This window comes from Pituophis catenifer, unplaced genomic scaffold (assembly GCF_029215685.1).
Source record: "Pituophis catenifer annectens isolate HBS135680 unplaced genomic scaffold, rPitCat1.0.hap2 SCAF_1, whole genome shotgun sequence".
Classification (NCBI taxonomy): domain Eukaryota; kingdom Metazoa; phylum Chordata; class Lepidosauria; order Squamata; family Colubridae; genus Pituophis; species Pituophis catenifer.
The window spans coordinates 285407994-285552172 of record NW_027256881.1 but is presented as its reverse complement, the minus strand read 5'-3'; the positions used below and the strand labels follow the sequence as shown (position 1 = coordinate 285552172).

The window sequence follows — 144179 nt, the reverse complement described above, 5'->3', positions numbered from 1 at the left end:
TTTACAAGGAAGGCTAGCTGTTTCCTGACTGGTGACTTGGAGCAACTCAGTCACCGCTATTTGAACATACCACCTGTTTTCATATCTGTTAAATGGGCACAGAGACAATAGAATGACACAGGGAGGAAAAGGGCTTAGTCGGCGTAAACAAGAACACCTGATGTATCACTCTGGCCCATCCTTCCCAAAGGAAACTTTTGTGTTTTGTTTCTTTTCCCCCTTCCTTTTTCCCTTTTCACCACTTGCCTGGGAGAGGGGGCGTCTGGCATTTTCATAATGCCTCCCACACAGCAGCTGGCTGGTTGGCACAAGGGAATGCTGGTAGGAAGCAGCTGCAGCGAGAAGGATGCTCAGGGATGCGTGAGCCACGGATAAAGCTGAACCAGAGTGTTTCTGAAGCTCAGGAGATGAAATCCTGGAGAATTTTTGCCTGAAGCAAAGGATGTTTCCCTCCTCCTAAAACAAGCAGCAGCCTGCAGTCCCGGGAGGAGGGACCCAGCAGATCAGCTCAGAAGCAGCTCGTCTTGTCTCTAAGGTAAGATCCTGGTTTTCTCCATGATGAACTTAACTGATTTCTGGACTTACCGGTAGACCTATCCCCTCACCTGTCTGTAGCTAGACCTGTCTATACCTTGACCTGTATGCTTCTTCGACCTGTGGTAAAGCACTTCTGTTACCTTTGGGAAGCTCTTGCTTTGGCTGCTTCGAAGGGGGACGGGCTTCTGCCCAAAATTCCTGTGTGATGGTCCTTCCTCCCCCCCCCCATGTTATACAAGCGGTGTTACTTCTGCTAATGAAGAGAGTTGCAGGAAGCAGGGCAATTTGATTGCTCCTATTGCGGTTTTGTCTCTCTCTCTCCCTCCCTCCCTCCCTCCCTCTCTCTCTCCCTCTCTCTTTCTCTGAGTAGCATTGTTATTTCGGCTTTTAATTTCATTGGGGACTGTGTGTGTGTTTGTGTGTGAGACAGAGAAAGGCAGAATCATCTAACCTGCAAGCATTCCAGAAGATGCATGAGGACGGTGCTCTCACACTTCCTCTTCAGATTAAGCATTTGAATTAGCCAATAGGAGCCGCATTCCCCCCCCCCCCAGTTTATAACTTCCAACAAGTGGAGGGAAAAGGTAAGGCTTTTAATGCCAGGAAACCTGCCGTAACTTTAATCAAGCGGGAATAGGGATAGTTTCCTGAAGAAACACCCTAACCCCAAACCGTGGATGGGAACTTTAGATAAGAATTGTGATGTACCTAGATATATAGGGAATCACAAACGAGGGTGCAAATAGAGCAGTGTTTTTCAAACTTGGCAACTTGAAGATGTGTAGGTTTCCATTAACAGAATTCCATGGCTGGGTACTGGGAATTGGAGTTGGCATCTTTAAGTAGCCAAGTTTGGAAAAAAAACACTTGGAGCTCTTGATTTGTACATCAGAGATGTACCGTAAATGGTGGGTGGTTGTGACTGCGAATTTGGCAGTTTCTGAAGCTTTACTATTATGCTTTGATTAAATATTTAAACATGTATTTCTGCATAATGATTTTATTGAAATATGGGAGGGGGGGTTACTGACATACCTTCAGCTATTAGTAAATATGCTGAAATCTCAGTATCTATTCCAAACTCTCCCTCTCTTAGTTCTTAGATTTCTTAATTAAGTTCTTGACAGAAAAAAAGTAGTATGTTTCGTGCAGGTAGGTGTGCAAAGGGAACAGATCCCAAAGAATGTATGTCCTGAATACAAGTAGCTTCATATAATTACTTAGTTCTTGTTTCCTATATAGTAGTATACATTTGACAGATATTGATCTTGGGAATTTGGGAAGGAATTTATTTAGAGCATGAACTAACACCTTTACTAATTTGTGCACTGAATTCTAAAATCTAATAGTGTTAATATTTGAAAAATGAAAAGTTCAGAGCTATATTGCCATCTTCTGTGAATATGCTGCTCAGTTTGAACTGTTCTGAAATGTATATTTAGATAAAATATCTTGCAAAATTAGACCCTTCCTCAATGAGAAAAGCCTGTGTGGTTTGCCCTATATGAATAAAACTATGATATTGTGAAAATATTGGTGGTTAATTGTGAAAACTAGCTGTCAGATTCAGATATATATATAATGGTCCTGTATGATGTTTTTATAGAGAGTATGAATAGTTTTTTTTTAATCACGTGGAAATTAAGATCTCTTATTTTAATACAATATCTCTTTACAGCCTTAGGAATAATTAGAAATAGAAATTCCCTCCAATTTTACTTGCACTGCATATCCAGTAGCACACTTTCAGATGTTAAGAGTATTTTTCAAATCATCAGGACAAAGGAAAAGGAGACAAATATCTAACTTGTGTCTTTTTGGACTATAAACATATCCATATAGCAAAACATTCCAGAATTCAGACTAACAGATTGAAAGAGACCTTGTAACTCTTTTATCTTCTAGTCCAACCCCCTACTCAAGCAGGAGACCCTATCTATACCATTTCAGACAAATGGCTCTTCAATGGTGGAGCACTCATAACCTCTGGAGGCAAGTTGTTCCACTGGTTAATTGTTCTCATTGTCAGGAAATTTCTCTTTAGTTCTAGATTGCTTCTCCCCTTAATTAGTTTCCATACATTGCTTCTTGCTTTGCCTTCTGGTGCTTTGGAAATAGGTGGCCCCTCTCTTCTTTTTGGCAGCCCCTCAAATATTGGAACACTGTTATCATGTTGCCCTTAATCATTCTTTTCCATTGGTTTTCAGTTGTGTTTTGTTTAAGGTAAATTCTAAATAAATTGCATTGGGCTACAAATATATTTGTAGTTTTGTGACATGATGAAATTTCATGGGCAGCAATTCCCAATTTGTTGGGTTACCTCATATATTGCAAGATCTGTGATCCAATGAAGCCAAGGGATCTCAAAAGCTCAAAGTACCCGAGAAGGCAAGCAGAATCGGAATGGCTAGCTAGCTCCTATATTTTTAAAAAAATAAATATACAGAATAGGAAACTTTGGTGGTACAGCTTCTTATTCAGAAAATCAAAAGATGTTCTTGAAATTCTCATGGCATAACTATTACATGTATATAAAATATCCATCCCTGGTTTTGCAGCTGGAAATCAAAAAAGTAACTCAAAATATGAAATAGCTGAACATGTCTAACATATATATTAAACAGTTTTTATAGTTCTTTTCTGTATTTCAGCATTTTCTCTGTTTATATCTCTTTCTTTAATTAAAGAGAGCTGGCCAATTAAGTGTTAATATTCTTCATGGACACAAACATTTGATAAACAAAATGCAGGTATGTTTTAATTAATATTGATATTGCCTGTCAGTTACCGGCACTATCAATATTAGGTACTGGTGAAATACAGGAAATTAGAGGTTACAGGAAGTTACCAGTACTGGTGAAATACAGGAAATTAGAGCATGGATTATTAAAAGCCCTTCATATCAAGGAATGAGTAAGAGCAACTTCTCCTGAAGGAGCCATGAATAATAACACTCAGGAGAAGGTGTGAAAAACAGGTACACACATGAATATAACAATAAGGTGAGTTTGTAACTGACAGAAACAGCAAGAAAGTTTAAAGTTTAAATGCAATTCAGGGAATAGAAATTCTTGAATTTTGTTAAAACATGTCAAATGTTCATTGGTGATTTGTTTTTCCATTGAACTATTAACTTTGTTAGAGGGCTTCCACAAAAGCTGCAAACTAGGATTGTTGTCATAAACTGTCAAACATGAGGGAACTGTTCGGATACAGGTAGTCTTTGACTTACAAACATTCATTTAATGACATTCAAAGTTACAATTGCACTGAAAAAAGTGGCATACAACTGGTCCTCACACTTACAGTCCTCATGGTCAGGTCCTCAAAATTCAGGTATTTGGCATCCGGCGTGTATTTAGGTTGGTTGCAGCATCCCAGGGCCACATGATCACCATTTGTGACCTTCCCAGCCAGCTTCTAACAAGCAAAGTCAAGGGGGAAGCCACATTGGTGTAATGACAGAATGATTCACTTAACTGCATTAAAACAACCAAGGCAAAAAAGTTGTAAAATCAGGTATGATTCACATAACAACTGCCTTGCTTAGCAACAGAATTTCTGATCTCAGTTGTGGTTGTAAATCGAGGACTATCTGCAATCTGGTTCCAGGGAGACCATAAGGCAATTCCATTGCTAGAATCAAAATCCTCCTACACTAACTTGCCCTTCCCAGTCTTCTTGTGTTTTGTGATGATGTCAAATTAAGAGCCAAGAGTTTTTCAGTGTTCAGGGCACTCTGCCCAACTTTATTATCTGCTCTGGAATGGCTCAGCCAGTGACAGACTAGCAATTTATTCCTGATCATGAAGGATGCCAGTGTAGGATATTTCATAATCTTGTTATATAATACCCATATTTTGAAAGTGCCCAAATAAAGTTGCTTGCCAGAATTTTATCCAAAAGCAATGAATATATTTACAAATTCCTTAAAACACAAAACCAACTCATGCAGCAAACAGAATTATAGTTTTTGACTGCTTAACAGATGGGCAGAGAAATTATTGTAGTGGAGGAAACTGTGGGAAAAGAATAATCAAGTCTCATGATCATAGGATGTTTAAAGCGACAGGAACAATCTGGTTGGAGAAAACCTTAGAATTGTGAGTCAAGGCACCTATATGGTTTTCAATAACAGATATTCTGAGATAAGCTCTTGCCTTGGTGATATCAAATGTACGCACCAGTCAGGATATGTATACTGAAATAAGACATGGTTGAAAATGATTTAATTTTCTACTAGTAGCTCCTAACAAGCACAATTCTTATTCTCTGTGCAGTTATCAGATTTTACCTCCTCCTACCCCCTGCTGTAAATTTCTACTCCTACAAAGTTAACAACAGGCCTCTTCTGTTACAAATGTCTTGGGAACCATTAGTTCAGAAGGTAATCCCTATTCTCCTTAATAATAATGTTTATGGTAAATCTTTGGAAGCATTAATTATATTACAGGTAACTGTAAGTAAGAAAAGCACAAAACTGGGTTTTGTTTATACTCAGAAACTATTAAATAATTTTTGTTGTTAGCAGCTTTGTGCTTAGTCATTTTTGGCATTACCCACACTAGGTTAATCATTGTTTATTTTATCACCCACACTAGATTTCTTGTTCTTTGTAAGTACTTGCCTTTAAGCAGTAAAGGACTTGGACCCTAAATAGAGGGTCTTTCTTCATATGGACCAAGGGAGTCTCTCTGCCCTTTCATATCCTGCACTTCTTGAGTTTAAAGTTTACATTAAAGTATAGCATTTAAATGGAATAACAGTTTGTGTCACTTTATTCTGAATGTGGGTTGCTCCCAGTTCTGTCTGGTTCTTTAGAACCGGTAGTAAAAGCAGCAGGAGGTTCTGCCCACCTGCCCGGATGTCATAATTGACTATCTGCGCATGTGCAGAAGCTTCCCGTTGCGAACTGGTAGTAAGGTAAGTAGAACCCACCGCTGGAGTGTACACTATAAAACGGGATATGTTGCTGACCTAACTAATGGTCCATGAATTTGTTGAATGAGTTAGAACTTCAGCCATCAGCCAGTGTGTGTCTTCAAGTCAACATTTACTCCTAGAGACAAATCCCTGCAGTTTTCTTGGCACAATTTCATAAGTGGTTTGCCACTGCTTCTTTTCTAGGCACGAGAGAAGGGTGCCTAGACCAAAGTCACCCAGCTGTTTTCATGTCGAAGGCAGGACTAGAACACAAAGTCTCCCCATTTTTAACCTGGTACTTTAACCACTACACCAAACTGTAGCCACCAGCCAAATTCATTACTTTTTTTTTTTTAGGTTAGCTTGCTGGAACCATGGCATACAAATTCACACCAGTGCAGTAGGGTTAATTAGTGTTCCCTCTTCCTAGATATGGATATAAAATCAGGCAACAGCGCATCTAATAACAGTGCACTTCGCCAATAAAAAAAATCAGATTCTCTTCTCTTCTCTTCTCTTCTCTTCTCTTCTCTTTTCTCTTCCCTTCCCTTCCCTTCCCTTCCCTTCCCTTCCCTTCCCCTCCCCTCCCCTCCCCTCCCCTCCACTCTCTACAAGTAGTCCTTGATTTACAACAGTTTATTTAGTGACCATTTGAAGTTGCATTGGAATGGCACTGAAAAATCTGACTTCTGACCATTTTTCATACTTACAGCGTTGCAGCATTCCCATGGTCACACGATCAAAATTTGGACACTTGACAACTGACTCATATTTATGATTGTTGCAGTGTCCTGGGATCATGTGATCTCTTTTTGTGAGCTTCTGACAGGCAAAGTCAATGGGGAAGCCAGATTCACTTAACAACCATGTTACTAACTTAACAACTGCAGTGATTCACTTGTGGCAAGAAAGGTCATAAAATGGGGCAAAATTCAATAAATGTCTCGCTTAGCAACAGAAATTTTGGATTCCATTATGGTTTTAAGTTGAAGACTACCTGTACACTGAGCTGAAATACCTGTTGGGGAGGAGCAGAAGTAGAAAATCACTGCAGCAGTTTTCTCGTCGTATGTAATGCAAACACACCCATAGTTAAGGTGCCAAATATTCAAGACTAAGTATGCTTTTTAAGGACCTAAGGTGCAGAATTCCACAAGCAACTCTTTCCTTCCTTCTAAGTAAAAATGTAAGTCCTTGCTTAGAGATTGTAGCAGGAATTAATGGATTTAAATTAGATGTAACTTTCAGTGCAAAGGTTACATTAAGTCTATGAATGAATCTGGATCTAATCCACAATATTGTGATGTCTTTTTATGACATACAAATCTGCTGCAGCAGGTTGTTTCTTCATTTTGCCTGTGATAAAACTGACCAGTATCTGAGGTCAACAGTACTGTATTATAATAACATTACAAGAAAAAATAGAAATCAGTTCCAGTAATTGTCAGCACATGTGCAAATATCAACTCCCTTTAAAAAATTGGAAGAGTTTGAGGAACAATTTTACTTTTACCTGCTCTCATTTCAGCATTTGTTATGTGGTTTCTCTCACATGAAGGTACAAGCTGTCACCATTTAACAATTTATTTTTGGTCTGACATTAAGTGATGAGCAAGGTTGGTAATCTGTAAATGGCTATTTTGCACATTTAAGTTAACAACTGTACATGACAACCCGTGATAAACTATGCCCCAAATCTAAGTATAATTTACAAAACTATTAGGTGAGATAAGCACATATTTTCTTAGCCTTTAAATTAGCAACTTAATTACAATTTTAATAAGGTGTTTTATATTTCTTTTTTCATCCAATTTTTAACAAGTGATTATATCATAGGCAAAATATTCAAGAATAAAATCTTAGAATTTTGCTTATGATATAATCCCTTGTTAAAAATTGGATGAAATTGTGATGCATATTTTAAGGTTAGATCAGAGGCAGTATTTAATAAGTTATGCATGGCATTTTAATTACTCTAAGATAAGTAAGTTTTCCCCTAGAGACTCTATCTTATTAAATAGGAATTAATTTCCTAGGAATGTTTTATAACAGCCATAGTCTTATTTTGATTTTTGATTTTTTAAAGGTGAGAAATAACAAAAACAGTGTAATTCATCTATACAGTAATCATCACTGGGATATAGAGTATGGAATTATGGATTAATTTAAAGATTTAGAATAATTCAAAGATGTAGTTTGAATAAATGGCTCCTTTGATAATTCTAGGATCTATACTGTATGTGTAAGAAAAAAAAACTTTTAAAGTTTGCATTCATTTAAGGTCAGTCATAACAGGCCCTTCTCTCATAATATGCAAAGCCAGTTCTGTACAGTTTCTCTAACATGGATACCAGCAAGTGATAATACTGGATTAGTGAGTTTTTTTCCAGTGTTAAGGAGGGATGTATAGGAGCTCCCAAACTCTCTTTATGACTTGAATGGCTTTTCTCAAATTAAGGCTGTACATTTGTTTGTAACTATATATTTTCATAAACAAAGCATGCAAAAAAGCACCACGTAATCTACTAAATCCAGCATTTTGTGACAGAACTTTTGCTTAGGCCTGTTCCCTTTTCTCACCTTTTAATCAGCTGGTTCCCCAGTGCACACCAGCAGTTCTCCACTGCTGAACTTACATGCTATCCACCCATCCTTCAGTCAACAAAAAACTATTACAGCAGGACATCTGCTGTCCGCATTGCCAATCCTTATCCTGGTTCTATTGTCTCAATCACAGCATTGTCAGACTTCCGTCCAAGGCAATGGGAGACAAACCATATCAGTCTTCATAGATATTGAAGCTGCCCTTGGAGACCATTGGAAAAGGGGGAAATACCACTTTAACAGTAACACAGTTATGAATCACTTAAGGCTGTTTCTCTGATCCAAAGGCTAGGGGTGAGACAAAGGCAACACAATGGGGACAGAAGATAGACAAAAAAAAAAAAAAGCATGCTTGAGCCATGATTATGTGCAAGTGATGAAGGGCCCCAAGAATGACCAGCCCCTCCTCTCTCTTAACAGATCCAACATAGAAGCGAGATACAAATGAAAGAGGGAATTTAATCTGCTGGTCACTTTAACATTCTAACACTTTATATTGTATATGTACTCAAAGGCCAAATTCCAATTTAAAATGTATTACGTTAATAATAAGCCTTGGTGACACAGTGGTTAGAATGCAGTATTGCAGACTAACTCTGCCATCTGCCAGCAGTTTGATTCTGACCGGATCAAGGTTGACTCAGCCTTTCCAAGGCTGGTAAAATGAGGACCCGGATTGTTGGGGGCAAGTTGCTGACTCTGTAAATAGAACAGTAGACACTAATGCAAACTTAAAAGAACAAAAATAAATAAATAAAATAAATAGAATATGTAGAAAAGAAAAAAGAAAAACAGAAAAGAGAGAAAAAGCAAAACTAGATTAGAGAAAAATATAAAAAGAAATAACTCCCCATTTATCACAATAAGTATAAACAATTTTAGTAACTTATCACTTTCACTTAAAATACAACAAATGTCTCTTGTTCCCATATCCCATCTCTTATCTATAAACAAATCCTTAAAATTTCAGTCCTTTTGTCAGCAGAATTCCACAAAGGGTTACCTTTGAGATAACAAAAGAATTATTTTAACCTTGATTAAATAAATAATAAATAAAATTCTTCAAAGGGTTACTAAGTCTTTTTTGTAAATCCAATTTGGAAAAATTATTCAGGTACATTTTGGTTTGCTATTTGTATCATCCTTTTAATTATTAAAATGTCAGCTGGTTTCTTTTGTATGCCTAGTGTAAAATATTTTTCAATATTTCTTGTAGCATGTACTTTTTAAATTACTTTCAAATCAGTTTCAATCTTGTCAAGTGAAATATGTTCTTTTTCCATAACATCTTTTAAACACAGTATCTATAGAGGCTTAAAATTAATTCCTGGGTCATTGTTCAAAAATATCCTTCAATGTGTCTAATGTTTAAATATTTTGCTTCATTTTATATTTGTAAGTCAAGTTTGAGCATTCTTCTCTCATTCTTCTCTTTTAGTTACCTCTATTGTCCAATTTTTAAAGTCTTATCTTAATGTTATTTTTTAAACAATTCAAAATAAGGAGCCATAGTGGTGCAGTAGTTAGAATGCAGTATTGCAGGCTTTTACTTTACTTTACTTTATTTTGGATTTATATACCGCCCTACTCCTGAAGAACTCAGGGCGGTGAATAGCCAACAGGCTGACTCTGCCCAAAGCCTGGAATTTGATCCTGACCGAAGGTTGCCTCAGCTTTTCATCCTTTCCAAGGTCGGTAAAATGAGGAGCCAGATTGTTGGAGGCAACATGCTGATACTGTAAACCATTCAGAGAGCATCTGAAGTTGCATATAAGTCTAAGTGCTATTGCCCTCTATTGGGAAAGATTTTTAAAAAATAATTCCAAAATTTATTTGGATCCTTAGTCTGTTTGTAACTTTCTAAAACCCAAGTTATAAACTTTTGCTGTTTATTAAAATGTTTTTAAGTCCTTAAACCTATATTTAAAACATCTTTCACTAAAGTTTGATGAAAACTCACTAGTGCTGTAGAATACCTTGATCCAAAAGTTCCTAATAGTGGAAAAGCAGTTAACAAGCAATTTCCAAGTGAGTGAGAAAGAAACCTAATATCCTTTCAAAGGTGCCTGAGTGCAATTTGAGCAAGGTGCTATTCCCCCATCTCTCAGAGCTCTAAACCCACTGAAAACTCCTCTTTTGCAGTCTCCTTTTAAGAAGCAACGTCTGGAGTACTTGTGGGTGATCTCAAGTTCTCTTCTTGTCTAGAGAAGAATTATCAAAGAGCTGGACTATTCATCTCACTTTTCACAGCTGATTTCCTTTTCAATCCAACATTTCTTTCCCAAGTCCACATATTTTTAACTTTTGATGGAATACACAACATTTTATTTCGGACTTCACACCAAGACAGTGCACAATGTTTGTGGTCTCCAAAGCAATCCAGACAGTTGATGGAATTTACATGATTTGCATCAGTTATATAGACTGAAATTTTGATCCACATTCACACCTATATATATATGATGTAGACACATAATTAACATAAGTATGTAATAAATAAAATTATATAACTGACATAAATACTTCATAACATAAATCCAGATTTAGTAGACAATTGGATTTAGGGGATAACCTTTCCCTCCACAATTAAACTGAGGTTTTTCTGCATCTAAAAATTGGTGCTATAAGAGCATGGAACTATGAAAAAAGGCTAGTCATATTTTGGAATATTCCTTGCAGTCTCCATTTGTGAAGAAAGTCTGAGGAAAGTAATAAGAAGAAATTGTTGACACCAGTATTCTAAGAGATGGATTATACAAGTTGGAACAATTCAGTGAATGACTTGTTTTTGTGCTAATTCAACACCCAATTGCCTATTTATTTTAGCAACACATTGAAAGATGACATAGAGCTGGCTTTTGACCAAGATGGGACAATATTAGTAACAGAAAACATTGCCAAATATTTGGATAACTTTGCAAGTCTTGGAATTGTTTTCTGCCCCTCCTCTGCTTCACTTAAATTAGAACACAGAAAAAAAGTATATGACATTCTTTGGTTTTTTTGCAAACTTTTCTAATAGAAACTTTTTCAACATTTTTTTCTGAAGGGGTGTTCTGTTCTTACACCTCACTTATAAGTTTTGACATTTTTCTCCAGAGCCCATTTCTGTAGAAGGAAGTCGCTGAAGATTTACACTGTAATGTTTCTATGAAAAAAAACCCAAGAAAACTCTACCACAAGGAGGGAGAATAGCAAATGCTCTGAATGGTCAATCAGCATAGCTTTGCTTAGGAGTTAACACCCAACCTATGGCCCGCTCATCATTCAGAATAATCATTTAATTGTTCCTAAGGTATGTCCGCTGTGTAACACATTTTGAGAATCTGTGGTTTCTATCTGCACTAGAAATCACTGCTCCCACCTTACCATACCATGTGTTGCTGTGAGGATCAGTGCAATGTTTGTACAGTAGCTATTTGACTGGTAAGGCAGAAGGTGAATAGAGTCCAAAAACATTGGAGCAGGGAACACAAGAAGCATGAAACAAGGAAAAGTTGAAATGTTGAAGAGGAAATAGAAGATACTATATTGAATGTTTTAGGAATAAGCAAATGTGAGTGGATGAAAGAGCCATCCACTGATTTGAGAATCAGTTTGATCTAGTGGTTATGGCACCATAGAAGCCAGAAGACTCTGAATTTTAGTCCTGCCTTGAGAGCCTGACCACTTACTCTCAGCCCATAACATCAGGCTTGAGTAATAAGCTATTTGGGTAACAAGCTGTCACAACCAATGGATCAACACTTAGTTGATAAAAAAGCAGAACTTGCTCTTGCAAAAAGAAACATTAGGAAGAAAAAAAGTGGATGAAATGGTCAGTTTAAATCAGATAAGTGTGATATAGTAGTTAATAAACAAATAGGGCTAGGAAAACTTACTGATTAACTTTTGGTCAGTCATTCACTCACTCTCAGTCCAACCTACCGTATCAGGTTATTATTGTGAGATAAAATAAAAAGACGTCCCCATCAAGCTGCCTTGACATGATGTATATTCAGAATGAATGAGATAAATGGATGGATTTCTGTCTATCTCAGACCATGGTTCCATACAAGGGAATGAAGTAGCAAGGATTATCAAGAAGGACATTTTGTCTATAGCCAGGTTTTCCATTGACTATAGCCAACAAGCCTATATGAACATATTCTTAGAATGGATATCTACCGAACATCAGAGTCCTACAAGGATAGCTACCTACTTCAGAGCTGTCAAGGAAGGATGCAATGCTACTAATGGGCAATTGGAATACAGACACCAGTAAAATGAGGGAATTTAGAATTACAAGAAGGCTTGGGAAATGAAATAATGCAAGATGCATTAATAGTTGACATACTCAGTATTTGAATTGGAAGGAGGCAACAGTGCATCATATGACATTTATGTATCTATACCTATCAGCTGATCTGAAAAGAATTACACTTTTCCCCCTAAATATCAGTATTGGGTCCTGGAAAATACAAATTTAAGGAGGCATTAAGGAGACAGTGACAAGGATTGCAACACATTAAATTCAGCAGGATATAACCAAGAAGACATGCAATAAGGAACAGATTCCATTTATCCTGAGGTGCTATAGGAAGAGAAAGTAGACATTGTAAAAATTGCAGTAGAAAATAATACAGTGTACTTCCAAAATTTCAAAGAGGAAGAAATCCAAGCAGCTTTCAGAAGAAGCTATCATGGTAGACATAGAAAATGAAGGAAAGCCTTGGAATTGACTTATCAGCAATTTCAATGCCAAGCAAAACAAACAAAAAAACAAAAACAAGGGATCTCAATCAAGGAAGCCAGCAAAATAAAAGGGAAAGGACAAGAAAAAAATAATAAATGGTTTTAGGAAGAACAGAGAAATCAACAGGAGGACATTAGAATATTCAAACGTAGTATACAACAGAACAGAGGAAAATATGGTTAAGGAAGTTAGAAAGTTTATAGTGAAAACCCTTTGTAAACAGAATTATAGAATTCTTTTTAGAAAAAGACATCAAATATATTCAGGAATGACTAGCTGGCAATTAGGAAAGCACAAATGACCTATTGAACTGTTTCAAGATGAAGGAGAAACAGCAGTTAAAGTATAATAGCTCTGTGTTAACAAATGAGGAACAAGACTATGCCTTGGAGACTGGAAAATATTGAACAATATACCTATACTGAGAAGAGAATGTGCCTATTTCTGAAACTTTCTGCAAGTTGCCTCTGTATTTATTTGACTGATATAACAAATAAACTATAACAATAGCAGAATTGGAAGAGATGAATTCCAGAATGAAAATTCCAGAATGAAAATTAGAAATGAATCCTAAGGAAGAAAGCAATGACAACTTAAAAAAAAATTGTGGGACATATGGATATTTTCAAGATATATACAGCCAGTGAAGTTGGATCCTGAGAACAAGACAATAGACACTTTTAAATAATGGATCTGGAGATGATTCCTAAAAATATCATGGACTGCAAGAACCATTCAATCCAGGCCCAAAAAAAGATTAAGGGCTCAAGGAAATACTCAGTAAGCAATAACTGACTTTCATTGGTCATGTGATACAAACATCTGAGGGATTAGAAAAAAAATCTGTGCTTGGCAAGGTTAAGGGAAATTGAAGGGAATGGTAATGAATAAAGTGCCTAGACAGGATCAAGGAGATTACTGGAAACCAGTTAGATTGTTAAGCATCAATCCATTCATCATCTGAAATCATATGTGAGTTGTTGACATTTAATAATTAGCAATATTTAAATGTGCATCTCTACTTATAAATTAACATATAGTTCTTTAACGTAAATAGCTTCCCTCTTTTGTACTTCTTGGAAGGAACAGATTTCAACTTTGGTGGTGGTGGGGGAGCAAGGTGTTCCCATGATACACTTTCCAACCTTATGGATTAAAAGGATTTCTCCACCAACAAGAGCCTTGATAGTACAAGGGTTTAGTGCACCCTGTTATTAACACAGCTGCCTGCAATTTCTGCTGGTTCGAATCTCTCCAAGGCTCAAGGTTGACTCAGCCTTCCATCCTTTCTAAGGTAGGTGAAATGAGGACCCAGTTTGTGGGGGCAATAAGCTGACTTTGTATAAAATATACAAAAGAATGAAGGCTATTGCTTAAAGCATTGTAAGCCGCCCTGAGTCTCCGGAGAAGGGCGGCATATAAATCAAATTAAAAAAAAAAAAAATACTAGAACGAATAATCTAGCCCCGTGATGGCGAACCTATGGAACCTGAAGTGGCACGCAGAACCATGTCATCTGGCACGCCAGCCGTCGCCCTAGCCCAGGTCCACTGCGCATGCGTGTGCGCCTCCTGCCAGCCAGCTGCTCTTCGGGTCTCTGTTGCGCATGCATGGGGAGCAGGGCACATGTGGGGGGCATACGCACATGCGCAGGGCACTGGGTGCATGCACAGGGCGCTCGTATTGCATTTTGGGGGTTCACACACTCGCACCCCCGCACACCCCATTTTGGGCCTGGAAGGCCTCCTGCACCAACCTGGAAGACAAAACGGCGTGGGGGCAGGGCGTGCGTGCGGAGCACTCACATTGCATTTTGGGGGTCTGGGCACATGCCCGCGATTTGGGCACTCGGCACCAAAAAGGTTAACCATCACTGATCTAGCCTCTACCACACCACAATATGAATCTATATTCATATTCCAGTAACTATTGAAGATAAATACCTAGAGCTATTAGTAAGTACCTTGTTTGACCAAACACACTTGAGCAAATCATACTGTAACAACATGAGTTTTCCTAGTAACCCTGTACAGGTGGTGGGAAATACTTACAATACAAAGCCTCTTTAAATTTTTTTGATCTTTGGAATTTTCCATTTTTTAAATTCTTCATAAACTCTTGGTCGTTCTATCCTGGATGACTTGTACATAGTGGTGGACTTCAGGGGAATTCACAAGATCATTTAATAAAGAACAATACTTGTGGAGAAATAAAAAGGATAAAAATTGAGATTTTGCTTTTTGTGGTTGTTTTTAAATGGAGGACTTAATTTAGCTTTCCGTATGTGGTGCTCCTCAGGTGCATTAGAGTTACAATGCTCAAATATGTTCTGGCTGAGAATTGTAATTTTCATACATCTGAAGAACGCCAAGCTAGGGAAAGACTGATTTAAATAAAATGTAATGTTTTGCTTCTCACAACTCAGGAAAAAAGACACGATGACACTTTTATCTTAGCTGTTTGGATATAGAATCTTGATGTTTAACATTCATTGTTTGCTTCTGATCTTTCTAAATAAACCCAGCCTATTTTTATTTATGAACAGCTTAGCAAGCCATTAAACTGTGACCTTATTTTTTACTTTATAAATGTCCTCATGTCCTCAGTAGCAGAATCTTCTAGATATGTCCAGCTCCCTCCAGTTGGCCGGCATACAAAAAAAGATGCATTTTTAGTAGTCAGTATGTTGTGAGCCTTAGCATACTTGTAGCTACGGGACAATGTAGGAATACAGTACTATTAATTTGATTGGCTCATGTAGATTTTATCTGCATAGTTGTAACAACTCACACTTATTAATGAGAAGACTCTCTTCCTGCAGTCCCAATAGTGCTTTTTCCAAAAGGCAACTGGGCTTTTTTTTCCTTTTCTTTGAAAACGTTTTCGCTTCTCTCATCCAAGAAAGCTTCTTTAGTTGACGTTAAACTAAAGAAGCTTCTTGGATGAGAAGTGAAACGTTTTCAAAGGAAAATAAGCCAAGAAAGTTCAGTTGCCTTTCGGGTGGTGGTGGTTAAAAAAGCACCTTTGGGACAACCATGAGCCTCTCCACAGACATTCTTCTTTGGTATGTCTGTGCCTGTCTAGACAAAGTGAACAAACTGCTTCTGCCAGACATAACTAGGAAGTCAGCGTTGCTTCTCAATTAGGTGAAGGGTTATCAAGAGCTTTCGGCCTTGAGATCAGCTTTGCTCTGCCTCGCCTAAACTTCGTCTCCTCCAGCCACATGGGTTGGCTGTTTCGGCCAGGAGTGACGAGCCTTGTGTGTGTCCAACGCTTTCTGGAAGGCGCCAGGTCTGAAAGGAGGCGGTTCTTTCCGTAGGTTAGTTCGTGAACAGGGCTGGAGGTGGGGGGGGGGGGGACGGGACGGGGACGGGTTTACCGCTGCACCGCAAGTTTGAGATTCCCACCCCACCGCACCCCAGAAGGCCGCCTTGTGCCTCAGGGCGGAGGGGGGGCGACCCCAGGCTGCTTGAAGCCCCAACGCCAGCTTTCTGCTGCGGTCTGTCGCAATCCCGGGCGGGTGTTGCTGTAAGGTCTGCCGCGGCACCACGCCCTGAAGTCAAAACTCCCAGGGTCAGGTGAACGTAGCTCCTTGCACGAACATGTCAGGCCGGCCACCGCCCCCTTTCCCGCGCTCCCCTGAGCTCTCGTGCTGGCGGAGGGCCGGCGGCTCGGCACGCGCCTAACTCCCGCTTCCTTCCAAAAAGGAAAAAAAGAAAAAAAAAGGGGGGGGGGTGCCGCTGCTTGATAAAGGACCGCCGGTAAGCTGGAGCCTGAGCCCCAGCGGGCTCGTCGGTTTTATTTATGAGGGAGGCCGTCTTCTTCGCCCTTCTCCGAGCGCTGGATTTGTCCGCTTCCAACTAACGTCTCCGCTCCCGAGGATTTAACTCTTTTTCTGCGGAGCTGCACTTTAAAAGCGCACACGCCCAGACAATAAACCAACCTTTCTGCCACTGTGGATGGCTAAAGCCGGGCATTGAATGGGCTCGCAGGGAGAAAGGGAGCCATTTGCCAGGGTACCTCGCTTTTGTTTCCCCCCTTAAGGGCTTATTTGGGGGGTGGGGGGGGAAGGGGAAGAGAAAGCTTGTCTTTCCTTGGGGGAGGCCTTCATTCCATCTTCATTCTTGTAACCCAGCAACAACCCGTCCTCCAATCAGCTTTGCTCAATGCAATTTGTTCGCAATCCTTTCTTCCTTCTCCCCTGGAACTGCCTTCCCTAGCATCTTTTTTGGGGGTGGGGTGAGGGGGGTGCCGGGATCTCCTCTCTCAGCCTGCCAGCTTCAACTCTTGTAGGAGGCAGAGGATCTGGAAAAAAACAAACAAACCCAGACCTGGGAGGAGGCAATGTGGCATCTCTTTGAGGGAGTGGCTCTTTCTGAATACTGTCAAATTGTGCAGTGTGTGGAATGAAAAAAAAAAAAGGGGGGGGACAGCTGGAACTGTCACTGCAGACTGGAAGGAGTTAAAAGATGGCCCAACTGATGCTTCAGAAAGCAGGCTGCATGTAGGCAACATGTCTGCTGGATATGTGCAAGGTATTATTACCATTTGCCTAGCAAGGACCTTTGAATCTTTGGAGAAATCCGTGACCACACCTATTTCATATTTACAGTATTAATAAAGCATTGTCGAGATGATTAGATTGGTGGGGCTTGGGGGAGGGGGGAACCCAGTTTTATACCAAGCAATTGCAAATGTTTTTCTAGTGATATAATGGAAAGATAAACTCTTATTTCCTCTACTCGGAAAGGTAATTGTGGGTATGGGTGTGTTTAGTTCCTTGTCCTCTGTGGGAATTCTTAACTAATGTTTGTTGACTGCTGTGTATTCTTGTTTGCCAGGCTATTAAGGACCTACAGTAGTGTGCTGTGAGACTGAACACTGAAGAGACTGCAGCAGACTGTAAACTGGTGAGAACTTCAAAATGTACTGTGAGCATTGAAGAGAATCAAGAAAGACTGGCAACCTGCAGATCCACAGGTGGTCCTACTGTCCCTCTATGCCCTGAGGCTGGAGCTTTGGGAAGTTCTGCCTGTTTTCCTTTGACATCTAACTGACCAACCATTGATTAGGTGTTAAGGAACAGATTACTGCTAATGATATTTGAGAATCAGCTGTTCTCAGGTGGACCTCACCAAAATGGAAAGGGGGTGAGGCTGCCCACCTCTCCTAGTGGTCCAATAGCAGTAAGCAACTGCATTCTTAAGCAGGTTCATTGGTTAGAGGGAAGGAAAACTAAATGTGGTTGCTTCTCTCCAGGTGGCCTTCTTGTTTTCCTTGTTCTCCACTGGTTGGCTGCTGTTTGCAACAGCAGGGGAGCAGTGCTCCTGAGAAGGTCTTTAGGTGGACCTGGAAATTGGGAAGATGAGAGTGACTATGACCATGTGTATGGCCCTTAACCTATAATCAAATTCCCAGCCATGTAATAAGTGTAATGGAAAGCTATTTGAGTAACTACTTGATTTACAGATACTATTTGTGTGTTGGAAAATGTTATATTAAATACATATAATGTTGGATGCAAAATGGTAGGTCAGTCTAATGAGAAAAAGGGGGAAATGTTATAAATGATGGTGTACATTTCTCTGTCCCTGCAGATTTGTTGTTTATTGCTTAGAAGGACATGGCTAGATCTTATCAGGTACAAATGGCCAGGAGAAGATTTGGGGTGGACTTTAGCATAGATTTTAAAGGTTTATAGCTACTTTACAACAGAACAGATTGCTGCATGAAGTCTTTGGAGTTGTTTTGTTCTATGTATGTTGCTGAGGCTGGATGGCCATCTGTGAGCTAGATTCTTAAGTTAGTAGAGAATTGGCGTAAATCACACAAGCCTTTTCCCAACTCTTTTAGATGGATTATGAATGTGGTGTAACAGGTATTGCTTATTAGGTATGATAGAAAGGGCAGCAGATAAACAGTGCAGAGATGATCTATAGTCCACTTTAGAGTAGAAATCTTACCATAAATATACTATAACTCCAACCATCTCCCATTTGTTATTCCTGAATGCTTCAAAATTTGGGAATGAGTTCAAAGCATGTGTGTGTGATTGCAATTATCAGTCTATTGTTTGGTTCAATTTCTATGATTTACAAGTAGAAAGTGTGCCTTAAAATCCCGCTTGATTTTGCTAAAGAAGGTGTTTAGTTGTACTAATCTGTCTTGGTAAGGATTGTCTTCTCTTTCCTATCTAAACATTCTACAAGTTTTTGTGAGTCTTAGTATTCATAGGAATACCTTTTGGAAAGTTGTGCTAAATTGAAGATGTTTCCACTTAAAATATTTAATCTATGAATATTTCTGCAAGGTTGCTAGTGTAATTGTAGCCCCATTTTACTTTGTCATAGGCCATTGAAATGTAAACCTGCTTTCTGGAATAATGTCCCTCAGCCCCCATGAGATTCATATGCCTTCCCTTATTTAAGTGAGCCTTTAAAACCTGGCTGTTCCTCCAGGCCTTGAGCTAGAGTGGGAGATGGACCTTTTGTGATAATTCATCTGGTAGAATTTGTGTTATTTTTCCAGGTGTTGGTTTTTCTATCATTTTCTATTAGTTTATTTTAAGCTGTTTCATGTTGTTTCCAGAGCTATTATCCTTAGACTTAATCACATTTTAAACATACCTCATATTCGTTAAGGTTCATTAAGACTCGAATGTTATTTCCTTTAACAATATAATGAATCAGTGTTTGTGGAACTGCCCAAAATGGGAGTTAATACTCTAAGCACTAATCCATAAAAATATAACACTCCCTATGTTAACACAAATTATTAATAATATATCTAATGAAATTTGTAATGAACTAACACTTGTGACAAAACCTGAGTATAAAATTACTGATGAATCCCCATTGCATTTAAAATAATTGTTAAGCATCTGTTCATCTATTGAACCTTTTAGACTTTTCAGATTTTATGGGGGGAAAACATGGTCTGTAACCATGTGCAAGGATTAAGTGGCTGTTCTGCAGTGTACTCATTGCTCATCACATTTCATTTGAAGGGCTGCTTCAATTATGCTTATAGCATTGGTAACATACTATTTTGTCTATTCTGAAACAAGTTCCATTGTATCTAATGGCACCAATTTCCAGATACTGCTAATGTGTATAGGTAAAGATAAAGCTTTCCCTTGTCCAGTAGTGTCCGACTTTAGGCAGGATGTTCATCTCCATTTCTTAGTCAAGGGAACCAGCATTGTCCAAAGACACTTCCATAGTCATATGACTAGCATGCCTATATGCCGAGGTGCACAGAACACTATTATGATCGTGAATTATCACTTGTTGCTTGTATATACAGAGAGCTTATGCACCAGAGACAAAGTCCTTGTGTGTCCAATCACACTTGACCAATAAAGAATTCTGTTCTGTTCTGTATTCTATTCTATTCCATTCCATTCCATTCTTATCTTTCCACTGAAATTGTACCTATTTATCTACTCTCATTTGCATGTTTTCAAACTGCTAGGTGGGTAGGCTGGGGTAAATAATCATGCTGCATTCGGGTCTCAAAGCCTTTTGTGTCTAGTACAGATAAGACTATTTAACAGTAAATAAGACTGGATATTTTGTGGTATGCCAAAGAGATCCTGTAGTGGCTCAATCACAATGCGTTTCTCCCATCAACAAGTTATATTTAAAAGCACTTTGGTATATTTTTGTTAAGATGAACCATCAGTTTAGTTTATACACTAATACAGACAGTTCCTCTGCTTGGAGCAATCTGAAGGAACCACCATATGAGTTGGCTTTCATGTACAGTTTCATAGAAGCTACAAGTCAGAATCAATGCAATATTTAAGCATAAGATAAACTACAGCTTAGGGTCCCAATTTGCAGGGCCTAACAGACATTCTGATTGTTTTGGTTTTAGAATTTTGCAGTTTTAATGTGTATTGTAGTTTTTTAAACTCTTGTGTAGCAAACTTTTAGGCATGATTTTAAAATGGTTTTATATGTAAATTACAAGGCATTTATATGTTTTCATTTTTTTTCTGTGGTGACCCAAAGTCCTGTTTTGGTACATACCTTTCTGAAACTTTCTGGTGTAACTTTTAACAGGAGGCCCCAAAACTTTATATAGCTTAGGGACTCACCAAATCTAATTCCATCACTATTCAGAATGGTAAAATATGTTGCTACCTTGATGTGAATATATATTGGGAAGCTGTGTGTGGTCCTACCTTGTGTGTGGTAATCATATGACCTCTTTCCCATGATTTTATTCAGTGTTACGTTTCTAAAACTCACATTTCGCCAAGAATAAATGTAGTTGGAATGGTTGGCTTTACAAGATATATTAAGCAAAACAGAGTGTATTTTATCAGATTGGAAGTGACATGCATACTTTGTGCTATAGTGCAACTTTCCCCAGCCTTGTGCTCTTGCAGGTAGATTAGGGTTCCATTCCTAGAAATTCAACCAACCTCCCATGATGCCTGAGAACAGTTTCCATATATCATAGAGAAGGTTGGTTTACTGTTTCATCATTGAGAACTGTTTAATAGACGGAAGTTATCACTTGCTGTTACAGTAACTGAATTGTGAATATTCATGGGAAAATGCTATATACCTCATTACTTAATTCAGATCCTCTATAAGTGTTGGATTATAACTTCCATCATTTTCTAGCAGCATGGCCATTAATTCTACATGGAAATGAAAGGAATTGTAGCCCAATAGATCTGGAGGTTATAAGATTGGGAGGATTTACTCATCGTAATACAGTATGCTGATTCATATGTTGCCTGAAGCTTTGATTTACATAATCATTGGAAAGACACAATTGCAATAGATAAACCTTTGTTTGCAAACAATGTAGCAACACATTCAATAGCCAAAATTAAAGAAACCACAATATCGCATGGGGCATTACATGGACCATGTCAGTATGCTAGGAGGGAACCAATCTTATAACCATGTTTACTTCCTGATGGCATCTATAATTCATGTTCTCAGAGATGTAAAGGCCAGTGTGTTTGTTATGGATTAGATATTTTTAAATGAAAAAAACAAAAAGCAAATAAAAATTGAGGGCTTCATTTTATGTTTCTTTTTCCATTCCTTGAAATAACTTTAGATAAAATAATTGGGTTCTTGTAGTTTATTTCAGGTCTTTTCTGATTTGGAAATTTGTACCTAGATATACCTAGTAGTATAATATTTAGCTCTCTGACACTTGTTTCTAATAGAATAAAACAGGTATTCACAAAAGGATTTAGAGTATCACTTCATTCAGGCATGCTAGTCCTAGGAAAGTAGCAGGGCTTTGTTTCTAAGAAAATCAAGAAGAATCTGACATATAAAAATGTCTGCAGAAAAGAATTGGGAAAAGGAAGCAGAACAAAAGTCATAATGCCATAGTTCCATAATGGTATAAGATACCTACCAGGTCTTTTCTGATTCGGAAATGCAAGAACCATTTGGGGTGAGGAAATTTGCACTTCTTATATTCAAGCCATTGTGAACATAGGTAGTCCTCAAATTACAGCCATAACTGAGCTTGCCCATCACAGTCATAACTTGTATGACTGATTCAGGTTTCTGATCTTTTTTGTGGCAGTCGTTAAGCTAATGCCATTGTCATTAAGTTAACCAATGGTCTGCTATGGGCCAAAAACAGTTATAAAACATGGTTATATAACCACAAGACACTGCAAACAGTCATAAATGCAACCAGGTTGCCAAGTGCCTGAATTGTGGTAATATAACTTCGGGGAGAGGAATCATCAGAACTTCGAATCTGGGTCATACCCCCAGGAAGATCCATCGTAACTTCAAATGGCCACTAAGCAACCAGTCATTGGACAAGAACTACTGTCTTTTTAGTGACCATGAAACCTGAAAAAGAACAATTCCAGATCAGGCAGAAGCTTTTATTTGACTTTCATTGGAAGCAAATCGGATTCTTCCTGTTCAGACCAGAGTCATTGGGTATTGGGTGACTTACACATTTAATAAACAAATGAAAAAAAACAACATAAATACAGTATTGGGGAAGGGAAAGCTGCCTTATTTGGACTTCTTTTCATTTATGTCAGATTACCTTGTAGAAATTATTAGAGTATCAAAAATATTCTATATGCATTTGGTGAATATAGCAGCAGTTGAACATTCTTCTTGTGTATATATTCAGTAGTATCCCTTGGGAGCTGATACAAGTGGTCTCAGACTCCACTTTGTTTCCCCAGTGATCATTATGGACATGAATATTGAGGCCTCTAGCTCCGGTACAGCAGAATTTCATTCTGCCATGAGTTTTTCCAATGCCTCTCTGACTCAACACTTATGGTAAGATGTATGGTAGTTTGGTTTTCTTTACAGTACTGACTGGAGGCAGAAAACTTTTAGCAGCAACTTTTTAGTTATCCCTTGCTAGGATCAGGTTTTCCTGTTTAGTTTTAACCACAACTCTTACTTTGCAAGGGTAACGGGGGCTGCTTGTAGGATATGCTGACTATAGCTGATGGATTCTGAAGATTTTTTTCTCTGCTGGTATTACTTGTGCTTTTGTTAAATCCCTGATCCATTTTCCACATTAGACGTGGTTCAAGTACTTGGCATAATCAGTTTGTTTGCTCCTGAGCGAAAGGCAATGAAGTGCATGGAGCCATTCAGAACACCATTGGAAAAAATTCAAAGTAAATAACACCCTAATTTTTCACATCATCTGTTTGTTTTTTCTGTTGTTTTTTTTTAAAAGCCACACACAAAAATGAAACTACACATTTCAAGTATGGTCAAAAAGTGAATAGTAGTAGCACTAGCATAGAACCACACAGTTCAAATAAGATTCTAGGATAAAATAAGAGGGGAAAAATCATTCTTCTGTTCTGTGGAACTCTTGATTAAAATCTCAATATCAAAAATAGCAATAGAAGGTAAGGAAGAAGAAAAAGGGAAAAGTAGTAGGAGTATGAGCAGTTGCAACTTTTTAGGGCTTACTATATTCCAAGTGGAGATGAGGACCTGGGATCAAACAAAGGACCAGTGAAATGAATCACATGGACTAACTAGATCAAACCTGCAGTCAAGTATTTGTGGAATTGCATTTAATTTGGATGGTTTTTCACCCATGCCTCCTTAATCTAGTTGAAAAATATGTGTTTTAAAAATGAATGATGCATGTCAGATGAATTGCTGCTTATATGATTGTCAAGACATCATGGATGCTGAGTCCCCTATGCAGTTTCTGCCTATTTTGGCTGACAAAGACCATTCTTGAATAGGATTGCTTTACATTTCTAAATCTCTCCGTTCCGAAGCAGAGACATTTTTTTTTCCCTTGAAAGGAAGTACAAAAATAAACAATAGTTCTTTGTTGCCGTCTCCATACTACCCCTTTCTGCCACATTTGCCATTTTGGAAATTTCCTACCTGGCAGCTCCTCTTCCTTATGAGAAAAAAAATCAGTCTCTTTTCCCCTTGTCTTTGCCTGACCCTTTTTCTTGTCTCGCTCCTCCTATTGGCTAATCCCTCCCTCTGCTCTGAATCTGCCAATTTGGTTGGGGGGGGGAAGACCCTCATACTTATTGGGAGATGTGACAGCCTTTGGAATTACATTATCTATGAAAAGGCTAGATCTGGAGTTGAAAAATAGGATGTGGCTCCCTGGCAGCAGGGATTGATCATGGAGAGAATTTCAGTCTCCAGCGGCTTTTACTTCATGGCAGTGACTGATTATTTATGCTTGTGGCATTTCAGTGCAAATGTAAATGCAGAACTGGAAAGACTACAGGCTAGTAAGATTCTTCAAGCATCAGCATCTTGGGATGCAAGCCATTTGACAAAATAGGATCTTATCTGATTGCTTAAGCTTCAGGTATGCATTTTTCCATTTACTTAGTAGGTCCATATACATATAATTCCATATTCTAGGAATTAAAATCATATCATGTATTAACTCATTGCTTAAAAGTGTTTGTTTATGTTTTTTCTAAGAAAGGGAGAGATGCAAATATATTCTACCAATATTGAAACCTAGCACTTAATGTATGAGAAACAAAAGCTGTAAGTGTCTGGTTCGATGCAATTGCTCAGGGATCTTCAAATGCAACCTGTCTGCTTATTAAATTGGAAAGGTTTTAAAATTTATATTTTCTGCATTTTTATGAAACCTTATATTTTATTATTTAAAATTATGCTCAATTATCTGGCATAACCTAGTTTTGGGAGGTGCAAAGCAACTGTCATTGATCATATTTTGTCAAAAGCATGGCTCTTGAAGATGGTACTGATAAATCTATGAACACATTTGAAGTGTGTGTATCTTTTCAAATCAAGTAGGTGCTGTATCTACAGGTGCAGTTGTCTTATTTGAGAATTCACTGAATGTGTTATTTGTTTCTGGTAAGCTTTTTTGGATGCATACTTGAAAGTTGGCTAATATTAACCCACAAATGAAATCCTAATCCTTAGTCCATAAATCAGTTAGATTTGAGTCAGAGGGAAACACCACTGTTAATTACAACTACTAAATTCTTCATTAATTCATCTTCAAAGAATCCAAAATTAAGAAATGCTCTTGCTGGTGGAAGGGAAAGCAAGATAAAACAAATGGGCCAAGATCCAAAAATAAACTATTTGAATCCAATGAAATTGTAAATTTTAAAAAAGTATGCATACCACCATGCCTAAATTCTTCCACATACTACAGGTAGTCCTCGACTTACAACAGTTTGTTTAATGACCTTTCAAAGTTACAATGGCACTGAAAAAAGTGACTTGTGACCATTTTTCATACGTACAACTGTTGCAACATCCCCATGGTCACATGATCAAAATTCAGCTGCTTGGCAACTGAGTCATTTATGACACGGTTACATGACTCTCCCAAGGTCATGTAACCGTGCTACCTTCTGACAAGCAAAGTCAATGGAGAAGCCAAATTCACTTAACAACTGTGTTACTAACAACTGCAGTGATTCACTTAACAACTGTGGGAAGAAAGGTGGTAAAATGGTTCAAAACTCACTTAACATATGTCTCACTTAACAATAGAAATTTTGGGCTCAGTTGTGGTCTTAAGTTGAGGACTATGTGTAAAAGATTTTTTTTTTAGATTCTCAAAACCATAATAGTGAGCTGTTAAAAACCAAAAGTTTTTTTTAACAGTAGTACAAATTACTCAATTAGTCTTATTCCAAAGTCAGTGGGTCTGATAATTCTTCTATATAGACAAAGGCTATATAGACTTAAGATTCAATCACAGAAAACACAGTGGAAACAGATTTGCTGTCTGGTGGGTAGCTTCCCACTGGTAGGAATTGTCTTCTCCTTTCTGTCTCCAAATGTGTGGGAGTTCCCTTTCTCTCCTGAAATGAAAGGCCTCTTACTGCTATTCTTCTCTTGCTTTCTGACTGTTCTCATGGTCAGTGCTGTTGCTGTGCCATGGCTATTTTTTGGTTGGGAAAGCTGGTTTCCTCCCCCCCCCCATCTCAGCAAAAATCTCTCCCTTTATTAATCAATTAAATTCAATTTATCATGAAAGCTTGCATATTGTTTTGTAAATTAGCCTGCTTCTTCCAGATGCTCTGAAATATGTTAAATTGGACCAGAAATTATGGGAATAATTGGAACTTCAACACATCTGGAAGTTAGTAGATTTGGAAAAAAATGTTGCAGTGCAGTTAGAGAAAACTATTTTAATCTGGGCTTTGTTATTCACACTGGCTTCAGGGAGGCCTGCTAGGCCCAAAACGGGCCGTGGGGGTTGCATGCACATGCGTGGGCAGTGTGGGGAGCGGGGGGGGTCACATGCACAGCGGCGGGGGGGTTGTGGGCGAATGTGCGGGGGCAGGGGGAGTGCGGGGGAGCTGGTCTCAGAAGGCTTAGGGAGGCCTGGCAGGCCCAAAACGGACTGCAGGGGGTTCCGTGCGCATGGGCGGGGGTGGGGGGGAGCGTGGGGGCATTGTATTATGGTTGTGGGCATGTGCGCAACCAACCCCTCCCCACGCTCTCTCCGCTTTGGGCGCACAACAGCAAAAAGGTTAGCCATCACTGGCATAACCCATTCTCACATACCGTGTTTCCCTGAAAATAAACCCTGCCCCGAAAATAAGCCCTCCCCATAAATATTTAAATGCATATGCAGCCGGTCCCCGTCATTTCCTCTGGTTAGGGTTAGGGAGACAGAACTGGAAATCAGATAAGACGGCAAGAGGATCCCCATCTTGCTCCACCTGCCTCAAAATAATAAGACCTCCCCGAAAATAAGGCCAAGCACTTATTTCGGGGTTCAAAAAATATAAGACAGGGTCTTATTTTCGGGGAAACATGGTAGTCTCCAAAAATCATGCTAGAATAGGATATGCTTTCAAGAATAGTTGTTTTGAGATGTTGGCGAATGTTAGCCTGTCTCCTAAAACTTGTGGCATGTCACGTTTGACATGCGTACCATAGGTTCGCCATCACTGCTCTAGACAAAGTAGTTCTCTACATCATGGTACTGTAGTGTGAACTCATTTTTTATTTATGAACACTAATAAAAAGGTATAACCTTTAGCCTTTTCCATTTGAACAAATCACTTGCCAGAATTTCTTCTACTAAGCTTCTGTAGGCAGGATCTGGATGGTCTCACTACTTCATACATGTTAGAATGCCTTCATATCGTTGACGTTTCATTAACAAGGTGATATGTCACATAGATAATACGATGAGACAGGGAAGATTTAACATATTGATAATTATTTACTAAATTTATATCCTGCCTTTCCTCCAGAAGCCAATATTTACTTAGCTCACACTCTAAAACTAAGTCAGCTGGTAAGAGTTATATAGTACTGGCTGTTTTATTATTAGGAATTCAGGATTGTCTTAGTACAACCCTTGGTTGTAACTCTAGGATATTGGATAGAGTTATATGATAACAAGATATGCTATTTGAAGAGGAGCATAACAATTAATGTGCCTTGGATTCACTAAAGTAATTTTAATATGCTATATAGCTCAGCCTTCTCCAACCTAACACCTTCCAGATATTTTGGATTACGATTCTTATAAATCTTAGCTGGCTGAGAATTTTAGCAGCTGTAATCCTGTGCATCTGGCAGATGTTGGATCATGTAAAACAACTACCAAATGAGGTAGTATTATCCAAATGAGCTTGTAGTTTTGCCAGTCAAATAAGAGCTCACTACTCACAACTGCTTTGTTACTTCAGCAGTTTCCTTTTAAGAATATTGGACAGGATTTGATGGTTCTTTCTGTCAGGGTTTGCCTTCAATAAACTCTACCATTCGGATATTTCTTCGTCAGATTTCCTCAGATGTGGGATTTATTTTTAAAAAGGATAATTCTACTTTACCCTAAAAAATTAAATTGTGTGTGTCTCTTTAATAGCCTAGTTATTACATTTGAGATCTTTTGTGAACAGGTAATTTACTCAGTTATTTTAGATGTTTCTGGCCTCAGAAAATAGGGCACTGTAGAATATTTTACTTGAATGCACTCCTTTTGATTACAATACAGAATGTAGTTCTGTTAGTAAGTATGACACTGAAGTGTGAGAGGAGATATTGTTAATATTGCTAAAACAAGCCTGTAACTGCTGCAGTACAAATTATTCCTACTAAATTCAGCTATACCTCTGACCCAAATTTAGAGCAAGAATATCTATACTCTAGTAGTGCGCAGGCTCAAGAGAGCTTCTTGTGAAGTTGAAAAGCTGGGCAGGCAGCTAAAATCTGCTAAATGGGGAAAAGCTCTGCAAGAAGCTGCTGGTTGTTTGGTTAGAGGATAAATCATCAAACGTTTTTATAGCGTAATGTTAACTTAAGGCTTTGTTGTATGTAAACATCTATATTGAAGCCCAAATTTAGGCAGCCTTCAAAATTCAGCTCATCTAAATTTTGAAAAGATGTTCTGTGATTAAAAGATGGCTGCCACAGTGAGGTTTATCCAGTTACAAAATGGCTGCTGTGGTCAAACTTTATCTCCCCAATTTCTCTTTTTCCCAGTACAAGTGAAAAAAAGTCCTTTCAAAGATCAGTGCTGTAACCTCTCTTCTTCCTCCTTCTCTTTCTTAATATTATCTTACCATACTTGTAGACTGCCAGAATTGTGAGATACTGGGCAGTGTAGAACAAAGCAGGCATAACACAAACGCATTAGAACAACATAAGACATGCATACGAAGGAGTGGGATGTCCACAGCCAGTCAATTACAGTGAAAGTGCAATGAAATTAAAATGTTATAGCTGTTTTGTGAAAAGCATTTTCATTTTGTAAGAATCCTGTATGGAGCCCTAGGCAAAACAAAGGCCTACTTTTATATACTATTGTTAGAATGTGGCATGTTGCTTTTCTACAATCAGCATCACATTTATTAAGTTTATAATTACATTTCAAGTAGGGATGAGACCTATAGGCACCAAGCACCTGTTGGCATACTAGTACCATTGGCACTGTGTCTCTTACTCATATTCCAACCCAAGTATTATTAACAGAAAATTAGATTTGGGGCCTTTTCAAATAATATACTGGGCAACAAAAAATGGAATTATTCATCTTGCAATATATCCAAATGTAGTACGTTTCTACCAGGGAAATCACATTCTTTGCTAGACGAGGCAAAGCTCTTAGCATTGTGGTGTAGGGAAAGATACAAGAATATCAGAAAATGCTTCTGGATTATTGCAGTTCTGCAATTTACAGCTGTCTTTGAGTAAAAACAAATGGATTGGCTTATTAACCTGAGAGAGTGGTAGAAGAGGAATTAATATTATAACATGCATAAATAATCATAATGATAATAATAGCAACAATGTAATAATTATTAACAAGTGAATTTATTCCTCTCCAGGCCTTTGTTCATTCGCACTTACAAAACAAAGGATTTTTTCCCCTAAAGGATGGATGGGGGAAGTTATTTCTTTGATTGGTTATAGAAATAATCAAAATCATAGCAAGATAAATCCTTTCTCATTCACATAAACATAGCATTGAATACTTGAAGATAGTGTGGTTCAAGGAAAACACCATGCATTTCTAGATACGCAATAAACAGTGAGTGACTCATTTAATACTATATAACATATTCAGACAGTCACTTTATTTGCACCCTAATAGCAAAAGACAGCATTTACTAATCCATAAGACTGATGTTAAATTCTAATCTGCAGAAGAACGCAACCAGAAGACTGTGCTGGATGCTCTGTTTTACAAGATTCATAATCCTGAATGTGAAAACATAAATTTCAATAACATAATTGCTTAGAGTACCTTACTCTTTTGTTTTTCTACAATGGCAGCCATAGTGAGATTATTATTGTGATTCATTATCTGCAAGGTCAGAAATTTAAGGGATTGAAATCTAATAATAAGCATCAGTAGTCCAAATAAGAAAGTATTTTATTACACGGACATTTTCTTGAATCATCTTCATTCTCTGATTCTAGGCCCAAATAAGCTTAATAATTATTATGGCTGATGCAGACTTCTTAAACATTGCTTTTTTCTTGGTTTTTTTTCAGAAAAAAATTAAGGCTTTTTTTGAGACGTTTTTATATTTATTCCTCCTAATCTTCAGTTCTTTAAAAGTCCTTCACGGGGCTGGGTTTTCTTGCTTGGGTTTCCAATAGCTCACTGTTCCAAGAAAGACTGTGGAATGAGGAACAGAGTTCTTTATGCCTGTTATTTTAATTAGAATAAACTTTGCTTAGAAAAAAATTGGTAAAAGGAATTCAAATTACCATATGTAGAAAGAGAAAGTCATCTGGAAAGCAATTGTATTAGTCTCAGTTAAATCTTGTCATATTCACAGCCATTAAAACCACTAAATTAAAAGCTTTCAGTCTCTTTTGGGAAGGAGGAACCATGGATGCAGGGTGGCATCTGTGATGCTCTTCTGCTTTCTGCTGAACTAGACGAACAACTTTTAATGGATGTGGTTCTCAGATGGGGTTAGTAAATGCCACATGGTGTAAATTGCTTGCAACTGATGCTGGGTAAAGTCCGATAAACACTCCAGTGCATTTGTTCTTTCTCATTCAGGCACAATGTTTCGCAAGAAGAAAAAGAAGCGACCTGAAATTTCTGCTCCTCAGAATTTTGAGCATCGTGTACACACATCATTTGATCCAAAGGAAGGGAAGTTTATTGGCTTGCCACCTCAATGGCAAAATATCTTGGACACTCTGAAACGTCCCAAACCTGTTGTAGACCCTTCAAGGATTACACGGGTGCAGCTTCAGCCTATGAAGGTAAGAAGAAAATATTAGCACTCCCCAGAACACTTTCTAATCATCTAGTTCACATATGTATCTTTCTTTGCCTCCAATCGAGGTATTCCATGGAGCTTAATATGTTAGTATTCATGATAAAAAAGTGCAGACATGAAGAAGAGTTGAAGATTTGGAAAAAAATTGCTGGAGAGGCAAATCAGAATTTCATCAATCTTCAATATGATTTATTAAGTATTGTTTGGGGAGGTTTCTGGCAAATATTTTCCAGTGGTAGATCTCTGCCTTAGTCTGTTACAGCAAACCTGGAAAGAGCTGTGTATTGCCTGCAAGCTAACGTTGATTATATTTGTTTTTCCCATGTGGCATCTTTCGGGTATGTTGGGGCTGCAACTCCCCAGAATTGGTACTCGTGGCTAAATAGTGGGAATCTTGAGAGCTGTAGTTTCAGTACATCAGCAGGTTGAATTATGGCATTGACTAGAATTCACTTCATCTCATGTCAAAGGAGCAGTCTAGTTTTAGTGTGGATTTATTCACATAGTATATTATGCTTTTACTGGACATATTTAAAAAGGCTCAACTCATTTTCTTTTCCTGTGTAGAAAGAACAGTAGAATCTACACATTCTGTGCATTCAGTATGGGTGGATATGCTTCTTCTAATTTCCTCTTCTCGAGATATCGGGAAAGGGGTGTATTCCACAGGTCACTCAACCAGGCAGAGAAAAAAGATAAACATTTTGCTATTCAATAGAATAAGATGTGCAGGAAGCACACCACTGTAATAATGGGGTACCTTAACTACCCTGACATAAACTGGGAGACAAACTCTGAAGCAATTGGGAGATCAAACAGGTTCCAGGGTCAATTACACTAGACTTAATCCTTACTAATAGGGATGAAATGATAGAAGGGGTGGAAGTCGTAGGAACTTTCAGGGAGAGTGACCAAATCATACTAGAATTCATCATAATGCAGGCACAGATAATTAAACAAAGTGAGACTAGTGTTTCAGATTTTAAGACAGCTGATTTCAACAAAGTAAGAAGCAGTTAGGAAGTTTTCCATGCACAGAAAACTTAAAGGGAAAAACAACCCAAGATACTTGGGAAACTGAAAAATCAGATTTTAAAGCCTAATCAAACACAATACCACAGAAAAAGGGAAAAAGGAATCCAAGATGAAACCAGCATGATTGAATAAAAAAGTCTCTGACAAACTGAGGGACAAAAGTGATAAATGTAAAAAAATGGAAAGAGGGGTTCAGAACTAGAGCACAATATCAAAAAATAGCCCAAATCTGCAAAGATTTAAGGAAAGCTAAGGCTCAGAATGAGGTAAGACTTGCAGCAAATGCAAAAATAACAAAAAAAGTTTCTTTTGATATGTAAGGAATAAGAAGAAAGTCAAGGAAATGATAGGCCCACTGGTAGGAGAAGATGGCAAAACTGTGACAGGCAGCAGGGAAAAAGGAGAACTGCTTAATTTCTTCTTTACATCTGTCTTCATATAAAAGGAAAAAAATGTCCAACCTATCAAAAGTACCACCGTGGGAGTCAGATCAGGAAAACAGGTCAAAAAAGCAAAAAATTAGTAAGAAAACACCAGAAGCACCAAAATTGCCAGGACCAGATGGTTTATATCCCAGGAATCTGAAGGAGCTGGTAGATGTGATTTTGGAACCATTGAACAAAATCTTTCAGAACACCTGGAGGGTGGGGGAAGTGCCAGAGAACTGGAAAAGAGCTGATGTGATTCCAAATTTTCCAAAAAAAAAAAAAAAAAAAGGAATAAAATGGAACCAGGAAACTGCAGAACAATGTGTGCCATCAATACCTGGGAAAATCCTAGAAAAGATAAACAAGCAACAGATTTGTAAGCACCTAAAAACAAACAAGGCAATTAATAGAAGCCAGTATGGGTTTGTTAAAAACAAATTGTGCTAAATAAACCTTATTGCTTTCTTTGATAAAGTGATTAACTTAGTGGATCAAAAATATGTTAGTGGATGGTAGATCAAGCATCCAATATTGTGGATATAGTATAGTGTATGTGGACTTCAATAATGCATTTGACACAGTAGACCACAGCCTACTTCTTGGTAGAATAGAACAATGTGGTATAAATAGTACAACCACCAGATGGATTCACAATTGGCTGACCAGTCGAACTTAGCATGTAGTCCTCAGCAAAGTTACATCTACATTGAGAGAAACATGCAGTGTGGTTCCTCAAGATTCTGTTTCAGTATTCTTCAACATTTTCATATATGATCTAGATGAGGAGATAGAAGGAGAGCTCATCAAATTTGCAGACGACATTAGTTGCTAATATTTTGGAAGGCAGACTCAAGATTCAGAAGAATCTTGAGAGATTAGAGAAATGGCCCTATCCTATAAAATGCAGTTCAGTGCTGCAAAATGTAAGGTCCTTATTTTACAGGAAAAACCAAATGCACAGGTATAGAATAGGCAGTACCTGGCTCAACAATAGTAAGTGTGAGAGGGATCTAGATATCCGAGTCCACTATTACTTAAGTATGAAACAGCAATGTACTGCAGCTGCGAAAAAAAAGTCAGCACAGTCCTAAACTGCATCAATAGAGGGGTAGCATTAAGATCAAGAAAAGTGCAGTTCTGGTCTCCACTAAAAAGGATGCCGAGATCCTGCCTAGAAAGAGTACAGTGAAGAACAAAAATGATGATAAGAAGTCTGGAGACTAAACCATACAATGAATGATTAAGGGAACTAGGTACATCTAGCCTAATGAAGAGAAGGATTAGGAGTGACATGATACTATTTTCCAGTATTGAGGGCAATCACAGAGATGAGGGAGTTGACTTATTCTCCAAAGCAACTGAGTGCAGAACAAGAAACAATGGGTGGAAGCTCATTAAAGAGCAATCCTACTTGGAACTAAAGAGAAATTTCATGACAGTGAGAATGATTAATCAATGAAGCAGCCTGCCTTTGTTGCTGGAGGTTTTCAAGAAAAGATTGGATATACATTTGTCCGGGAAGTTATAAGGATTCCTGTCTTGGGCAGGAGATTGGACTAGAAGACCTCCAAGGTCCCTTCCAGCACTATGATTCTATGTGTATGGGGGATAAATATTGATGGCTGTCCTGGCCTTCACTCTATTTTTTTGCTGAAATACTTGAGATTACTCTTTCCATTGTACAGGTAGTCCTCAATTTACAACCATAACTGAGACCAAAATTTATGTTGCTAAGTAAGAAATTTGTTAACTGAATTTTGTCCCATTTTATGACTTTTCTTGTCTTATTTGTTACGCGAATCATTGCAGTTGTTAAATTAGTAACATGGTTGTTATGTGAATCTGGTTTCATCATTTGCTTGTCAGAAGGTGATCACATGACCCTGGGACACTACAACCATCATAAATGTGAGTCAATTGTCAAGCATCCAAATGTAAATCACATGACCATAAGTATGAAAAATAGTCATGTCACTTTTTTCAGTGCCATTGTAACTTCGAAAGGCCACTAAATGAACTGTTGTAAGTCGAGGACTGCCTGTATCTTGCCTGGTTGCTATATTTTATCCAGCATATATAATTTTGTATTATATTGTACTTTTAGACTGATTTTATATGTTTCTATGATTTTATGGGTTTTTTTCCATGATTGCAAACCATTTAGAGTCTATGATTAGGGCAGCAACATATATTTGAGAAGAAAAGTAAACGTGCAGGCAGGCTATATACAATGATTGTATTCATTGAATATGTAATAACCATCAGGAATAGGGCTACTCTTCCCTTCTTTTGAAGGGGATTTCATGACTCAGATGTTGACATTGGAAAGTCCCTGCCATCTTAAGCTTAAGCCATCTAAAAATGCCCTTTAGTTGCATTCCCAAAACTTTTGGAGAAGTTTATTTTCTAAATTCGTAAGATTTTTTCAGAATGATTTCCATTCTAATGCAGTCTGTTACATCTTGACTATTTAAATGTTGATCTGGTTTATACATTGCTTTTAATCATACTTCATTGACTTAAGCCACAGTTAATCAGATTCAAGCCATAAACCATGAGTTTACAAATCAGTACAGTGAGTTTTACACAAATCCTAAGTTATTATGCATTTTGCTTGGTCATAGCTTACTTCAGGATATGGATAGTAAACCTATCCATTTTCTCAGTCCATGGAGGAAAAAAATGTATAAAGCAATCTAAGATGTACCATATTTTTTAAAGTATAATACACACTTTTTTACCCCCAAAAAGGGGGTGAAAATCTGGGTGTGTTTTATAGTCCGAATGTAGCACTGCCCACCCTCCGGCCCCCACCCTTCAGACATTTTTCGGCAGTTCCAGGGGGTGGAAATCTGGATCGGGGCACAGCCTTTCCTTTCCGATTCCAAAGGAAAGCGTTTTCAGGTGGCAGACCCGCGATCCGCTTCACGATTCCAAAAATGGGGCATGTGGAGGCATGTGGAGCCTGAGCGTTCCTTAGGCTGCATGCAAGGGGTCTCTTCGGAGAAAGGGAATAGTCCCTGCGGATCTTAGGAGCACCCCAATAAGTTTTCTGGAAAAGAACTTCTCAATATCGGTAATCGACGCCCTCTTTCCCAGCCGAGTCTTTGAGGCACCTCTCGCTTGCAGGAAGGTGGCGTAAAGCCACACTTCCTACAAAATAGAAAGATACCACAATCCAGGCCAAAGAAGGAAGAAAGCCAGGCTTTCAATGCCTATGGCTATAGGTAGGAAGACAAGGGCGTCTCAGGAGCAGAGCTTTCAGTGCCAAGTCCCTCTTCTGCCCCCATGAAAATCATCCCCCACCCCACTCACTCCAGTTAAATGCACGTAGAGTGATAGGGTTTGTTTCAAACGGATAAAAAGATCTGTGCTGCTCATTATCAAAATCAAGTGGAAGTGAGAACATTGCAGGGGAACTGGCCGCTGCTTGAAACGCAGCTCTGCGAATTGCGGCTGATCCTGATGCTGGTAGGCAGAGGCAGAATTCTTTTTTTCTTGTTTTCCTCCCCAAAAATTAAGATGCGTCTTATATTCCGAAAAATATGGTATATTCAGATTTGTTCTTCTTTGTTAATGTAAACATTGTTACTAGGAAAGATTATGGCTTTGAATGAAGGAAGTGATAATCCCTGAAAAAGGGACTCTTGTGTCTTCCATTCTTCTTTTCACAGTGAGAAGCCTAATCCTTTTGCTTGTATCAGTTTTGTAAACCATAAAATGGTTGACAGACCAAATCAAACTGTTGCCAATAAAAAAAATAGCCAAACATAAATGCATGTTTACACACAGACTGTGATGATGCCATTACCATCAGACTGAAGAGAGAAGACATAATATTTTGTTACTAAGACCTGCTTGTAGTTATTTGCTGCCTGTTTTCCAGTTGTCCAGAAGATGTGCAACATTTACCGTATTTTTCAGAGTATAAGATGCACCTACCTTTTTTGGTGAGGAAAAGAAGAAAAAGAAATCTCCCTTTGCCTCTGAGCAATTTTGCCTTGTTGCCACAAACAGGAGCCTGCTTTACTTTCAGTTTCATTTTTAGCATAGCTTGATTAGCACAAGGGAAAAAAAATCTATTCCAGCAATTTACCTCTTTGCAGCAAACTGCAGAGCCCTGTGCAAAACAGCTGAGAGCAAATCAGCTGAGAGTTGGGAGGCCGATCCAATCAACTTGTGCTAATTAGGCTGTACTGAAGCTGAAAGCTGTTTTTTCTTGCTGTTTCCTTGCAAGGAGGTAACTGCTGTGAGGCAGAGGCCAAAGGGTGGGGCCAGTGGGTGGGCGGGGCTACATTCAGTGTATAAGACACATCTAAATTTTCACCCCCTTTTAGGGGGGGAAAAGATGCGTCTTATACTCCGAAAAATACGGTAAATATTATATATAGAGAAAGAAAGAAAGGTTTGACTTGTTTCAGAAATGTCATATATACCGTTTTCCCGAAAATAAGACATCCCCTGATAATAAGCCCAATCGGGGTTTTGATGCGCTAAAATAAGCCTCCCCCGAAAATAAGCCCTCCCCGAAAATATTTAAATGCAGAAATGGAAATCAGGTAAGACGGCAAGAGGACCCCCATCTTGCTCCATGCGCCCCAAAATAATAAGACCTCCCTGAAAATAAGGCCAAGCACTTATTTTCGGGTTCAAAAAATATAAAACAGGGTCTTATTTTCGGGGAAACATGGGTAACAGAATAGGACATCTTTCAAGCAGCAGTATCTCCAAATTATTTCAAAACAGAGTAAGCTAGATGCTGGTATTTAGAAGATTGTTTAATGACTGACAGTTCCTTCTCTCTGGCATTTCGGAAAAGACTGTAATAAGTTAATTCTGTGGGAGGAAATGTCGTCCATTAATAATCACAATTGCCAGAGATCCCTCTCTATGGAGAATGCATGAATCACTTTTTATATATACAAAATGAATTTGACAATAGTTAGATTTCTATTTTCTAATATTTACGTAAATTGAACATGGAGAGCTGGTAATTTTCCATGATAACGCCTAGTTGAAAGATTTCTTAAGTTGATTTAGACCACCATTTCTACCATTCTTGAAAATTGGGTGGTGGTGTTTTTGTTTGTTTTTAACCCAGGGTAGCAATATAGATCAGGGTATTTGGTTTTTTTTGCCAGGATGCCATAATTTACTGGTGGATTGTGAAAATATAGATGAGTTCTACATGACACAGTTCTGATATTGGATTAGTTAACTGTAGCATTAAGAGAATGTGTGAATGTGCTATCAAATATCCGACATTGTGTTAAGAAGTTTCCAATCAGCAGGCCATCTTTCTATGCTTCCTAATCAAGGTATTTCATATGCTTAAATGAGCATTATTAAGTAATAGCACTAGCACTTAGGCTTATATACCGCTTCACAGCCCTCTCTATGTGGTTTACAGAGTCAGCATATTGCCCCCAACAATCTGGGTCCTCATTTTACCCACTTCAGAAGAAAGGAAGGCTGAGTCAACCTTGAGCCTGGTGAAATTTGAACTGCCAAATTGCAGTCAGTCGGCAGTCAGCAGAAGTATCCTGCACTACTGCATTCTAACCACTGCGCCACCAAGGCTCTTAAGAAACTGGTTGGATTCAAATACTGTGTTAAGTCATAATGTGGTATGTTTTGTTTGTGTTAGTGTAATATGTGACCTCAGCTATTTTGATTAATTTTATGCTGAACAAAGTTACTATTGTGTGTTCAAATTAGCATGATATGTAAATCCAGGCATTGAGAGCTTTGTTGAAAGACCTTATTTAGTTATTAATTTGATTTATATCCCATTTTTACATATGATTATAAATAATAATATAAATATTTTTGTATAACTCCAGGTGGTATACAAAATGCTCACATTTCCTGTTTTTCCCACAATTACGGTGAGGTCAGTAGGACTGAGAAAGAATGATTTTCATCCAGTCATTCATTCCACAGAAAGACTAGAGCCCATGTCTCTATATTTCTTGTGAGAGAATAAACTGGAAGACATTATTCTTAAGTAACTAATGAAGTCTAGTGCATACAGAAAAAATACAGAACTATATAATTAAGCATTAGCAAGCAACACATAGCTGAGACAGATTTGAGTAAGCAAAAGTCTATACAGTCACGTTCAAAGTTCTAATTCAAAGTTACTTTGATTTTTGGGAAATAAATTAGCAAAACCATTTTAAAAATTAAATGAAAATTATCCCTTACAGGTAGTCCTCATTTAGCAACCTTTTATCATTATGACCGTGATGAAAAGTAACTACATCAATCCTCACATTTTCAACTTTCACAGTTCTGTAAAGCAAAGGAAAGCTGAAGTAAGATTATAAGCACAGTCACAGTTTTACTTAGTGACTGCTTTGCTTAATGACTGAATTGCTGGTTCCAATTGTTGCTAAATGATTATTTGCATTTCAAATTATCCGTATATGGATACAGTGAATCCATCACCTAAAATGCAACATATTCATACATTCAATAATGCATGGTAAATGTTCTGGAGATGAAAATAAGAACAGAACACTTTTTAGAAGATGAAAGTATTTGCTCTATTTAAGTCATGATAGATACTATCTTCTAAGATGGACTGTGATTTACAGCAGCTTTTCAGACTCTTTGCAAAGGTTGGTATACCACCCTGTCACAAGATTCTAGTATATATGGCTAGCAGTGTACAATAAAAGCATACAGATAGTCCTCGCTTAACAAGCATTCAAAGTTACAACAGCCTTAGAGAAGTTATTTTATGGCCTGTAAAGCACTTCCAGCTGTTGTAAAATGATGTGTTGTACCACTCCCCAACCCCAAAGACCAGGGGTGAAATGCTCCCGGTTCGGACTGGTTCAACTGAACCGGTAGTGATGGTGGCTGGTGGTTTGGAGAACCGGTAGCGATGGCGGCTCAAGGCTCTGCCCGGTTGTCATTACTTCCTAGGAAGTAACCTGTTTTTTACCCTCTGCACATGCACAGAAGGGTTTGCACATGCGCAAATGTTCCAAGCGCGCATGTGATGCACACACACTTCTGAACCGGTTGGGAAGGTAAGTAGATTTCACCCCTGCCAAAGACATATGACTGCATTTCAGGCACTTGGCAACTAGCTTGCATTTACAACTGTTGCAGTGTCTCACAATCATTTGACTGCCGTTTGCCACATTTTTTTGCTGTTTTGAAGTGATGGAGCGGACGCCATTGCTATACTGAGCCTCCCTTTGGAAAAATAATATTAATAGATTCTTAAGCTTCTGATTTCCTATGTAAATGAGTTAGCTGAGTTGTAAGACAGGTAGAGGTAGGTGTCTGGGCAGGAAAGTGCAGCTATTGTGTTCCAAGTCAATATCTTTGCATAGTTAAAATAATTTTATAAGCTTATAACTAGTTTCCTGTGAAAATTAATTCCTTTTTATTTATTACTGAATGTGTATATCTTTGTGTTTATTCACACCAATACGTCTGATGGATTGTGACTTTAGAATTTGAGTTATCATTATATTAGATATAAAAAAAGAACATTTATTTGCCTTTACCTTTCAACATATTATTCAGTAAAACAGTAGTAGGCAGTTAAAAAGAGATTGTGTATCAGATCATATAATTGGTGCATAGTGTACATGTTTGCTATTGACTAAACCGATATTTTTCTTTTCTTGCATGTGGTTGTGTGAACTGGATCTTAGTAATTGCTTCAAACTAGAAATTAAAAACAATGGCAGGCAACACAAATGTATTGTAGATCTGCTGTATTTGGAGGTTTAGCCTCACTTTTGGATAGACTCTGTAACACTTGATTTGTTAGTAGCACCAAACCATTTTTAAGTTGTTGAGCACTGTGCGGTAAATACAAGTGTGATTCTCTCCTTGGATCTGCATTTTCAGAGTGAACTAGGGATAGTTCACTAATTATGTACAGTATGTAGAAATATATGTAAATTTGTCCCAGATTTAGATATTCCCTTTCTTAATGAATGAGCAGATGACATTAACTTTCCTCAATTAATCAATTAATTAATTGTTTTGTGGTAGACGGTTGTGCGAGCCAGCACATTTGAAGTGGAAGGATATATCTCTGGAATACTCAATGACATCCAGAAGCTCTCCCTCATCAGTTCTAACACCCTGAGGGGTAAGAGCCCTACTAGCAGGAGAAGAGCCCAGTCGCTAGGACTTCTAGGAGAAGATGAACCAACTGACATATATCTACACTGCGCTGAACCAGACTGGGCAGACAAATATGGAAACTACCTCAACTGTAATGGTGGAAATAAATCGTCTAGAAGGCAGACCTTATGGCCTGATTACAAGCCCATGTTGGACGGGCAGGCTCATTCCAATAGCCTAGTCATGAAAGCTCAATCTCTTGACCCTTCAGAGTTCCAAGGGGCAAATAGCCACTTTGCCCCACTCTCATCAGGTTTTCAGCACCAGCAATACATACCTGTTCCTGAAGTAAACAGAGAAAATGCTGTAGCAAGAAGAAACTCCGAAGAGAACTATGGTCAGCCCTGCCATGGGAGCCAAGCTAATTTGAGGCCACCTGGAGAAGGTAGTCCTGGCTCTAAATCAAGGGAAAACAGTTTGAAGCGGAGGCTGTTGCGAACTGTGTTCCCGTCATCCAACCCTTCAAATAAGATTGGAAACAACCCACAGATAAAGGTATGTGTGCTTAGTTCCCTAGAAGGTATTACATTAGTACCTTTCTAGCCTGAGAGCTTCCAAGTTCCAATTCTCAAAGCAAATATTGCTTTGAGAATCTTCTTACAACTCATCTTCTTACAACTTGCAAATCATTTCAGGAGGTTATACTTATATGATGAAGATAGCCTTAAATATATGCTAATGTTAAAGTTTCAACACATATTACCACATGCACACTGTATGTATATGTATTTCTTTCAATTGCAAGATGTCTTAGAAACCCATTTCTGCTCTCACAAAAACTTTGCCTGTCAGTGTTATTGTTTATTTGAACATACATTTCTTTCTTTTATATAAGAATTAAATGAAACACAATCTAAAACATTACTCTAGTCAGTTGGGGAGAGGCATTAGCAGGGACAGAGAAATGGCCAGAAAGGAAGAAAAAATAATGTAATTTCCACATCAGCCATTTTATTCCTTCATGCACACTCATAACCTTCTGAAGACGATGCTGGCTGGAAAAATACAAATTTCTATGTATATTGTTTCTTGGACTTTCTTGTGTCTCACATTACTTCCATCTTCTTTGCTAAGTGTTTTTATTTTTGCCAAACTGCCTTCCAAAAAATTAAATCCTCTAGTAATAATTTCGTTTCTTCTTTTGATTAAATCAACCTGAGTCCAGCTTAAACCCATTTGTTTTACAAAATATTTCAATAGCTATTTTTATTGACATCATTGATACCAGATTAATTTTGTTCATTTTTAAGGTGGCAATTTAGTAACTATTGATCGCATAATTATAGTGTCCAGGGCCAAACTATCCAATCTGTTGAGTTGTGCATTTAGTGTGTTTGAAGCAGAAATAACGAGCACTGGAAGCGTGTTGAGACTAGTACTACAGAGCAAAAGGGGAAAGATTAAGTCTTTTCACCAGTGCTAAGTTCCAAATGAAAATGTGGTCTGGCATTGCTATTTGCATCATGAGGGAACTCCCTTTGGTGCTCGTCAGACTTGAATTATTTCTTTTGCCTTGAAAGTGGCACCTTTTCAGAAAATAGCTCTGAACCTGGCAGGACCAGATCTACTGTTTGGCAGAAAGAAAATTTTGGATGTCATTCAAGGTTAGCAATTGTTAAGTGTTTAACTTCTAGCTACATTCCCCCACCCACCCCCCGCCAGACATGGAAAGAGAGAAATGCTTGCAGAATTTTTTTCTCCAATATACCAAAATAAATAGGTAGCAAATAACATACTGTACCCAAAATGAGAAAATGGAATAATAAATGGTCTATATAGCTAGATTTAATAATATGTTAAAGGATTGAGTTAGTTTTATATTAACATTATTTTCTGATTTTATTAGCACTGTTATATTTTTGGTGGTATCTTCTCATATCTCCGGTTTTAATATTTACCAATCATACATATACGTACATATGCATATATATACATATACATATACATATACATATACATATACATATACATATACATATACTCGAGTGCACACACACAAACATACTTGGCCTTGGACATACCTTATCCATCTGTGAGAAAGAAACTGAAGAGAATATGTACAGATCCCTGTTGACTCAGAACATAGTCATAAATAAAAGAAAGATGTGGTGGGAGAGCCCAGTAACAGCAACATTATGAACTGTGAGCAAGAGAGGCCACAGATCATCTGCTGAACCTAGAATGCCTACCAGTGTGGTTTTTTTAATCTGGTCTTTGCTGACAATTCATTTTGCATCTGTCATTTTGATATGAGTCAGCTTTCATTTGTGATCTAGACCTATTTTCCCATGATTTCATATCATTGCAATTTCATGTTGTGCTATAAACATATTTAAAATGAAAAGATAGCATAGCTAGTTTAGGTTAAATGATGTAGAAATAAATGAAAATATAGGTATGTTTATGTTGCTTTTTTTTTAAATGGCGCATAAAATGTGCTGAATTTAGAGTGTACAAGTTACAAAGGTGGACTCTGAGCCTTTTCAGGTGCCCTAACAAAGCTGATGATTTGAACACTTCTTGTTATCGGGAACATGTCTCAGCTGGACTGAAAAGGTATTGTAGACAGAAATGAGGAAAGTACATTTCATCAAGTAGTACTAGTAATTTTGCATGCTGACAGTTCTCTCTTTCTGCATTCACTCATAATGTACAATGACTGCAATATATACTTTCATATATGTATACCCACAGGTGTCAAAATAAAAAAAATGCATATAAGGGATGCTATGCAAGATAATTAACTATATTTGCTTGCAGTATAAATATTATTAGGCCCAAATAAGGAGAATCTCCTATATACTTAAATACACATCATTGTTTTTCATCTAATTAATACAGAATTGTAGAAAACATGACCTGGCCTCCTTAAACCAGCATCTATTGGTTCCATAACTGGTCACTTAAGATCTGCTTTCTGACATAGATATGTAAGAATTATTGCCAATATTGCATGGCTGTGCCATAAGTAAGGCTAAATATTACAGGAACATTAACATTTTATTGTGATAAGAACTTTTAACCTAGCTCAGAGCACGGGTGAAATGCTCCCGGTTTGGACCGGCTCGGGTGAGTAGGTAGCGATGGCAGCGGGCAGTTCGGAGAACCGGTAGCAAAAATCCCTGCCCCCGCCCCCCATGCCCAGCTGAGCCGCGCGATGATCAGAGCCTTTTTTTTCTTTAAAATGGCTCTGACCAGCCAAGCTCTGACGATCCCAGCTGAGTTGCCTGCTAATCAGGCAACAAGGCTTGGATCGCCAGAGCCATGTAAAAGAAAAAAACTTTTTTCCTTTTAAATGGCTCTGTCTGCTAATCGGTAGCAAAAATCGCTCCCCCTTCCCCCCTCAGCTTGCTTACTTTAGCTCCTGGTCGCAATGCCTTGCTGTAATCCCTGCAATCGATTGCATCAGCAAGCAACTGAAACTCCCTGCCTGCAATCAAGCAGGCAGGGAGTTGTGGACTTCAACTCCCAGGATTCCTCAGCCAGCAAAGCAAAGCTGGCTGAGGAATTCTGGGAGTTGAAGTCTACAAGTCTTAAAGATGCCAAGGTTGGAGACCCCTGTTCAATTGGGTAAGTTTTTTTCCCCTTTGGGAGCTTTAAAAAAATAGTTAATTGGGGTTTTTTTTAGTTGTTCTTTTTTTAGACCTAGCCATTTAAAGTTTAGGAAGTTTTAAATTTAGCTGCTTTTATATAAAAATAAAAATAAATTAAAATAAAATAATATTTGTGCAGCTTTCTGAGATTTAGTGTGTTTCTGTAGTGTTTCACTCTAACTATACAATCACACAAAATCTCTCAAAGCTGTATGTGGAATTTTGTGTGTGTAAAGTGTGAAAGTTGGTTTTTTGGGCTTTTTGTGGCTGTGTGAGGTTCCTGCTTGTTGCAGGGGCCATTTTGGGTCTAGCACAGCTGCTTTTCTATTGTGGGTGAGCTAGTTGTGTTGTGTTGTGTTTTGTAGGTTAAAAAAGGGCAAAGAAGTGACATTGACTTGGCTACGCCCACATGACCAACAAGCCATGCCCTCCCGGTCACCTTACCACCAAGCCCCGCCCACTAAGCCACGCCCACAGAACCGGTAGCAAAAAAATTTAGATTTCACCCCTGGCTCAGAGATATACCATAAAATATTAAGACTGATATCAATCTCATTAGACAAAATCAGGAAATCAAGTCAACAGGAAAGCTAAAACTACTTTTACTGATAACGGCTATAATAACAGAATCTTGCAAGTCTCATTATGCTGTACCTCCTTCTCCTTATAGTTCAGTGAATTAGGGAGGCATCTATCTGAACTGTTTCCAAATGTCATTTTCTTCTGGATTTAAAAAATGTGTCAGCTCTTTTGCCTAGGTAACAGTCCTTACATATTTTCTTCAAGGTTGTCTTTTGTACTCTGTACAGGTGGAAAGGTTCTTAAACATAATTTAGTCCACATCTCTGACATTATAAGAATCCACTACTATAGCAGGCCTTGTTGAATCCTTTTTCCACTCACCATAGTCATTAAATTAATTGGGTGATCCTCAAATAGATCATCAAATACCTGGTTTATTAAACTTGACTTACTGTGATGATGAAAATAAGTAATTCCCACTCATTGCATTCTTTGAGGAGAAAAATCTGATAGGGATTTGCATACTATAAGGTAGCAATGATTACCAGTGGCTAATGATAAATCTCAATAGTAATTCCATGGCGATATGATAATCTTTTAGATACCATAAATTCATTTAAAAGAATAAAACTGTTTCTTAAAACTTTTCTACAATTCTGTCAGTTTTTATATTGGCCATGCATTTATATTCCAACGTGCATAACTAGATATTTTCTAAATCAGGCATGTCCAAATGTTTGGTTTCCCTAAGCTGCATTGAGTGAAGAAGAATTGTCTTGGGCTGCATATAAAATATATAATAAAATATATAAATAACAAACTTCCTTTATTTTTCAATATTTTTATTTTGGTCTTCTGGGGCCACATTACTAGCTGTCCAGTGCTGCATGGGTTGGGCATAATCTGTTCTAAATTCTTCAAAAAAGAAATCCTTTTGAATTAACCCTGTACCAACATAATGCCAACACCGATTCTATAACATGACTTGCACTGAGTATTTTCTCAGAATAGCACTGCTATAATGACAAATGAACATATCCAGGTAGTTATATTTTCTCTCACATCAATCTTTTATTAGTTAGATTTCTAACAAAGCATTTTCAATTCATCTTGCTTAATTCTGTGTATGAGTGGCACCTTTAATATATTAATATATATGTAATGAATATTTTCACTTTGTGATATCACAATATCCTTCTGGACTGTCTCGGAAGATTCAGAGTGGGAGACAACAACTTCCAGGGCTGGATCCAGTTGATGTTGGGAGAAGTTCAGCTCTGGATCCCTGTAATGTAAAGGGCCCCACAGCTCTTCCCATTCTTATTTAACATTTACATGAAATTGTTAGGTGAGGTCATTCAACGACACAAGGCTATGTACCATCAGTTGTACATTTCCACCAGGGATGGTATTCACTTACCTTTGCTACTGATTCGTAAATGTGAGCATGCTTGCTACGCTTGCACGCACCTCTTCCTCCACACATGCACAGAGGGTCAAAAATGGGACGTGATGATGTCGAGGCAGGTGGGTGGAGCCTCCTACCACCAGCGCTACTAGATCACGCGATCCAGATAAAGCCGGCTGAATTTCACCACTGATTTGCATCCTAGACCACCCAAGTATTAGTTCCCAGCTTCTTTCCTGGGTTTTGGAAGCTGTGGAAATCTGGATAGGAAGGAACTGGCTTTTACTCAACCATAAAAAGACTTAATGGATTTGGGCTTTAGGGCCATTCAGTTCAGGAGATTTCCCTCTTTTATTCTGGATAGAGTAGCACTCCCACGCCCAGAGTTGGCATTCAAGTCCCTCTAGATTCTGGCTCCCAGTCGATGAGCAGGGAGCAGTTGTGGTCAGGTGCACCTGTGCAAAACTCCATCTTTTGCAGTAATTATGCCTCTTCCTGGAACAGGAGGATTATTTTTCAGTCATTCATACCTAAATTACTTCAAAGTGCTTTACATCTGGCTGTCCTTGAAGAGTATTTGGAAGCAGCAGTTAATCCAAAATCCAGTGGTATGCTCCTATAAGACATGGGCATTGAAAGCCCCACTGGCTTCCAACAGGTTTTTGAGTGCAATTTAAGGTGGTAGTGGTCAGCTATAAAGCTCTATAAAGGATGGGGCCAAGTTCTTTTCAGGACCACTAATTCCCAATTATGTATTTGCTCATTCCACAATATTTTTCAAAGTAGGCATGGTCCGAGTCCTCCTTTGAAACAGCGCCATCGAGCGGGACCTAGGAAATATGTCTTCTATGTCATGGCACCTGCCCTATGGAACAGAATCTTCCTTGAGATTGGGTGACCCCAACTCTTCTAGCCTTCCAGAAAGTCCTGAACACCTGTCTTTATCCTCAGGTTGTTAGCAGAGTCTGATATGTATATGCCTGCTTTCCTATGATACTATTTTATTACTTTTTGATTGAGAGAGGTAGTTATACAGGTAATCCTTGACTTACAACCTTTCGTTTAGTGACTGTTCGAAGTTACAACAGCCCTGAAAAAAAGTGACTTATAACCATTTTTTACACTTACAACTGTTGCAGCATCCCCATGGTCACCTGTTCAAAATTTGGGAGATTGGCATCATGTGATCACCATTTGTTACCATCCCAGCAAAGTCAATAGGGAAAGCCAGATTCACTAAACAACCACTTGATTCATATAACAACTGCAGTTATTTGCTTAACAACTGTTACAAAAGAGATCGTAAAATAAGGCACAACTCATTTAACAAATGCCTTGCTTAGCAACAGAAATTTTGGGCTCAATTATGATCATAAGTCAAGGACTACCTGTATACATTCTATAAAATAAATGGACCAAAATATTTATATTCTATTTTACAGAGTGGGAGAACAGAAGAGAATAAAAGCAGAAAGGGAAAGAAAGTCCCTTCAACAATAATAATATGGAATATAGGTAGTAGCTGAGTGATTGGGTGTTCAGAATATAAGCTACTGATTGAGTCTTCTGGACTCTATATAACAGAAGAAAGATAACACTACTTCCTTCTGTTGCAGATCACCTTTATATTGATCTGATAAAAATTTCATTTGAAATTCCAATCCTTATAGCTGCTCAGCTGGCATCTTTCATGCAGACCTTGAAGATCTAGAAGTATAAAAAAGCCTGAAGGGATAAAGAAATAAAAAAAGAAATAAACTGCAAATTGAGGACCAAACCTGCTGGGGACATATAAAAAAAACACATTTTAAACAGTTGCCTGATTGAACTGGTGGAGATTGTGAAGAGAGAGTAAGAATAAAAAGAATGGAGAATTAATTTTAAATAACATTATTTCACACAATTATCTGTAGCAGGTCCCCTTCTCTATAATAATGTTGTTAAACATCATATTTTAATATATTCTAAATTTATTCAATAGTTGTGCATATATAATCATGGCAATATAGAAGAGTTTATCACCTATTTTTATTGGAGTTCCATTGTTACAAATGCATTTTTGTTTTTAATCTCTTTTTTAGCTTTTAAAGTTTATCATTAGAATGGTTCTTTTTGTGAATAAGATACATAATTGAATATTTGTTATGTAGATAATAGATATGTAAAATGTTCTGTAGCATGAAATCTAATTGTGTAAATTTGTGGTATATATATTTTGAAATAACACCTGGGCAATGACCAAGTTAAACTATTGGTCTTGTGATGTATTAAAGGTGTTCTAACAAGAAAGAAAAGTGGCTTATTCAGGTGACATATTTTTTCTGAGAATATACAATAGTATAAACTTTTTTCTCTATTGAACTTCAAGTACCCTTAAAACAGTTGGGAGAGGGATTGTGATGCCACACAAGATACTTACCTCTTTGAAACTCAGCTAAAGATAATAAGCACTTCGCTTGTTGACTGCATGTGATAGGTTCTTTACCTCACTTTATATGACTTTAAAAATAATAAGAATTTTGTTTCTCATCTCTGCTCTAGCCATAAATATGAAATTGTACAAGGTGATGATTTTACAATACCTATCATACATATGCATACATACTTAAGGCAAGAAAATTGTGGCAGCATATGAAGGTATCCTTCAAATAGAAGAATAGAAATTGCTCAAGAAACTCTCCACCATTTGAGAGTGCAGGACAGGAAATACAGGCAAATTCATGTTGAATGTTAGAACAAATTTCCTAACAAAAATAGTAGTTGAAGAATGGAATCAGTTATTCTGAGAGATTGTGACTTCCCTCTGCTGAATGTTTTCAAGTGAAGACTAGACAATCATGTATCAAGTATGCTTTAATTTGGACTTAGATATTGAAGTGGCTCATTACAGTGTGTGTGTTTCTATTGGGCAATTTTTCCCCAAGATGGCATCCTCTGCAATCTATATGTGTGCTGTTTCAAAATACAAAGAATACTTTAATCTCCATTCAAAACAATTGTTTCAATAATTCCATTTATGTAGATTGCAACAGTAATGTATTGATTCAAATACATTTAATGTTTTTATCTGAATTGACAGTTCTGCTAATGATATATTTTCTTCTATTCTTTACAAGCCGAACCCCTTCTTCAGGGCACCCCAGCACTGGAGTTCACCGCACAGTCCTGCTGCCAAATCCCAGTCTCTTCCCTCTGACCAGCCTGTGCCTGATTATGCTAGGATTTCAGAAGCTGGTGGTTCCCCTCACAAGTCCCCAACCATTGAACATAGAATTGGCTTGCCTCAAGGTAGGCCATCGCCAGCAGGGTCCCCACGGAACAGACACACCCAAACCAGCTCCAGCAACCTTCATCTTCCCCTGGATGCTAAAGCACAGCCAACCAGTGAGGATCCAGCGGTGGTAACTCATGAGCAGTTCAAAGCTGCCTTGAGGATGGTGGTGGACCAAGGAGATCCTAGGACAATGCTAGAAAGCTATGTCAAGATTGGTGAAGGATCTACGGGTATTGTCTGTATTGCTCGTGAGAAGCATTCTGGAAGGCAGGTAGCAGTGAAGATGATGGATTTACGAAAGCAGCAGCGGCGAGAACTCCTTTTTAATGAGGTGACTAAATTAATAGATATTAAATGTAACCTTATTTGCCCAAAAGTAGATAGTGAATAATGTCAGTGAGATGTAGTACTGCATCTACAAAAGAGACAGAAGAAAGATTATTCATTTGGCTTTTAGATACTGCTTTTAGTGCTATATATTACTATCATTTAATAACTCTTGTACTGCACTTTCATCAAGGATACTGTGCCGGTTTAAAAGCAGTTTTGAACTTCTGTGTTCCTACCCTGTTAGAAATGCTGTAGCACTGAATTGATTTATTTCCAGATCATCTGTGAGGTAGTTGAAATTGTTGCAAAGCTGGAGGGAAGTGTTTTACTTTTAAAAAATGATGTACTTCTATTGTATTTGAAAGACCTCTTTCTCCCATCTCTCTCCAAATTCCTGAGCTTCAGGAAAATGCTGGCAATCTGGCCTCCAGAACCTACAGTAAAAGCAAGTGTGAAATTGACAAACATTTTGTCAGTTTTCCTCTGAAAGGACTATGGTGTTGGGTTTTGTTTTCTGTTTTACTTTTATTTTAGTAAATTTTGTAGGAACCTGGGCAGAACAGTGAATTTCATTCCCTGTTCTCAGCATTTTGAATTGGCAGAAGCAGAAATGGAAGAATCAACTGAGAGTTTCAGGAATGAAAATGGTGGTACTATAGTGTGGAAGTGCCTGAAAATCATTATGATTTAGTCAAGGATATAATAGTCTCTATTCCAACCTTGAGTGTTGTCCTTCAGGTCCAAACTGCTCAGAATTTCCAGGAAAAGAAAAATATTGCAATGTGGAATAACTTTTTGTTCCAATAGTATGTCTTGTCAGTCCTTGAATTATAGAAGGATGCTGACATGAAGAACTGCATGTTGAAATCATGGGTTGTGACCCTTAATCATAGAATGAAAGTCACCAACCTGGGAAGGCAAAAAGAGAATCTTCTAATTGGAGATATATCACATCAGCAAAAAGGTTAGTGTGAATTATCAGTCATTTGTCTTTTGTCATCTTTCTCAGGTCGTGATAATGAGGGACTATCAGCATGACAACGTGGTAGAGATGTATAAAAGCTATCTTGTAGGTGATGAGCTTTGGGTGCTGATGGAATTTCTCCAAGGAGGAGCTCTTACAGACATTCTCTCTCAAATCAGGTAGGAAAAAAACAAGAATATATGAATTGCTCTCTTCTGATTCAACACATCTATCTTGGGCTGGTTTATTTAGAAAATCTCTGTCTCTGTCAAAGACCATTGAAATTCTGTGAAGCGAACCTGTGGCTTATAAATTGCACATAGCTCCAGGCTTTGTTTTGCACAATTTGCAGCACCATATTATAGAACAGCCAAAGAATGTAATTTCAGTCTGCTCTTATCATAAGGAATACCCAGGAAAACTCTGTAACAGGAGTGCTGAGTAGACAAAAGAAAAGGAGCGCTTCTTCAAATAGCAATTAAAGTATCACATTTGTTGACATACTGATAATTCCTATCAATTTAATTCTTGGAGAATAAGAATACCAATAATGCCTAGTCATGAGAAAGAATTAGCTCCTGGGGGGTGTCCTGAGAACTATTCTCACAGATTCAAATTTGGCAATGAAATTAATTTAGCAATTTTCCACTAGAGCAGGGAAAGAGGATGATTTTGTTTTGTCAACTGAGTATTGTCTTGTATTTATTTATTGTTTATTTATTGGTTCGATTTATATGCTGCCCTTCTCTGGAGACTCAGGACAGCTTACAATGCGTTAAGCAATAGCCTTCATACTTTTGTATATACCTGCTTAATAGGGCTTTCGGGCCCCCCCAAGCGGTGTTCTTTTTTATACAAAGTCAGCTTATTGCCCCCACAATCCGGGTCCTCATTTTACCTACCTCGAAAGGATGGAAGGCTGAGTCAACCTTGAGCCTGGTGAGATTTGAACTTGCAGTAATTCCAGGCAGCCGGTGCTATTTAACAGCACTTTAGTCTGCTGTGCCACCAAGGTGTATGTACAGCTGTATGTGTGTAAAACTTGATTTTGGAATTCCAAATCACTCGTTCTGAATTTTTTGACTTTCTCTATTTTTTAAGAATGGCTGCTCATAATTCTTACTCTTAATGGAGCAGGAAGTGTCATAAATATCATGCATGCTATATGTGAACATTTAATTAATTGTTGCTGTATGAAATTAAGTTACTCCCACGTACAATTTTGGCTGCTGTATTTCAGACTGAATGAAGAGCAAATTGCTACAGTATGTGAGTCAGTCTTGCAGGCACTCGCCTACCTGCATTCCCAAGGTGTGATTCACAGAGACATTAAGAGTGACTCCATTCTCTTGACTCTTGATGGAAGGGTAATTCTTAATTTGTTTCTTTCATCTTTTTTGTTTCCTGCATTTTTTCTTTGGCTTCTCTTTGCCATAACTCAGGAGCTAAGTGTGCTTTTGTATGTAGGAAGTCCAAGGTTCAGTCCCCAGCATCTATACTTTAAAATAAGCAAATTAGGGGCCATAAACACAGTTAGCAATTGTGTGAATTGTTTTTAAAAGATAAATAAGCTGCCAGTTCTGCCAATTTAGAGAATTCAATTGGAATTCTCAGGCATTGCTCCCTTCTGCATTTTTTGTTTCAGCTGGACTGCTCACTTGCCAGAGATACATTTTATCCTATAATCGGATGGGATTTACAGTCATAGCTTGCTAGCCTCTTTTGAGAATCTATGTGGGTATGGAGGCAATGGTTGGTTTGGTCTAGGAGGTGATCAGTGCCCCTTGAGGAGAGTGGGAGATAGAAATCATCTTAAAACTCACCTATATTTCACAATGATTACCCTGTGTTCAGCTTTCCCTTTGGAGAACGTTTTTGAAATAGTGGTGGAGCTTCAGTTACAGAGATCCCTTAGAGGAAGTTGATTTTCTGGGCCCCTTCAATCACACATTCTTTTGGATTATCTGGCTGGAGCTGGAGCTGGAGACACTATCAACAGTGGTTCAATTCCTTTCAAAGCAAATGGTTTCAATACGTTGCAGGGGGAGAAGACATCAGTTTGACAAGTGTCCCTTTGTGGAATACCAGCAGGCTTCTCTGTGATATTTTTTAATACTTGCATCAAACTGTTGGGAGAAGATTCATTTCAAAGTTCTGACTTTAACCTGTAAATCCTGTGTGACTCATTTACCAGTACCTTCAGTTTCACCTCTTATAAATTAGCCTATATATTATGCTTCTCATACTAACAGTGGGCCCTCACTTGGGGAGGTATAGTGGGCAGGGATCCAGAAGAAGTACTGCTTGGTGATTGCCACTTCTCTAAGGAATATCTTTTTCCTAAAACCAGGTGATATAACTATAATAGTTTTCTGGAGAGCTTTCAGAGAATAGTGGGGTGGGCTCTCTTGACTTAATAAGTTAGTTTATATTATCTTTATTTTTTTCTATTTTAATCGTTCTTTTGTGTTTTGTTTTAACTCTGGGCCTAGATTTGTGATTATATATATGGTTGGAGTGATATTAAAATGAATTAATACATTTAGTTTGAGAAAAGAAGCCTCTACTGTTATATTTAAGAGAGAAATTGTTTGCTGGACAGTTTGCAAAAGCATTGCAGTTCAAAATATGCAATGTTGAATTGAATATGTCTGGCTGCTTATCTCTATATTACAGATTTTGTCTGTCTTCTTCTACAATCTCTTTACTTGCCCACTTCCTCTTCCTACTTTTCAATGTAGAATATCTAATGTTACCTTGCTTTCTTTTGTGTAGGTAAAACTCTCTGATTTTGGCTTTTGTGCACAAATTAGCAAGGATGTACCAAAACGGAAATCCTTAGTAGGAACACCATATTGGATGGCTCCAGAAGTTATTTCAAGGTCTCCATATACCACTGAGGTAATTATAGCTCCAGAACCTGAAAGGGATGGCAGTTTGAAATATTTTTACCAACTCCCTTATAGCACCTACCCTTTAAGATTATGACAAAGTATGACTCGATGGCTCCTCGTGTCCTCTGTATTATTATTTTTGATGCATATAATTCAGTATGCTGTAAACCATGTTCAGACAGAATGCAAGAAGCTGGCTGATGTGGCTATCTTATCTATTTCAGCAACTTACAGCTGTACATCAATGCAGACTTGGCATCACCATAAGACTGTTACAATAAAAATGTTACATTCATTACTTTTTGAAGAATTCGTTACAGTGAATGTACAGTAAAAATAAATAACAGAAGCAATGGCACAACAGTGAAAGCAAGATAAAAATGCCTTCGTGATGCAATGCTAGAAAAAAGGTTAATTTATAATCTTTCAGGTTCTGAAGAAAGTAGAGCATCTTTCTGCACATCATCCCCTCATGCAGTCTTCTGTTTTGGCAGGTAGACATCTGGTCTTTGGGAATCATGGTAATTGAAATGATTGATGGAGAACCTCCCTATTTCAGTGATTCTCCAGTCCAAGCAATGAAGCGGCTCCGTGACAGCCCTCCTCCCAAATTGAAAAACTCTCATAAGGTGAATATATTTATAAAAATTTCCAGCTCTGTATGTTGTAGCAGCTGAATACACTTCTAAATATTATACACAAAAATATTTAGAAATAGCATGAGCAGTGTTTGCAGGGGATTCCTCTGGCTGTTCTTACCTTTTGCTGTTGTACAAATGTGCATTATTGCGGAAACCGAGTTTGACCATAAATCCACACTCTTTAAATTGTATGAATACTTGCAATGAAGCAAATACTCTTTAACACATAAACTAGCATATAATACAGCCTCTCTGTTTCTGTGCTTAGAGAGGCTTTCTAAGTGATAGAGATGTTTGAAGTAAGTCTGGCAATCGGATTGAACAGATTAACAGTTGGAAGGGACCTTGTAGGTCATCTAGTCCAACTCCCCACCCAAGCAGGAGACCCTACACCATTTCTGACAAATGGCAGTCCAGTCACTTCTTGAAAACCTCCAGTGATGAAGCTCCCACAGCTTCCGAAGGAAAGCTGTTCTATTGGTTGATTGTTCTCACTGTCAGAAAATTTCTCCTTATTTCTAGGATGAATCTCTCCTTGATCAGTTTCCATCCATTATTCCTTGTCTGGCCTTCGGGTGCCTTGGAAAATAGTTTGACCCCCTCCTCTCTGTGGCAGCCCCTCATATATTGGAACACTGCTATCATGTCCCCCCTGGTCTTTCTCTTCACTAGACTAGCTCATAGACTAATCATAGAATCATAGGACTGAAAGGGACCTTGGAGGTTTTTTTAGAACAACTCTCTGTCGATCGCAGGAATCCTTATACCATTCTGAACAAATAGTTGTTCAATCTTTTCTTAAAAGCATCCAGCAATCGAGTACCCACAACTCAGGAGGCAAACTCTTCCACTGGTTAGTCATTCTCACTGTCAGGAAATTCCTCCTTATTTCCTGGTTGGATCTCCCTCTGACAAGCTTCTACCAAATTGCTTCTTCTTCTGCCCTCAGGTGCTATGGAGAATAAGCCCCCTTTCCTTTCAAATATTGGAAGACTGCTATCAGTCTCTCCTGAGCCTTCTCTTTGTTAGGTTAAAGATAGTTAGTTCCCTTAGCCATTCATCATACGATTTAGTCTCCAGACCCCTTATCTTTGTTGTTGTTCTCTGCACTTTTTCTTGGTATCTTTTTTGTATCGTGGTGACCAGAACTAGATACTGTATTCCAAATGTGACCTCACTAGAGTGGTATAGGGCAGTACTGTCACCTCCTTCTGTGATTTTGTTATTATCCTTCTGTTGATGCAGTTTAGGACTGCATTGGCTTTTTTCGGCAGCTTAAGCAGTAGGTCCACGCGGACCTACCTAGGTGTAAGTCTAGAACACCCACAGCTAGATCTCTTTCATAGGTGCTACTGTTGAGCCAGGTACTTCCGATCCTGTACCTGACCATCTGTTTTTTCCTATCGAAATGCAGAGGCTTATTTTTCTCACCACTAAACTGCATCTTATTGATAGGGCTCAATGTCAAGATCCTGAATCTTGAGACTGTCTTCCAAAGTGTTAGCAATTCTCTCCAGCTTTATCTCATCCGCAAGTTCCTCTGAGCTAAAATATAGTTGCACATCAGATACAATGAAATGGTACATATGGTAATCTTCTTCTGCCTATGAGAAAAATCACATAGATCTAAGGTATGTTCAAATGCTAGAGATGGCAGAATTTAGCTTAACCGTCACTCCTGCAGACTGTTGCTGACATCTAGTGGTGAATACGAGATACATTTTTTTTCTAACAAAGAAAATAAATCCTGGATTTTACAGATCTATGATGCAGGATGTGCTTGAGCATGAGAACAGATGGCTGTTCAGCCTTTGTCTAGAGACCTTAAGTTAAAGGGTACATGCAACATCATGACTTTCATCTAAGTCATTAATCAAAATCCAAGCAGGTACTTGTGGTATTCCAATTGAGAATATTCTCAAAGCTGATGTGGGGACATGAATAGATATTCTCAGTCATTCAACCTATTATGAATCCTTCAAGCATCTGTATCATCTAGCCTTCATTTTGCCATTTCATTAATGAAAATCTCATGAGAACCATAGATGAATGCTTTACTGGTTTATTTTGTCTATCGCCCTGATAATTAAGTTAGTAAGTCTGTCAAATATATGATAAGATTTAACTGGTATGATTTGTTTGTGAAAAATGTTGACTTTCATTAAGTGTTGCATTCCTAGCCAAGTGCTCATAAATATGTTGTTTAAAAATGTACTTTACAACACTATTCATTAGAGACATCAAATGACAAGTCTAAATTCTTGGATACTCTTCTTTCCTTTTTTGAAGATAAGAACAGTATTTGCCCTCCTCAATCTTTTGGGACATTCCCATTTCTCCAGGACTTTCAAATATTATAATTAGCAGTTCTGTCATCAGCTTTGCTTGTCTACTTGTCTTTCTATCAGTAGCAAATGATGGCCAGCAAGGGGTTTCTTTTTCTTCACAGGGAAGACAGATGTAAAATACAGGTTTTACTGTTCTGAAATATTCCTACAGCCTCTTTTGTTATTTTAATCATTTCCCACAAGCCTTTCAGCCGATTGCATTTTTAGCTTTCCTGGCACAATTCCTTCAGTTCGTTCTTGTATTCTTCTTTGGTTTATGCTGCTCCTTCCATTTCCTGTACATGACTCTTTTTACATGAGCTCTCTAAAATGCTGTAAAGAAAGAAACATGTACAGGAAATGGAAGGAGAAGCATACAGTATAACCAAAGAAGAATACAACAACTTCTTATATTCTCCAGAGAGCTCTAAATTGTTATTCTTTGCCAAATATTCTCCATAGAATTTCTGTATATTAGAATTACAACCATGTACAACCTATAATTCTGAGAGGGTACTGTATGTCACAATTTTAAAAGCAGTCCACATAACATTGTAACCTCTCCATGTTTTATCTCTAACTTTTTCTGTTTTCCCTGTTCTTTGTATAAAGTTCTGTTAAAAAGAGAAAAATGGAAGAGCCAGAAAATTCTTCTAGCACTAGGGTCCTTCCTTCAGAAAGCAACCATTATAGATGGGCCTCAAAGAAAGAGTGTAATATTCTTTCTATAATTTATTGCAAAGACATAATGCCTTTGGCACTTTAGTCTCAAATGATAGTTTTGTGTCGCCTTAAAGATTAACACATGTACTGTGGCATGGATTTGAGTTATTTGGAAATATGAAATAAAATTTATATGACATATCAGATTTGATGCCATTTCTGTTTTAAAACTGCTTTTCTAAAAGGATATCGTCATATAAATAAATCCCACTACTAATATATAGAGGGATATGTATGTATGTATGTATGTATATATATATATATGTATATGTATATATATATATATATGTTTGAAAAGCTCCAACATTCTGTGTTTTATCCTTTCCTTTCTATTATCTATAGTAACATCAGACATAAATCCTTTCAGACATTGCTGGAATCTCTCTTGTTGTAGGTAATGACTAATATTATCAGTGAAATTTCCAGGTTCCTTGAACCTGCCATTAAAACATCCCCGCAATGTTATTTAAAAATGACTGGTGGGGTTTAATGGATTAGTCTTACTATTGAATAGTTGAATGTGCTTATCATTCTTTGCCAAAGACTAAGAGGAAAACATGTATCTTTACATCATAGTATTGTGTTTCTCCCAAAATAAGACCCGGTCTTATATATTTTTTCCACAAAAAAGGGAACAGGTCTTATTTTCGGGGGAGGGGGATCTTCCAATTGCTCACCTTGCGGTGATGGCACTGACAGCCCCACCAGCAGAAGCCAGCTGCCGGCCCACTTCTTCTGTGGCTGTTTGCCACCACTTGCGTGCGTCACTCCAGGCCTCTGTTTCACCATCAGAGGCCTTCAGGAAGCCGATAACAGAGCTCCGGATCGAGGCCAGGGGCGATGTGTGTGTCAATCCAGAGCCCATTTCTCAGCTGCAGAGGCCTTTCCTGAAGGCGAAATGGCCGGGGGCAAGGCACACAAGTGTCAGCAAGCAACTGCAGAAGAAGTGGGCCAGCAAGGCAGGTGTTGAAGTGTGCGAGGCCTAGTAAGTAGGGCAGCTCTATCCCCCATCCCCATCCTAGCTTAATTTTTACCTTGCCTAGCCCCACCCCCTGCAACCCAGAGTGGACGGGGTCTTAATTAGGGTTTATTTGTGGGGTAGGGCTTATATTGGGTGCACATGTAAAAATCAAGCTAGGACTTACTTTCGAGGTAGGTTGTATTCTCGGGGAAACATGGTACTTCTATAGCATTTTTATTTACATAAAGTCATATTGGAAAGAGTGCTTTTCTAAGCCTTTCATGACGCCTTGTGACCAAGACTGGATTTGAATTATTTGGGAAAAATATTTATATGACAGTGTTATGTAACTAGACCCTCTCATGTTCCTAGGCCTAAGAGCAAAGTGTAAGATCTGAAAGAGATACCTGTATATGTATGATGACAGAGTAATCAAAGTAAGACTTCAGCCTCAGTTTCCTCAGTTCCAAGTACAACATTCTGTAACTTGGAGCATGTAGATTCCAAGTACAATTGCCATTGCACAGAACTTTTGAATTCAGGAAAAAAGGCAAAAGAAACTATAATTACAATCTTATCGTTGCCTTTCAATGCTTGGTTGTTCGGTTTGAACCTTGGAAGTTTTTGAAAAAGAATTTTGGATTACTTCTAGGAGCAATTGCAACTTTAGTTTAAAATGTTAGTAGAACATTGTATTGTTGAAACTATCTACCTGAATTGTCTTAAAACTATCCAATTTTATTTCCACAGACCTCTCCAGTTTTAAGGGATTTCTTGGAGCGAATGTTAACACGAGAGCCTTTAGAGCGAGCAACAGCACAAGAACTCCTGGATCACCCTTTTTTGCTTCAGACTGGACTTCCAGAATGCCTCGTGCCCCTTATCCAGCGATACAGGAAACGCACCTCTACCTGCTGATTCTGAACCTGAATCTAGTATTTAAGTGCAACCCTTTTCCTAGTAATTCTTACTTGATTAGGAAAGGATGAAAGGCAACATTGCCCTGCGCACACTGCTTGAAATCGGACAGGGTTCTTTCCCAAGATGTGAATGTCAGAGAAATTTTCATCATCTTTTAGCTGCTTTTTAATGTTTACCTTTCATTTTGTGGCTGAAGACAATCAAAATCTGGATTCCTACAAATTCTTACTATATTATGAATATTGTCTGGATTCTTATTTCTAGAAACATATGTAAGATGGTTCTGTCAACTTGGGTCATATGTATCTGCAACCTCCAGAGGCATTAGATAGTGACTAAACTGGAATTTTCTGAAAGAATGAAGTCTGATCTTTGTTCTTTCATAGTGACTAAGGGATAGGCATTCTCATTCACTTAACGCTAAATGGCATCATGTCTGTCTTAAACTTGCTATAAAATGACCTTGTCCCTTATTTATTTTCAAATCGTTCCTCCAGCACTTTTCTTTCTTTTTCCAAGAATGAATAATATTGAGCCTACAGCTTTGCAAATGTTTAGAATGGTCTGTCATTTCACAACCTTAACACAATATCTTTGGGGAGCAGCGCTGTAAGGCAGACACTTCCCCTGGAACCTTATTCTTGAAATTCTGAAGCATATAAACATAGTGCCTTCCCTAGCAGTGTCTGAAACAGAAGGCAGCACAGGGGTTATCTAAATAAGGAAGCAAGTTTGCTCTAAGTACACTGGACTCATCCTGGACCCTTCTAAATACATTGGACTCCTCAGTGGTTGCAGATTGAGGCAACTCTTGGGTTGTATTTTATACCAATTTTGAATTCTGTAGCAAGGTGAATAAAGTGTGGAAGCAATCCTGTTAATTCCCCTGAAAATGTCTGTTTTGCAGGTGAGAATATTTACCCTCTACCTCCCATGTTTTTTAGACTGGGGAAAGCATGGAACAGATTTTTAAATGTATGCTCATCCTGGATGTAGACTGATCATTTTTAGTATTCTTTTCTAATGTCAATGCAGCAATTTTGTATGGGGAATTTTACCAGTGTAAGAACAAGGTCATTTGACACTTAAGTGGTATTATGTGCATTACTGTATGGAGTGTTAATTACAATATATTGGAGTTCAGTCTTGTGAAACAGATGTTTTGTATTTGTGGACTGCGAGGATTGTTTAAAAAAAATAGGTGGGAGTTTGAAGAGGGTTAAATTTTATTTCTACTGCCTCAAAGTTTGCCCTCACATGATAGATTACCCATCTGATTCAAGTGTAGATTTGTGTAAAAATATAAACTTGAAATACTAGAGACATTTTTGCTGTAAAATATTTCTGTATGTTTCAGGATCTGTGCAAAGCAAGTTCCTTTTTTAAAGAATTGCCTAATTATCTTAAACAAATATTTCTTTTGTGTGTGTAAGTTGTTTGCTTTTGTTTTAAATTAAAAGATTTTTGATTATTCATAAATATGTTACAGTTTTGATATAGTTTAAACATGCAGTTGTTATTTTGTAGTAAAACTTTCAATGGAGAATTGCTCTTAAGTTTAAGTAGGAGAAGAGCCAACATAGTTCAGAAAATAACCCAAAAGGTTATAGTAGGGTCCAAGACTACATTATTAATAGCTATTTGGGCAATAAGGCTCATATAGAGTCCACTAGTTATTAACTTTTTAAATATTAACATTTTTAATTACAACAATAAATGCTAATACAAACTAAATCTAGAGGAAGACAAGAAAATAGAAAGAAAGAATATAAAGTGCAAGAAAAGAGAAAAGAAAAAAATATAACAAAAATTAGAAATATATAAAAAAGTTATTTCCAAACTTTCATGGAACAAATTTAATAACTCTTTACTCCCTATAAGGCTAAATAGACATCCTTCATTCCATATCCCATCCCTTATCTATAAGCAAATCCATAAAACAAGTTTCCAATCCTGGTGTCAGCAAAAAGTCAAACAGTTTTCAGAACATTGCAGAAAAAAAAGAAAAAGGCTTATTTTAGTTTTGATTAAATAAACCAACTTTATGTTTCTTTCTTTTCCTTCTAACAGTCTGAATCTTTAATTCAATATTTTCATAGGATTTGATTTCAGTTCTTATTTATCCCACTGCATAGATTTGTTCAAGTTTTAAACAAGCTTCTTCTGTAGATCCAATAAGGATTATTTTCCAAGTCATTCTATTGGTTTGTCATTTGTAGTTCCACATTTGGTACTTTCTCTCGTCAGATAAAATGTGTTCCAAGTCCATAATTCCTTCATTAACATATTTTAGACATTGTCTACACATAGAATACACAGAGACATTATTGATATTTATTTATTTATTTATTTGGTTTGTATGGCTGCTCATTTTAAACAACTCTGGGTAGTTCACAACGGCAGTAAAACCATACAATAATAAAATAGTAAAATGAACAAAATCCCTGACCTTAATAATCCCCTTAGTATTGCCCACAGCAAGCCTCAATTATCTTCATCTCATTCTTTCTATTCTATCCCTTGGTAAAAATTCAGGTTTTGATGGCCTTTCAAAACGCTAAAGGGAGGGGCGTGTTGAATCATTGAAGAGGGAGTGTATTCCACAAAATAGGGGCAGCCATGAAAAAGGCACACTTCCAAGGTCCAATTAGATGGCAGAAATTCAGAGAGGGGATCTAGAGCATGCCTACCCCATCCAATCTATTGGGAGAGGCACATATTTTGAGGCGAGGTAGTCCCACAAGTAACAACATCATGTGCCATGATAATTACAATGATAATTACAATAGTAATAGCACTTAGACTTATATACAGCTTCACAGTGCTTTTACAGCCCTCTCTAAGCTGTTTACAGAGTCTCATATTGCCCCCAACAATTTGGGTCCTCATTTTATTGATCTCAGAAGGATAGAAGGCTGAGTCAACCTTGAGGCAGTGACGATCAAACTGCTGCTAGTCAGCTGACAGTCTACAGAATTCTAACCACCGCACTAGCATGACTCCAAGAAGCCAAGAAGCATGATAATCAGCTTGTTGAATTGCACCCATAAGAAAACTGGGACTCAGTGCAGCTCTTGCAATAGATGAGCTCACATCCTCAAGGAACCTGTCCAATTCCTTGAGATCAACTGGTAAGCTCGTCCCAGAAAACAGGACTCACTTCCAAAAGATCTGCTCAACCAGAGGCCAACTCTGACAAAGTTGAGCAGATGTTGAGAATATTCCTCACTAGAAGCTTGCCAGGTCCTCCTTACCCAGAAGGGACCTGGTCTCTGAAACAAGGATATTGTCTGGCTATCTGCAGATGCAATAAGGGTGGAGAAGTAAGAACATGTTGCCACCCTTATTGCCACAAGGTAAGACTGAACTCAGGCTCAACTGTCTCAGTCAGCTTCATTCTTTGTCTTCCTCCAGCAGCACTCTAGGAGACTTCTGTTGCTTCATCTTGAGAAGTTGCTTGGTAAATCATGGCATCTTATGATTTCCATATGCACAGAAAATCCACAGGCTAATTCCCTAGTTGCCGATTTACCGTATTTTTTGGTGTATAAGATGCACCTTTTTACCCCCCAAAAGGGGGTGAAAATCTGTGTGTGTCTTATATGCCGAATGTAGCCCTGCCCACCTGCTGGCCCTCCACCCTTCTGCCATTTTCAGGCAGTTCCAGGCTGCAGGGATCTGGGGCACAGCCTGAGGAACAACCTTCTTCGGGACGGTCCCATTGCACATTCCCAACGGGAAGAAAAGCACTTTCAGGCGGAAGCGCTGCAATCTCCTCCCCGAATCCAAAATGGTTCCCAGTTCTCCGCTGCACATTGCAGGGGAACTGGCCGGCCGCCGCCTGAAACGTGGCTCTGATTATTGCGTTGGGCAATCTGGGCAGCGGTGGCTGGAAAGGAGGGGCGTTTTTCTTTAGGAGCTCTCGTTCGGCTCGCTCGGCTCCTGGGTGCAGAGGGCTTAGGTGGCAGCTCCTACATTGCAGGGGAGTGAAGTCATTGCGGCCATTGCCTGCCCTAAGCTGCCTGCTGGGCAGCCAGAGGGGTGACCAGCCGCAAATCGTGGCACCTGCCTTGTTCCCTGAAGCTGCCAGGCAGATTCCCCCCAGACCATTCCAAAATGCTGGTAGGCAGAGGTAGAATTCTTGTTTTCTTGATTTCCTCCCCCCAAATTAAGGTGCGTCTTATACTCCGAAAAATATGGTATTCCAAGCAGTGACAAGGGCATCAGCCAACTACGCACAAGAGCTTCAGAAAAAAACTCAGGTTCTCTCTGAAACCACACTGGTTCCATCAGGCACCTGGGGCAGGCCAACGTAATAGGTCCCATCTCCATGTGGTGAGGGGCACCTCCTACTCGGGCCAATTTTCTATCCATGATAGGGGACCTGTGTTAATACTCTCCCAATCCAGATCATGAAACAGGTGCCCCGAAGCAAACACCAGAGCCAATATGTGGCCTCCCATGTGAAGCAGATCATGAATAAGTTGAAGCGGGTCCAAGGTTGCCATTGGCGCCATGAACTCTGCTTTGGTCCCAGGCCCAGAAGCAGCAGACTGAAAACCTCCCAGGACCATAAGCCAGCTCAGACACAGAGTCCAGGAGCACAGTTAGGGATGCGCTACCATACAGGGAGGAAGGAAGGAAGCAGTAATCCCCAGTCTCACAAACAGTATCTCACCTCTACTGATGTCTGAGGCAGGGTCCCTGAAGGCCACCAGATACTCACCAGTAACAACTGCCCCTCTGTCCTGGAGTCACAGCTGATACCATACTCAAAACCTAGGAAGACAAATTTCAGACGGAATCCCTCCCCACTTTGTTGCCCTACCAGGTCTCAGTGATACAAGCTAGATGACTCTTCCATCCACAATCAGATTGAGACTAAAGCTATCAATGCTCTGGAAACCAGGATCTGGGGTCAAACATGAAGCCAAAATGCAGTACCAGTATTAAACCCTGGGACCTCCTTCCCAGAGAGCACCCACCTGTCTCTCACCATATTTTCTCAAGCCATTGCAATGCATTGCCATGGCAATACTCACCACTGCAATTCCCTTCCTTATCATCTCCTTTTTCTTCCTATCTACCTTCCCTTCCCCTCAGCTTTCCATCCCCAAGGGACTGAGAGCCGCCCACTTCCAACTAAACTATCTAGATTCTAAACAAGCAGAGCCTGTTGGTCTAGAATCTAGATAGTTTAGTCCTTCTGGTCCTTCTCTAGAAGCCCACTTAGTGCTTCTACCTGAGCAGGCACACAACTTGTCCTTCACACACCTCTCCAGCACCCATAACGAAATCTTTCCTTTCACCTACCCCACCTGGTGTAGCATGGGCCAGGATTCAGATTCAGACTCTCACTCCAGTTCTGATAATGCTGCTCCAGCTGAGACTGTGTAGTTTGTTAGCCTCAAGAATGTTCAAGCCATGATTTATCTTGTGGGACCTAGGAAGTGGGTTTTCTCTATAGCAGTCCCTTTTCGGTGGAAACCCTTTCTCCCTGAGATCCAATCCTAGTCTTCTGGAAGGCCTTGAAGTGCTGCAAGCATTTGGAAAAGGTGAGTCTGGAATTTTGTACACTTGAAAGTGGATGGGTAATGTTGTTGTATGTTGTTTTTAGGATGCCAGGAGTTTCTGTTGTGGCTTTTATGTTTTTATTGTTGTAGTGTATACCCTCCACCATTATAGTACTTATGATTTTTTCAATAAATGAATAAATAAATTTATGATCATGAGGAGAGACAGTTTATATTCTGTTGTATTCCAAGTGGTAACTTCAATTATAAGTCTTACAGAATTGTCCACTTCAAACAATATTCTAAAAGTCAGGAGGACAAAGTCCTGGAGTATTTCATAGTGCTACAATCTCCTATGATTTCTTCCTCTTTTAATTAGAGCCTGCTGTGAAAACAATACAACCTCTGTTTAAATTAAAATGTTCCAGTTACCTAGAAAGTTCTCTATGGACACATGCATAATTAAAATGCATAAAGCACAGCCCAGTAAAGTGATGGTCATAACAAATAGCACTATGTAGAATCTAAGCAACTGAACAATCCTATGTCCAAAGTAATACTGTCCAGCCCCATTGCTTCCAGAGCAGCAAAAAGCCTTCAATCACCAACTTTAAGAACAGATAGAGTTTCCTTTTCTGGGGGCTGATAAATTTGTCCATCAGTTACCTGAAAAGTTAAATGTTCCCTTTCCACAGACTCTAAGCCTTCCTTCCAGGGAGTCTTGTATTGTTATCTCACACTACAATTTTGGATCTTGTTTGGAGTGCTTAAGGATGGAATATCTTTATGTTACTGTCTTTGGGATGGCTCCAGCAAGGCAGAACAATAATGAATATGTAGACATTTGCCTTTCTCTCTTTTCTTGCCCTGCTTATGTTGAAAAAAAAATAATCTCTTTCCTCCTTCTTGCTTAGAATTGAAGAAAAATAAAAGATTTTGTCCATCTAAACATGTGCTAAGTCCATCTCTGGTTAGGGGCATGTTCAAACCAATCTCCAGCATGTCCTCTTTGGAGGTGCAGTTTGTGTCAAAATGAAGGTTTCCAAGACATCATTAGCCATGGAGGCTGGCAGAAGAAAGAGTTTGGCCTTATTTCCTGACCACCAAGATTTGAATCCTCTCTCTATCCTCAGAGGGAAAAGCTGAGGAATCCAATGGTCCATGGATAAACAATCTCAAGACTGAATCTCCCCAGCTTAAGAAATAAAACACTGGATACCATCTTCAGAAGGTCAATAGATTAGCACTATTTTTCCCTGGGATGAAAAAGTGTTGGGGGGGAATAGTATGTGGAACACATCTATAGAAGACAATGCCTCCACTAGGACATCTCATGCTACTGGAAGCAACCAGATTCCCTGTGTGTCTAGCAATAGCAATAGCACTTACATTTATATACCGCTTCATAATGCTTTACAGCCCTCTCTAAGTGGTTTACAGAGTCAGCATATTGCCCCCAACAATCTGGGTCCTCGTTTTACTGACCTTACCGATGGAAGGCTGAGTTAACCTTGAGCCAATGAGAACTGAACTGGCAGTCGGTAGAGTTAGCCTGCAATACTGCATTCTAACCAATGCAACCAATGCACCACTGCGGCTCTTAATAAAGTATTGGTGTGATTAGATACCAAATAAAGTGGCCAAATAATAGTATTCAGCTCAATTCACTTCATAAATAAGAGAACTAGGTTTCAATGGATTTTGAAGTAAATTTTGAAAGCAAAATAGTCCACTGCCGCAGGAACTGAAAGGAAAAAAAAAAAAGAAATCTTATTGTCTTAGAATGTCAATGAAAACAGAAAAATACTTTTCAGTGAGGGAAGCTCTGTAATAATTGAGACAAGCAGAGAGCAGGGATTTGAAATTGCATTATTACCGCATAATGTATCTTAATAGCAAAAATTTTAAAGATGTAGAATGGTACAATACATTTGAAAGTCTCAATGCTGACTTTTTATGCAGGGCTAGTCTACAAAGGCCTAAAGGACCAGGCAGATCATCCTGGTGAAAATCTATCTATCTGGTCACTAAGGGTCATTATTAACTTGATGTCACAATCAGTCAATTAGCCAATGCTAGCCAATGGGAATCTGGAGTTTGATCAGCTCCAGACGTACACAACCACTATCAGTTTCATCTTTGATACCTACTTGCTGGCTCCCCGTCTTGAGACACATTGCACCACCAGCTCTACGAAGGCAGGAAGCCTTAGTGAAGGAGTACAACAAAATTATGAGAAACCCACTTCTTCCTGTGCACGCTGGTCTTCCTCATCTATCAATTGGCAGGCTTAAATCCAGGAAGCCCTCTCTGGTACTCGCTCAACAGCTGTCTAACAACTTTGACATCAACACACAGTGGAAAGCCAAATGGGCTGCTGAATGCCCAGATACAGGCAATTACATAGATGACCCTACACAAAAGGTGCCAGGTTTTGACCTTCCACGCCAGCATTGGTCAACTCTGAACAGGATCCGTACCCAACATGGTGTCTGCCAGGACTCATTGTTTAAGTGGGGTCTTGTCTCTACCCCTTAGTGTGACTGTGGTGCTCCTTGACAAAATATTCATCACATTGTGTCCGAATGTCCATCAAGAGCTTACACAATGTCTGATTTTTTTCAACATAGACTACCCTGTCCTTCAATTGCTGGGCAGTGGACATTAACATTTGAACCACTACAAGTCCATATATTTACCATACTCTAAATAATAAATAAACAAGTTTCATTTCCCAAGTGGAAATACTACAACTGGAAAAAATAGATATTTTTAGTTCACGAGAATGTGTGCATCTATATCCTTCAGAGCAAAGACATCTCAGAGGACACCTAGGGTCAGGAGACACAGCATGTTTCTTTGATTAAAGGAATCCACTTAGCAGACAATTTAGTTTTGAAGTGCAGCCGTAGGAGGGTTCAGTTAACTTTTTTTCCCCCAGTGCCACAGGCCTGAATGAAATCATTCCACTGAATCTACCATTAGCCATGGGAAGGGGAAACGGATATATAGTAATTCAAATACTGTCTTCCTCCAACTCCAGGTTCCAACTAAATTCAAAGGATGGCTGTATAAAAGGTGGCTAAATCAGGACTCCTTATGTTATGTGGTAGGCTGCTAGGCACATTGTTGTTAACGACTGGCTGAGAGGACTGGCCCTATTACAAAAAAAAACAGGATTTGGCCAGATACAAAGCAGAGCTTTATCAGAAAGTTATCTACTTCCCCTTTTGCCCCTTCTTGCAGAAGATTCTCCTTTTGCCTCTGTTTTTGTCCCTTTTCTTCATAGATGGGCAGACTTTCAAATGAATATCTATCATTTTTAATTGAAGAAATCAAGAGTTATCACTTGGCTAAGGCAGCAGGCTAGAAACTGGGATGAGTTCTAGTTCCGATTTAGCCATGAAAGCTAGCTGGGTAACTTTGGGCCAATCATTATCTCACTCAGTCCAACCATCTCATAGAGTTGTTGTTGGGAGGAAATGGGAAGAGGAAGGTGTGTTGAATATGTTCGCTGTCTTGAGTTATTTGCATATGTAATAAAGGTAGGATATAAATAAGTAAATACAACCAGACTGAAATTATCATACTTTGGACACATTATACAAAGACTCAGTTCTCTTGAGAAATACACAAACCTGGGAAAGATGGAAGGAAAGAAGAGGGTAGAGAGACAAGATGCAATGGGTGCATCACTGAACGACTTATAGAGATAGGCTGGAGACAGATCATCCTAAAGAAGGTCTCTCTATGTTGTAGATGAGAACATGAACTTGATGGCACCAATTATCTGTCATTTCTCCTTTCCTCAGAGTTTATGAGATTCATTTGGGTTCCAGAGGCATTTTTGGAAATAATAAATATGCTGTTTTTGCTTTGCTACGTATCAACTCTCCTCCCCTTTTCTTCAATGTAGTCAGGTGAGGGAGAGAGCCAGGCAAGTACCAAGGGAGCTGTACATGAATACCATACTGTGCTCAAGTGCCACAGTGGGAACTCATGTCAGATAAATAGTGGCAGGAGGAAAAGGAAAGCTCTCATCCCACCTTCCAATTTCCAGTGTCTCAATCTCATTTTTAGCTCACAATTACTTTTAATCCCCCCCCACTTCCCAGAGATGTCACATAAAATAGTATAAAAAATGGAAAGAACTCTAATTCCTAGCAGCCAGTCCTGCAAGTAAAAAGGCAAAATAGACTAGTTTAGAGAGTAATAACTTCTACACAAACTCATATTCTTTTCAAGGCAGGTTTATATGTGCATTTAAAATATCACTTCCATTAGTATAATGATTGCTAACAATATAATTTACAAGATAAAATTGATCATATAAGCTCTTTTTTAAAATTAAGTCTTAACTTTAATACCCTTCTGAAATGTTATCGTATTATTTTTATTGTTTCTATGCCTCTTCTACTTCTTGTTAGAGGCTGTGCATTCAGTACCTTTAGTACCTCAAAGCCTGTAACTTTTATCTTTATAGTACTTGATTCTAGGTTCTTATTAGGACTTATAACATAAACAAACAAACAAACAAACAAACAAACACAATCCTCACTATCCCCATAGAAACTGCCATGAACACATATTAATGGTCTTTCAGGCTTTCTTGCTCTTTGGCTGAAAAGTGATTGATGAACATGAGAAATAATTTTTTTTCCTCATCAGAAAACCACCATGAGAGCAGATTTCGAGCTAAGCACTTTGAGTCCTTTTATTTCAGAGGAAAAGGTGAGGGGCTTTTTTTGGGGGGGGGGGACAGCATTAACAAACTATTGCATAGCTTTGGTATGAAAAGACATAAAAACACACACATAAAAGGACCGAAGGTATTCCGCCGCATTTAATAAGCAAAGAAAAATAAACTTCTAATTTGCTTGTTCAAGAAAATCTTCCCGAGAAGCCACATCCCAGTCCACCCGCTAGCGACGCAGAATTGTAAAATACTAACGAGCTGAAGTCAACAGCACGATATAACGGAGTGGGGTAACCCCAGAAATTTGTCAAGGAAAGCTGGATCGGATGCACTCCTAACGGCGGCGTCTTCGGGACGAAGCGAGGACCCGACAGGCGTCTGCGACGAGCCGCGGCTCTTCAGGAAAAGCGGGTCACTGCCAGCCGCCTCGCCCGCCCGCCCGCGCCCACGATCAGTGGCTGAGAAGACTCTGACAGTCAGGCGCCGTGGACCTGCGAATCAGCTGGCGGCCCCTCGTCGCCGAAGGCTCCTTTTTCGCTTCAGGGCCATCTGCTTCTTCTTCTGCTTCTGCTTCTTCTTCTTCCCCTTGGAATCTCTGCTCCTGCGCGCTCCACTGGTGTTGTGGGAGCTGCCGCTCGCCGGCCGCGCGAAGCGGGGGAGAAGCAGCCGACGCGGCCCCGTCGTCGTCGTCGTCGTCTCCGGCCTGCGAGCTTGCCGGGAAGATGAGGAGTAAGGCGCCGGCCGAGCGCAGGGCCCGCACGCACTGGTGGTGGCCCCCGCTGGCGGCCAGCTGGAGCGCCGTGTGGCCGGCGCGGTCGGCGCGCTCGAGGCGGAGCTGCCCGAAGCGGCGGAAGGCGCGCAAGAGCCACTCGACCACCGCCGTCCGCCCTTCCGAGGAGGCGTACATGAGGGGGCTCCAGCCCCGCGCGTCCACCGTGTCTGGGTCTGCGCCGAACTGAACCAGCAGCTTGATGACCTCCAAATAGCCGCGCTCGCAGGCCAAACTAAGGGCGCTGCGCCCGGCGTCGTCGCTCAGGTTGACGGCGGCCTGATGTTCCAGCAGGAGTCGCGCAAAGGCCAGTCGCCACGCCGGGTCCTTCAGCAGCACGGCGTACATGAGAGGCGAACGTCCTCGGTCCGATCGGAAATCCACAATCGTCCCATCGACGGCATCCAGGACAAAGCGCGCCAGATGCATCCGGCCAGCCCTCATGGCCTCCAGGAAAGTCTGCGTGGACGCCCCGGGGCCCAGGTCCCGCGGTTTCAGCATGGCCACCCGCTGCTCCTGATCCCCCCTGTTCGTGTGCCTGCTGGTGACTCGAGGCGGCGGCTCTCCGGATCGGCTTTATAACCTCCCCTCAAGTCTCCATGGCGATCGCCGCCTTTCCGCTCCGAGAGAGACAGATCCGTTAAGCGCTGGGGTTGGCGGGCTGCGGAGGGATGTCGTCCAAACTCCGAGATAGTCACGGACGGCAGGAGCTCCCCGCCCACCTGCTTTCGCCCGTCAGGTTGGGCGGGAAGCTTAAGGCAAATCCAAAAGATTGATTCCCCGGCCTCTTTGGCAACGGAGACCCGGACGATCTCTGTGTAATTGGGAAACCGTCTAAGTAAGAAGAAATAGACGTTCTTGAATGGTGGGATAGTTTCCTCTGAGTTTTTCAAAGCTCAGGTATACAGTACAAGTAGTCCTCGACTTACAAGGGTTCGTTTAGTGACCGTTCAAAGTGACAATATCATTGAAATAAGTGACTTATGACCATTTTCACACTTACGACCATTGCAGCATCCCCATAGTCATGTGATCAAAATTCAGACATTTGGCAACTGACTCACATTTATGACAGTTGCAGTGTCCCAGGATCATGTGATCGCCCCTTGCGACCTTCTGACAAGCAAAGTCAATGGGTAAACCAGATTCTCTTAACTGCTGTGTAACTAACTAACTGTGTAACTAGTGTAAGTGTGTTACACTAACTGTGTAACGACTGCAATGATTCACTTAACAGATGTTGCAGGAAAGGTTGTAAAGTGGGGCAAAACTGACTTAACAACTGTCCCGCTTAGCAACATAAATTTTGGGCTCAATTGTGGTCGTAAGTCGAGGGCTACCTGTATTGAGTAGGCAAGATGACTCAGTGAGTAGAAGACAGCTGTATCTATAGGGCTACCAAATCTGGGCTGAAGAAATTGGCAGGATCACTGCATGGTAGCAGATGTTTTTCTCTTTGCTTCCCTCTAATGGCTGTTTGAATTTTTGCTCAGGTCTGGTAGTTTTATACTGTATTTAATTACTTGAAATCTGGGATTTACCAGAAGTGTTTCTTTCCCCCCCCCTTTAATTCTCTCTCTGCAATGGCCTTGCTACTTTGGAGTTTTGGGCATTGAAATCCAGCATATCTGGAGGGCGATACCTGGAGAAAGCTTTTTTAATGTGAAAAAGAGATATTTGATGCAGACACAGGTTGTCACTTGATGGATATGCATTTATGCATTCAGCTTTTTTATTGCATGGTTGTGTTGGAAGATAAGTTGTATATACATGTAGTACTCAAGTACGGTCCTCAGGACCCAGAAACCAGAGTCTTGATTTTTGATTTTTGATTTTCACAGTGACAGATGGTAGCAGGACCAGTAAGTGGAACAAGCACCATTTTCATGGTTTGAGATCATCCTGGTGCAGGGGTCAGCAATCTGCGGCTCTGGAGCCGCATGTGGCTCTTTCACCCTTCTGCTGCAGCTCTTTGTCACTCAAAATATACATCACAACCACCAATGTGCGACACCCGCCAGCATGCAATTTATTGAGCTTTTCAACCCCGAGTAGGCAAACTATGGATAAATCCAAGAAAAAAGTTTCAGAAGAAAACAGAACGTTTAATTCAACATAAGCTAATTTTGTGGCCGCTCAAGAAATACTCAGGCATGGGAAGGGTTTTGTAGCTCCCGGTGTTTTTTTTTTGTGTGGGAAACAGGTCCAAATGGCTCTTTGAGTGTTTAAGATTGCAGACCCCTGTCCTGGTGGGTGCATTGCACCTCCTTTTGCTCTGCCAGGATATCCAGTGTCAATGCCTCTGCAGACAGGACCTTGTATATTTCCCATCAGTTTGTGCTTAGTTCTGTACAGTTACTGAAACCAGATACAGGATGGTATAGAACAGGAGGTCTCCAGTCTTGGCAGCTTTAAGATGTGGACTTCAACTCCCAGAATTACCCAGCTGGCATGGCCGGTTGGGGAATTTTTGAGGGTGAGGTCCACAAGTCTTCAAGTTTCCAAGTTTGGAGACCCCTGGTCTAGAAAGTGAGAAATTCATATCAGTGACAATCTTTTCAAGATATACCAGGATGTGCTGAAAGTCTTCTAGCAGTTGGCAATGGTCATATGAACAAAGCCAGCACACTAGCCAACATCTTGGTCCTTGAACTTCTTCTAAAGGGCTCTAAAGGGACAGGTTGCCTAATTGTGAGCACAAATGAGGCAACTCCATATAGAATTCCACAATTTTCTGGCATTTACCTTTGATTTTTAGTAGAATCAATGCCAAGAATTATTAAAATGTATTAATTATAATAATTATATAATATAATTATTAAAACTTTGAAATTATAGCAGTAATTTTTCCTCCCTAATTGTTTTTGGCTGTGTGTTGATACAGGTAATCCTTGACCTACAACCATTTGTTTAGTAACTATTTGCAGATACAACAGGAATGAAAAAATGAATTACAATTGGCCCCCACACGTATGACTTTGTAGCATCCCCACAGTCATGTGATCAAAATTCAAGTGCTCAGCAACCAGCATGTACTTACGATGATTACAGCGTCCTAGGAAGTCATGTGATCACCCATTGTGACCTTCCCAGCCAGTTTCTGACAAGCAATCTCAATGGAGGAAGCAGATTAATTTAACAATTGCATGATTCACATAACAACCGCAGTGATTTGTTTAACAACTGTGGCAAAAAAAAAAAAAGGCCATAAATTTGGGCGAAAATCATTTAACAACCACCTTGCTTAGTAACAGAGATTTTGGTCCCAATTCTGGTAGTAAGTTGAGGGCTATGTGTAGATAGGGAAGCTGAAAAACTATCTTGGAAGAAGGCAGTGGAAAGCCATATGGTTGCCAAGAAAACTATTTGGAAGTTCATTTCCATTGGGCTTCTAAGCAGCTGCAGATTTAAAAATGGTATTCATGAATGCTTGAGTCAGCAAAAAACTACCAGCATACCATTTGCTATCCTGCTGCCATTCTCTATCCTGCCTGTTTTACGTTGCTGCCAGATGTTATCTTCAGGGTGGTATCTTCAAAGCAAATTAAGGAAAGGGACTGGGGCATTGCCACAGTTTTGTTTTTCTCCCCTCCATCCAGATATGACCAGCTGATGGAAGACTGGATCATTCACTCATTCTCCTCAAATGGGATGAGCTGGGGAGAAGGTGAATTTTGCCCAATGGTTAGATTGATAGGTTTAGACTTGTGTCAAAACTTGCTCTAGCTTTGTGCAATCTTTTTGCACAAGTGTATTGAAGAGGAGTCCATATGCGGCCCCAGAGAAGGCTTCACGATGAAGTGGGAGATGCTTTCTAACTACACTATTCAATCCTGCCCCCTTTAAAGTTGGCTCTTACGTCCTTTTGAAAATGGGCTTAGCTATAACTATATCTAGGGACTAATAACAACCTAAGAGCAGGCAGGTATAAAGGGAAAGTCTGTAGTGACAATGGCTCCTTCCTCTTCATACTGTACTTTTCCACTGTGGGAAAGCTTATGGTCCACCACACTCCCTTTTCCCACAAGGAGAAAATCTGGTTTGAAAGAGCTAGACTCTCCTCACTGCTCAAACCAAATTGGTTCTGAACAATAGAGTCTAGGAACTAGAGTCTAGAGTGGCTAACAGGAGCTGGGAATTATGCCATTCCCTAAAGGCCTTCTGACTGCAACACCAACAAAAAGATTAGTGAAATTCAGCTGATTATATCCATGAGAAAAACTTACGGAAAGTTGAAGATTGCTTAAGGTTGCCTCATGTATGGCCTAAAGATCAGGTGAAGATGAGGACACAGGAATGAAGAGAGGTTGTTGCCAGAGCATGTTTGCGCCAGGGTCAAATGAGGAAAATCTTTTAGTCCATCTTCATAAGATTTATTTCTAATACCTTGATAATCCCTTTGCACATTTTTGCACCTCTTTCACTTTAAATACTTCTTAGTGTACAGGATAATGTTTACATGGGATATAATTGGTGAAGGATAGAATAGAGTAATTATTTCTCAAGATTTAGAAAATATATTTCTATTGAGGCATTTAAAACCGCATTTGTCTTTTTGAAGTCACTGTGACTTACGCTGTTAATTCATATTCTGTGATAACTAGAATTATAAGGTATTTTTCATGTGCTATTGGCTACATTTTAAGTGTGGTCTCATCCTGTACTTGTGTATTTTCTTAAACAATTTTTTTTTCATTTGCCTGTGCAAAATTTTATTTGCTATTTTCAGATCACTTTATTGACTTAGCAGGACAACTTTGAATGTCATTTCTGTCCTCTAAAATATTAGATTTCTCTCTCAATTGTGAGTCTTCTCCAAATTTTAGAAGTCTTTCTTCCATATCATTTATTTATTTATTTATTTATTTATTTATTTATTTATTTATTTATTTATTTTATTATTCGAATTTCTATACCGCCCTTCTCCTTTCGGACTCAGGGCGGTGAACAGCCAAAATAAAAGCATTTATACATAAAGTATGATTAAAAATAGATTTAAAATAATTAAATTTGGCCCATAGTTTAAAATTTATCAATTTAAAATCCATATCAAAATTTAAAACCAACCATAAAATCATAAAATCAAGAGAGACCGGCTAACTGAAAGAGATGAGTTTTTAGGGCCCGACGAAAGGTCCGGAGGTCGGAGATCACTCGTATCTCTGGGGGTAGATTGTTCCAAAGGGTAGGTGCCACCACAGAGAAGGCTCTCCTCCTGGGGGTCGCCAGCCGGCACTGTCTAGCCGACGGCACCCTGAGGAGGCCCTCTCTGTGGGAGCGAACTGGCCGGTGGGAGGCTATTGGTGGCAGAAGGCGGTCCCGTAAGTACCCTGGCCCTAAGCTATGGAGCGCTTTAAAGATGATCACCAACACCTTGAAGTGCACCTGGAAGTCCATCAGAAGCCAATGCAGCTCGCGCAGGAGAGGAGTCACATGGGAGCGCCCCGTCGCTCCCATAATCCCCCGCGCGGCCGCATTTTATTAATGATCATCTGAATCATTAATAAAAATGTTGAAAAATGCACAGCCTTGGACTGAACCTTGTGACACCTTCCTTGATAGCTCCCTCCAATTGGTTAACAAGCTGAGGGGGAGGCACTTTTTAAACATTTGTTCATTCGTTCATTCATTCATTCATTCATTCATTCATTCATTCATTCTTCTATGTAGCCTGTTCTTGGCATAATTTGTCCACAAAGCCACTTGAAGATTAATTATTATACTTCTAACTTGTATCCATGTAGCTTGTTAACCAGAAGCTCATAGGGAATGGAATGTCACATTCTCCCACATCTTATTCTGGGTCTAATTCAACAGTTCTTTGTATCTTAATTTGAGATGAATACGGTTCTTTCAGCCTTGTTTGTAATTACTGTAATAAGTATCATCACACCATCTTTTTTAGAAAAATTGAAAAACTCTTGAATGTGGTTACTACTTGGCTGACCTTGTCTATATGAGGAGACTAAACAGGATCAGTCCTAATTAATAGTTAGCTGAGAGAACAGCACAGAATTCCAAGACTGTAGAACAGACTAAATAATTGAAATATATCCCAGAAGAAGCCAATGGCAAATTATTTCTTTATTGTTCCCAACAATTGTTGCCTGATTTTATCCATGAGTCATCTGGAGATAACTGCACGGGAATCCCAAGACTCAAGGGAGACTTTACTAATCACTATAGAGAAAGGATGGCAAAAGTAAAGGATCTACTGAATGTTTTGTGGATAAATGGCTATGCTCTTTTACAGACCTCTAATTATCCACAGTAGGAATTATTCATATTTTATAGGGCACCATTAAATAATAGCTACACAATTTCAGGTAGCATTCAGATGGTTCTAAATATAAATTGGTAACAGTGGCCTTTATAGTGTATCCTCTGATTATTTGCATGATTATTTTTCTCATCATGAGTATTGCAATAAGTCTGACGAAATGCCTAAGTGTGGTGATAAAACAACAGACTGACACCAGCTGTGTCTTTGCAGTTCACATCAACAATTTAATGACCCATCCTTCGGAAGTCTTTCATACTGACATATACCCTTCAGTTTGCTTTCTTCACTGACTGTTGAAGAGTATATAACACCTGTAACATTGATTGTAACCAGCCCTTTGTAATAAATTCTAATACAGTTGATTAATTCAACAATAGAGTTGAATTAACCCACCATTTGCTATGTTGTGATGATTATTCTAGTTGTTGTTATTGTTATCCTCCTGGGATGAAGTTAGTCTCTTGTTCTTGATTTTCCATGTGATCTGGCAATCCCCAGATGCAAAAAGATTAAATAAGTTCCTATCTTGCTTCAAAGCATTTAAAACCCAATGGAGTACTAATTATGGCTCATGAAAGCAATATTTTTTTTCTTTCTACCTATTACTGAAGGGATGGGGAACATGTTGCTGAATGATAGCCTTGGCATCGTTCGGCTGGTTTGGCTCACTGTTTAAACCTCTTAATCCAGCAGTATTTGAAGAACCCTAGTTACCCGCTGCTTCTGTATAAGATTTGAAGTTATGAATGGTAGGAATTACATAGAAAGAAAAGAAAGTTTGCCAGTAATACATAAAACAGAGAATTGCTTTTCTTTCGCCAGGAGGTTTATAACCTGGTATAAATTCCTGTCCAGGTATTTAATAGGCAGAGGAAAAAGAGGCAGTGGTTAATATAGCACTAAAAAAAACCCCTGCTTTAAATAAAAAATGTATTCCATAACACACACAAACACACACAGAGATAGTCCTCAACATACAGTAGTTCATTCACTGAAAAGAGAGACTTATGATCATTTTTCACACATGACTGTTGCAGCATCCCCATGGTCATGTACTCAAAATTCAGAAGCTTGGCAATTGGCTCATATTTATGATGGTTGCCGTGTAGGGGTCATGTGATCACTTTTTGTGACTTTCCGATAAGCAAAATCAACGGGGAAGCCAGATTCACTTAACAACTTTGTTACTAACTTTACAACTGCAGTGATTCACTTAATAACTGTGGCAAAGGTTGTAAAATGGGACAAAATTAACTTAATAACTGTCTCAATTAGCAGCAGAATTGTTGGGCTCCATTGTGGTCATAAGTCGAGGATATACATATACATACATACATACACACACACATGCATACATATATAATTTAATAAAAGGTAAAGGTTTCGCCTTTCCAGTCATGTTCAACTCTAGGGGGTGGTACTCATTACAGTTTCTTAGCTGAGGGAGCCAGCATTGTCTGAAGACATTTCCGTGGTCATACGCCAAGGCACACAGAATACTGTTATGTATACACCAAAGTGCTATCTTTTTATCTACAAGAGTCGTGGTGGCAGAGTGGTTAGAATGCAGTATTGCAGGCTAATTCGGCTAACTGCCAACTGCCAGCAGTTCAAATCTTACCGGCTCTAGGTTGACAGCCTTCCATCCTTCCAAGGTTGGTAAAATGAGGACCCAGATTGTTGGGGGCAATATGCTGACCAGTGGTGGATTGCCCCCGGTTCGGACCGGTTCACAAGAACCGGTAGTAAGACTGGCGGGAGCCTCCGCCCACTGACCCAGATGTCATCAATTTTGATCTGTGTGGGCGCGATGCGAACCGGTAGTAAAGGTAAGTAGAACCCCCCCCGATGCTGATTCTATAAACCGCTTAGAGAGGGCTGTAAAGTATTGTGATGCGGTATTTGAGTCTAAGTGCTATTGCTAATCGCATTTACATGCTTTTGAACTGCAAGGTGAACAAGTTCTTGTTACTGGGGCAAGTTACATGAGCTCACCCTGTTGTACGGTGCTTGGTTCTCATATCATAACACATACTCCCTCCCCGAAAAATGTAAATCATTCCAGTCTTACAGTGATTGACTAATCAAATTCAACTTTCCCTCATTTGGCACTGTTGATTATTGCTTCTGAGAGATATAAGATTTATAATGCAATGCAATTAGAGGGTAACTGTAGCAGTTGTGAATACATGCATACCAACACACTTTGATGCAATATTTCAATATTTGTAATGTTTAATTCTGGGTGGGGGGGAGCATATATTTGTAAAAAGGGCATATTTTGTTGACAAACTGAATAAATTGCTACAACATTACAGAATTTCCAAGCATCTTAGCAATCATTTCTGAGTCTCATGAGGGTACAGAATTATTTTTAATTGAATGGGTTCTTCTTTTCTCAAGCACATTGTGTGGAAGCTGTTCCTGCCTTTGAATCTTCCAGGTTTAATCCCTTTTATTTCCAGAGCTGATGATACTGTAGAAACAATACTTTAAAAGAAATGGCTAGTCTAGAAACATTTTTATTGCAATCAATTCATTTTAGCCTGTCAAGATTTGAGCTTCTTTGTGGTCAGAGAATGGATCAACTTATTAGAAATATGGCCTATGATGAGGCTGGTTATACTTTCTACCAGAGATTTATCTTCTTTTCAATCTCCAAACTGTACTTTTAAAAGCCCTCTTCCCATTAAAAAAATAAAGCACTTTTTAAAAAAATACATGCCTGAATGTTGGTGGTGGGACAGTTTCATACTTTATGAAAGGCCAGTGACTTGCTAGAATTACGAATCTGCCTTTCTCATGATACAATATTTTCTTAAATGTTACAAATGAAGAAATCTTACTGATGATATCTGGTGTTTGATTATTCCTTAGTTGTAAGATGGCTTTCTAACCCCTTGAACTCTCATAAGTTTCGATTCACCTAAGATCCATAAAATCAAGTCAGAAAGTATCTTAAAAGCAGCTATGATAACCACTGCAGAGTTGAATTTCTTCCTTTTTTAAAATAAGGGTGCAGCCTTTCTCTGCAGATGTTGGAATTGCTCCAAACACATCACTCCCTGTCCTGTTGCACAGAGGCCATGATCTAGTGGCACTAATAGTTCCTAAATTAGATTGATGGTTGCCCTAATTAATCTTGAATGAATTTGCATATATTATTTTAACCAAGAAGTCATCCCTAAACTGAAAAACATCTCATATTACTGTTCGCGAAATGGCACAATTTTCATATTTGCTGGACACCTGTTTGCATGTACACTCCCTCCCCCTGTCCAAAAAATTTAAGGCAATTTACTTTTGCCATTCCATGGCTTGAAAATAGCCATATATTTTCTTTTGTTTTGGAAAAACAAGGTCTTCTCAAAACATCTATTAGACTAATTTCAGTTGCAGTTCCTTGGATGCCTTCTGGTTTTGTGAAATATGACAAATTGATACACATTGCAAATTATTCCTTTGATAGACTCGAGAGTGGCCAGGTTTGTAAAATATATTTCTATTGGTAGATGTGACTTTTTTTTTTAGTTTTTTTCACAGTTGGGACAGCAATACTGAGATAGCTCTTTTGCTGCCCACAGAAAAAGACAGCTGACTGGCCTGCTCACATAGCTTGAAAAAAGCAAGATAGGACTAAAAACTGCCTCTAACAAATCTCAGTGTTTGATTCCCCCCCCCACTCAGCCATAAACTGGATATGCAATTAAGAGCAGCCAGAAAAAGACATCCTAGTGATGAATATCTTGTCACAGTATCTGTAGTGATCCATCGGACCTCTCTAGAACAGCAGTCTTCTCTGGCTCATCCTGGAACATGTCAGTGGTCATGGATCTATTCAGGGATAAGCAAACTTGCAGCAGCTAAAAATTGCTGAGTCTAACCTGGTTTGTCAGCCACCTCTTCTCCTGCAACCAGTTTTATAAGAGTGCCAGAGAGAATATGTATCTGGGTGATTACATGATTGGATGGCAAGCAGCATTCAGTTGCTGCATTTTGTCACAAAGACCTTATGATCAAGGATATCTGTGAGGCGATTTGTGTATATATACATGGGACAAAGAAGAGTAACTTGGGTTAATTGGCAGTGTCTGTTCAGATTAAGAGAACTATTTCTGCTCTTTTCCGCTGATTGTCCCCTTTAAGATGTTATGTCAGCTAATGTCCCACAACAAAAGTGGTTTAAGAAAACAGCCAAACATAGAAAAGAGGCCTCTCCGATCAGGGAAGAAATCTTGTTTTTCAATCAGGCTTAATTTAGATAAATGGAAACAGTGCACATTTCCTCTGCATTGTGATTGACCTCCATTGTGTGCTAGGACCCTTGAGATGCTTCAGAGTTGTCTACTGAATGCCATAAAGCAACAGTCTCCAACCTTGGCAACTTTTAAGATTTGTGGACTTCAATTCCCACAGTTCCTTCAATTCCTCTGGGAGTTGAAGTCCACAAGTCTTAAAGTTGCCAAGGTTGGAGACTCCTGCCATGAAGAACTGACTATATGCTAAATGTTTGCTGCAATCAGCTAATATGTGTGAGACTTTGGAAGTGATCCCTCTTTATGTAGAGACTTTGGTAAATAGAATAAGCTGGGTGTTATCAACACTCCATAGTATTGTTGGAAAATCTTCTGAAGGGAAGGGTTATAACTGCCAAAACTTCAGCATGGGCATCTCTATATGTGGTGTCTTCCACTCCAGAATTGATGCCTCGTCCTTTTGTATTTTCCCTCCCCCTTTCAGCATTTTCCGTTTAACAACTGAGCCAATTGTTTCTGGCTTGGACTTGAAACTGCTTCAGAGCAAGATTGGTTTTTGAGATAATGGGGCTGTTACCTTCCTGCCTGTCCAGATGGAGAGTTGAGAAACTTAACTAGCTGGCTGTTCAAATCCACCCAATAAGGCTCATTCTATGTTGTGATACCAGTAGTAGGAAATATCTCTTGGTGCTGGATTTTAGTAGTAAATCTAAACAGAGTGAAAACCTCTGATGTAAGTCTGCCAGATCAAAATGTCCTACTATTCAAAAACATTGGATAACTAACAGATATTCCATTATATTCTATGGAACTCTGAAACAAAATGGGATTTATTTTTAAAATTCAGGAACTTTAAAATAAGACTTCTGCTAAATCTTACAATCTGCTCTCCTGGGCATCAGTGGATTCTTCATCCATGATAACATCCTCTTTCACCACCTCAGTTGCATATCTTAGAGTCTCAGGAGTCACCAAGTTCCCACATGGCCTTTGGTCTCCCTCACCAGCAGCTCCAGGGGCTTCTCTCTTTGCCGTCTCAGCTTCCAAAGGGTAACAGACTTTCATGCAGTTCTTCACTGAATCTTGCACTTCTGCACTGATAGTTTTCATCTTGTTTTCATACTCGGCAAATGCTTCCTGCTGGAGCTGCAGAAAGAGACAGGAAAGGTTCACAGTAGAGAAACCTGATTGTTGCATGTTTACAAATTCAATTATGTGTCTTTTAGCAATGCCAACTTTTAAAAAAAATACTCCTCTCCGAGGACAAGATCCCTGTGGTAAATTACTTTTTCCATTCCTCTGCTGTAATTATAGATGTGAGGAGGAGAAGATCATTCCCACTGGGGCCTATAGGGAACTCCACCTTGCTAACATGGAGGGAATGAAAGGTTCAAACTCTTTTCCTCATGCATTGTACAGCAGTCCCAAAGAAAACTGCATTCTGATTTTTTTTAAAAAAGAAAAAAATCCTATTCAAGTAAGCCTAAGCAGTTTGTTTATTCTTGCTATCATGTAGAGGCTCAGAACAAATAGGATTTCATGAATGAATCTTCAAGGAGGTGAATGCAATCTCTATGGCATAGATCAGAGGTGTCAAACTTGATTTCATTGAGGGCCGCATCAGGATTGTGTTTGATCTCGGGGGGGCATGCCTAGGGTGGGCATGGCCAGCTTAACATCATTTGTATCAGCATCTGTGGTGGGCTGAGCGCTCTGCCAGTGAAAACAGGCTCCCGAGCTCCATTTTCAGCTGCGACAGCCTCTTGCAACCCTCTGCCAGTGAAAACAGAGCTCGGGAGGACCACGTGCCAAGCTCAGTTTTTACTGGCAGAGGGTTTGCAGGAGGCCGTCACAGCCGAAACGGCGCTCAGGAGCCTGTTTTTGCTGGCAGAGGCACTGTGGGCTGGTCCTACATTATTTTCAGGGCGCCCCGTGGGCCAGATCTAAGTACCCTGCAGGTCTTGAGTTTGACATCCCTGGCATAGATGGGTGCTTAATAAGTAGAGGACTGGAGAGCAGGGAATAGGCTGCCTCAGCCTTCCCCAATCTTCCATGTGCGTTGAGATGTCAGCTTTGGCCATGCTGATTGAGCTGTGCTGGCAGTTGCAATTCCAGTACTTCTGAAGGGAAATAATTTGTGAAGCCTTTGGACTTATTCTAGACCCCTGCTATACTACTAATCCTGAAAGGACATTTGCTGTAAATTAGTCATGTGATACCTGGCTTTCTTTTTCCTTGATTTTCCCTAGGCAGGTTGATTGCTTTGCTTCCAAGACTTGTTGATGCCTTGACTGTTTCTCATTCATCTTGAAGCAAGAGAAAAATGTATGTTAGAAGGAATAACCTTCCATGCAATTATATAAATGCAACATCTCAATGCAGTATCATTCTGTAGGTACAACAACACCAGTGATGAAGTCTGCAGGGTATTTTAACTCCCAGTCTCTCCTTATCCTTCCAAAGCCCCATATTCCAGTATGATTTTTATAAATATCAGATATATGACAACTGCTGTTTTGCTATTATATATTACAGGCAATCCTCGCTTACAACCACAATTGAGCCCAAAATTTATGCTGCTAAGTGAGAAATTTGTTAAGTGAGTTTTGCCCCATTTTACGACCTTTATTGCCCAGTTTGTTAATTGTTCAGTTGTTAAATTAGTAACGCTGTTATTAAATGAAACTGGCTTCCTCTTTGACTCTGCTTGTCAGAAGGTCACAAAAGGTAATCACATGATCCTGGGATATTGTAACCATCATAAATATGAATCACTTGTCAAACATCAGGGATGCTGCAAACAGTCATAAGTGTGAAAAATGGTCATAAGTCACTTTTTTTCAGTGCCATTGTAACTTCGAATGGTTACTAAATGAATTGGTAGAACATTCAAGTACTACCTGTACTAGAATACTTTGCTATACATCAATACTGAAACCAACGACTACTAAGTTTTGGATTCTGAGTCACAGGCAATAAGAGGAATGCTTCAATGTCTTTTTTCTTAGTTTCATGACACTTTGATCCCAATTTTAGTTTTCTCTACATAGGACATTATGCCTAGACAGCTGACCTGACATCAGTTTGTCTCATGCACAGGTGATCATTTGAAATGTCTTAAGGCGGTGAGAAACGTTCTATGATCATGTGACTAAGCCGAGGGGAGGGGCAAACAATCAAGTGCTTCAGTTCCAATTTGAAAATGGTAATGATTTTCCTCATACACTTACTCTTGCGGAATAATTCACTCATAATAACTGTGAGTTAGATTAAGTTGTGAAAAAAAAAATCAATGAATTAAAATTCTGCCCTATGAAAGTTTATTTTGATTGATTGATAGATTGATTACATTTCTACCTGACCTTAATGGCCTTCATATTTAGTTACATTAAGTTGATCAGATGGAAATATGTTTAATTAAAATCAATGTACTTATTTATTTTTTTTGTTTCTTCATGTTATGACTTTAAACTACTTTCAATTTGTTTATTCTGCTTATAATGAATAATTACACTTATCCCCATTGCATGTCACCTGGACCCCAGATGGATAATTGTCTAAAATTTGAAGACTTCAGTATTTTTTAACACCCACATAAATCACAGAAAAAAAGATGAAATGGGTATCAAGGCCACTGTAACGTATGGTTTGAAGCTACTCCAGGCACCACATAAAATACTGCAGTGGGAATACAGCTTTGAAAATATTCCAAAAGACAGTGGTGAAAGACACATGATCTACTAAATGAGGGTCAGAGCTCAGTAGCAATAGTACTTAGACTTATATACCACTTCACTGTGCTTTACATCCCGCTCTAAGCAATCAATAAGAGTCAATATATTGCCCCCAACAATCTGGGTCCTCATTTTACCCACCTCGAAAGGATGGAAGGCTGAATCAACCTTGAGCCTGGGGAGATTTGAACTGCCAAATTGTAGGCAGCTGGCAGTCAGCAAAAGTAGCCTGCAGTACTGCACTCTAACCACTGTGCCATCGAAGCTCAAGCTCTTATTCTTCTTCTAGGGATCTGTGTAAAGTTGTGGGAGCCCCCTTGGATTTGGACCCTACATCTGGATTAGAATCAAGTGTCTTGCAAGGAGGAAGCATTTGTAAATCACTAGACACAGCATTTGCCCAAATCAGTAGGGCAGAACTAATAATTGTTCTTTTAGATGCTAAGGAAAGAAACCAGAAAGCTACTTACATGCTTGACTGCTTTTACAACTTCCTGAATATGTGAATTATTGATTTCTCTTTTTAACCTTTAGGAAAAAAGAAATCAAACCTTATGTATTACTTAAAATTTACAGCTTAGATTGTTGTTAAGGCATCCGCTAAGATAAGATGTTTTCGTACCATATGTAATCACTTAAAAGCAGAAAGAATTTCGATATAGAAAAAGTAATATTTTTGTCTGCAAAAGACTCTAGTCTAGGACTGGCTAAATTATACCAATTGCAGATGGCAGGTTCATCCATAAGATGAAGTAATTATTATTTGTTCTGGACATGTGGTCACAATAAAGTCCTCAGACTAAAATACTGGTTATTAGGAGACTGAAGTGAAGAAGCAGCATATTAAGAAACCAAGGAAAGAAAGAAGATACTTTGAATCTGCCAGGTATAGTTACTGTAAGAAACATTGGGCTTGCATTCCTTCCCATCTTCTCTCCTTCATCTCATCAAATCAGGGGTGAAATTTAAAATTTTTCCCTACCGGCTTGGTGGGGGTGGCAGGGGAAGGATATTGCAAAATCTCCATTCCCACCCCACTCTGGGGCCAGCCAGAGGTGGTATTTGCCGGTTCTCCGAACTACTCAAAATTTCCGCTACCAGTTCTCCAGAACTTGTTAGAATTCTGCTGGATTTCACCCCTGCATCAAATGATCCAACTTCGTCATGGGTTATCAAGATTGCTTATGTTAAATCTTCCTCAATGAGGACTGATGGAACATGGAAGCCATCCTCATTTGTAAACAGGCTGGAGAGGAGATGTGAAGGCCTGACTAAAATCTTGATTGTTTTTACACATACCTGAAGACATCCTTCTTACTTGTCATGCACAATAAATTACAATTAACCAAAACTAGAAACAAATGCAGCTTATTATATTGCAGCTTGAAGAGTGACACAGGTCATATTAACTATGTTTTAAAGTGATGACTAAACCTCCCTACGTTTCTCAAGTTTTAAGTTCTCAAGTGAGGAGAATGGCTTCTTTCTCGCGCTCAAAAGATCTGCAAGTATTTGACTCCAAATCAGGAGTGTGCAAATAATTTTTCACTTGGAGAGTCAGGCTTGGTTTTGTGGGGAGTCATGCTTGATTTTCCAGCTTGGTATGCAGAAAGTGGGCAAGACTATATTAAAATTAGGTTCAAACATTGATTCAATACAGTACATACAACAGCAATCTAGGCATTTATTTTAAAATTTCCCTTTTCATTAAAAACCACAAATCCAGTAGAGATGAGCTACATTTGGGTGTGAAGTCAAAAATACCTTTCCTGAGCACTCTTATCAGCATTCTTAGCCACGGCTTGGATTTTATCCAGTCTCTTCACCTCTAATTTCTTTTTCATTTCTTTAGTGTCGCTGTAAAGGAAGATAATCAGCTTGAGTTTACAAATTTAACAGTGTATTGTGGTGAATATTAAATGCTCGCTCCTTTTCTACTTTGATCACAGAAGGTTTCAAGGTTTTAAAGCACAGATTTCACAATGGACAAACAAAATAAGGCTGAGAGAAGAAAATCTACAAAAATGAGTAGAAAGATTCTGCACACACTGACATTAATTTTATTATTACCTTTCCCAAGACTCCTTTAGTGCCTTCAGCTCAGATGCTTGCTTCTCTCTTGCAAGCTGTAACATTTTAGCAACTTTCTGTTTAAACAAAGCACAAGGAAAATATTTTATTTTATTCTTTATTTATTTATTTAAACATTATCCCAAGTCGACCCAAAGGTGCTTTTTCAAAGTACTGAGAACTGAAGAAGCTTCTTGGATGAGAAGCGAGATGTCTTCAAGGAAAACTAAGAAAGTCCAATTGCCTTTTGAAAAAGCAACTTTGGGATAATCATACCAGAATAACACAGTTGAAAGGGGCCTTGGAGCTAGTCCAATCCCCTGCTCAGAAAGGAAACCATTTCAGACAAATGGTTGTCCAATCTCTTCTTAAAAACATCCAGTGTTGGAGCACCCATAACTTCTGGAGGCAAATTGTTCCTCTGATTAATTGTTCTAACGTCAGGAAATTTCTCCTTAGTTCTAGGTTGCTTCTCTCCTTGATTAGTTTCCATCCATTCCTGTCCTGCGTTCAGGTACTTTGGAGAATATGTTGATACCTTTGTCTTTGTGGCAACACCTTAGATATTGTAAAACGGCTATCATGTCTCCCCCTAGTCCTTCTTTTCATTAAATTAATCATACCCAATTCTAGCAACTGTTCCTTACATGCTTTAGCCTCCATTCCCCTCATCATCTTTGTTGCTCTTCTCTGCACTCTTTCTAGAGTCTCAACATCTTTTTTACATTGTGGCAACCTTCATGACCTGGATGACTAGCAATCTCCATAGACATTATCCTGAGTTGAAACTAGGAGGATCTTTTCCACAGAAAGGATTCAGATCTAGTAGAAGCTTGTACAGAAGAAAGAGAGCATTGATCCCTTCTTCTCCTTGAAATGTTTTCTACAACTTCCCACATCATTCCAATCATTTGAAGCAGGTTTGCTATGGGCCTACGAGAACTACAATGGGAAAACTGAATAGGGAAAACATGGCAAAGAAGAATGTGCCACTTTCCTACCTTAGGAACTACACAGCAAGTGATTAATTCAATGGCTCCAGATGTTTCCAAAGCTGTGTCTGTAATATACTGTCGTGTTGCACATTAGGGTGTGTGAGAGTGAGCAAACTTGTATTTTACACAAATTTGAAGAAGGAAGGAACTGATGAGATCTCCCACCTGTTACACTCAAATGATAAATTTTCTTGAGAATTGCCAAGGAATGATCAGTTCTAACTTATCAATTTAATTGAGTGCCCCAGAAATATAATGAAATATCATTTTGGTAATATAAGGAAGCCATATTCACACACAGTATGACCTTTTTTCCCAAAACAATAATGAAAATTCAAATAGCAGATCTGGGGTTGGGTTTAAAGCCATCTGACAAGTTTAACATGTATAATAATGAAGTCTTAATGAAATGATTCAGGTAATAATGAAATGATTCAGGTTCATTAGTGCTGTTTAGCTGCATTAGCTGCATTAAATAAAATAATGTTAATACAAATATGGTTACTATACCTCTATGGCATGCTGATCTTTCTTCTTCCAGATTGCATCATACTGTTCTTCTCCCAGGTGGAGTAATTCTTCCTCCAATTTCTCTTTTAGCTCCATCATTTTATTATCAGCAATCTCGGTCAACTCTGCAGAATTTCCTTTTGTGCTGCTTTCATCCAAAACTATCCTACAACTTCAGAGACAGCAACAATTTTCAATATAAGGCAGAAATTGGCAAACCCTGACTCTACTTCCCTTTTCCCCTGGCATATTGTCACGATATCTACTCTATGAGCAGATCAGTAAATGAGAGTCATCAGTAATACTCCACAGTTTTTTGATCTATTTCCTCAATAGACAGGCACTATTAGACAAAAGGGCAAAACAACTGCAATCCAGCAGCTAGAGTGGCATTCACACTCTTACTTTTATGTCAGAGAAGTTTGGAATTTCTTGCTCTGATCTTGCCATTTCAGAAAGTAAAGATTATATATATAAATATAAAAAAAACTTAAGAAGATAAATATATATATATATATACACACACATTTTTCTGAGGTTTTCGCGGGTGTTTGTATGTAGGTCTTTGGTTATTCGGGTTTTCTCCCGCGTAAAATTGGAAGTGTCTTGGTGACGTTTCAACGAAGTCTCATTCGTCATCTTCAGGCTGGTGTTTTCGGCTTCGAAGCACGAAGCCGAAAACACCAGCCTGAAGATGTCGAATGAGACTTCGTTGAAACGTCGCCAAGACACTTCCAATTTTACGCGGGAGAAAATCCGAATAATCAAAGACCTACATATATATAATTCTGCCTGATGTCTGGAGCTGTGTAATGCCTGTTCTCCTCCTATTTCATAGCATTCTTGTTTGGCACATTTGAATAGCACTGGGAATAAACCAGTTGGATAAAGGGCTGCTTCCCACACCTTTTTCTGGCACTACCACCATATTAACACATATAACCCCATATTCCAATTTCTACCAAATCTCTGTACTGGAAAAGCATAACATTGATATTGTTTGGATAGTGTCCTTTCATATACTGAATGTTTATGACATGAAAATACCGGTACTTCAAGAAAAAGACTTCAAGAAATGCACCAGAACTGCCATTTAAACAGGGGAAAGTACCTACTTTTGGCAACACAGAAATTCATTTGTCTTTTAAGAGCCATTCAAATATCCCCCTCCCCAATATTGGAAAAGGAAAAACTTAATGATTGTGGAATTAGGGGACCCAGAAATTGCATGTATGTCAGTAGTGGGTTTCAATTTAGTTTGCTACTGGTTCGCTTGTGCGTGTGTGAGCTCATGCACATGTGAGACACTTCTCCACATGCATAGAAGCGTCCGGGCGGGTGGTAGAGCCTCCCACCGCCACCGCTACTGGTTTGCCCAATCTGGGGCAAACTGGAAGCAACCCACCAATGTTTTTCCTTTCCCTAGCTCAGTTTTTCAATTTAAGCAATTTTACGATCTTTAAGAACACATCTTAAAGTTGCTGAGAAACACTGCCCTAGACTGTAGTCTATTATATAGGCTGCAGATAGGATACAGATAGATGGAACTGATCCAGTTTTTCAATACTAGCAAGAAATTCTGAACTATATTGTTGGAAGAGCTACAGGCCAGGAAGATGGAACATAGCAAAATAGAAAGAAAAATATGTCTAGAGAATTCTGTTTCACGCAACCATATGCCTAGTGGTTGAATTCCATTCCTCCAGCTCTCTTGCTTGGCTTAACATATACCCAGAGGCAGGTACAGTGAAGTGAAGGTAAATGGCACGCCCTCTGCTTGAGCCTACCATTATGAGTTGGTCATAATCCATTTAGTATGCTAACAGGTTAAGCAGAACCAAATCTAGTCTAGGTCTAGATGGGGAACCACCAGGGAGCTCCATGTTGTGTCACCAAGACATCAGAAAAACATAATTGTAATGCAACAAAACACTGTTTTATTCTGATTGCAAATAAGAAACTCTTTGCTTTATTATTTCTGCACTAAAGTCTACCTTTTTCTTCGTGGAGTTCTTGATGGGCATGGCATTTCTTTTCTGCTAAGCTGGCTAACCACCTCTGTGAAAAAAGCAGCATATTTCTGTAATAATTCTTCCTTGCGCTTTGTCATCTTCCGCTCCAGCTCCTTTAGTTCCTTTTCTTGCTTTTTCAAGAGCTTCCCAAAATTTTTCATCTGCTGTATCTCTTCAATGCTGGCTGTCTGTGGCTCTGAAACACAGAATGAAAAAGACATCCATCAGTTGAAATATGATGCTAGGCTGCCATTTTCTTGGAAGATTCTTTTCCACAACTAATTTACTATGCCTATTTTCTCTCAAGATTACCTTGTGTTGCATGAATATATTCTGTCTTTTTCAGCACCTCAAACATAAGAAAAAACCCAATACAGATCCCACTAAGGAATGTTCTAGAGCAGTGGTCCGCAACCTTTCTGGCACTAGGGACCAGATTCAGAAGAAAAATAGTCTTCTATGGAGCGGTGGTGGGGAATGGTTCCAAGCGCAACCTAGATCCCATGCATGCGCAGATGAAGCTTCGCTCACTCGCCGCCACTTGTGTGTCCCAGTTTCTAATGGCCCAGGGGTTGGGGGATTCCTGCTCTAGAGTGAATCTGTAAAAATTTCAAAGCCACCTGATGAGTACTGTTCATAATATTGATGGGGGATCCCCAATACTTTGCTCAATGGTTGGTCCATTTAGCTGAGTTTTCCAGCTGGACATGGAGCTGGCTTAATGGGAAGCTGGTTTAGTGGCACTTCTTCCTCTACTTATAAATTAGGTTCCATGACTCCATTTTGAATTCTAGCTATTATTCTGAATAACTGACTAATTTCTTCTTATGCTCTGGTGGTTCAGTGGTTAAAGTGCAGTATTGCAAGCAAACTCTGCCCATACCTGGAATTCGATCCTGTCAGGGCTCAACTTTCCAAGGTTGGTAAAGTGAGGACCAGATTTTTGGAGGCAATGTGCAAATAATGCTCCCACATTGTAAACCAAGTTCTGCAAAGTGCTAATGCTTCACTTTTTTCTGGATTTTTATCTTACTTGGAGTGAACTTTTCAAACTTTCTTAAAACAATAATCATGCAAGAGAAATTTGTCCCAACTGGGTCCTTTCCACAATGTAGTGGGGCACCTACTTCCATAATTCCCAAATAGCATAAGCATTGACAACTTCATCAACCTGTACTCTAAGTAGAAGTGAAACTTCTCTGTTGCTGGAATATAACCACAATTTCCAGTTTGCACCCAGCATAGTCAATATGCATAGGCGAGCAAATATACCAGTACAGTGAGTAAAAATATAGCTTGATGTTTATTTATTAAAGACCAGCAAACAACAAAAAGAGATAACTAGCAAAACATGACCAAAAGAAGGTTAAAGCAGGAGAGAGGCATGAATAGGCAAGAATTTACAACACCGCCCCTCCAAACAGGCCGAGAATTTCCCAGAAAACAGAACCATTACAGTGAGTAATTACCATGAGCGGTCCCAAAGAGAGTGACCTTTGGTTATTCCAGCCTTAATTGTTTTATGTTCATAATGGCAACAGAATAGAGATGAAAAACAGGACATCTGGTGCTCCATCCTGTATTCTACGCTATGAAGGAAACAACTTGGTGGATGAGGATAATCTATCTTCTCCTTTTTTTTAAAAAAAAAATCTAACTTTTACTTCCAGTAAAAGTTTTACTTTACTTTGCTTTCTGGGGAGGAATGAAAAACTGAAGACAGCTAATGACTGCAGCAAAGACCAAGAAACCAGGGAGTAGACCGGTTCCTTGAAACTTGTCTGAATAAAGAGAGGATGGGAGATTGACCACATCTGCTCTGGTCAGCTGCTCCTTAGGAGGAGACAGCAAGAGGGATATGGATCTAAAGAGCAGGTGACTGAGCAAACAGTTCTAAGAACCATGTCTACTTCCTCAGGTCCAACAGGTTCAAACTCTTCCCAGATAAAAAGCCAAGACTATGCATCTCCACTAAACTCAATAAAGCCAGTGTCCAATTGAGAATGAAGCCAAACAATTTTATCCAACAGAGCCTAGTAATTTATCTGCATGCCCCTGCAAGAAGTTCTCCAAACTACCCTTATCCAAGAAGTTTATGTCACTTGAAAAAGTGTGACTATCTGCAAATGCAATAAGAGCAGAGACATAATGATGCTTTACTGCCTTACTGTTACTAGGTAGGCCTTTATAATGGGTCTGACCCATGTTCAGTCCAGTTTATCCCTTGGGGAATGCCAGCAATGCTCGTGACATGTTTTTTCTCACTTCATCTCCCTCAATTCTTCCATAAACCACAGGGAGTGCTAAGATCTCCAGAAGGGAGAAGTTTCATGGGTAAGATCTGATCCAAAGCTTCAACCATCCCCTTTTCCAAGTGGTTATTAGCATTTCAAATGGACTGTGCAATAAATCAGCAGAAACAACACCAAACTCCCTCTGGAATCTGGGCCCATTAGTCATTATATTTTCTAGCCAAACTATGCCAGCATAGCTTGGCTAGAACCGGAGAAGGACAGAGTGGCCAGTAGATTGCAGTAAGTCAATCTACATAACAAACTAAAGAAAGAAAACTTAAAAGAATGTGCAAAGCAAACTATCATCTAACATCCTTAATTTCATATGCTAACAAAACAATGCCTCAAGGCAGATTAGAGCTCTGCATTGAAAGGGAGATGCTAGCAATCAAAGCTGGCTTTATGAAAGAACAAGGAATATCATTGCTGATGCATACTGAATAATTGCACTTTGCTGATGATATTGCTCTGATAGCTGAAAATGCAGCTATCAGAGCAGATATGCAGATATGCAAACGATCTGGAACTCTAGTAGTAAAAGTCAAAGAACACAGTGAAAAAAAATGAGACTAAAATAACATACAAAGTAGCTTCTGCCTTTCAAGAGTGAATATCAAGTAAAAGAACCAGCAGCCGAGAAATATGCCACAGATTAGCTTTTGGAGTAGAGTACCAATGACAGCCTTGGAAAAGACATTTAGATTCACTTGAGTCACAAACGATAAGGCTCAAATCACCCTATTTATGTGAAGTCCTAGCTCTCTAAGAAGGCTACAATACTGGGGAAAGTAAAAGAAAAGACAGAAAAAGAACAACCAGGACAAGGCAAATAGTCTCTTAATAATTGATAAGTAAATTGTTGAAGTCCTAAAGAATCAGTTTGGGAACATATACCTTCCACATCATATATTCTCTAAAAACCCAAAACGGCGTCGATAAAATGAAAGGTTTCAAGTCTCCTTTTACTGTAATGAGGAGGGGGTTTCTTAATTCCCATTGCTATTTTTTCCACAATTTCATTTCATTTCATTTCATTTTATTTTTTTCATTTTATTAAATTTGTATACCGCCCTACTCCCGAAGGACTCAGGGCGGTGAACAGCCATAAAATAAAACATATAGATACAAAATTTAAAATAGAGATAAAACTAATTAAATAAATTTGGCTGAGACATTTTAAAACCCCAATAAATTAAAGCCAAATTTAAAATTCCATTTAAAAAGAGGAAAAGTTTAGGTCAGGACAGCTTGATGGAATAAAAACGTCTTAAGCACGCGACGGAAGGTACGCAGATCCGGAATCCTCAGTATCTCCGGGGGGAGCTCGTTCCAGATCATAGGTGCCCCCACAGAGAAGGCTCTCCCCCTGGGGGCCGCCAGTCGACATTGTTTGGCCGACGGCACCCGGAGGAGCCCCTCTCTATGGGAGCGTACTGGTCGGTGGGAGGCTATTGGTGGCAGCAGGCGGTCCCGTAAATAGCCAGGTCCTAAGCCATGGAGCGCTCTGAAGGTGATAACCAAGACCTTGAAGCGCACTCGGAAGACCACCGGGAGCCAGTGCAGCTCGTGCAGGAGAGGCGTTACATGGGAGCGCCACATTTATTCCACAATGAATAAATCTCTGAATAAATTTGTGGAGTGGGTTTAGAAAAGTAATGTGATAAAGCCCACCAGTTGATATGAATGTATCATATTCTGGCTGAATCACCACACATTTTGCAATAATGATATATGTGTAGAATCTGTTTACATGTGTCATTGTGTCAAATTGCTAAAAAGAGAGGGCTTTCTTACCTGTAATTAATTTTGCAGCTTCTTTCATGGTCCCTTCCTTTGGTGTAATCAAGGTTCCTGGAGAATGAAAACAGCATCACAGTGGACTAAAACTTTATTCCTTTATAACAGATGTTTACTATGGTCAGAATGATCAACTGGTCCCAGTGATGTGGGTTGATCCTACTTCTTGTCACAGGGAGCTACACCATCTCTTTTCAATATGTGAATTATATGTGTTCTCCCATTCTCAGCTCCTATCATTTCCATAGCATTACCTGCGGGGCCATTTGAAGGAGTGCAATAGCTTCCTAGGATGTTAGGTATCCCATTGATTGAAAGATCCTTTTCCTGTATGGATTTCTATAAAATAAAGTTCAGCAGAAAATTGGTGTCAGTGCAAAAATAGATCCTGGGGAAAAATTGGCTGCTTCCTACCCAATCCTATATTGTTGTTGCTTTTTTATTCTGGTTTGGCACTTTAATGTTCCTGCATGAAAGCAGCAAGAAAGATGAAGTATCATAAGGTGCATCTATAAAATATGTAACAAGTGGAGATAGTCCATCATCATTCTTCAGGGTAGCGCATGTGAATGTCCTGCCAGTGAATAAAATTTCTCAACCTGAAAAATGTTATTTCCTTTTTCCATTCACTTGACTTCTTTAAACTGAAGACCTCAGGTTGTTTGGTTCTCTGACAGCCCCAAATATTCTATGACTTGCTCAATAGACATGCGTTACTATACTTTTCATGTTGACCACTCCAAATAAATTGCTCAGCAGCATCCACAGCTATGATAACTCAGTAAAATGTGCCTTCTGACACTACCTTCTAACTACGACAAAGAATGAGGCGGCTGGATGGAGTCACTGAAGCAGAAAGCATGAGCTTAAATGAACTCCAGAGGATGGTAGAGGACAGGAAGGCCTGGAGGAACGTTGTCCATGGGGTCGTGATGGGTCGGACACGACTTCGCAACTAACAACAACAACTACTGTCTTATTCTTAGCTTCAAGAAAATTCCTTTTACAGCTTCTTGATAATTAAATGTGAAATCTGATGAAGACTTGATGAGACAGTCACTCTGTTTGTGAATAATTGTCTAAATCAGAATAAGAAGTGGAGAAAAGCAAGTCTGGAAACCAGCATTTCAGCTGCTCCCTAACACTGTTATACATCCAGGCTTTTATTTTGTTCCTGGAGGCAAAGAGTGGTGTCTACGGAGAGGGAGGTGGTGTGATGGACAATAGTAAAGGAGCAGTTTCCCAGGAAGCAGGAAGCACATGGTAAGAAAAGGGGAGACAGCTGGATAGGAGACAGAGGAAGAGAGTTAGAATGGCCACTCCCTAGAATCTCCCAGGGGGATTTAGGATGAGAGTAATATGGGCAGATCCTGGCAGATTCTGTCCGTTGTGTGTAAGCAAATAAAGAATTGAACTTTGGCTGGATTGTTCTATGTCATTTTGGGCTGAACAGAGATGAAATCTTCAGGATTCAAGGGTTGCAACTTTGTTCCTCCAGCCCCATGAAGGATTTCAGCTTACCTCCCTATCTTCTACTTACAACCTTCCCTGCTGCTCTCCCCACTGACCTTCTGGAAAAGCCAACAGAGTACATTGCAAATGACAATCACATGATCAGTGAACTGGTTGCCAAGCATGCAGATCATAATCATGTGATTGTAGGTTATTGTGTTGGTGTAATGTTTTGTAATGGTTGGAAGTGCTTTACAGGCCATAAACCACTCTTTCTGAAGCCATTATTAATTTGGTCATTAAGCAACCAGTCATTAACAAGGACTACCTATAAACTATTTGCTATCCCAATTTCTTAGACTTTTCTTGTCTTTCAAATAACTCTGTTAACATTCAGAATGTATGAATAACTTTCTTGATCCTAACTGAAGTATTTTCAGAAGTATTAATTTTATGATTCTAAAACAACATTTGGCCCATTTTATTAAAAGCCTCTTTAAAATAATTGATCTCTGTTTTTCTTTGGTTGCTATTAAGAGACATGTCAGATTCTGAGATGGAATATGTTGACTTAACTTCTATCACTAGTAGCCTGATTTGAGCTAAATACAAAATCAGATATTTTACACAAACAAAATATTATTTGGAGAACTCACCCCATTATTAGCATCTGCATTCTTCATCTTTTTATCATGTGCATTAAAAAACTTTATTGGATTGGATAAAGCCATGGTGAGATCTATTTTTTTAAAAAACAAAATGTATAATACCATCTCATTATCTCCTATTGATTGATTGCTACTTCCTTTACTAAGAACATAGTAATATTTGCCTTTTCTTATATGCTTTCTGTTATTCTAAATCAACTAATAAAAATAAAGACATAAAACTTGCAGTAATAGATTTTTAAGCTTCTGCATTTTGCCTGCATTGGGATAAAACTGAAATGGGCTTGTATTTAGTTCAAAGATATATCATTTATATGAGCAACAAAATGTATTTTTTCTAGAACAATGTTGAGTGACCTACATCCTCATTTACAGTTTTCCTTAAGAAGGACTTATATACCCTCCTTCAGCTAGGAAAAGAAGCAAAAAAGACTTTTAAATCTTCCTCGTCTTTGTCCTGTTTGGCTGACCTTGTCTGGGATCAAAAACCAAATAAGAACAATAGCTGAAATAAAGAAAAATATCAAATAAGAACAGGTCTGGTTGTGTTTGGATAGGAAACCTCTGAAGAACACCAGGTCTGTGGGCTCAATTGGGAAATAAATAAATAATCTTCAGAGTAAGGCAATGACTAATCACTTGTGGCAAGAAAGCTGCATGGATGTATCCAGGAGCAAAGATCAATCTGAAGGAGGCATTATCTTACTTACTCTTATCCTGGGAGACTGATAAATAGCTGAAAAGAAGATAAACGCATCCTGTGGTTGCTACAAGTATGGCAATATAGGCTGGTTCTTATTGACAGTACCTCCATAATTAGACCAGTCTAGGAAATCAATGCCATGTAGGTCTAAAATTACTTTTCGTGGAACAACTACAGTACAGAATATTGCAATTTTGAGTATACTCTCATCCCCTCTCATTTTCTCCTTGTGTGAATGAGAGAAGGGCCTATCTGAGACATTTTCTCAATTTAGTTTTTTTGAACTGGACTTAAATTGTGTTTGTCTGATTATTGCCTGACAGGAAGAAGACAGCTCTTCCTTCTGTCCTTCAAGGCCATTCCCTAATCTTCTACACTGATTATATCTTGGTAACAGTTATTATAAGATTGACATCTTTATTGAAGGCTGTCTTAAGACCCTCATATCTACCTACAAAACACCTCATCCAATGCCTCATTCAAGTTATTTCACAATTTTAACTAAGAGAATCTTTTCAACATTCTTCATCCAGAAGGTATTGTAAATAATTTTAATTGGCCAATGTACACCAAGCCTCATCTTAAAAATCTAGAAGTAAATCAAGACTAATAGCAATAAAGAGTGAAAGCCACCTTTTACTCTTTTTTAAAATGCTGCAACTGAAGTATAGATGTCCTGCTCTTTCATTCTCAGAATACTGTACCTGCCCATGAATCAGGAACATAATCTTTCATCTCCACATAGACAAATAGAGAGGGCATTGTAAGAGGCTGGTTACTTTCACTACGAAGGCAAACATGATGGTAGCCTAAAAAAAGAAAGTGGATTAATCCAGTAGGAAAATATATAGCCATGGCAATTTGGATACCAGAGTAAGAAATGCAATGAGCTTGCCTAGAAAAACAGCATCGTTGTAGGTTCTTCGATATCATATTATTTCTGCTTTTGTAAACTGTGTACCAGTTTCATACCAAAGTTCACAAAAGTCACTCATGATGAAATACCTAAACATACATACATACGTATGTATGTATGTATGTATGTATGTATGTATGTATGTATGTAAGTATGGTAAAGGTTCCCCTCGCACATATGTGCTAGTCATTCCCGATGAACGGTGCTCATCTCCCTTTCAAAGCCGAAGAGCCAGCACTGTCTGAAGACGTCTCCATGGTCATGTGGCTGGCATGACTAAGCACCAAAGGTGCACAGAACGCTGTTACCTTCCCACCAAAGGTGGTCCCTATTTTTCTACTTTCATTTTTTACGTGCTTTCGAATGGCTAGGTTGGCAGAAGCTGGGACAAGTAAGAGGAGCTCACCCCGTTACGCGGCATTAGGGATTCGAACCGCTGAACTGCTGACCTTTCGATCGACAAGTTCAGCGTCTTAGCCATTGAGGCACCGCGTCCCTTCATATATATATATATATGTGTGTGTGTTTCTATGTGTCTGTGTGTGACTGCGTGTCTGTGTGTGTTTCTGTGTGTCTGTGAGTGTGTGTGTTTCCTTAAGGAATGAGCTCTCTTTGTGCATTCCTTCAAATATAAGAAGAAGAAAAAAATAAGGTAAAAATCTGGTGGCACACATTACTCCAATTCACACATTTCCTATAGTTCTCCCTACCCTCACTTTCAGATCTTTTAGCCCTGAGTAAGGTTAAAGCACTGTGAAGCTACTTCTAATTGTAATCAATTAGACATGAATAAAAGGTTTTCAGATTTTCTAGTTCTCACAAGGAGATCCTACTTTAGTACTTTATGCTTTTGAGGAATGCACAAAGATGGCTTTGAGCCAGCCTTCTCCTCTGGTTCTATGAAGGACATCAAGATTTATGGGAAGCCACCCCAAGGTTGTGGTAAAAAAAAGAAGAAGAGAGAAACAGTCAAGTTCAATGTTCAGAAAAATGGTCAAGTGTCTTACCAGAGCACACAGCAGTAACTGGGATAATGCGGTGACCAATAAACTTCCCACCTTCTTCCAAAGCTACAATTCTGAGAGAAGCCAACTCTGGCATCAAAATCTGGCAGGAAAAAAATTGTATGACAGTTTGTAACCTAAAAAACCCAAGGTGGAGAAAACTAGTTCTACAGCTAGTCGCCTTTGGAGGCCCCCTTATCTTCTGTGCTTTCATATCTAAAAGGCTTCTCTTCTATGTTCATATGGATGATATCAGTGGTGGGATTCAAGTAATTTAACAACTGGTTCTCTGCCCTAATGATTTCTTCCAACAACCAGTTTGCCAAACTGCTCAGAAAGTTAACAACCGGTTCTCTCGAAGTGGTGCAAACTGGCTGAATCCCACCACTGGATGATATGGCTTACTTAGATTTTAAAAGCAAGTGGCAGAGCTGTTTCCCTTTCTCCCTATCATATCCCCAGTTATTCCTTTTCATTAGCTGCTTTCTCACTTCCTGATTCAGCTTAGCTCAAGAATAATATCACTTTTTTAAAAAGAAATTTTCTGCCAGCTTCAAAGTCAGCCACCCACATGCAGGGAAGGTTCACTATATGGGTTGATCCTGTCTAACATAAACTTTTCTGAGCTGATAGCCAAGAGGTATAAACAAAAAATAGAAATATGTAAATAACTGTACTGAAGCCTTCTTTATATCTTTTGGTTCTCTCCCTCCTCCCCACTCTCTCTTTCTTCCTCTACCCACCTATCTACCTAAAGTCATTGTGGACAATGCAAACTACATAAGCACTACTGCTGATCTGTATATGGCTGCTTTCTGCATTCCTAATTTTAAGAAGATAGTTCTATATTGGTTTTCTTATATTCATACTAGGCATTACAAATGCTTTGCAATTCATGTGCGGAATAATGAAGATTATACTGAAAGGGGATATATTTCCATATGTTGTGATCTTGAGCTTTTGCAAATGTTTAATTTTTTTTAGAAAGCACAGAATTTGTAACCCTCGATCTGACATATTTTAGGAGGGCTTCCCCCCCCCCCAAATAAAAGCTTTGAATTGAATATACCTCACTTTCTCTTAAATTTCCCATTTGCAGCATTGAAATATTAAGGAATACCTGAGAGGGTCACTAGAAACAAGGAAATGAAGTCTGCAAAGTATTCTGCCCATAAAACATGTCTTAGAAACTACAAATTATAACAACCTCTGTTGCTTGGAATTTTTGAGGAGGACAGCTTTTACTCAATGAAATGTGTTCCTGAATATTTTCTCCAATCCTATCACTAAGCGATGATTCTAATATTTACTCTCAAAATGTGTTGCTGATCCTGCTTATTTAATTCCATTTTTACAACTGCTTCCTATATCAAGAACAATAGAGGAATCTCCCCTGCCTTAAATGCCCAGGACCTGGAAACAGCAGACATAGTACCCTTGGAAGTGACACAACGTTATATTAAGGATTGTTACCTTTTCAAACACAAAAGGGTCTTCATTCCATATAGGATTGATTGAGTTGGCATTTGGTGTCACTTTGGTTCTATATCTACGCTTTGGATCTCCTGGTAGACCAAACAGTTCTACTTCTACGTAGGACTTCACGCTGCGTTCTGAAAGGAACTGGCCAGAAATGATCTGTGCATGGAACAAGAACAGGAGAGTAATTTGTTACATAAAGATTCAGCATTAGCTCTTAAGTCCTCCCCCCTACCCCTTTTGGCCAGGGGCACACCTAACATTTGTCAGGCTGAATCTGGCCTTTGAGCGATCAGGCTACATTCCAAAAAAGTGTGGATGGGGCTGGGGCAAAAGCTAACTTTCATTTTGTTTCATTTCCAATACTTCGTTCATGTCATTACTATTAAGTACAGTCACATATTGAATAATTCCCGCTTTTGTGTCATGTGTAAACTATCTTTGAATGTACTTGCATCTTGTTTTAAGCTACTACTTAATTTCTTTAGGTTCATTTCCCATTAGCTTATTTAAGACCCATTAGTTTTACATTACACTTTATTTCTTAGACTGTATATTTGTTCTATTCTATTAGGAAAATATTATTGTGGAATGCTGTTCATAGAAATGCATGACTAAATGCTTTTTTGAATCAAAAACTGCAAGAAAAATGCATAGTATCACTCAGAAGTATTCTAGTTTAGTTTCTCTTTAGTTTTCTAGATTTTAGTAAACAGGTAATTTGAAGCTTAACATAAAGTATCAATGAACATTATAATTCCCTTCAAAAACAGCTTCCCCCCCCCTTTGAGTTGGAAGCATAAATTCAAAAGTTGTGTAACATTTGTGTATTTAAAGTGAAATTAGACTGTATAATTAATATTACCTGAATACAAGGATTTTTCTCTGAGCTGCTTTCTTTAGTTCTAGTGACACAGTTACATTCCTAAACATGATGATGCTAGTATTTCTAGGAAAAGGAATTATGTTTTTAAAAAAGGATTAGATGTGCACACCAACTGCTTACATGAACATGAGGAATTCAAAGAACTGAGAGACTGATTTGGGAATATTTCCAGCTGCTGGAGAACACCAGATTTGCAGTCAAATATAGCCATGGCCATATGGTAGCTTACTCAGTGAGAAGACTTCAAACAGGTTTGTTCTGTTTGGACATGAAGTGGTACATGTCCAATACTCTATTGCAATAGAATAGATACACTGATATTTTGCCTAAAATTGCAAATTAGTCCATTTGTGTCATCTTTCTTTCAATTGCTACAACTGGCCAAGTGAGTGTTAATTGCATGAGATGAATTCATTTATTCAAATGCAGAAACAACTATATTTTTCTATAATCAGAATGTCCTGCAGGTCACTCTAGAGTTACTTTGCCATGCAGATCTTACTGGGTAGTAGATGCACTGGATATTTGGCACCATACCTCTGGGTAGCAAATCCCCCAATCAATCCCACAGTGGTTACTTACGGTGACTGACAAAGTGCTTGCCACAACTACATCAATCCGATCCACTGAAAAAGGATCAAAGTGCTTGTCTGGACGACGCATGAAGTCATGTTTAAGAAGATAGCCACTTTGCCCATTGAATTCAAACAGAGCCATGTTCTGCTGCATGGGGACATCTGGGAAAGGAAGTGGCAGAGGAGATTATGTCACCTCAGGACAAAAAAAAGCAAATTAGCAAGCTTCACTGAATGGGGCACCTTTCGTTCTATTATGACTAAAGTCAGGAGACACATAACCATTCAGATCTAACAAACTCTGATGTCTTGATATGGGGTGGTTAATGGATGGATGCAAGTTTTATTGGGATTCAATATTATTTATTGCTGACTGTTTTTAAATTGTCTTTTTAATACATTCTGTTTTTGTTTACCATCAGAGTTTTTTCTGATAGATGGGCAGCTATATAGGTTTGTTAAATAAATACATTTGTATTTAATGTATGTAAATACATTTGTGCAAAACAATATCAGAGCCAGAAACTTAATACAGCACATGGACCCAAGCCAAAGAAGCACTCCACTCACCATTTGTCTGAAAGTTTAATGCCACCATTTGACACCCAACATTCCAGAACATCTGTGGCATATAGTTAGATGAATCTATCCGAGTCCCTTTGGGATAAATTCGGCTCATCTGTCTTTTGTTGTAGCTGAGTTTCATTTAATAGGAGATCATTGTTTGAATGAATGCAATGACTATTCTCATTTTATAGGATAAACAGTTGTACACATTAACCAAAATGCTATTCCTGCCAATAAAGAATTCTATTCTATTCTATTGAATTCATATTATGCTGAAACATGTCATTGTGCAACTGAAAGGGAACAAAGAATATTCTGTGTACAGTGCAATTAAGGGACACAGAGGCAATGAAGACAGGAGATTATCAGAAATAAACCATCTTTGCTATTGTTTATAATTGTTTTGCACACATAAAATAGTGGAAAGAGTTTTTCTGGGGCAGTTCAATAGATATTGATGCAAGAATCATATCCTCCAGGTAGAATGATTAATAGTGAACAGCTTTTAAATGAATTCCTAATATCTAATATTATTAACACACTGCAGCTAGCTAATAACAATGTCTATTACAATAATAAAAACAGCAGTTACTATACTCTGTAGGTAACTGCACATTATGTCTGACACCATGGAATGTGCAACTATTTTTCCAACTTCATTTGTAGAGAGAAATTCTCTTTGGGCATATATGTATAAATTGGAATGAGCTCTCTACCGGTATATAGATATATAACATAACTAATCACTAAGGAGATGTCTTTAAAAAGGATACTCAACAAACTGGATGGGTGACCTGGTCAACAACTCATAAGCCTTCAGCTCAGTGAAGGAGGAAACGACATAACTGTGGTTTTTCTCTGGAATAATAAGGAAGAAAACATAAAGCATAATCAATCTTTTGTTTCCAAATCCATCCCTTCTTCCATTTAATTTCCAATCTTTGTTATCATTTCTAAATAAAAATGCTGGTTGCACATGCTTCTTCACATAAAAAAATAAAAGACGACACAGAAAGAGTTGGGGTCAGGTGGAAATTCATTTCAGGATTCCATCGAGCATGGAAGCATATCCAGGAGATCACTTATGGCAACAAACACATTTGTAGACATTACCTCTGCAGATAATATGGGAGGAGTCAATCACTGCCTAATCAAAGTTGCTATTAAACTGTGTTTCTTGGCAGGAGGATAGCATTTGTGTTGCTGCAAATTATACTTGCCACAAGCTGTAGAACTTTCATGAAATAATTGTATAATAAGCTTCCACTTATGTGCAGTGAAGCTATTTTTGTTGTGTCTAGGAACATGTTTGAAAATGGAGTAGAAACAATAGATTAACTTTAAAAGCTGGGATCCTCAAGATACTTTAACTTCAACTCTCAGCATTTCCAACAACATGAGTTAATGCTGACAGTATTTTGAAAATCAAAATCCAGCTCTCCAGTTGTTCTAAATTCAGGAAGGGGGTCAGAAAAATTTATTTTTTAAAATTAAAGGTAGAATCATCTGAGTTTTTCCACTGCTAATATTTGCACAAAATGAATATCTTTTATAGAAAATAATTTCTTTGAATTCTTTATCTCAGTTTCATTATTATTTATTATCTATCCTTTATTCTAGCACAAAAGAAATGGAAGGGACAAAGTCTGCAATTTCTTTGGGTTTTCATCACTTTCAGAAATTCTCATTCAATATTTGGCCCAAATTAGAGAACGTTTTTTATAAACTTTGGCAAATGTAATGTAAATGCAGATAGTGATACAGGGCTATGGTTACACATTTTTCTCCCTCTTAGCTCTCAATGAATCAGTGATGCACAAAAAGTCCACATGCAGGTAAATCTCGTATTTAATTTTACACCATGTAGAAGCAGGGTCAACTTCTGCTCACTTAGAGAATCACTGAAACATACAATTCATTAGGGATGCAATAAATTTCGCTTAATTTGTACTGCCCTGTATCATATTGCCACTAGAAGTAGGGCTTTGTCCACTACCACCTCAGCTACCCATATATAAGTCCTAAAGCACATAGAACAGTGTTAAAGAATGACATTTACACAGTTAATAAATACGCCATTTTCAGTGCAAATATGTCTGAGGCTTTCTTTAACCATATGAAAATGTTTTCCTTAACAGGAGAAAACAAATCATTCTTACGTGCTGAAATTTCAAAACTCTCAAATTTGATGGGTTGAATGTAATTCACCAGACTGGACATTTCTTCATAGGCAGTCACTTCCAGACCTGCAGTTCCCTAAACAGAATTTGGAGTGTTACAGAGCAAATTGTTGTGATGCAAACTCCAGTGATATACAAAATAAGCATCAGAAAGTACTAAATAGGATTCAGAAGAACAATAAAGGACAACCAATGAATATGATATATCCTGCAGATCTGAATCTTTCAGAATGGGCTCTCCAGTTATCTGGGGAAGCACAGATATGCATCTATTTACATATCCTTCATTCAGTCTTCTGGGAGTTGTAGTTCCAATCCAAGTCATCAGTTTAGGCAAAGCTGTTCTTGAAAAATTAGGAGTGGAATATTCAAAAGAGGGATCAGCATAGCCCTATTCATGATTCTGTCTAGAGAGTTAATTGGTTTTCTCTTCTCCTTTCCTAGCTAATTGGGCAAGAACAGCTGATTGGTATTACTGACACACCAGAGAGGGCAGAATTTAGCAGTTGTGTGGTTAAACAACTGAGTTGAAGACAATACAAACTTTACAGGCTTCCCCCATGGCTGTGTCAGAGTTATGCCTTCCAGATGTCCAAGGAACTTCATTTATTTATTAAAATGTTTAGTCTACATTGTCATTATTAAATTAATCCCAAAAGTCACACTCTGTCAGAATTCAGGAGGAAACACAAAATATTTGAAGGGCTAATCTTTTATGGTAGGGCAGATGAGTCCAAGGGACATTTCAATCTTGCAGAGTGAACTATTCTGTTACATTTCTTGAGAGAATCATACAAAGGATGAAGGTGGAAAGTAATAACATCATCACCAAGATAAAATAATCTGTGCAAAGTATACCAATACCATAGTCATGATATATGATAAACATATAAACTGTACAAAAACATGTAAATCATGAGTCTAGTGAAAAAAAGGATTAGGGGTTCATGATAGCAGTGCTCCAATATTTGAGGGACTGCCACACAGAAGAGGGGGTCAACCTATTTTTCAAAGCTCCAGAAAGCAAGAGAAGAAACAATGGATACAAACTGATGAAGAAGAGAAGCAACCTAGGACGAAGGAGAAATTTCCTAACAGTGAAAACAATTAACCAGTGGAACAGCTTGCCTCCAGAGGTTGTGGGGGCTCCATCACTGGAGGCTTTTAAGAAGAGTCTGGACCTGCACTTGTCTGGAATGATATAGGATAGGGTCCCTTGCTTGAGCAGGGGATTGGACTTGAAGACCTCCAAAGTCTCTTCCAACTCTGTTATTCTGTTAAAAGGTTCACAGAGCTTAGCAGAAAATCACAATGCATAATTATTTCATAAGAAGTTTTTCTACTTTTTATGAGGTGATCCTCTGATCATCTTCCATTAAGTGAAGGAAAGTATGAATTCCAAACTATTTCATCTGGTTAAGGGCAGGACAATATCCTATGAATAGATATTACTGTACACGAGATCATTAAGCTAAGGCCTTGGAAGCTAAACTAAAGTCTTGGAATAATTACCATATACTTAGGCTAGATACACAAAATCATAAATCATACCTCATCAGACTGTAGCTTTTTAATCTCTTCCTCGTTTAGGTTTTCCAAATTTCTCTCTGCTTCAGGAACTTTTTCACCCTCCTCAACTGGCTTGACTGAGAATTTGAAAGAAAAATCAGTATGCTTACAAAAGTTCTCATCTAATCTAATTCCTCCAGAGTGACTGATATTTTCTGCTTTTCTCCATCCAACTATCTATTCTGGAGCTCTAGAAGCTCACTCACCCAGGCACAGATTGTTGACCGGTGTGAACTACAACATACTAACAGTCAATGGAGGCAGGTCATAAAAAATGTTAACTCAAAGCAAATTAAGATGGTTAGTTTGGATATATACCACTGTAGCTCCTTTATCTTATAGGGATCTGTAATATATACTGCTCAAAAAAATAAAGGGAACACAAGCAGAAGACATCCGAGATCTGAATGAATGAAATAGCCTTATTAAATACTTGTTCTTTACGTACACCGTAGTTTATACACCGCTCAAACAACTAAAGGGAACACAAAACTACTGTATGTAATGAACTAAGTATTTAATAAGGCTATTTCATTCATTCAGATCTCGGATGTCTTCTGCTTGTGTTCTCTTTATTTTTTTGAGCAGTGCATAAGAAAATAATTAGCAGTGGTTATTGAGCCCCAATCATTGTTTTTAATTTACATGGTTTTTTGGGGCCATAAATTCAGATTTTATTTCTTTAGCAACAAATGCAAAAGTAGATGTTGCTCTTTGAAACATACGCTCATTGGATGACTTTGGGACAGTCACTATCCCCCAGCAAAATTATTATTGTGGGGGGAAATGAGAAGGAAGTGTTAAGTACATCTTGAAGCTTTACATCATCTTTATATAGTTCTATCATTAGTCTTTCATTTTGTTAAAAAGAATCAGACTTTTATGCAGCTCTATTTTCCTTTATACATGTTCTCTAAAATGTTTTTTTTAAATACAATTTAGATAATCCTGAATCACCACAGGTGGTACTTCACTTACAACTACAATTGATGCCAAGATTTCCATTGCTAAGCAAAGCACTTGTTAAGTGAGTTTTGCCCCATTTTAAGATCTTTTTTTGCCACAATAGTTAAGCAAATCACTGCAGTTGTTAAGCAAATCATGTGGTCATTAAGTGAATCTGGCTTCCCCCATTAACTTCACTTGTCAGAAGTGTCTTGAATTTGTGGAAATTATAATCCTAACACAATTGGAGGAAGCCAAGTTTGGAAAGGCTGCTGTATGATATGATACCTGTGCTATCCTTTTCTATAGGTATGGGTTGGTCTGTGACTTCATCCTCCAAACTCTTCCTCTTCTTCAGAGCATCTTGGTTCTCCCCAGGCATAAATTGGTTTTTCTTATTCTTAATCAAGATCTTCCCCATGAGATCCTGAGGACTTGGCAACGGAACTCCAGGTTTTAGCTACCAAAGAAAGAAATGGACCACGTTAATATTCATATAATCTTCACATCAACGCAAAATGCAGATGGTCAGAACAAGTGCATCCAATGACTACTTAACTAATTAATTTTCCTATTCACTTACTAGATATTTTTCCAGGGGTTCAGTCAGCAACATGTCCCCAAAGATGGTTCTGCAGTAATCAGCCATCTTTTCCTGCTGCTTAGGCCTAAAAGAAAGTACAGGAAAGGAATAAATTAAGAAAAAACTGAGTTTAGCATCATCAATGCTTCACCTGTTTTACTCTCTCTTTATATTCTAGCTAGCATGTGCAAGACTGATTTAAATTTACTACCCCAGAAAATGTTTGGTTTTTTCTAAACTTTGGTCTGCATCTCTTCTCTACCATATCCCATGCTTGCTACTGCATGGTAATTGTTTTAAAAATTCCCTTGAAATTAGAGTTAATTTAAGATTTTTCTTCTTCTCTCCTTCTTAATTATTAAGTAATTTAACTATCACACTAGTGTGTTCCACATTTATTCAGATGGAATACACTTCCCAGGTCCATTTTAATCAATACATTTTCTAGGAAATCTAGGAATAATTGTTTCAATGCATATGGATGGGAAGATTGGATGAGAATTTCCTTTTACTTATAAATAAGCTTTGAAAAGGAAAACATAGATGTCAGCTTTTACCATCTCCTGATTGTGAATCCTGCTTAGCCTTTCAAGAGCGGTCTGAGCACCAAACTTAAAGAACAACTTCAGGAGCCTTGGTAGTACAAGGGTTTAAGGCACCCTGTTATTAAGCTGCTTAAGACCAGCTGCCTGCAATTACTGCAGGGTTCGAATCTCGCCAAGGCTCAAGGTTGACTCAGCCTTCCATCCTTTCTAAGGTAGGTGAAATGAGGACCCAGTTTGTGGGGGCAATAAGCTGACTTTTTATAAATATACAAAAGGATGAAGGCTATTGCTGAGCACATTGTAAGCCGCCCTGAGTCTTCGGAGAAGGGCGGCATATAAATCAAATTAAAATAAAAATAAAAAAAATAAAAGGAGAAAACCCAGAGCTGGATGAAAGATGTTTCTTGGCTGAAAACTAGCATGGCAAATGCATATACAATTGCTTTCTCGTGTAATTGACTGGGATTTTGCATGGTGTTTGTTTTACTTTAAAGAGTAAAGGTAGAGGTTCCCCTCGCACATATGTGCTAGTCGTTTCCAACTCTAGCGGGTGGTGCTCATCTCCATTTCAAAGCCGAAGAAACAGCGCTGTTCGAAGACGTTTCCATGGTCATGTGGTCGGCATCACTAAACACCAAAGGTGCACAGAACACTGTTACCTTCCCACCAAAGGTGGTCCCTATTTTGCTAGTTGCATTTTTTACGTGCTTTCGAATGGCTAGGTTGGTAGAAGCTGGAACAAGTAACGGGAGCTCACTAGGGATTCGAACTACTGAACTGCTGACCTTTTGATCAACAAGCTCAGCGTCTTAGCCACTGCGTCCCTTCTTTAAATTTTAAAGAATAGGCCACTGTTAATTTTAATTTGCTAGAAAGTTACCAGTAAATATTGCAGCAAGAATTAATTTTTCCTGACTGAATACACTCCTCCCCACTTCTAGTTTATCAAAACACACTTTCAATCCTTTACCGCAGTGTAAGATCCTAATACTCACAAATCCACATGGTTCTCAAAAGACAGGATTACTGGGTAGGGAGAGGTTTTAAAAGCGCTTTCCGCAATAGCCTCAATGGCATCCTGTATGAGACAAAGAGGGAAAATGTGAGCGAGGGAGAAAAATCTGCTTCCCATGAATGTAATGTAATGTTTGCTTAAGGAGAAGAAACCTACATGATTCAAATGCTGATGAACATCTCTCATAATTGGTGTGCTGGGTGGTTCTGGGGAGAATTTTAGTTGAGCAATATCTGGAAAATCACAAATTACTCATGTCTAGGGGAAAGCCTTCACATACATAACTGGAACCCAAATCAGTAAGATGGGCATATTTGTGTGACAATTATCAGCACAATGTATGTATGTACAATGATCTCAGAGTTTCTAATACCATGTGAACAGTCATTTATAGACTGATGCCTGATAAAACCCACTGGCAATTACTTTGTAATATTTTGAATTATTTTAAAATGCATAAATATACCAAAATACAGAGATAAGCAATTTTAAAATGAGCAATTGTGTCTGGGTCCTTTTCTAATTTTATAGACTGAAATTGCAATTAAACTCTTCTAACTTTAGCCTGATTACATCTCTGTCTAATTTAAGATGCAACCGCCATGGCAATTTACTTGCATTTTATAATGACCTATTTCTTACCCTCCAAATTAAACACTACAATGACTGAGTCCACGATCAAATTTATTGTTAAAACTAACAGCTCTAACCATAATCTATAGATCTACAGATTTAGTCATAGTGTAGAATTCAGAAGTTGCAGCAAAAGAAAGGATGCTTGCAATAGCAATTTTTCATCCCCTGAGGTTCATCAAAGGTTATTTTCAAAAAGAAAGAACTGTGAAAATATTTAGTTGATCAGCTAAAGCTACATACAACTGCCTTTTTGTTTGATAAATGGGGCGGGGGAAGGAAATACTGGATGGCTAGCCATAGCAAAGACAACTGCCCTTTTCATTGGATAAAAGAATAACCAAACTACCCTTATTTGTGGCAAGATACATGTGCATAAAATGAATGAACATAGTTCATAGGAAAGAGATAGAATGTGGGAGGAGAGGAGGGGTGAAATTCAGCTGGTTCTCTCCGGCTTGGGAAAACTGGTAGCGGTGGCTGTGGGAGGCTCCGCCCACCCATGCGGACATCATGATGTCGCTTTTTTGGACGCAAAGAAGGCTTTGTGCATGTGCAGAAGGCTTTGCGCATGCGTGGACAACGGCGCAGGCGAGCGAATCGAGCGCACATGCGGCACGCTCACATTTGCGAACCGGTAAGGAGGAGGAGAGCAGTCATCCTTTTAAAAAGTTGATCATTAATAAAATCTTTGCACTAAAAAGTTATTGTCTTTTGCTAATCTTGAATTTGTAAACTGTATCCTTAGGCAAAGGAGGAGCCCATAACATCTCATTGTCCTTATGAGAATAGGACAGGATAGAAAGTCACAATCTGGATGGAACATGACAAACTGGACCCAGGTTAACCAAGGAATGAGACAAAGCCATATATTCTTTCCTTGTTCATTCAACCTGTACAGGTAATCTTCCATGTACAATCCTTCATTTAACAACAGTTCAAGGTTACAATAGCCTCGTAAAAATGACTTACGACCTGCACTCACACTTACGACTATTACATCATCCCCATAGTTACATGATTGCAGTTCAGATGCTTAGTAAGCTGCTCTCATTTACAACCCGTTGCAATATTCTATGGTTGCATGATTGCAATTTGTGACCTTTAGGGCTGATTTTCGGCAAAGAATGCCCATTTGGGAAGGTGGATTTGCTTAATAATTGTGTGATTTGCTTAATGACTGCAGTAAACATTAGTAAAAAAAATGGGTCTGATTTGACTTATAATCACAATGACTTACAACAGAAATTCTGGCCCTAATTGTGGTTGTAAATCCAGGACAACCTACAGAATATGTTAATTACAACAGTAGAAGATAATATTTGTAGCTCAGGGTTGAATTGTGGGAGCCTTGATGCTTTCTGAGCTTGGTTGTTTTCTTATAGCTGTCTCATTACCAAACTAGGTAACATTATCAATGTGTGATGGTAATGTGTGATGGTCTGCAAGAAAGCAATCAAGCTCAGACAGCAAGGACCCCACAGCTAATGACAACTAATGGTAACATGTACAGAAACTAGGCTTAGAATGGAGAAGTATACTGAAGTTGAAGAAGAAGTTAACTTCTTCTTTTAGGATTGAATAAAAACAGTAAAGGGATTAGGAGTCAAGAAATACACAATAGAGTAGGATTTGACAGGACAGCAATGAAGTCACTGATAAAGATATTCAGATACTATCAGAATCATGGAGGCATTTGATCTGGTCCAGCAGAATTTTTGTACATTCTTAACATTGTAATGAGGTGGGATTTGTTAAGCTAGGCTATTGAGGATTGCTTGATATGATTATGTGCCAGATTAAAGACCTATCCTGATCAGCACCAAATGTTTATTATGAACAGTGCATAAGAAGGTCAGGAACTGAACTGCTGCTCCCCAGTTATCCCAGACTGATATTAAAAGCCTTATTTGGAAGAAGCATCATAATAAACAGCTACAGTAATTGCCTTATTCTCTGTTAATAATATGTTTGACCTGTCTTTAAAGTCATCTTGGTCTGTCTTTGTATTGTAAAGGTTAAGGTTTCCCTGTCCTGTCATGTTTGACGCTTAGTGGGCGATGTTTCTTAGCTGAGGGAGTCAGTGTAGTCTAAAGACATTTCCAAGATCATGTGGCCAGTATGAAGGAACACTGTTACCTTCCCATTGAAGTGGTACCTATTTATCTACTTGCATTTACATACTTTCAAACTGCTAGGTTGGCAGGAGTTGGAGTAAGTAACAGGAGCTCACCCTGTCATCTGATGCTTGGGTCTCAAATTCGGGCTGTCAGCTTTCCAGCTGAGAAGCTCAGTTTCTTTAACCACTGAGCCACTGCCCCCCCTATCTCTTTAAATCTTTAAATCCCTACCGGTTCGCAAATGTGAGTGCATGCACCACCTCTGCGCATGTGCATGGTCTTCTGTGCACGCGCTGTAGTCGCTCATTACATCAGGGCGGGTAAGTGAAGCCTCCCGCAGTCGCCGCTACCAGTTCGCACAATCCGGAGAGAACCAGCTGAATCCCACCACTGCTTTATATTGTATAAATGAATAAAGTTTATGAATGAGATTTTTGCTTGTTCCACCACTCACTTTCTTTGGACAATCATGGATTGTGAGACAGCATTATAAGTTTTTTATCTGGAATTTATATCTGAGGTTTTTTTACAAGGTGTTTTATCTCATTGCTGTGTGCCACCCAAAGTCCTTTTTTGCGAGATGGGTGGCTATATAAATGTGATAAACAAAAAAATACCATATTTTTCAGAGTATAAGATGCTCCAGACTTTAAGATGCGCCTACCTTTTTTGTTGAGGAAAACAAGAAAAAGAAATCTGCCTCAGCTTCTGCCTCCCAGCAATTTTACCTCGTTGCAGCAAACAGCAAATAGCCTGCTTTACTTTCATTTTCATTTTTAGCATAGCTTGATTAGCACAAGAAAAAAAAAATCTGCTCCCAGCAATTTACCTCCTTGCAGCAAACAGCTGAGTCGGGAGGCCGATCCAAGGGACAATCAACTTGTGCTAATTAGGCTGTGCTGAAGCTGAAATGAGCTGTTTCTTCTTGCTGCTTGCTGCAAGGAGGTAAACTGCTGTGAGGCAGAGGCCAAAGAGTGGGGGCCAGTGGATGGGCGGGGCTACATTCGATGTATAAGACGCACCTAAATTTTCACCCCCTTTGGGGGGGGGGGGAAAGGGTGTGTTTTATACTCCAAAAAATACGGTAATACATTTGTGAATCCTCTTTATTTATTTTCCCTACTCCAATATTGTAACTTATAGTTCTTGATGATACTTCTTTCTATGTAATTATCTACCCTCTCCTGTTGCTCCAGCCATTGATTGACATCATTTTAAATAGGACATTTATCTTCTGTGGGTAAACTGAGCCTCATTCTGCAGCTACTTTAATACCAAATGAATTTTATCAGCACATAACAAGCTCAAAAATGGGATCCAAGCCAAAGAGGTTAAAATAGTAAACTTCAGCTCATAAAATCACCAAGAGTCAACTGTACTGAACGGCCTATAACTTTAGATTGTCTTTTGCAGAACAACTTTTAATCGAATAAACAGTGGTTCATGGATTTGGGAGGGGGAGGCTAATCCTGCCTCTTGACATGATCTGATTTCAAAGAAAACTGATGAAGGTTCAAATCAGGAGAGAGCCACCTCTTTCCACCCACAAGTTATTTTGGAGAGGGAAACTAAGTAGGAAGAAAGAGGAGAGGGGAATGTCCAAATGTTATATAAGCTATAATGAAAAGTACATGCTGTGTTAACACCCTGTAATTCCTTTTCAAGTTTCATTGTTGTGGTGCAGAGCAATCAGTCCCCATAATAATTATAGCCCTACTCGAGCACAATAGCTTTTATTTGCTCTGTAGATTGCGTGGTGCTGTGTCATGGTAATTGTGATGTCATAAGATGGAGAATGTAAAATTGTTAATACCAAAAACTACTACCAGGGTAATCGTTTAAAGGGTCCATTTATTCTTTTCCCTGTTGCTTAAACTACAGCTGAAGGTTGGAACCTACTGAGCAACTTCCTTTCTGAATTTTTGGGACAAAAGAAAATGTTTAAATACTTGAAAGGGTTGGAAGAAAGAATAGGATTCTGATCATTTAAATATATAAGTCTATCATTTATTATGCATGCATCACTGATGCAATATATAGATCTTAAGCATCTATATTTGAATTGCTATGTCTTACGTGACTTGATTACAGTAATGTCAAAGTATTGCTGTGCAGAACACAGAAAGTAACGGAAATCTTTAAGGTCTTTAAGATCAAACTCATTTAGGCCAAAAAATGAACTAATAAATGATTATAATTAAAAACCAACATAAGGTGAATGAACTAAATCTATATTTAGAATAGGGAGTACCTGATTTTGTAGTAAATCAGAAGAACATTTTATATCTCCTCCCCAATTCTGGGTACAATTTCTGCATTCTAGATTTTTAAGATCAATATAACTAAATGGAAATTTAGTTCCCTTCCTTTGGTGGTGGTGGGGAGTTGTTGAGGAAGTGGCTGGGCTGGAGCTTCAGAAAGCTCTGAAGTAGGATATCTGGACCCTTTCTAGTTGTGTTTCAGGCTGGAAAATACTACAGAGACATAGTGTTAAGGCTGTTTTCCTCCTTTCTCTGAAGTTGGTTCCAATCGATATAAGTGGGAATGAGGAGAGGCTAATGTGGGATGCCTCAGGGTTTGAAACTCCTATCTTTCCTCTTTAATAGCTACATGAAACCACTGGAAGAGTTCATCCTCCAATGTGGGATGTAGTAACATCAGTAGGCTGATAATACCAGTTGTACATCTTGATCCTGAGTTAAGTAATGCTATCAAGATCATGTCCCAGTGCCTGGAGGATGTGAAGATCTGGATGGGGATGAATAGTTATATTCAATTCTGGCAAGACAGAGTGGCTGTGGATTGTTAAATTATCTTGGTATAAGGATTTTCTATCTTTAATTTGGGATGGGGTAGTGTTATGTATTGATACTTTTCAGCGGGAGTTTCAAACCTGTCTAAGTTCTGATTGGTTGACAGCCTCTCCAGAGTTGTATATAAGGAGGGCTGCAGCCCCTGAGTTTTTGCTGAAGTCTCACCATATATTAAAGAGCTGTTGTCACTTGCTTGCTTGTGCCTCTCGTTATTCCCAAACCACTTCATTGGCGACGAAGGTGGGATTGAGGCCACAAGAAGCGAACCAATGAGACCACGAGCTTCAGCTAGGCGACGAGGCGAACTACAGGAGACATACCGAACATGTCTGCCTACGTTCCGCCCAAGCCTTTTGATCCGGCCCGTGAAAAATGGGTCTTGTACCTAACGAGGTTTGAGTGCTCGCTCGAAGCCAGTGACATGCAGGGACTCTCCGCTAACCGAAAGAGAGCCCTCTTTCTAAGCCACTGCGGACCGGATGTGTTCGAGATGGCAGAGTCACTTTGTGAGCCAACGCCGGTCCAGACCGTTTCCTGGGACACCCTGATGGCAACCCTCCGGGCTCACTACGCTCCCATTCCCTCCAAGTTCGTGCAACGATACCAACTACGACAACGAGTGCAAAGAGAGGTAGAGCCGGTCAGCGCTTACATGGCGAGCCTGCATAAAGCCGCAACACATTGCGACTATAGAGACTTGGACTATGCGCTGCTTGAGCAGCTAATCTGTGGCATTTGAGATATAAGACTGCAAAGGCGATTACTCGCTAAGCCTGATTTAACGCTTGCTGGAGCCCTAGACGAGGCCAGGGCCCACGAAGCCTCCACTAAAGCCGCAGAAACGCTGCAGCATCCGCTGACTAGCAAAGACAGTCCCAAGTCCACACCAGTGCACAGGGAAGACGCCGGATCCAGCTCGGAGTCCGAGTCTGATGAGGACGTTTTCCGAACAGAGCACCACAGAAAAAATGCAGGCAGCCCCCGGCGCAATTGCCCCAGCTGTGGCGGGCATCATGATAGACTGTCCTGCAAATACAGAGAGGCTATTTGCAGGCGTTGCGAGAAAAAAGGGCACTTGGCGCGAGTCTGTAGAGCCATTCTGCCCAGAAAACACCAACCACGTGAGCGCCGCAGCCAACCAGGACCAACGCGCCAGAAGCATCCAATGAGAGAAGGCGGCGTGAAGAAACGGCGTGAATTTGAACCGTGAGATGGCCGCAGCATACACATCGACCAGGCCAGCACGGCGATCGAAGACAAAGTCAGCACGGTGGTCGAAATCAACGGCAAGCCATGCTCGATGGAGATTGACACCGGATCCGCTCTCTCCATAATGTCGTGGGCGACCCTGAAGACCATCCTGCCGTCATTCCGGAAGGACCAGCTATCCAAACAGAGACTGCGCATCCTAGACTACCAGGGGAACCGGGTCCCCCTTGAAGGAGTAGGCACGTTCCAAGTCACCTACGGAGACTTCGAAAAAGACCTGCCGCTAACCATTGTTACCAAGCAGCTGCCAAGCCTTCTGGGCATGGGGTGGTTCCGAGCCCTTGGCATGGGTTTCACCGGCATCCACCGAATGTCCGAGCCGTCACTGAAGGACAGCCTCCTGAACAAGTTCCAAGACGTCTTCAGGGACACGTTGGGCAAGTATGTGGGGACCCTTATCTCCCTTAACTTAGACCCCAACGTAGCCCAAATAAGACTTAAAGCCAGACGGGTGCCTTTCGCATTGAAACCAAAGATCGATGCGGAACTGGACAAATTAATTAAACAAGGGGTGTTGGTCCCCGTTGACCATGCAAAATTGGAGACCCCCATAGTGACCCCAGTTAAATCTGATGGCTCAATCAGGATTTGTGCCGACTACAAGTGCACGATCAACAAGGCTTTGCAGCCGAGCGCCTATCCGGTGCCGATCGTGCATCATCTACTACACTCCCTGGGACCCGGCAAAATTTTTGCCAAATCAGACCTAGCTCAGGCCTACCAACAATTGCCAGTCGACGACGCCATGGCAGAGGCACAGACAATTGTAACTCATAGGGGTGCATTCAAATGCACCAGGCTCTAGTTTGGGGTGAGCGTCGCACCCGGCCTATTTCAAAGCACCATGGAGCGCCTCTTGCTAAGGCTCCCAGGGGTGGTGCCCTATTTTGATGACGTTCTAATCAGCGCTCAGGATGAACGTCAACTAGGGGACAGAGTGAGGAACGTCCTTTCCAGATTTAGGGAAGCAGGACTTAAATTGAAGAAAAATAAGTGCATGATCGCTGTCCCCTCCATCGAGTTTTTGGGGTACAGGGTGGATGGCACAGGCATCCACCCCACCGAAAGCAAAGTGAGAGCTATCAAAAACGCACCAGCCCCCAAAACCAAAGCGGAGCTCCAAGCCTTCCTTGGACTGCTCAATTTCTATTCAATGTTCTATTCTATTCTATTCTACAGTCGCAGATCCCCTACACAAACTCTTAGGAAAAAATGTACCTTGGGTTTGGGGAAAAGCACAGGCAGCCGCTTTTGAGGCCGTAAAGAGACTTCTATCCGAAGACAGTTTCCTAATCCAATACAACGCAGCGCTTCCGCTTGTATTGGTTTGTGATGCCTCCAACGTAGGAGTTGGTGCCGTCCTAGGCCATAGACTACCAAACGGCCTAGAGGCGCCCATTGCGTTTTACTCTCGCACCCTGTCAAGCGCAGAGCGGAACTATAGTCAGTTGGACAGAGAGGCTCTGGCTGCAATTGCGGGGGTCAAAAAGTTCCATGAATACCTCTATGGCCGTCAATTCGAACTTGTGACTGACCACCGGCCCTTGCTGGGACTTTTGGCCGGTGACAAGCCCACCCCCGCTGCCCTGTCCCCACGGTTGACCAGGTGGGCCATTTTTCTATCGGCCTATTCATACCAGCTTGTCCATCGACCCAGACGGACCTTGGGCCACGCGGATGCCCTCAGCCACTGCCCCCTCCCCGATTTGCTGGTCAACCCCATGCCGGAGACCCCCGTTCTGCTGATCGACGCTATGACTTTGGGACCTATCTCCTCTTGCGAGGTGGCGAAAGCCTCTGCTAGGGACCCTGTAATTCGTACTGTAATGGGTTGGGTCCTTAAGGGGTGGCCGGTCAAGGCGGTCGGTGAGGAGTACCAGGGTTATATTAACAAACGTAACGAATTATTTATGCAAGGAGGTTGCTTGTTGTGGGGTGATAGGGTGGTCATACCAACGAAACTGAGAACGAGGGTTTTGGAGTTACTGCACGAGGGACACCCAGGGATTGTCCGAATGAAAAGTTTAGCCTGCAGTTACGTTTGGTGGCCCAACATGGACCAAGTCATATCCAAGTGGGTGGGGAAATGCAGACCCTGTCAGGAGTCTCGCCCCGATCCCCCGATAGCACCCATCCGAGAGTGGGAGAAACCAAAAGGGCCATGGGGGAGGATCCATATTGACTTTGCCGGCCCCTTCCATGGGCAAACATTTTTAATCATAGTCGATGCCTTTTCAAAATGGCTCAAAATAATACTCATGCCCTCAACCACAGCCGAAGCAGTCATCAAAGTCCTTCGCAAACTATTTGCCACCCATGGCCTACCGGATACTCTGACAATGGCCCTCAATTCACAGCAACCCTGTTTGAGGGCTACCTGGCCGGACTAGGCATCCGCCATGCCCTATCGGCCCCGTTCCATCCGGCTTCTAATGGCTTGGCTGAACATTTCGTAAGAACGGCCAAAGAAGCATTGTCCAGGCTAGATAACAAGGACTGGCAGGCCAGGATAGACCAATTTCTAGCTGTCCAGCATGCCACACCATGCACGGCCACAGGGAGAAGCCCTGCCGAACTCCTCATGGGCAGGAAGCTTCGGTGCATGTTAGACAGGCTTCACCCCAATTATACTCATGAGAATTTTAAGAGAGAGACCACCGGACTAAGGCAGTTCCAGGTTGGGTCCCCGGTGTTCGCTCGCAATTATGCTAGCGGACCTCTATGGGTTGCAGGAACCATAGTGGGCATAACGGGCCCAAAATCATACACAGTGGACGTGGGAGTAGACAGACTCTGGAAACGCCATATAGACCAACTTAGGAAAAGAATAGTCAGTGAGGCAAACATCACTTTAGACATCTCCGAACCTAACTACAACAACTTTCCCAAAACAGCTAACTCAAGCCCGGGTTCGAGTGAATACTTAGCTGACAAGCCCTGGTTCCAGCGCTGCCCCAGCGAGTCGCCACTCCCAGCCGGGGATAACCACGCCCCGGACAAAATCCAGTAGGTTCCATTGGCGGAGCCGGGAGAGACAGAAAGTTCTTCCGACCAGCTCGACGCCTCACCAAACACTGAACTGCGCAGGTCAACTAGAACGAGAACTCGGCCAGGGCACCTGCGAGATTTTGTGTGTACTTATGTAAATTTTTTGAATGTTAGTGCCTTCTGGGAAGGGAGGGGTGTTATGTATTGATACTTTTCAGCGGGAGTTTCAAACCTGTCTAAGTTCTGATTGGTTGACAGCCTCTCCGGAGTTGTATATAAGGAGGGCTGCAGCCCCTGAGTTTTTGCTGAAGTCTCACCATATATTAAAGAGCTGTTGTCACTTGCTTGCTTGTGCCTCTCGTTATTCCCAAACCACTTCAGGTAGCAGTTTGTCAGATGGAACTATATGGGCTCAAAGAAAACAAATAGGAAAAAACCACCAGCAAATGTGTACCTTGAACAGTATTTCAGTTGTCATAGTGTACCCGTGGGTGATGATTGGTTCCTCATCTGGAGGACGTCCCTTCCAGCAATCAAGTTCCACGCAACGACAACCAGCCAAGAGAGTTTGGCGATACATTTCAGGAGATGAGATTCCAGAAAACTGTCCAGCTGTTAAAAAAAAAGGTGTGCACATAAAATATTAATAAAATCATAAAACAATAACCAACAATTGGAAAGTGGATACCAGTATGTAAATGTGAGTATGAGTGAGTGTGTGGATGTAAAGTTGCTCTCTGTGTTATGATTAATATAGAAGACAATGAAAATGATTGTTCAGCAGGCAAATACATTGTGATGTGTAAGTTATAAGCACCCAATAGACTTATAGGCATCTGCCCTATGGTATGATTGTGATCCATTTTGCCTATTTTCTTTGATCATCAATGGCTAGATCTTGGATGATTATCTTTCATAGCACCTGTTACCTAATCTTTTTTGAACTGGCAGAACCAGGAAATGTGGGGAATTGTAATATTAAACACATACCGGTATAAAAGTTGACAACTTGGAGAAAATGATCCTAACTGGGACAAATGAGTGCATCTTGGTAGATATCACCATACCTGTTAGGTAAGTATTGTGGGATGAGTTGATGAAGTAGTGGGAGAGTGGTTGGTTCATATCTTGGTATAGCAACAGTTTGTTCTGAGATACGATGCTGTTTTCAGGACCACACAGGAACCAAACCATTCCCTCAGGAGACAGCTGCCCTGCAGGAGCAAACAATTGTATTGTGACTGGGAGTGGAATTCAAGGCCTTGAAGAAGATGACTTTGAATCAGGAATAGGTATTTTGCTGCCCTCCAAATGTTCTGGATTTCTATTCCCATTAGCCTCAGCCAAGATGGCCAATGACAAGGAATTGTGGGAGTTAGAGAATAAACCTTCTGGAGGAAATTAGGCGCCTGTCTCTGAGTTGGATGTTCCAACCGCACCCCCCCCCCAACCCCTCAGCATTTGACTTAAAATCAAAGGCAATAGAGGTATGATTGTTGTGAGTTATGATTATTTCATAACTTTTATTCCTAATTCCATTTAATCTGCTGGAGATTCTTTGTTTAGCCAACTTCACCCAATTTTTGTTGGCTGACAAAGAGAAAAAGGCTATAAGGAAACATTCCACAATGTTAGGACTACAATATTTTTTTTTTCTGGGAGAAAAGGACTGTTAATCAAGAAAAGGCCAACTGGTTTTTGATGGCATACCCTGAAGTATTCACAAAACTCTCAGAAACCCTGAGGTATTCACAAGACTCTCAACACTGTCTTGTTCTTTTATAGGTCTTACTATTCTATTGATATTAGGGAGGCGATTCAGCAATATATTACCAGACTGCCAAATATCTGTGTGTGTACAGTACGTATATGTGTATAGATCAAACAAGCACACATGAACACATTCACTACTGCTTTATGCTTCCTATCCTGTTCACATCCACATAAGAACTGGACAGTGTATAGCACTCTATTGTCTCTATAGGCTTGGGATCATGTGTGGGATCATGACAAAATCTCATTCTAATAGAAAAGACTCACCTCTTTGAATATTCATCCCACTGGGCTCATATTTTTCTATGAGACCCTGTACTCTATCTGGTTTGGCAGGAGGGAAAAGCGTGTCATTGAGGTGGGAATTTCGCTGTTTCTTGTTGATAAATTTTGTCAGGTGATCTTTCGTCATGTATGGCTTGGCTTTTGAATGGCTAAGGAGAAACAACGAAGAAGAGTGTCTTTAGAGGTCCCTGGAAAAGCCCCACTTAGAAGCAAGGCAACTTTCAATTTTTTTAAAGTATTGAACAAGCTTGTTCCAGCTTATCGTTTTCTGCACTGCAGATTCAGCACTATAAGACATGAAACAACTGGTGCAAAAATAAAGCTCAATCTAAAGTGCTTCCTTTATCACCCTAAAACTTTCCCAAACATCTGCATACTGAACAAATGAACAACTAACACCCATAAAGAATTTTCTTTGTAGAGAAAATGGTATATAATAAGTTATACTAGCAGTAGTAACAGTACATAGACTTATATACTGGCCCACAGTGTTTTACAGCACTCTCTGGGTGGTTTACAATGTCAGAATATTGCCCCCAACAATCTGAGTCCCAATTTCGGAAGGATGGAAGGCTGAGATAACCTTGAGACCTATTAGGATCAAACTCCAGGCAGTGGGCAGAGTTAGCCTGCAATTCTGGATGACACAGAATACAAATACAGAATCACAAAAGACTCATATGAATCCAACCAAACACAAAGCACAAGAAATGCTGAAGGATGAGAACTGTACTAGATTTCATTGGATTCACCCAGACTCCCTTTACCTACATAGTATCTCTTGCACTATGAAAGCTTACTGTGAGGTAAATATTTCATCAATATCTGGCCGAGGACACAGGTTCATCAGGAATGTTTTATACACTGTTTCAGGAAAGTCTTCTGGGTTGATACCATCATTCTGAAAATGAAAGAGCAGCTCAAGATAAGATTTAACAATGTATTCTGAGTTGTAACATGAATTCTTTCTCCTGGGCCTAAATACGACAAAGAGACATAGAACAAAGAAAAGCTTCATGTGAAATAGAAAAATACATTTAGCAAGCATTTCAGTTTTCCCTTAAGAATGTAATTTCTTTCACAGAATAGATGATGTAGCTAGAGTAGATTTATGGGCCCTTCCACCTGTAGTGTTTGTAAAAGTGCCATGTTGTTGTGGTTCCTTTACCTCAATATGTTGTTGCAACCCTTCTCTAGCTGAGATGATTAGTTTACAATTTAATTCTGGCACAGCAGGAAATTCTGCAAATGGGAAGCAAATTCTTTTCCATCAGTGAGAATTTGCAGTTTATCCTGGTTGCTTGGCTCACTCTCCTCTTTCCACACCTGAACTTAGGAGAAGTACTGAGCATTGCAAGAATGGCAGTAGTGACAACACTTGTGGAATAGTGCAAACATGCAAACTGCATCTAAGGGTTTAGAGGGTAAAGTTGGTGGCTGCATGTAAGGGCATTGAATACTATATATATACTAAATTTGGGGATTCCCAAAATTATTAGCCACAATTCAAGAATTTGTGATGATGCAGTCCAACACAACTAGATTGGGGAAGAGTAGTATAAAACCAAAAGGATTACAAAGTGAAAAATCTTATGACTATAACTGTGCTTACAATTTTACACAGGGCAATATGTACTAACTATGTCAAAGTTCCAACTAACGAACCCAAGCAAATCAGAACTCTGAGACTAGAATCCTCCTCAAATATCTTCTTTATTGAGTACATATCGGCACAGCTCTAAAGGAAAACCATCTCTAAATCTTTCCTGCGATTTCAGCATAATTAACAATAGGAAATACTGTTCCCCATTCCCAAGTGTCACAGGTCATGTTGGCCAATTAGGTCAAGTGCTCTCCAGGCACTCCTTCCTTCCTACCTTATCCGTTGCCAGTAGAGATGACCTGGGTTCCCACAAGAAAGCTCTCTGTTGCATCTAGTTATGCATTCCAACCTCCTTCCCCACTTCCCCCTCTGTGTGGCAACTGAGGAATAGGAAAATGGCTGCTACCAGGTTCGGTTCGAAGTTGACAAACTAACTGTAATGGGAAACACATGATGCTGCAAAGATTGTAAATGTGGGCATTGGTTGCAAAGTTAGTTTTTTTTATCACTGCCATTAGCTGTGAATTGTTGCTGTCCAAGGCAGTTCCTAAACAAGGACTGCCCATTCAGTTATTTCTCTAGGATATTGGTAGACTGGCAATAGATTCCAATTCACTATTTGTTTAAATGTTCAACAGTCTTCCTCTCTTTATTTTCAATGCACGGGATTGTATCAAATGCCTTACTCTTGATACCAACCAATATGAATACATTTACCAGCAATCACTTTATTCAAGTATTAAGCCTAAATAAAATATGCACATTCTTATAGGAGCACAAGGGTATATTCATTGAATTCAGTAGTCTCAGTGATCTCATACAGACTGTTTCTACCCATTTATTTCCTGACCTGTCAGACGAAGCTGCATAGAATCCCTTTTTCAGATATGGCTGTTCAGCATAACAAAGTTTTGGGCTGAAAGATCAAAACCATTTGCTCAAGAGCTTTGATGAACAGTCTATGGAAATCTGTATTTATTACATAATTTACATACCTTGTTCAGGATTAAATTTGAATTCCGTTTATGAGTTCTGGGGTATATAGATGTAAAAAAAAAATTACTGACCTTCCCCTGTGGAAGATGACAGGCACTTAATGCTGCTTCTACCCTTTTTCTGTCCGCAGGAAACATTTGAAAAATACTGAAAAAGAAAGGGATGAAATGAAAGAGAGACAGGGCCGCTAGTGGAAGACTGCAATGTTCTAATGGGAAGACTGCAGGGGTGGGTTCTAAATTTTTTTACTACTGGTTCTGTGGGCGTAGCTTATTTTGTGGGCATGGCTTGGTGGGGGTTAATGTGACTGGGTGGGCGTGGCCAACTTTTTTTTTTAACTTTTAAAAGCATTTTTTCTACAACCTTAAGAGGTTGCAGAAAAAATGCTTTTAAAAGCCTCTGACGATGAGGCAACTCAGCTGGGATTGCCAGAGGCTTTTAAAGGCATTTTTTTCCCTACAACCTCTTCAGGTTGTAGGAAAAAAATGCCTTTAAAAGCCTCTGGCAATCCCAGCTGAGCCGTGCGATCATCAGAGGCTCCTAAAAGCATTTTTTTCTGCAACCTCTTCAGCCGAAGAGGTTGCAGAAAAAATGCTTTTAAAAGTTTTTTTAAAAAGCCTCTGATGAGGTTGGCGGGGTAAGTGAGCTGCAACTGGGCCGGGGACCGGTTTGGGGGCGTGGCCAGCCAATGTTATTACCGATTCTCTGAACTACTACAAATTTTTACTATCGGTTCTTGCGAACCGGTGTGAACCGGGAGCAACCCACCACTGGAAGACTGCCCATAAAGAATAACCATTATGATACTAAAGTAAACAAACTCTACTGAAGGAGAATATTATGTCAGAGTAGAATTCAAAACTCCAAACCTTCAGTGTCTAAGGTTTGTATTAGGCAGAAAAGTCACATTCCCAAAGTGAATAGAGCTGAAACTTCTGTGTTTCTGAAGCTGAACGGAGTTTTTATTTGAGAGGATGGATTTCTGAAATATCCAACACATTTTTTTTTACAAAGATATCAAGAAATCAAAACTTTTGTATTTCAGCGACTTTCTCTCAAATGTTGCAGGCACGATTTTTCGATAATTCTAGGGACCACTGAACCAACATATGAGGCAGCAGATGGCCTATGTACTTATAAGATGCCACCATGATTCAATACATCACAATAAAAGCACTGAATAGAAAACATAAGGAAGCTCTTGAGGCTAACCAGATCAAAAATTGATTTCTGATTAAACATTTCACAATTATATTTCCAGGAAGAAGGAATTTCCCCTATGAACTATGCCATATTTCAGCTCTGACCTTCTTTAATCTGTAAACCATAGGCCGGAAGAAGAAGGTTTGTTGATGAATCAGCCTTTTCAATGAAAATAGAAAGAGCATGAACGCATGCATAATCGCTCATTCTTCCTAAAGCAAAGCTACAAGATAAGGCCTACTCTTTGCATAAGGTTGCCAAGGAAGTAATGCATTTAAACATCTGTCACAAATATGATACATCGGTGATGCTTTGTTGTCAATGACAGTATATATATGTGTGTGATCAAACTGTTAAGATGGAATACTTCCCTTGTGCAACAGACATCTACATTCCATTGTATTTTGTGGGATTGTGCTATTCCATCTGAAAAACACTGAATAACTATACGCTCGGAATAGAGGTTAGCTGGTCACATCTTTGCCCAAATCCCAATGGGAGCCTATGCTATTGCTATGACCCAGGGCCCTCTTAGAATGATGAGTCCATCATTGACCAAAGCATTATGAACACCATACTCACTTCTTGACAGGAATTTTCCCCTCAGCATTCAGCTGCAGCTTCAGTTTCACCAGACTGCAGGAAAGGGCAGAACAGATACATTTTTATTAGTATTAGGATGATATTTACAAAGTTGTGGGACAAAAAAGAATGAAGGAAGGTAGCCATTGTAGGGAAAAACAACTGAGGTAACCCTGGTTTGATTCCCTCAGGAACTGGAGCCTGGAGCCTGTGTGACTAGAATCAAGCCTGTTAAAAGTATCCAAAATAGAAGCTTTAAGATCCCAAAAGGCAATTAAAGTTATCTGTTGTAGTATTAAGCCTGGATATCTAGGTTTTTACAGAAGGAATACAAAGACAAGGAAGGGAATATTTTAGGAAAGAAGAGCGGGGACCAGCAAAGAAATAAAGAGGAAGTCCCTTGTTTCTTTCTCCTATGGTCCCAAATGGTCAATAAGATGAATTTCGATGAGTTGATGCTACTAGGACTGGATTTTTATCAGCTACCACGTGAAGAGAATGTCTTACCCATATTTGACTGTTGTTATTTGTTTCTTGAAGGGAGGGGAAGAGTATGGACAACATATGTTTACTCGATTATACTCGATTATAATTATTATAATTATATATTATAATTATTATATTATATTATTATATATTTATTTATTATATAATTATTATTATATATTATAATTATATATTATAATTATTATAATCGATTATACTTGATTGCAGAAAATATAACTTCAGGAACAGAGTGGTCAATGCCTGGAATGCATTACCTGACTTTGTGGTTTCATCCCAAAACCCCCCAAATTTTAATCTAAGACTGTCTACCATTGACCTCACCCCATTTCTAAGAGGTCTATAAGGGGCATGTATAAGAGCACCAGCGTGCCTTCCATCCCTGTCCTAATGTTTCCTCTATTCGTATATGTATGGACCTCCTAAAACAACATTATACTCCAATGTTTTTAAATGACCAGCTTTCAACATCATTCAGTCACCATACTATATTACTAGAACTGTCAAGAAATACTTGGAAATACAACCTTTGTCAATAACTACTCACATTTTCTCCAGAAAAGTGTAACGGGAAGCATTGTATATAAAAGGGTTCCTAATGAAGTCCATGATATCATCTGCCCATTTCTGAAAAATGAAGCCAAGGGTATAAGCTGAAAATCCAAAACTTGCAAAGTGTAATATCTATATTTCAGCACATGAGTGGCTCTGCCAGGCAGTATTTCCACATGGAATAAATGCTCGTTTTCTATTATGGCTATCTTTTCTAAAGACAAGATTCTAATCTATGCCACTTTTTGGAATCATTGACATTTACTTTTTATGAATTTAAACTAAGTGGAAGCAATTGACATCTTTCTCCTTCTATCTAAAATGGATGATCACGTTGATACTCATACTTAGGCAATTGTCAAAATAAATTAGTTTAGTTTAGTTTAGTTTAGTTTAGTTTAGTTTAGTTTAGTTTAGTTTAGTTTAGTTTAGCTTAGCTTAGCTTAGCTTAGCTTAGCTTAGCTTAGCTTAGCTTAGCTTAGCTTAGTTTAGTTTAGTTTAGTTTAGCTTTGTTTAGTTTATTGTCATTGCATTTCATACAACAAAATTAAATAGAAGGTCAATAAATATAAATTCCAAGTTTTCTTGAAGACAGTTTAGTCCAATATACTTGATTCTTCCTGCCATCTTTTGTTTACATCACAGTTCTGTGAGGTGGGTTTGGGCTAAGACATTATGAGTATTTCAAGGCCATGAAGGGAACTCATAACTGAGTGGGGGTTTGAATATGAAAGTAATCAGGCCTAGCATAACCACAATATCACACTGATATTATGTTTATTTAGCTTTTAATACAGTCACATATTATTCCATTTTTGTCCATGGATATATTCTGTGAAATATGTTAGGGAGGAAAGACACACATGTATAAAAAGACTCTGTAAACTTAATGTCCAAGCTGGTTCAAAACCAGTGTCTGCCATCTCTAATGCCAGCACTTTAAACAGAATGACAACTATTCTCTCACATATGGCACTGTGTGGATATTATGGTTAGGTTTTGCTTGCATTAATGCAATAATGTTATTTTATTTTCTAATACCTTTCCAACATTTTCTTTATAAGAAACAAAATTGTGAAATGTGAGGTCCACCATATCAGGACCAGAAACCACAGTCAATATCTTGTGAAAAAAGTTGCTCTTTGGAAAATCCAACTTGAAAACTTCTTGAAGCTTGTGATTCTGCAAAGGATAGATATAGAAATTAATAAATAAAAGCACATTAAGAAGAAAAACTGAAAGCAGAAGTGAGGAGACTTGAGAAAATCTTGCTTTAAAATTCAAAATGGGCTTTTTGAACACAAAATTATATTTTAATGAAAATAATAGTCTTTACTCAATATTTCCCCCTCTTTTTCTTTCTTAGTTATAGATGAGTTTAGCAAGCTGGTTTTGGTTCTCAGGTGTATATTATTGCACATCTTATCAAATTCCTAAAATGGCCTTTAAATGCGATAACCAACACGGGGCTATTGAAGAAAAGCTGTTTTCAATATTCTGCTTCTTTAATTTGCATTCAGTCAGCACGACATTTTGAAAGCATTTTGTTTCTCTTCATCTTGTTCCACAGGCTTGGCCCTGATAAGGCCAGAATCCTTAATATCTTTCCTAGTCTAGAAATACAGGACAACCTCTAAGCAGATTTTTTAGCAAAGACAGTATCTACACTAGAATCTTGTCCATCTAATGGCTATTTTTCAAAATGCAGTTTGCTGCTTAATATAGAGGAGCATTACTACTACTGGCCTTAAAATTAAACGCATCAATTGTTACTCTGGGAAAAGGAGGAACTATTTGAACACTTCCATTTTAATGCTGTTGCATCAGGAGGAGGATAGTTAAAGAAATACAAGAAATGCCATGCGAGTGAGTCATGTACCACTGTATTACAAAATGCTTACAAAAATTGGTCCTTGTTTGGCCCCAAGAAAGAAATATTGTAAAGCTGTGATCTTGCTGATGCTGCACTTTCAAGTGTTGTCAAGAATGCCCTGTATCACTTTTGACCATGGGAGACTTTGGCTGTTGCCATTCAAACTGATCTTTTTTCTTTTCTCAACTCCTTTAAGTGTGTGCAAACCCCAGCCGCCTAGCAATGGTGCACTTCTGTTGCCTATATCACACACACACACACACACACACAGAGTGCACACACCAATTTTATGCCCAGAAGTTTCCTCTCTCCGTGATAGTTTTTATTTATTTATTTATTTACTTACTTACTTACTTATTTATTTATTTATTTATTTATTTATTTATTTTGTCAAGTACATATTAGATATTGTACTTATCTTATATTGTAATATGGATGATGCTATTTCACTATAGCCATAAACTTTTGCATTTGAGGAGTTATCTCGCTCCCTGATTCTTGCCGCTTGTCGGCAGTTTTAAGAAAGCGCAGAGTTTTTCCCTGCTATTTTGAACTGCCTCACAGCTGATTGAGGCTAATTAACATTTTCAACTACGAGGCTTGACTTTCTCTGGCTATCTCCGTTTATCAGTGCTTTGATTATTTGGCCAAATTAGACTGTTTAAGACAGATCTGCCTTCATTTGAGACTGAAGCATAAGCATAAGCATGAATTGAATACATAAAATGAATACAATTAAAAGGAACATTAGGACAGGGATGGTAGGCACGCTGGTGCTCTTATGCACACCCCTTACAGACCTCTTAGGAATGGGGTGAGGTCAACAATAGGTAGTTTTAGGTTAAAGTTTTGGGGGTTTGGGCATGAGATCACAGAATCTGGTAGTGCATTCCAGGCATTAACAACTCTGTTGCTGAAGTCATATTTTCTGCAATCAAGTTTGGAGTGGTTCATTTTAAGTTTGTATCTATTGTGTGCTTGTGTATTGTTTTGGTTGAAGCTGAAGTAATCATTGACAGGTAGGACAATGTAGCAGATGATTTTATGAGCTATGCTTAGGTCATACCGAAGGCGGCGTAGTTCTAAATTTTCTAAACCCAGAATTTCAAGTCTGGTGGCATAGGGTATTTTGTTACGAGCAGAGGAGTGGAGGAATCTTCTTGTGAAATATTTCTGGACGCGCTCAATTGTATTAATGTCCAATATTCACAGTAGAAGCTTGACTCTTACTTCTAAAAATCAATACTTTTTCTCTCCTTCCCTTTCTTCAGCAATATTGTGTTTCTTCATGGCACATAAAGGAGGCACAGTCATCTCAATCTTTTCTCTTAAAATTGGTTAGCATTCAGCTGTGCCAGACTGCTAGCAGAATTATTTTCAGAGCTCTGAGAAACCTTCTCTGAACAGAGCTCCAAACAGAGAAGGTGTCATGGCCAAATTTGGAGAAATCTCTCCGTATTATAGGACCTTCTGTGTAGCATTTTTAGAGTTGGGGAGAACATAATGGAAAGGGAAAGATGCAGATGGAAAAACCTACTTTTTCTAGCACAGCTGCAGACACTTAAATCCATTTCCAAGATTGCTAAGATTTTCAGACTGGAAGTTATTTTTCCGTATCATCTCAAATTGCATATGGCCTTTCATACTATACACATTGTTACAAAGGATGGGGGGAAATGTACTACTTTTTATAACTTGCTGATAAAACAGCAGTGAGCAGGGGCATCCTGGGGAGATATGGAAAATGTCAAGAAGGTTACAACTGCACAATCAAAACCCTGCTCCTTTTTTCTGCTTGTGACAGTTTTGGGTTTGAGTTTATCACAAAAGATGTAAGGACAGTTTTCCTTGATTTCTAAATTGCCAGTCAGCTCACATAATTTTAGGAGCCAAAGTATTCTAAATTTGAAAGACACTAGGTTAGAGAAGACTTTTATGTATCACCATATGTCATAAACTTACTTTAGGAATCTTTGCAAATTTCCCCACTCTAGTGTCTCGGATGCTTGTAATATCCAAAAATTCAATTTCCTGCAAAATAGTAAAAAAGTAGCACGCACAATTTTAGCATCTGTGAAAAACAAAAAATAAACCTCAAATCCAGATAATTTGCATAAACTAGCATATTACTTAGCAACCTAATCATATTTGGGTCTGAGCTTCACTGAACAAGAATTAGTATACAGTATATTTTATCAATTTTTCTATAGGTTTAAATCTAACAGATTCCACTAAAAGTAGGTTTAAAGGCTTTCTTTATCAGACTACTACAAAAGAGTAAATTGTAGCATCCAAACTAGAAAAATATCAAATTGCTGTTCAATGGGTACAGCATAGAAAAACCATTTTATGCAAAATGTATTTCTCAGAAAGATGCCTAGATGCCTAGAAATACATCGCTCCAGTGACACCTTTTTTTTTCATCATATTACTAGAGAAATTATGAAAGAGTGCACTGCTGGACCTATTGGTTAGAACAGGGGTCAGCAACCTGCAGCTCCAGAGCCACATGCGGCTCTTTGGGCCCTCTGCTGTGGCTCCCTATCGGATGATCCCACCACTGGCTGCCCCCGCCCCTCGCCCTCCCCTACCAGTCACTCCTCTCCTGGCCTGAGAAGGAAAGGGTGACAGCGGGGGATGGAGAAGCGGCCAGGGCAGAGATATAGAAAGATACAGAGAGAGGGGGAGAGAAAGGGGGGAGGGAGGGGAGAGAGAGATATGTCAAAGGGGCTTTGTGGTTCCCCGTGTTTTTTAACAACTGGTTCTCTGCCCTAATGAGTTTGAGTTAAATTTTAAATTGATTTTAAATTGGGTTGTTTTAATTTACGGCCAAAATATTTAATTATTTTAAACTGCTTTTAATTTTGTATGTACTGTTTTTTACTTTGGCTGTTCACCGCCCTGAATCCTATTTGGAGAAGGGCAGTATAGAAATAGGAACAAATAAATAAATAAAATAAATAATGACCAGCTGGGTAGGTGTGGCTGGGGGGGGGGGGTGTCGTGTGACTGGTGGAAGTGACTGACATCGAGTTGGCCATGCCTACCCAGGTTTTGTGGCTCCCGGTGTTTTCTTTTCTGTGGGAAACAGGTCCAAATGGCTCTTTGAGTGCTTAAGGTTGTAGACCCCTGGGTTAGGATAATACAGATAGTCCTCGACCTACAACAGTTCATTTAGTGACTGTTCAAAGTTACAATGGTACTAAAAAAAGTGACTTATGATCCATTTTCACACAACCATTACAGCATCCCCATGGTCACATGATCAAAATTCAGACGCCTGTCAACTGACTCGTATTTATGACAGTTGCAATATCCCAGGGTTATGTAATCACCTTTTGGACCGTCTGACATGCAAAGTCTATTTGGAAGCTAGATTCACTTAACAACCATGTTACTAACTTAACAATTAGAGTGATTCACTTAACAACAGTGGCAAGGAAGGCCATAAAACTTAACAATTTTTTTTTTGCTTAGCAATAGAAATTTTGGGCTCAGTTGTAGTTCATAAGTCGAGGACTACTTGTAGTACAATAATAAAATAAATCAAAATTGCAAAATATTATTGACAGTAAATCAACTGTAATGAATCAGTTCTGCTGGATTTCAAGCTATATGCCAGACAGAAGTTCGAGCCATATTGTCAGGCTTTTGAAATACTGTAATTATATCCTGCAATAGAGTTCCAGTGGTCCTTGCAGAGTCTCGTTTCTGGTCTGGCCTATCTCAAAAGACTGACTTTTGCAAAGACTCTTGCTTGAGTGTACTGCACATTGCACAATTTGCACTTTCTGACTATTGAAATTTGGCTCATCCCTCCCCACCTTCTCTCAGAAGCAAAGTAGACCTCACTGCTTTGTGTTTCTTGCTGAGCAACAGCAAGGACAATGTCAGATCTGAGCTTCATTCGTGCAATTTTTAAAAATGTATGAGTCTTCATTTTATTATTTTGGTTTCTTGAAGTTTTGCAGCAGCCAGAGCCAGAGGAAAGAAGCTTAAAAATCTGCCTCAGGATTGTTGTTTCTAAGTGTTCACATTATATATCTACAGTGTTATCACAATTCTTCAGCTTGCTAAGCCCTAGCTATTTCAGAGGACAAATTACATATAATTTGCAAAGGAATATTAACACTTCTCAATTCTGTGCGCTTTTAAAAACAAAGGCAAATTTATACATTTCTTTCATCTAAGAGTAGGTAAACTGTTGACTACTGGTAATCTTCCTTTGCAGATGGTTTGCTTTGTGTATAAACAAGGATCTAGAAGCTAGTGAGATGGGGAAAATAAGGAAGTATTGGACCCTTGTGGTTCTAATAGAAGAAAATTTCTGTAAAATTGTTGGTGCTCTCTAAGCTTGGCTGGTTGCTTGTGGACATTTCATTACTAACTGGCTAGTACCAACAGAATACCAAGAACTCCACAAAGCAAAGAAAATGTGCTGTTTAAATTTGGAAAGAGAAAATGGCAGGGAGACAATGGGTTATTACATCTCCTAACACTTCTCTACTCAAAAAATCATCTTCAAAAGCTGGTTTCAATATAAAAACAGTTCTGGGACTGGGTTTTCACAGAATGCATTTGAAAGAGATCATGCAAAACCTAGATGAATATGTTGAAATAATAGATAATTATTCTGGCAAGAATTCCATGAAAAGAATAGAGCTAAGAAAACATTCACTAGAAGAAACAATATAGGCAGCTATTGGTCTGATGTAGCTTTTGTACTATATGGAATATATGTGGCAGGCATCAGTCTCCAAACTCACTCCATTAATGTCAATTTTGCTCTTTAAGCTTTTGTTAACATTTTCAAAAGCACTTCAGCCAGACAGGGTTGTGAGGATACAAATTCTGGAATACATGGCTAACTTTAAAGGCTGATTTAAATTCAAAATTTAAATGTAAATTAAACATTGAATGTGATTTGAAGGCAAATCTGGTAATCGCCTCTCCTATATTTAAGTATTGTCTCTGTTTAATTTTCTAATTTTAAAAAGTATTGTATTTCCAAGGCAAATGAAAGAACCAATATTTTTATATTTGCTTCTCCCTATATGTAATCCACTTGTACTTAAAGGGAAATAATCTTGACTTCCTGGAAAATCTACCCTTCTTTAACTCAAAAGGTCCATGATTCATGTCAGCCCAGGGGTGAAATCCAGCAGGTTCTGACAGGTTCTAGAGAACCGGTAGCGGGAATTTTAAGCAGTTCAGAGAACCGGTAGTGGAAATTTTGAATAGTTCAGAGAACCGGCAAATACCACCTCTGCCTGCCCCAGAGTGGGGTGAGAATGGGGATTTTGCAATATCCTTCCCTGCCATGCCCACCAAGCCACGCCCACCAAGCCACATCACACCTACCAAGCCACACCCACAGAACCAGTAGTAAAAAAATTTGGATTTCACCACTGTGTCAGCCCCTAAAGGTAGCCTAGACAAGACACCAAAATCATGAGTACTGATACTACCTTTATATAAGGTTACACTAACAGAATCTTATATGCCCAAAAGCACTTCTCCCCTTCTTTGCCTTTACTTTCCAGAGAACTGGAAAGGAAGGGTCCTTTCTGAGATGCTTTCTCAGCCTTCTGTGGGCTGAGACATCTTTTGTCTGACCATTGCTTTGGCTGTGGCTCTTCCTCCTTTCTTCCAAGGATATTCCCACAGCCCATTAAAATTATCCAGCATGCATTAAAAATAATGTGCTTGTTCTTTTCTTTGACTTTTTCTAAAAACCAGATTAAACATGTCACCATTGATTTTGTCTTGCTGGCCTTTCATAAGGTCCTAAAGGCCTGATTATGTGCCTGGGCCTAGGCCCCGAAGTGCATGTAGGGAACCGCTTCTTGCTTGTACAAGTGATTTGGGTTTGCTGTTTCTCAGCTACTTTGTATTTTAACTTTTGTAATGCTTTTGATTTTATTTTAATTCTAGTCACTGCCCAGACTCATTTGTTGAGACATATAAATTGAATAAATAAACCAAGTTATATTTTTTGCTAGTTGAACTGAGTGTCATATGTGCTTGCTCTGATCTGGGTGTGAGGATTGACTAGGAGTGGAAACTGGAAACTGGATATTGCACAGTAATTTTCCAACCTTTACAATATAATGATACCCATTCCCAAATAGATACATTTGGTGTTAAAGACAAATCTATACATTTCCTTCATCTGACAGCAGATAAGCTGCTGACTAATCTTCCTTTGCAGATGGTTTACTCTGTGTATAAACAAGGATCTAGAACAGGGTTGTCAAACTCGGTTTCATTGAGGGCGGCATCAGGGTTGTGTTTGACGTGGGAGGGCTGAGGGAGGGGGCATGGGGCATGCCAAGGTGTGGCCATGGTGGGCATGACATAGAGCTTGTGTCAGGGGCACCTGTCGTGGCCAAGTGCTAAGGCAGGACTTCCCTGAGACCCTCCCTCACTCTCATTATAATCCCCTTCCTTCCTTCCTTCCTTCCTCCCTCCCTCCCTCCCTCCCTCCCTCCCTTTTCTTCTTTTTCCTTCCCTCTTCATTCTCTTTTCTTCTTCCTTCCCCTCTTTCCTTCTTTTTCCTTCCATGCTCTCTTCCCATCTTCTCTTCTTTTTCTTTGTCTTTCCTCTTTCCCTTTCTCTTCTTGCATGCTCAAATGCAAAAGTGGAAACATTTCTCCTTTTGTTTTGTTTTTAGTTTGTTTTGATAGCCCTCTGCCAGCAAAAATGCATGCCCTCCCCCCCCCCCCCAGCTCCATTTTTACTAGCAGAGGCCCCATGGGCCAGTCCTTTACTGTTTCCAAGCCGGCCCCGCGGGCCAGATCTAAGCACCCAGTGGGCTGGATCTGGCCCCCGGACCTTGAGTTTGACACCCCTGATCTAGAAGATAGTGAGATGGGGAAAACAAAGAAGCATTGGCCACTTGTGGTTCCAATAGACAAGAGTTTTATTTTATTTAAGATAAGAGCCTGGTGGTGCAGTGGACTAAACTACTGTTAAAGTAGTATTTAGCTGCCAGCTGCCTGCAATTACTGCGAGTTCAATTCTCACCAGGCTCAAGGTTGACTCAGCCTTCCATCCTTCCGAGGTAGATAAAATGAGGACCCGGTTTGTGGGGGCAGTAAGCTGACTTTGTATAAAATAGAACACTGCTTACGAGGGCCTGAAAGCCCTACTAAGCAGGTATATACAAAAGTATGAAGGCTATTGCTTAAAAGCATTGTAAGCCGCCCTGAGTCTCCGGAGAAGGGCAGCATATAAATCAAACTAATAAAATAAATAATAATAAGTAATAATATTTCTAGAGTTGTAGTCATGAGTTCAAAATAAAAAACTGCACCTTTTGAATTATTTATTTATTTATTTTTTAAAAAACAGAACTGGCAAACATTTTTATACCTCTAAAGATTTTGGAGAGGCAGCTACAGGGACGTGTTGCAAAAAGCAGCAAACCAAAAACCAAAAACAACAACAAGATTCATGACCATCTAAAAAGACAAGATAATGTAACTATGATCAGGACCTAAAATTAGGTGTCCAGGGTCTGATAAACAAAATATTAAGTGAGATGAACATTCAGGTGGATCTGTTCCAGAATTTTATTTTGCAGAATTTTATTTTGCTATTCTAAGATTTAACACTTTTCCAGCTCCCACTATATGCTCAACAAATAGCGCATACTTCACATGTGGACTAATTCTCAAGCGTTAGTTACTGCAGAGAAGGAAGTCACTGCAAACCACAGTCTCTGACTTTCTGCTAGAAAGCAATAGTAAGCAAGCAAAATATTATGCAAACTTGTCAGCTCTGTTTTTGTGCAGTTTTTCTTTGAACTGCGAAATAATTGAATCCCTTTCCTATGCATTATTACTAGTCCAGCACACTCTTTGATTCACATCTTCAAACCATGTCTTCGTTTTGCTTCCTTTTTTAAAAAAAATATTTTTTAAATATAGAATACAAACAAATGCAACAAGAATGAAAAATACTGAGAATATAGTGCAAAAGGGAAATATATTACAGTAATGAAAATAAACTAAGTATGACCAGAAAACCCTTTATTAACAGAAAAAGCCCACATAATAACACCAGTACTTAAGCCTAGTGTTAAATCCAGACCATAGAGAAACATATTGCATCAACTTCTTATATTTAATACATGCAGATTTAAACAAAAAACAAAAAACAATAAACTCATACCCAGGATCCATTCCTTAAAATCTGAATGGTAAGCTTCTTTCAAGTTATGTAAAATTATCTTCTTTGCTGGCCCCTAGATCTGATACAGCAAAGCTCTTCATGAGATAAAAGTCCTTAAGATCCTAAATGGCAATATTTAGTCCCAAAATTGAATTGATGTATGTAGTGATATGAAACAAAAATAAGGCTATAGCTAGAGAAGAGAAGACCACATAGTTAAAAAGTTGTTGCTTTCCAGTTAAGTCTACATCTCTCAGGGATCCTAAAATTGCAGGCACCTCAGTGGGTGCTAGAATATTCGGATCATGCTATTTAATGCACATTTCAATTGCTGAGCAAATAATATAGATAAATCATATTTAATATGCAATCTCTCAAATTCCTTAAAACAGACATTAGTAATCAACTGATTTAAAGTGTTGACCCCTTGTTTAGCCCAAGAATCCCAGTAAAACATCTTCCTCGCTATTTTCACGTGTGGGTTAATTACACAGTGCCAAAGCCTCATGCAATTTTTGGATCATAACATAATCTTTTATGCATTAAGTTTTTAAAAAATGTGCCTGGCATTTTTCAAGGCTGAAAGTCAAAATCCCTATTAAGTATACCTGGCCCCTGCCAAGAAATGTTATATGCTTGCTATCCAAATAGGCCCAGAGAGAAGATTAATCATAAAAACTCTTCTTCCAACACATGCAGAAATTAAAATAAAACCCCAGTGATGTAGTTGAAAATCTAGTATGTTAAAGTTGCTATCATCATAAAGTAACCTCAATTTAGTTAAGGCTGTTCAAGGGGCTTTAGCTTCCCATAAATATTTTCTCATCAACTTATTTATCTGTGTAAAATATCTAATATGAATTAATATTGGAATCCCCCTAGAACAGGGCTGGCTATCTCCTGGCCCATGAGCTAGATGCATCACGTGCTGGTCACGCCCATGCCCGGTTTAACAAAGGGGAAAGAAGTCCTGATACGTCACGTGACACTGTCGTGAGTTTGACACCCCTACTCTAGAATATACATTAATCTATCTAATATCCATTTTTATAACATTAATCTTGCCCCACAAAGACTTAATGGGAATTTTAACCATTAACTTATCTATTAAAATTGTATCTATACATTTGGATATATTTGAGGCAATGGCAAATCATTTCTGAAAAACCTTAGCAAGAAAACTGCAGGGATTTACCTAGACAATCTCCAAGAATTGGACATGATTCAATGGAAGAAAATAAAATAACATATTTGATATACTTTGAGAAAGATATAGAGGTAGCTGTCAACTTATGACCATTTGTTTAATGACTGTCAATGTTATGACTGCCTCTGGAAAAGTGATTTATGACCTGTTTTTGAAGTTATAACCATCACAAATTCCAACTCCAATTGTGTTGTATGTCGAGGGCTAAGTGTAAACATATGTATTTTATAGAGTCAGTGGATATTATATATAAATATTATAGTAAATTCCAAAAGCAACAAACTAAATGTGTTCCAGTCATACCAGAATATAAACCATAATGCTATAAGTTTTGTTGACAACATTGCATGATTATCAAGAACAGCTATAATATAATCAGTATATAAAAACAATTTATATTCAGTATCAAATGCCACTACACTTTTATTTTCTGGAGACAAATAAGAAAAGCCAACAGTTCAAAAACCATATTAAAGATTAAGAAACATAGGTGATATCCTTGCTGAGTGCCACATTGTAACTTCATAGGTTGAAAGATAAATGCATTTGTAAAACTCTTGCCACTGGGTGCCAATAAGTAATTATAGCTCAATACACAAAAGATAGTGGAAATCCATATCTTCCTAGAAAACATATTATGAATTCAGCCTGAACCATGTCAAAGGCCCTTCCAGCACCTAATGAAATTAGAACACCTGATTCCAAAGTATCTGTCATGATATCCAGGGGTGAAATCCAGCAGGTTCTGACAGGTTCTGAAGAACCGGTCGTGGAAATTTTGAGTAGTTTGGAGAACGGGCAAATACCACCTCTGGCTGGTCCCAGAGTGGGGAGGGAATGGGGATTTTGCAGTATCCTTACCCTGGAGTGTGGTGGAAATAGAGATTTTGCAGTATCCTTCCCCTGCCATGCCCATCAAGCCACGCCCACCAAGCCATGCCCACAGAACTGAGAGTAAAAAAATTTGCATTTTACCACTGATGATATATATAATATCAATCACCAAGCAGATGCTTATCTATTTTTTAATAAATCCAGAATACGATGGCTGAATTATAAATGGTATTATTTTCTGAAACCCGTCTAGTGTTTAGTGTCCGCATTAAGCAAAGATATTAGTCCATTCCTTGTAATCCTGTGGGGTCTTTCTCAGGCTTTAATATTACTGTAATATAAGCCTCATAAAACCATACAGGGAATTTAGAAGTATTAAATGATTGACTATAGGCCTCCACCAACATCAGTTCCAATTAGACTATAAGAGTTCCCGACCATGCAACTGAAACACCATTTGTTTCAGAGTTCTCCTCAGTTTCACGGATTACAACATCTCTGAGATTTCTTATAATTTTTATTTTTCCTATCTAAAAAAAACTTTTCCATTTCAATATTTCCCAGGAAATTGTTACTTCCTTGCTTTTTAGTTAAGGGTTGCTTACTTGATGTACCTGACTATAAATATAATAAAAATATAATAAAACTGATAATTGATAGAGCCTGGCTCACAAAATATCTGTCCATCATTGGTCTGAATTCCAGATATAAAATTTCATTATTTTTGTTGTATCAAATAATAATGCCAAAAATTTACAGCTTCTCCAGATTACCAATACTTCTGGCTGAAACATTTTGGGGTATTCAAATTGTTCTGAGCATAGAATCCCCCTAAATTTTGTTGTTTTAAATGTTTGGTGTGAGTTGTCTGTGTTGTTTCTAGCATATAACAAAAATGAATTTTTAATCTTATTTTTTAATTGTTCAAAATTAGAGTCTCTAAATCTCCTTTTTGCTAAAATGAAAGCAATAATGGGTCCTCCTGATAGATATCTTATGCTTACCGCAGTGACTTAACAACTTGGTAGAACTCCAATTTTTTTTTTTTAATTTCAATTATTCTGCAAAATGTTAATCTCTTAAGAGACAAATGTTAAAATGCCATCTAAAATTAGCTGAACTGTAATTGCTAAAATTCACAGTCAGAGTCCCTAGAGTATGGTCTGCGATTGTAACAAGGCCTACTGATCCACCAAAACAGGACTAAAAATATATCTAATCCAAAGCAATTTTAATGTACTTATTAAAGAAGGATTTTCCTCATTTTGGATTCTAACAATGCCAAATATTTCTAATATATATGCCTTATAATGCCTTCCAATTTTAAGAATATTTTTTTTCCCAATCTGAGGATCTTAAATTAAAATCTCCAGCACAGATTAGGCAGTCTGCTGATGATTTTCAGATCATAGTTTAGAGAACAGCTATGATATATGTTAGGAGTGTGATTTGTTTCTGAAAACATTTACTGTATACCATGGTGTATACTGTGGCTTCTGGCGGTCAGGACCTACCTTATTTTGAAAAGTCCAATAAAGATAAAATCCTTTTGGATCCACCCGTAGAATGACAGGGTGTGCATTTGCAGATTCCTGGGAGGAAAAAGATGCAAAGTTAAAAAATCTTAATTTATATATTTTTTTATTGAGATAAGAAACAAAGAAAATGAATACAAATAGTCCTCAACTGACAACCATTTGTTTAGTGACCATTCAAAGTTACAACGGCACTGAAATGTGACTTATGACCATTTTTCACACTTATGTTGCACACTGTTGCAGCATCCCCATGGTCATGTGATCAAAATTTACAGAGCTCAAAACGTAAGCATGGGGCCCCCCAACTGTCAGAACTCTGAATCCAGGTCATATCTAGCCCCCAGGTGGGTCCATCGTAACTTCAAATAGACGTTAAGAAACCAATTATAAGATTTCCAGTACCGCTGAGGTCAGTTCCCGACTTGTTCCATGTTAACAACTTTATTCAGCATTATCTGAAACTCTAAAATTGTCTTAATTCAGAATATACCTTTCATCTTCTAACATAGGTATTGTCATTGTACCACATAGTATAAATGCCATGAGGAGATTTGCACTGATCTGCTTCAATATGAAAGGCTGAGATGGCATTTAATCCAAAGAAAAATTTACAGTGGACATTTGCAAAAGATAGGATTGTTACAACAGCTTATGTCTAAGTGACAGCTTGTTCCAACTTGAATCTAAGCAAAAAAACCCAAACTGGTGTGGTGGATTAACAGGGACAATGCTACCATCATATCTATCTTGTTTTTTGCTTGCTGTCTGCTTATTTAATGTTTTATATTGTATTATTACATTTATGAGTTTAATTGTAAGCTGCCCAGAGTCACTTTGCAGAGTGAGATGAGTGGCATATACATTTAATTAATAAAATCAATAAAATGTTTGCAAAGCTAGTCCATGAGGGGGTAACAAATAACCTAGCTAATTTCGATGCACTTGTTCCCAATTTGGACACTGCTACTGACAGCAATTTTAATACAATATCTAAAACAGATATAAATAGAGATAGAGAGATAAAATATACTGCTTCAGCTTCCTCATTATTAAGCAATGATCATTCTCAAGAAGCTTGAAGAAAAAAAGGAGATGCTATATTTAGTTACATTCTTGTATACTGCTCACATCTTCTTGATTATCAAGTGTGGCCATTTAATCATTTTAGAATAGAGTGTTTCTCTTTAGAAGAAGGCAGCCCTCTGCTTTTAAGAAGGTATTCTTAATTTCAAGGGCTGTTCAGTCTGAGTCAAGTTTATTGATAGGAAAGCATTAAGATGGAAGGGCAAACATTGAGAAGTTGCCATCCACAGTCATAACACATTGGAATATCCAGCACTTGATATTGGTAACACTCTTTACCCACTATGATAAGATGTGCTGTATTTCTGTACAAATTATAATCATCGTTTCTAAAATTGCATCTTTACACTCCGTCAGTAGATGTAAGCCTTTGTGCAAGTCTGCCCTCTTCTGCCCTCTTTCGTGGCAATTCCCTTTTTAGTAGAAAGTACGCTAAGGACAACTATGCCAGAATTTAGCAATCTTATGCAAAGCACAGGAGGAAAAAAAGTGAGCAGTTAAGTAAAGGAAATAAAAGGCAGGGGAGAAAAGGAAACATAGCTAACGTAGCTAAATCTAGTTTACACAAAAACATTCATTATAGCTTCCCAAAGTTTTCTATCCTTGTAAGCTGGCCTTTAGCATGTTATCATATCTAAACATCAATTCATATTTGTGTGGGTGTGTAATTTACATTTCTCGCCTCTCTTTTTGGACTCCATCCAACCATAATATTTTTAGTTTTCCTACCAACTTGCTCTTTTTTCTTGTATTTCTTTTGCATTCAGTCCTCATCCCTGCTATCAACATTATCAAACATTTATTATTTGCCACAGACCATATACAGCTCACGATCATTCTACAAATATTGCATGTCTTAAAATTTCTCCAGCCATTTTTTCCATCTTTAGACAACATTCTACCAATATATATATACAAATTCATCAACTAGCTAATTCTTCGTTACAGGTGCATAACTTTAAAACATTTACCATCACATGGCTATATCTTATCCAAGCCATCCTTTTCATTGCATTATGCAATCTAGATAATATACTGTGCAAAGCATTTGGGTTCTCAGCCAGCAAAATGACATAGTCTTCATAAAAAGGCACACACACATTCACATTTGCAACAAGCATATGTCTTATGTTCACACATGCATTCCTTATATATTTATTCATGCATACATTAAACAACCGAGATTCCATCCCCTTTTCTATTCCCTGTATAGTGTTAAACAATTCACTCAGCATTCTATTGATTATCATGCATGCTTTACTTCCATCATATACTGCTTTGTGTTACTCCACAGCTAACCTATCATACTATGAAGAGTATGTGACTGGTAGAAAATATTGATAATTTATTACCCTTTTGGAAATGTGTATTAAAGTACACTGGTAGATTCATGGGACTACATTTAAATGTTGAAGATGTGAATGTAATATTGACTTATTTACCAAAATACTGGGATTTGATTGTTTATCAAGTTTGGAGAGTGAAGAGACAAAAAGAAATATATTAAGAAATTGGAAAATTTATTATATATTATTCCAGATGCCAATGAATGATTGTTGGACATATGTGTTCTATTTGTTTTGCAAAAGGCAATATTTTTTACTAATCAAAGGATGCGGCAATATACTTTTTCTTATTGATACTTTCTGCAAAATGAACATTCTGCGACCTTGGAATCTGCAGAAATATGAAGAGCCACAATGGATTCCTTGTTGACAGACAGACTTTAGTTATTACCATTTAAACATAGAGCTTTTTCCATTTCACCTAAAGCCATGATGGATATCTATAGGATCCTTTTGTGTGCTTTCTGCCAAATTTTGTGAAGTATTTGAAAACTGCAGTTAATCTTAATTTTACAAGTTGCATTATTAAGGAACTAGTAAATTGGGATGCTGAGTAATACACATCACCACAGATTGATATGACCACATTTCAGTATTACATATAAAGAAATTTACTTATTAAAAGGCCTCCACCAAAAATCTCTTAATCTCTCTGTCAGGGTGATACAAAAGGAAGCAATTCATCAATCCAGAGATACATTTGTATTGTACTGTATATCATCTCAGCCCCTTTCTAGGAGCTATTAAAGGCCCTGCTGCTCTGCCTTCCTGAAACAGGCAAAATTGGAACCAGAGATTGTCCTCAATTTGCTAAGACACAAAGCCACCTTAACCCACAATCATGGATGTTCATTACACCATGTATGTGTAACACCAGGCACGTGATCCAGAGCCTCCAAATGGTTTTTCTCCCATGTCCATATCAAAGCGAGAATTGCCATGGTACTTACGTCATCCCATTTGATAAAGCGTTCACCTTCAGTCATGTACTTCTCCACCTTAGGAGGGGTCAGGATAGGAGTAAGCATTGACATTGTGGCATTCCACCACCCGCAGATGGTTGGGCAGGGGGGTGTCTCTCTCTTCTCTTCCTCTTCCTCTGCCTCTGCCTCCTTTCTGCCTTTTGGAGCTTCTCCTCACATGGTGCTCACTATTATTTCAGGAACCAACATGCTTTATAGGCAGGGAAAACGCTTCGGTGGCTTCCAGAGACAAACGTTGAGCTCCTGATCTGCATAGGCAAATGATGGTTTTTCTAAAGCAGACAGGTAAACGCTGAAAAATCCAGAAACGGCGGGCTAGGTAGACAGACGTGATCAACAGGAACCATTAACTGCAAAAAAGAAACCAACTAGCGAGGGTTTCCTGCTCTCAACTTCCTCATCAAAGCTTCTGCTTCTCTCTTCAGCAATGCAGAAATTATTTCAACATTCCTTTCCTTTCTGAGACTTCGTATTCATTTCTCAACATTAAACATTATGGCAGGGAATTCGGACAGCTCTTCTCAGTACGCAGGGAATTAGAGAATTTGTAGGTCCAATATATCCAGAGAGTATGACACTGAAAAAAGATACTTAGTTAACTGG

At 39.0% G+C, this 144179-nt stretch overlaps 3 protein-coding genes across 4 annotated transcripts; 1 reads left to right on the top strand and 2 right to left on the bottom strand.

Annotated features, from left to right (window-relative positions):
* Positions 1–30801: 30801 nt before the first annotated feature.
* PAK6 (p21 (RAC1) activated kinase 6) lies at positions 30802–59197 on the top strand. 2 transcript variants are annotated; one of them, XM_070931333.1, is made up of 8 exons: positions 30802–31005; positions 40508–41137; positions 49282–49770; positions 50779–50912; positions 51974–52100; positions 53509–53634; positions 54122–54256; positions 59030–59197. In XM_070931333.1, exons 1-8 carry the CDS (start codon positions 30802–30804, stop codon positions 59195–59197), a joined length of 2013 nt encoding a protein of 670 aa, XP_070787434.1. The 2 variants fall into 2 exon arrangements, with proteins under 2 accessions (XP_070787434.1, XP_070787435.1); XM_070931334.1 differs by lacking the exon at positions 54122–54256.
* Positions 59198–69860: 10663 nt separating this feature from the next.
* On the bottom strand, positions 69861–70679 carry ANKRD63 (ankyrin repeat domain 63). Its single transcript, XM_070935816.1, has one exon. The coding sequence runs from the start codon at positions 70677–70679 to the stop codon at positions 69861–69863; it is 819 nt and encodes a 272-aa protein (XP_070791917.1).
* Positions 70680–81593: 10914 nt separating this feature from the next.
* PLCB2 (phospholipase C beta 2) lies at positions 81594–143627 on the bottom strand. The gene is made up of 32 exons (XM_070931332.1): positions 143544–143627; positions 140141–140218; positions 130373–130441; positions 127579–127719; positions 126533–126612; positions 125482–125535; positions 123768–123843; positions 121898–121998; positions 121080–121246; positions 120107–120253; positions 119494–119651; positions 109197–109279; positions 107657–107741; positions 107362–107533; positions 106111–106205; positions 104539–104635; positions 103153–103237; positions 102383–102507; positions 101820–101974; positions 100346–100510; positions 98876–98975; positions 97657–97761; positions 96238–96320; positions 94384–94468; positions 94127–94183; positions 90021–90234; positions 88027–88198; positions 86522–86598; positions 86216–86308; positions 84922–84979; positions 82937–83023; positions 81594–81863 (listed from the first exon to the last, which is right to left on the bottom strand). Exons 1-32 carry the CDS (start codon positions 143625–143627, stop codon positions 81594–81596), a joined length of 3618 nt encoding a protein of 1205 aa, XP_070787433.1.
* Positions 143628–144179: the final 552 nt, after the last annotated feature.

What these genes read in the sequence shown, in the direction of transcription:
- PAK6 (XM_070931333.1), top strand. Translation starts at nt 30,802, where the DNA reads ATGTTTCGCAAGAAGAAAAAGAAGCGACCTGAAATTTCTGCTCCTCAG. An exon ending in GAGAACTCCTTTTTAATGAG is followed by an intron (nt 49,771 to 50,778) that starts GTGACTAAATTA and finishes CATCTTTCTCAG; the next exon opens with GTCGTGATAATGAGGGACTA. An exon ending in TCTTGACTCTTGATGGAAGG is followed by an intron (nt 52,101 to 53,508) that starts GTAATTCTTAAT and finishes TCTTTTGTGTAG; the next exon opens with GTAAAACTCTCTGATTTTGG.
- ANKRD63 (XM_070935816.1), bottom strand. Translation starts at nt 70,679, where the DNA reads ATGCTGAAACCGCGGGACCTGGGCCCCGGGGCGTCCACGCAGACTTTC.
- PLCB2 (XM_070931332.1), bottom strand. Translation starts at nt 143,627, where the DNA reads ATGTCAATGCTTACTCCTATCCTGACCCCTCCTAAGGTGGAGAAGTAC. An exon ending in AGTTACTGCTGTGTGCTCTG is followed by an intron (nt 97,762 to 98,875) that starts GTAAGACACTTG and finishes TTCTTTTTTTAG; the next exon opens with GCTACCATCATGTTTGCCTT. An exon ending in CTAAAGGAGTCTTGGGAAAG is followed by an intron (nt 86,309 to 86,521) that starts GTAATAATAAAA and finishes CTTCCTTTACAG; the next exon opens with CGACACTAAAGAAATGAAAA.